The sequence below is a fragment of the Mus musculus genome, chromosome X, assembly GCF_000001635.26.
Source record: "Mus musculus strain C57BL/6J chromosome X, GRCm38.p6 C57BL/6J".
Lineage (NCBI taxonomy): Eukaryota > Metazoa > Chordata > Mammalia > Rodentia > Muridae > Mus > Mus musculus.
This window is the reverse complement of record NC_000086.7, coordinates 148,451,516-148,595,694: the sequence shown is the minus strand read 5'-3', so window position 1 is coordinate 148,595,694 and position 144,179 is coordinate 148,451,516. Positions and strand designations below refer to the sequence as shown.

The following is a 144,179-nucleotide window of genomic DNA, read 5'->3' as shown; positions in this document are numbered from 1 at the left end:
GTGTCCTGAGTGCTTGGCTTAAAGGCATGTGTCACCCCAACCCAACAAATACTATAATATTTTGAACATAGTAGTTGTTCAACATAGGGTGTGTTTTTGCTTTTAAGTGCTGAGGATGGAAATCAGGACCTTGAGCATGCCAGGCAAATATTTTTCAACTGTGTCCTATCTGCAGTCCACCAAATAGGTTTTAAATGACTAAAGGCTGAATCTCTAGGAAGAAAGTGTATGTCAGGCTTAGAGAAACCTTAAGTATCCCCTCTCCTTTGAGGTCATGGATCATTCATTCCAAATAATTTGACAACAAGGCTTTTAAAAAGTAAGGACTCTGGAGCCTTATAAAAACAGTGCATATAGTGTCCTGTGTATGGAACTAGACTCAATAGAACTCCTGAGTCTACTAGCCACTAGAGTATACACTGCAAAGCAGTCAATAGCAGGGATATGAAGACATTAGGAAAATGAGATCATTTTAAAACTAAAGAGAATAGAATCTGGCTGCTATAGAGACCAAACAGTGGTCACAATGGTTGACTCTAGGGGACAATAGAACAAGAGGAAGATAAAATGAGCAATAAAAGGCCATTGAAGGCACACCTGTTCTATTGGGAGACAGGCCTCGGGCAGGATCTGGTTACATGCCTAGAACAATTTCCCTCTTATTTATTTATTTTAAACTCTGAGTAATCTAGGGATAAATTTGGTCTTGGGTGAGGGATTGTTTTAATGTTCCCTACAGGCAACATTCTTTCTTTGTATTGTTAAGCAAAAGAAATACACACACACACACACACACACACACACACACACATACACTCACTCACATTCCAAGACAGGTCACAGTCAATTAGCCTTTTAAAACACAGTGACAATGTAAATAATATAAGAAAAAGAAAAATAATTTTGACACTAGACATTCAACTCAATTTAAGCCCTTCTCTCTCTCTCTCTCTCTCTCTCTCTCTCTCTCTCTCTCTCTCTCTCTCTCTCTCTCTCTCTCTTCATCTCTCTGTTTTCCTCTCCAGTCCCCCTTGGATTTTGCAGATAAGTTCTCAAGTGTATCAGGTTGGCTTCCACCTCCCTATGTAGCCAAGGCTGCCATTGGCTGCATACTTTCCGCCTCACAAGTGTTAAAACTACAGGTGTTCATCAATAGGCACATCTTACATGGTAATCTCCACTGCTAATCATTTTCTTTCTTTTTAAAAGTGTTTGTTTTATATGTATGAATTTTTCTCAAATGTATGCTTGTGTACTATGTATGTACCTGTTGTCCATGAAGAAGAGGGAATGGGGATTCCCCTGGAACTGGAGTTACAGATGATTGTGAACCATATGGATACTGGTAATTGAATCTGGATCTTCTTCATGAGCAACAAGTTTTATTAACCCGTGTTCCATCTTTCCAGCCCCTGCATAATTTTATTATTACATTCTCTGCCTAGAAGACATATTGCTATATGAAATTGATACCTAGGAGATAAACATGGCAGGCAAAAGCATTAGGTTCAAAATAAAGATGTGTGAAAGTGTCATTTCCACTTGATTGAGATTGAAAACACATTTGAAAACCTATTTTTAAATATTTTACTGATAACGTATGCATTCCTAGTAGGAAGAAGATCTCCTTTTATAGGGATTTTAAACTTGTTTATTTATTTTTGAGATTATAATAAGATTACATCAGCTTTTCCTTCCCTTTTCTCCCTTTATATTTTTCCCTATAACCCTACTTGCTCTTCTTCAAATCCATGGCCTCTATTATTCATTAATTGTTGTTACACACATTTATGTATATGCATATATTCCTCAATACATGTTTGGCTTCTTTTTCATACAGTTGCTCTTATATGGACCAAAGATTTTCCTTGTTTAGTTAGTCTCATTTATAGTTTACGTTCGTATCTATAATAGAGTCTCACCCTACCAGATGTGCACTGGTGATGGTACCCAGGACCTTACACATTCTAGATTCTAGGTAAGCCTTTTATCCTCTGATCTCTGTCTTCTGCATTATAGAGGCATATACTATTTCAGTTGAGTATTAAACTATTAGTGGCGGTAGACAGTATGGAAGGATGTTTGGTAGCATGCTCAGAGAACCTGAGATGGTAAAGAGTCCTTGATAGAGGAGGTTCTGGAAAGGAGCTAGAATTATAGAAGTCCAAGGGGTACAGACAACAGTTTTAGCTTGAAGTGACTCACTTTCCTTACGTTTGTGATAAAGAAGTCAATAAAAATATCTCAGAAAAGGAAGAGTTACTTTGGTTTATAGTGTGAGATTATAGAACAGTGGTTCTCAACCTCTGGGTTGCGATCCCTTTGGCAGTGTGTATAAGGACTCTTTCACAGGGGTCACCTATGATCACCTATGATCACCTGAAAACACAGATATTTACATTATAATTCAGAATAATAGCAAATTACACCTCAAGGAGTTGCAGCATTTGAATGGTTCAGAACTGGGATAGATGTTTTTATGACATTGACAATATGATGTGGCTGGTCACATTGAATCCATAACTCCTAAGTGAACAGTGATGAAGGCAGGAACCCAGATCACATTCTCCTTTTTATTCAGCAGAAGGCTCCAGTCCATGGAATCCTGCCTCTCACATTTGGGGTGGCTATTCTCTGTTCACCTAAACATTTCTAGAAGTTTCCTCACATCCTCACATATATGCCCAGAGGTGTGTCTCCTAGATGACTCTAGATCCTGTCATGTTTTCAGTTTCAACCAACGTAGGCTTTTTTTCTTATAAAGCAATAAGAAAACACTGCATAGTTTTCATGTGCAAAAAATGACAAATAACCTTCAGTTCCAACTGGATTATGGGACTGAGCAAGGATCATCTAGAGGCAGTGATGCTTCTTGCCTTGCTCCAGAGTCCTAGCAATAGATGAGGAGAGAAATAAATACCTGGACTTGATGGAAGTATGATAGATGAATTAGACAGATTTACTGGTAAACTGATGTCAGTAAACGATCTTCAACACTGAGGAGAGTTTCTGCTTCCCTTGTTTGATCCACTGACCAGAGTATGGCACCTTTGCCTGAATGTACATCACCTAAGGATAATGAGGAACTTAGGGATGCTGCTACATATCTTGAACCCACTCTGTTGTCCTGGATATTGGTATCAGGAGATATACATAGCAGTCAAGGGTTGGGTTCAGAATAGTGATGTATGGAAGTGTCATTGCCACTTGATTATATAGGGATTGATGAAATAAGCTAAGGTGTATATGCTATACCCTGAGGAACACCAACACTCCATGTTTGCTCAAAGATGGAGAAACTGAAATATGGTCTTATGGCCAAAAACTGTAATCACAGAACTTGGGAGGTGGATGTGGCAATATCAGACAGGCATTCAAGACCACACTTAGATACCTATCAGACTGAGTCTAGCCTGTACTACATGAGACTTTGTCTCAAAAAAAAGCAAAATGAAAAACATGAAAATGGAGAAATAAACCAGATGAATGCAGGGAGGGAAAATTTCTCAGAATCAAGATTCAGTTTTTAGAAGGGGAAAACCAAAAATGGCCACTATTCTAGAATGCAAGTGTACACGGTTTCAGAAAAGGGGTAATGACCTTGTAAGGTCAACTCATCATCCCATCGTACCTCTGACTTCCCTCCTGAGTAATATGCAATGAACCCAAGAGCGAGGTGGTTTGTTTTAATATATATAACTGGGGCCCATGGAAAATATTATCCTCCCTTTTAATATAATATAGCTTATTGAGAAATATGCTGGGTGTTTTTCCACAGGCATATGCACAAGCTATCTTATTTTCTTTGTCTGGGGAATCAAGCTTCCTATTTCTGATTTATTATTACACCAATGGGCCAAACACACTAGAATTCACCAAATAAGGAATCAGATTCCTTTAAACGGGGAGAAATCCTACAATTAATTTAAGGGGGAAATGTCCACAGGGATACCAATATTACTTCAGTGTTTGTCAAGCATACACAGGAGGATGATCAAAGGGTAGAACACATTGTAAAAATGTACCCTGTGCTAAAACTGGTTGAAGTCTGTGAGTTTCTGGAAACACAAAGCCCTTTGAACAAAGAGCAGTAACTGTACACAACCTTTGGGTTCACTTAGGGTCAGATATCAAAGATGATCTTACTTACTTTAAGTAATAGAACTGGACACTGGCTGGAAAAGCTTAAGCTAAAAACAGCCCAGAACTGCTGTGACTAACAGGAAGTTTCCAGAAGGAATGAAAGAAAAATGTAAAAGAGGGTGAATGGTTACAAGTTGCTGCTTACTTTGCCTAAAATTTATCCCAACAGTGAATTCAAATACTGAAGATATTATCTCAGAAAACCAAGTTTCATTTAAGAAAAATTATAAACTTTATAATTTTCTAAGTTCATGATATTAATAAATCTTGGGAATCAGAGAAAAGGAACGGGGAGAATGAGAAACAGAGAGTCTAAGAAATGAACTCTGTGTCTGCCTGACAGCCACTGGTTGAAATCACAAAGAAAACACTGGAAAGAGATCAGGCCTCCTGTAACCCATTAAATATAAAGAAGGAGGAAACAGAGTTAATGTTGGTTATGGCTCCACTTGCTAGATCCAGAGCTGAGCCGAGCTGTTTAAGGCTGAGCAGATCCAGCAATAAAATTTCATAATAAGCATCCATAAAATAACAAGAACAGAAGTTTGCTGGGTTACAGATCAACTACTGCTGCTACCCCAGAGTCTAGCATATACCAGGCAAACACTCTACCCCCACCATCATGCAAGCTGCAGCCTCAGCCTCCATGTGCCAGCCTTAACCAGAAACAAAAATGTTGATGGAACTTTTGAGCTATCTTTTAGTTGTAACTTTAAGTTTTTCAAACGTTACTTTTAATGATGGTTCCTACATGCTTTAATCTCCCTTGTAGCCCACCACCCACCAGAGGTAGTGGAAAAGAAAGGATACAAGGCAGGTGTACCTGTTTAGAAACGGTCTTTGGAGCAACTCCCACTTATGTTGTCTGGAAATCAGGCAGTTCTTTTTGCAGGTTAGGAGGCAGCTGCAGCTTGATCTATCACAAACATGTCATGGATACAAGAGCAGTTCAGACTGGTAGAGTTGGGTTAGCCACAGTGGTGATGTGACCAAGCAGAGACAGCCCAGCCTCAGACTTGGCTCAAGTCAGCAGAAGGGACACAGAGGGATGCCAGGAGAAGTTCTTGGCTGTGCCTCTCTCAGGGAAGCCAAGATCAGTTGAGAATCTAGACCCACAAGCATTGCACAGCTATCTGTACCAGCAAGCCAAGCTCTGTCTCTGTCACTCTGTGGAGTCCTTTTTATACCCTCCAAACATCAGTTGTCCTTCACATGCCTTGACTCAGCATGGGTCTTGCTTCAGCACATGTCTTGTCTTAGCGTGGCTCTTGCCTCAGTATGTGCATCCAATGAGCCAGAGTCCATGGAAGTGGCAAGAAACTGCACCATACCACCAGAAGTTTTTTGGTACTTTAGTTTCTATGGAGTCCTGTCAAATGCAGCTCACCTACGAAATGTAAGACACACCAATACATACAGGTTGTTAGCAGGAATCCTTCATCATGAGTCCTTTCACATGCTTACTTTAGCAGAACATCCTCTTTCCTGTATCTGCTTCAGCAAAATGTTCCTTCACAAGTCTTCCTTAACCTTTCACCCTTTTCTACTTTAATGAGATGTTCCTTTATGTATTTGCGCCAACAAAACACCATCCAACCAACTTTCCAAAAAACCCTTAAGTTTCAATTTCACTAAGGTTTTTTTTTTTTTTTTTTTTTTTTGGTTTTTTTTTTTTGTTTGTTTTTTTTTTTTTGTTTTGTTTTTTGTTTTGTTTTGTTTTTTGGTTTTTTTTTGTCTCTAAAAACAAGATAGTTTTCATAATGCCTCCAGGAACTACTAGTCATTGTGGCAGTCTTAGAAGGTGTTCTCAGAAGAAAGTGGGATCTTTCAAGCCATTTAAACACAGAATTAGAGTTCAAATTTTCACTAGCCTATTATGGTGGTTCAAGTGAAAATAGCCTCCACAGGCCTTTAGGCAATGGCACAATTAGAAGGTGTGGCTTTGTTGGACTAGGTGTGTTCTTGTTGGATAAAATGGGGCACAGCTGGGTGGGCCTTCAATCTTTCTCAGATGCTTTTGACAGACCCAGTGTGACAGTCTGTTTCTGCTACCTGTGGATCCAGATGTAGAATTTTCAGCTCCTTCTGAGCACCATATTTACCTGCATGCTACCATGCTTCCTGCTATGATGATAATGTACTAAACCTCTGAAATGTAAGCCAGTTCAAATGAAATGTTTCCTTTATAAGAATTGGTCATAGTGTCTCTTCTGAGAGATAATATCCTAAGTAAGATCCCTACAGTAGGAGATCGTTGCACTGGCAGTCATGTCCTTCTGCCTGGAACTCAGTTGGTGGAGAGGTAGATAGTTGGTATAACCTATAACAGCAAAAGATTCAGAGAATAGATAGAGGTTGGACAGGCAAGTTGCTGAACAGAAGTAAGCTAATAGGATGAACAGAGTCTTGAGTAATCTAGAAAAATGGCTTATGATGTTTTAAAAAACATTTTAGTGATTCTCTGAGCCTTTTATATCTTTTATATATTTTGATCATATTCATGCCCAATCCCCAACTTTGACCAAGCCCCACCCCCATACCCTACTCTCCTAACTTCATAGAATCTCTTTATTTTTACTTTTTGATTAAGTCCAATTTGTATTGCCCACGTCCAGTCAGTGGATTGTGGTTGACCTAGTAGTGATTATATATTTAGAGAAAAATAACTCTTCCTCTCCAGTAGCCATCAACTCTCTATGATTCCTCAGCAAGGGGTGGGGTCCATGTTCTAATGTTGACTGGCCTATTTTAAAATGTTCGAGTGAAGAGTCAGGTTCTGTTTTATTGTATAAAATTATATACTGGTTGGTGTTTATTTATTAATATGTTCTTTTATCTGTTTCCTCCTCAACATACATGGCTGAAAGAACAAAAGAGATAAATATTTACTCATCGGAACTGAAGCATCACATGCCAGTTCTCAACAGAATATTAAGCAATGCATAGAATTTGTGGGGGTTCACTTTAAAAAATGCAATCCTATCTATGCATTGCTTCACAAACTGATAAATAAAACAGCTCCAACGTCTAGGACAGCTCCCTAGTAATGCATTTTCTCATCTTTTTGATGTCTAATCTACATGCAATAAAATTCATCTTTTTTTTTCTGCTTTGTTTTATTTTGTTTTCAGATAGGGTCTCGTGTAAACCAGACTGGCCTCAAGCTTCCTATGAAGCCATGGTTGCCCTTCATTTTTTCATCCTATTGCTATAATCCCCCAAGTGTTGAGATTGTAGGTCTGTGCCACTATGCTCACTCTACTGGCTAGTTTTGTGTCAACTTGACACAACTGGAGCTATCACAGAGAAAGGAGCTTCAGTTGAGGAAATGCCTCCATGAGATCCAACTGTATGTCACTTTCTCAATTAGTGATCAAGGGGAAAGGCCCCTTGTGGGTGGGACCATCTCTGGGCTGGTAGTCTTGGGTTCTAGAAGAAAACAGGCTGAGAAGCTGTGGAAGCCAGCCAGTAAGAATATCCCTCCATGGCTTCTGCATCATCTCCTGCTTCCTGACTTGCTTGAGTTCCAGTGCTGACTTCCTTTGGTGATGAACAGCAGTATGGAAGTGTAAGCTGAAAAACCCTTTCCTCCCCAACTTGCTTTTTGGTCATGATGTTTGTGCAGGAATAGAAACCCTGACTAAGACACTCACTTTAAAATTTGCTTTTAATTCAATGGTACATGCAAACTGTTAGGTAGCACTGTTTCATTTTTGCAGCAATTTTCTTCAACTGGCCTGAGTAAAGCCACTTTACTTCCATTACCAGACACTCTACCTCTTCTCTTTCCACTCAGTGCCTCCCAAGCACTATGAGCCTTCTGGCTCTGTGGATATATCTATTGAGTACAACTGGATGCCTATTATACCTGGTCTTTTAAAATTGGCTACTTTCATTTAGCATGTTTCAAAGGTCAGTCCATGTAATAGAGTATACAGCTATCCCATTCCTTTTCATAACTAAACCTCATCCTATAGTTTATGAATTCATCAGTGGAGAGTAGACATTTGTCTGTCATGAGTATGCTCTTATAAACTCCTATTCACAGATTTCTGAGTCTCTGTGATTTTAATTCACTTGCTTCCATACTCAGTGCTTAACATGTGTGATGGGGATTGAACTCAGGTCCTTATACTTGCATAAGAAGCACTACTCATTGAATGATCTCCCTGTCCCCAAACTGAATTTCAAAGCAGCTGAACCCTTATCATTTCTATCAGCAAAATTTGAATGGTTCAGTTGAAGTGGAAACTTCTAGTTCTGAACATATATGTCTTAGTTAGGGTTTTACTGTGGTGAACAGACACCATGACCAAGGCAAGTCTTATAAAAACAGCATTTAATTGGGGCTGGCTTACACGTTCAGAGGTTCAGTACATTATTATCAAGGTGGGAGCATAGCAGTATCCAGGCAGGCATGGCGCAGGAGGAGCTGAGAGTTCTATGTCTTCATCCAAAGGCTGCTAGTAGAAGACTGACTTCCAGGCAACTAGGCTGAGGACCTTATACCCACACCCACAGTGACACACCCATTCCAACCAGGTCACACCTATTCCAACAAGGCCAAACCTTGAGGTGGTGCCACTTCCTGGTCCAAGGATATACAAACCATCACAATATACTAATAACTTTTTGGGCTCTTTCTCTAGCAATGCTGTAAATTCAGTTGAGACTGTTTTATAATTAATTAGTTATTTAATTAATCAATGAATGAATGAATATGTAATTAATAAAAGGTCTTACTATGGAGTCTGGGTTTTAGAAGCACTAAAAACTTTTCCACTACCTCTTCTGGATGGTGGGCTAGAGGATAGGTTGAATCCAAGTAGGTTGCAAAGAATATATGCCTACATTCAGTTTCTTCACTTCCTCATTAACATCCGTTATTCTCTCTTCCAATTATAGGTACGTTAGTGCACGTGAAGCAGCCATGTCAGGTAGTGTCCTCATGCATATAATATACAATACAGAAATTCTCTTTCATTAAGGACATGTCTTAATGCTATCTATTTGTTATGGTTAAGGAGACAATATTGACATGTCATTATTGATCCAAGTGCATAAGTCACATAAGCGGTCACACTGGATGTTGGACATTCCCTGAGACATTGTATTTAGCTTTCTTTAGCCATTGTTATTTTTTGTGATGGGATCACATGATGCAGTCCAGGCTTATCTTGAATTCTCAACATTTTTGATTCAGTCTTTAAGCCCAGGTATTGAAAGTACATACCACTATATCTTTATTTTTTAAATTAGGTTAGTTTTATTTTTTTAATTGATCTGTGAATTTTTCTTATAATTTATAAATACATTTTTTTTTATTTTTGGCGTTTTGAGACAGGTCTTTCTATGTGTAACCTTGGCTGGATTAGAATTTGCTTTGAGGACCAGGCTGGCCTCGAATTCACATAGATCTGACTGTCTCTGCCTCCCCAGTGCTGTGATAAGGACATATGCAAGTATGTCTTTCTCACAGATATCTCCTTAGATATAGGTATTGCAATATTTTCTCATACAGTATATATTAGCATTGTACATTTTGTGCGACTGAGATAGCTACATGCCTGCCTTGTACTTCCTTGCATTTTTGTGGTGTCTTTCTTTGGAGTAATGAATTACTTGAATATATGAGGTTCAAGGATAAAGTTTGAGCATGTTGGTATATGGCAATAAATCTGCTGCTCAGGAAGCAGGATAGAAGGATTGTAAGTTTGAGAACCAATGGATAAAGTTGAGGTGCTTGGGGTGTAGCCATGTGGTACAGCACTGATCTATCATGCTCAAGGCCTTGGACTCTAACAATGCTGTAAACACAGTTGAGATTGTTCAATCAATCAATCAATCAATCAATCAATCAATCAATTCCTAATTAAAGGTCTTACTATGAAGTCCTAGTTTTGGAAACACTGTGTAGGCTAAACTAGCCTTTATCTTTTGGCAATCCTCATTCCTTATCCTCTGGAGTTCTGGGATTACAGACATGTGACATCATGCCAGCAAAGACTGATCTAGTTAAACACATTAAAGCCATTTATATAATATAATGATGTTGTCCATACCCAGTATACTGCCTGGGATCACATTGATTTTAAATACAATACTGCTGTCTACATTTTTTTTTTGTTTTTCAAGACAGGGTTTCTTTGTATAACCCTGGCTGTCCTGGAACTCTCTTTGTAGACCAGGCTGCGCTCGAACTCAGAAATCTGCTTGCCTTTGCCTCCCAAGTGCTGAGATTAAAGGCGTGCACCACCACACCCGGTCTTACATTCTTTACCAAGAGCTAAGTAAGAGTCCAGGAGCACTGCTCTAGAGTGTCCCAGAGTCAGACTATAGTGTATTTCAGAATCACTAGGAGCTCTCTCTCCTTAAGCACGCAAATTGTACCCCACATTCATCAGACTTTCATATTTAGTAGGTGTGAAGTAGAGAGTAATATCTGTCCTAAATTTTCTCAGAATCCTCAGAGGAATAACTGATGCTGACAAGTACTGAGCCCCAGGGTGAGAACCAGGCACACAGCTACCTTTCCCATTGTGCCTGTGGTTTGCAAAGCTGTTGAATGGTGAAAGGATTTTACCAATTTTCCAAGTACCTCCTCCAAGCTTTTAATCCACAAGTGTGAATTTCTATGTCCTAAGGTGATACATGTTGTGCTGTCACCAAATTTTTGAATGTGGTATGAGTCTTAGAACCCCTTCATTATATTATTGGTATGGTTGCATTGTATGACTGAAGATATATTATTTGTGTCTTATTGTGTAACAAAGCTGTCCCCCCACCATGTAAAGTTAGCACCAATAAATGCAATATATCTGAAATTATGATCACTTTGTTCTTCAGTTGACACTGTCCTACAAACCAAACCTTTTCTCCACTCTCAGTTATTTTCAGTGGCAAGACTATTAATTATGTTGACCTAAAACTAGAGCTGAATGTAAGCAAGTTACCCAAATTATGTAATGGTTTTGAAACCATAACCTTTAGGCATGCCAGTATCTGTACTATCTTGAAATCAAAGCAACTGTGGTTTTTCCAAAACAAGATGCTTCAGAAACATTATCCCTTACTTTAATGTTTCATGGCTTTTTTTCTTTACAAACTACTTGCCCAAGCCATTCATTCATTCGTGGGTAAAAAAACTTTTGCATGCTAAGTCAATCACTGAGCATTTCCAACTTTACTTTTCCGTTTAAAAAGTGAAATCTGCTCTCTCTGACACAGCAGGAATTAAGCACATAAGAATTCACAATGACTGGCAATATGCACAGGGCCTGCACAGGTTCAAGCTAGATCAAGTCCCAGCACTGAATCTGATAAATGGACAGAGACTTCCACTGTTAACCAAGAAGCTACGTGTAATTGCTATCCACTTCAAAGGCAAAATCCGTTTTCTATAACAGAAACTCAATAAATTCATTAACCACAGATCAGGGCATGTCCCAAACACTGAAGTAGATTACTAACTCAAAGTGAATAAAATAAAGTGAAATCTGTTGTTAAAGAAGAATGTTTTGGGGATGGAGCATGTAGATTAGTTGGTAGAGTTCATGCCTAGCCAACATCAAGCCCTGGTTTGATCCTAAACACTGCATAAACTAGCTGTGCCTAGAACCCTGTTCCTGGTAAGTGGAGGCTATCTTGTGATATTGAGACTGTCTACAGAAAAAGTTAATGGCATTATCTTCACTATTACAGTATGTGGGGGACACGGATGAATGCCTGTGCTGTAACCAACACCCCTTCATTTTATCACATGAAGCCCAATTTTGGCTCCACTAGTTTTGCTTTTGTGACATGTTTTAGTCACTATATTACCTACTAAGTAAATCCTTATTTATCTGAGTACATCCTAATCTTTGTGTTGTTGGAAATATGACCATGGCCTTCAACTTTCATTTACTATGAAAATGCCAAGTTTTTTTTTTTCTAAAACAATTTTTCTGATCTGTGAATAGCATTCACAAGATGCTATGGTCTCTTCTTCACTGGCTGTGGCTACATATAGATGTAATGGATCAGGCTGCAGTAATTACCTTGAGGTCATGAGAAAGAAAACCCTGAGGACAAAACTGATAACACAAGCAGAGCAGACACATTGAAAAGACCTTGTACTTGCTTTATTCTCTGAGACACTACAACATATCAAAACCAAAAACTCCAAAGTGTGTCCTGCCTTTAGGAGTTGTAGGGACAAAGATGGATCAGAGACAAAGGAAATAGCTGACCAATGACCAGCCCAAATTGAGACTCAACCCATGAACAAGAACCAATCCCTGAAACTATTAATGATACTATGTTATGCATGTAGGCAGGGGCATAGCATAACTGTCCTCTGAGAGTCTCCACCCAGCAGCTGACTGAAACAGATACAAAGACCCAAAGCCAAACATTAAACAAGAGCTCTGAAAATCTTGTGGGAGAGTTGAGAGAAGAACTGTGGGACTCAAACAGGATAGGGACTCCACAAGAAGAAACAATAGAGTCAACTAATCTGGACACTTGGGTGCCTACAGAGACTAAATAGCCAACTAAAGAGCATACATGGGCTGGTCTGAGGCCCCCTGCATATATGTAGGAGCTGTGCAGCTTGGTCTTCTTGAGTCTCCCCAACAATTGGAGTGGGGCCTTATCCTGACTCTATTGCTTGGTTATGGAGAGGCCTCAGTGAGAAATAACTAGTTCTGCAGAAACATGATGTATGAGGGTGGATTGGTACCCAAGGGGGCCTCCCACTTCTTAGAGTATAAGAGGAGGTGTGATAGGGGAGGGCTGTATGAGGAGGTACTGGGAGAAGGGGTCTATGATCTGGATGCAAAATGAATAAATAAAAAAATTCCTGGGAAGAAAAGATTCTCATGACACTACCCCTTATATGGATTAATTTGTTCTTGAATAAGAAGTCTACTATAAAATCTTGTTTTCTTAGGTCTCATATGATCTTTTAGACACTCATCGGGCTGTCTTGGAGGTCTTCTAGCTTGAATGCCATAACCTCTCAGCCTGAAGGAACAAACCTACAATACTAACTACCCAGGAGACTCAGGCAGGAGGATTAAAAGTTCAAGGACTATCTGGACCATGTAGTGAGTCCAACTGAAAATGAAACAACACGTTTTTCTGTAACAAATGAAAAAGTGAAGAAGGTTGAAAAAACCTGGGGCTATAGGTGAAACCAGAGAACTTGCCTGTCAATTGCATGGGCCTAGCTTCACTATCCAGCATGGCAAAAGTCCAGAATTAATTAATTAATGAAGAGCCAAACTGAACATCTTGTCTTTTTTTAAATTAGATATTTTCTTTTTTTACATTTCAAATACAATACCCTTTCCTAGTTTCCTCTCTGAAAATAAACTACCCCCACCCTCCTCCCCCTGCTCCCCAAACCACCCACTTCTGCTTCCTGGCCCTGGCATTCCCCTATACTGGGGCATAGAATCTTTACAAGACCTAGGGCTTACCCTCTCATTGATGGCCAACTAGGTCATCCACTGCTACATATGCAGTTAGAGACATGAGTCCCACCATGTGTTTTCTTTGATTGGTGATTTAGTCCCAGGGAGCTCTGGGGGTACCCTGATATGCCACCTCACACCAGTCAGAATGGCTGAGATCCAAAATTCAGATGACAGAAGATGCTGGCCAGGATGTGGAGAAAGAAGAACATTCCTACATTGCTGGTGGGATTGTAAACTGATACAACCGCTCTGAAAATCAGTTTGGTGGATGCTCAGAAAATTGGACATAGTACTACTGGAGGATCCAGAAATACCAGTCCTAGGCATATATTCACAAGATGCTCCAACTTGTAATGAGGATGCCTGTTCCACAATGTTCATAGCAACCTTATTTATAGCAGCCTGAAGCTGGAAAGAACCCAGATGTCCCTCAACAGAGGAATGGATACAGAAAATGTGACCCTGTACTTACACAATGGATTACTACTCAGCTATAAGAAACAATGAATTTATGAAATTCTGAGACAAATGGGTGGATCTGGAGGATATCATCCTGTGTGAGGTAACCCAATCACAAAAGATCACACATGATATGCACTCACTGATAAGTGGATATTATCCCAGAAGCCAGAATACCCAAAATACAATTTGCAAAATATATGAATCTGTCTTTTAATGTACCCAGTATTTATGTTATTGTGTTAACTATCAACACAAAATAGGGATGGCCCTAAAACACATGAATGCAGCACAACCCTAAGTCAGATACCTAAGGCCAAAAATTAAGCCCCCCAAAAAATTAGTAATAGAAAATAAAGATGAAGATTTGATATTAACTGGCACGCATTGAGATTTGCATGCTGATAACTGTGGAGGCTGAATAATGACTATACCAATTTCATCATCGTTATATTCTCTACATTCACATTTGTGCAAATGGTTGTATCAGGAGGATATCATCCTGAGTGAAGTAACCGAATCACAAAAGACTTCACTTGATATGCACTCACTGATAAGTGGATATAAGCCCAGAGACTTAGAATCCCAAGATACAATTTGCAAACACAAGAAAATCAAGAAGAAGGAAGGCCAATGTGTGGATACTTCATTCTTCCTTAGAACAAAATACCCATGGAAAGAGTTAAAGTGACAAAGTTTAGAGCTAAAATGAAAGGATGTACCATCCAGAGACTATCCCCCCCCCCGCCCCGGATCCATCCCATAATCAGTCACCAAACACAGATACTATTGCATATGCCAGCAAGATTTTGTTGACAGGACCCTGATATACCTGTTTCTTATGAGGCTATGCCAATGCCTGGCAAACACAGAAGTGGAGGCTCACAGTCAGCTATGGGTTTGAACACAAGGCCCCCAATGGAGGAGCTAGAGAAAATACCCAAGAAGCTAAAGGCGTCTGCAACACTATAGGTGGAACAACAATAGGAATTATCGAGTATCCCCAGAGCTTGTGTCTCTAGCTGCATATGTAGCAGAAGATGGCCTATTCAGCTATCATTAGAAAGAGAGGCCCCCTGGTCTTGTGAACTTTAGATGCCCCCATACAGGTAAATGCCAAGGTCAAGAAGTGGCAATGGGTGCATATGGGAGAAAGGCAGGGGGAGGGTATAGGGGACTTTTGGGATAGCATTTGAAATGTAAATGTAGAAAATATCTAATAAAACCTAGAAAAATACATTATGAAAAAAAGAAAATCTATACAAAGTTCTGAGATAGGTATTAGTAGTTGTTGATGACTAATTGTAATTGCAGTGAAAATTCCCTGTCATTGGTTCCTACCAGTGTGAAAGGAGTAAAGTTTACATTAAAAAGCACAGCATTCACAGTCCTCCTGGGAAACTCACTCCTCTTTTATGTTTTTGTTCTTTTTTTCTTTTTAAATGAAAGGGGCACCCTCCATAAGATATTATAAAGAAGAACTTCCCACCCCAATTGAGGTTCTCTGATTTCTGTGAGTTCCCATGAGTCCCAATCAGTTGATTCAGTGATATCCCAGAGACTACTTGTTCTTCTGATCCTTTCTCCCACACCTCTACAGGACTCCCAGAGCCTATTATTTGGCTGTGGAACTCTACATCTGCTCCATTTGGTTGTTGGGCAGAGTCTCTTCAGTCTGTCTGATGATGGTTATGCTAGACTCCAGTGGTCCCAGAATACTCTTCAAGCAGTAAAACTGTAAGTCAAAGGTTTTGTGTCTGGGTAAAATATCGTCTCTCATTAAAACCCAGGCTGGCCCAGAACTCACTATTTTGCCTCAGCAGGACTCAAAGTCTAAGTGACCTTCCTGCTTGGTTTCCCAAATATCAGAAATTGAGTGGGGGTTTCCCCACTAGGTTCTATCAGGATATGACTCAGGGGTTCCTAAAGGAGTATAGAGTGCAGACTATGGTTTTATAATTGGAAAGGGTAATTAAGACCAAATCCTAAAGTATTTTTAAACTTAAATGTACTTCCCATTCAAATTGGAAGGAAATTATACATTTGAAATACAGGTTTTATCTACATTTCTGATATATTCCTGTCTGGTCATGAACTTGTGCTGTAGCTGAAGAGTCCATGCAAATAACTCTTATCTTCTTGACCTAGCCTCATTTCATTTGCTCACCTACACATATTGGAGGATATTATTATGTTTCCAGTCCATTATCCTGGGCATCAAACTCAGATTCTCATTCTTGCAAGCATGCTCTATGTCCCAGAACTCAGCCTAGCCAGCAGCCATTTAATGTTCCAGTGTATTACATGAGCCTGGTATTGAAATTTTTAAAAACAGTTTGTCTATTTTGAAAAATACTCCAGGTAGGATTGTGTCTATGCAAAATGCCAGCACTGTTAAAAGCCAAAGAATGGGGAAATTATTGTCATCCTAAACCATAATGTGTATCTACAGCCAGCCGTCTTCAAAGGAAAAACTTTCTTTTTTTAAAAATATTTTTAATTAGGAAGTTTCCTCATTTATATTTCCAATGCTATCCCAAAAGTCCCCCATTACCCACCCCACTCCCCTACCCACCCACTCCCCCTTTTTGGTCCTGGTTTTCCACTGTAGAGGGGCATATAAAATTTGCATGGCTAATGGGCCTCTCTTTCCAGTGATGTCCAAGTAGGCTATTTTTTTGATATATATGCAGCTAGAGACAAGAGCTCCGGAGTACTGGTTAGTTCATATTGTTGTTCCACCTAGAGGGTTGCAGTTCCCTTTGGTTCCTTGGGTACTTTCTCTAGCTCCTCCATTGGGGGCCCTGTGATCCATCCAATAGCTGACTGTGAGTATCCACTTCAGTGTTTGCTAGGCACTAGCATAGTCTCACAAGAGACAGCTATATCAGGGTCCTTTAAGCAAAATCTTGCTAGTGTATGCAATGGTGTCAGCGTTTGGAGGCTGATTATGGGATGGATCCCTGGATATGGCAGTCTCTATATAGTACATCCTTTTTTCTCAGCTCCAAACTTTGTAATTCTTTCCATGGGTGTTTTGTTCCTAATTTTAAGAAGGGGCAAAGTGTCCACACATTGGTCTTCATTCTTCTTTAGTTTCATGTGTTTCCTGAATTGTATCTTATATCTTGTGTATTCTAAGTTTCTGGGCTAATATCCACTTATCAGTGAGAACATATCAATTGAGTTCTTTTGTGATTGGGTTACCACACTCAGGATAAAACCAAACCAAATAAACGAAATTATCACATCCATGAATGAGCATTACCTGACAGATTATATCTACAATTTCTTGTCTAAAACTGCAAAAGCAGAAATTGCATTGTAATCCAGGCTCAGTGAATATTGGATTTTAGGGCACTCTTTGACAACAGTATTGTTTCAGGACAGGCTGCCCCTACACTGTGAAGTTTCACATAAAAAACAAGAGGTAAATAAATAAAGTAATGAATTCACAAACACATAAACAAATGCAGCACAATTTCAACTGAAAGGTCAGAAAATTGTAATAGGATGTTTTCTTTGCTCCCAAACTCTAAATGTACCGATGAACGATGCATTAATTACTTGAAATATATAACCTGAAAATAAGACTGCTTTTCCCCACAACAACTGGTTCCTTGATTTTCTGTGTACGGAGCTTAATATCTTGCTGGCTGAATTAGAAATCAGAATGGGAATTATTTTCCTTTCCTTTTTTTTCTTTTAAAACACAAGAGACATATTGCACTGGGTAAATTCTTTCCATGGATGCCTTAGGACCTGAATTAGATCTCCAGATTCCCTGCAGAAACCACACACTCAAGGGCCAGTGAAATGGCTCAGTGAATCACTGTAGTTGCTGTCTTTCTGGACTACCTAAGTTGGATCCAAGGGAATGGCATGGTGAAAAGAATGAACGAACTCCTGCACCTTATGCTCTAATCCACACATATATGCACCATAGCATGCCACATGACATCTGACTCCATACCAAAAGAAACAATATATGGAAATAATATGTGGAGCACCATGATTTATAACAGTAATATATCTGGAAATAATATGTGGAACGCCATGATTTATAACAGTAATCCCTCATGTGTGAAGGCAGAGCTCAGAGAATCCCTGGGATGTTGTAGTGGACACCTACCCAGGCCTGACTCCTAAGCCCCAGGTCCCTATGAGAGACTGGTCTCAGCAGACATGAGGAAAATTCCTGATGAACAAGAGTCAGAGGTAACAGTGAGCATCTACATGGAGGTAGACAAACCTAACAGCACAACTACACACACATGTGCACCTGTTCGCATACTAACAGAAGCACACAGAGATGTAGCCACATCTTCATCATCATGCACACACACACAAGAGATTCTGGCAGAGAAGAAAAGAAAAAGTCCAGAGAATTACTTTTTCTTTGAGTGCTTGACTAGATTGAACAAAGCACTGAATTTGATACCCAGGGCAGCATCTGATCCAGAAAGATTGTGCCAGTCTTGAATTAGGGGCATCCTATTCTTCATGACCCAAGGGATGATGACCTGTAGTGAGACATTGTTTAAAAATGATACTATGGTAACTAAAAAATTTAAAATTTTACTTCAGGCACATGGCTTTTCAGAGAAGATTTCCTGCTGTTTGTCAGACTCTAGCCAGACCTTGTTTTCTCATGCCTCTCCTGGTTCTGTATTCTATAATCTGAATCCTCTATACCTTTTCTTTTCTAATCATTGTTTTTGTTTTAGTAGAAAGGGTCTCTGTGTATGATAGCTCAGTCTGGTCTCACATTTACAACCATGTACTTGCCTCTGCCTCACCACTGCTAAGATTCAAGTCATGTGTTACCATGCCCTACAACTTCTCCCCATTTCTTTCACTCCTGTGTTTTCCTGTTTCCAGCTCCTGGTCTAACTCTATTCTTAATTCTGTGCTTCCAGTCACTTACTCCCTTCTCACCAGTGTGCAGACCCTCCTGTTCCTGCAGCCTATGTAACTTGTTAAACATTTTATGCCATATTCACATTCATACTCCCACAGACAGACTCACACAGACACAAACACACCCAAATACACAGTCGCACACATTCACAGAAACATACACACACAGAATACAGAGACACTCAGACACACACACACACACACACACACACACACACACAGAGGCACACACAGATACACACACAGACACACACAGACACACACAGACACACACGCACAACCACTTTCGCTTTTCTTTGTGGCCCTTGTTAATGCTAACAATGTGCTGCTTAGTGGATTGCCAGGGAATGTTCAAGGAGTGAAAGACAGAAATGATTGTGCAGGGAGAGGAAGCAGGATTAAGCTATCACTTGTGGGACAATTCAAGTCTGTATCCAGTCATGGGACTCTAAGACTCCAAAAACTGGGGAGACCTCAGATCAAGTCCTGGGATGAGCTGGCTGGCACTCCAATGACTCGAGAGAAAACCACACCTGATGCAAACTGCAAGAAGCTCTATTATCAGCTAGCTGAGGACAGACTCTTTTCCCTGCACAGGGAATGGGAGTTCGGCCCAATCGGTAAGAGTAGTGGGCTAATAACAGCTAGCTGAGGAATTGGGAGGAGTTGGGAGTAGATGGGAGGAGTTGGGTTACAGCTCTTCTCTGGTGGTTGTCCTTGGTAAAATTTCAAGACATGAGGAGTGGGGAGTGAGTTATAGCTCTTCTTTGTGAAATTTTATCTCTGTGTCCTCGGCACAGGGAGCCAGGCAACAGCCTGGCTATAGAGTACAATGAGCTTCTTTCTGGCTGTATTTTTAGAGATCAGGGAAAACAAGCTTGGGGAATGTCCAGGGGCTTTACCTTTCAGGGAGAAATGCTTTAAGTCGTGGTCTCACATTCTCCACTCCTTCTAGTGCATAGTTCTAATTCTACATGTAGGAAAATTAAACCTCTGGCCCAGCTGTCAAAGAAAGCCAACATGAGGTTGCAGCTTTATTTGACATTTATTTGTATTTGTAACTTTGAGAGCCTAAGTAGCCCCTGGAATGAGACTATAGAGTCTCTCCCCAGTGGTAGAAGGGAGGGAGGAGGTTCCTGTGCCACTCCCAGTGAGTTCAAGCAGGGCCAGGCCAGTGGGACATTGATTGGAATGCGAGGGGGACCTGGGCATGTGCTGGATGATTGGCGGGGCTTATCAGAAGCACCAGGTAGGGTCCTTTTCATGTTGGTTCAAGGTTGCCAGAGCAGTGGTCCCAGAACAGGACAGGGTCCCCTATTTGAAATTTATGTAGCACCTTGGTGGTTCCTGGTTTGTACTTTTTTCCCTGTAATTCCCAGGTATCTTTTCTGACCACTTTTAGGGCCTCCAAGCAAGGTAGCAGGAGTTGGGAAAAAGGAACATCAGGGTCACACATTCCCCCTGCTTCTGTTAAGAGGGGCAGACTCCCATGGAGGAGTTCAAAAGGTGTAAGTTTAAATTTCCCTGGGGTGTTCAGTGCTTAGAACAAGGCAAAGGGAAGGATAGCTGTCCAGTCTTTTCTGCCAGTTTCTAAATCCAATTTAGTTAAGGTTTCTTTAATGTTCTAATCATCTGTTCTACCTATCCTGAACACTGGGGTCTATAAGCATAATGTAACTTCTAATCGATCCCAATTGTCTGGCTAAACCTTGGCTTACTTGGGCAACAAAGGAGGGGCCATTGTTAGAGGAAAGTACCTTAGGAAGTTCAAATCTTGGTAAAATTTCTTCTAATATCTTCTTTGCCATGACTTTAGAGGTGTCCTTCTTAATGGGGAAGGCTTCGACCCACCCTGAAAAACTTTCTATAAAAACTAATATATTTATTACCATAGTTGGCTGGATTAACTTCAGTAAAATTTACTTCCCTGTATGCCACTGGCCGGTCATCTCTTAGCTGCCTTCCGGGGTCGTTCTTGTGGTGCCCAGCATTGGTGAGGGCACAGGATTGGCATTTATTAACAATCGCCTGAGCAATGTCAAGCAATCTTATAACATAGTAGTTTGAGCTCTTAACAATTTCTTTGAGTTTCTTAGATCCCAAGTGCGTGAGCTGGTGTAGATATTGTTGCCTTCTTCGGTGGGCAGGGCCGAGTGACCATCTTCCGTCTTAGCCACTCCCTGGGGAGTATACCCACATATCTCAGGTATTTTGTCTATTAGTTCCTGATCGTCTGGAGTGAAGTCAATGCCTGCTTCTTTGAGTTCATAATGGTCCTTAAGTTCTTTATTATTATTATTTTTCTTTATCTATTATGAGGATCATAGTTCCTTGGGCCACTGGTTTGGCAGCCAGGTCAGACATCTGATTTCCCTTTGCAATGGCATCAAGGCCTTTCTGGTGACTGGGGCAATATATGATGGACAGCTTTTTTGGAAGTATATGGCTTCTAATAGGCTCAATATTTCTTCTTTATTTTTAATATCTTTCCCTGTAGATATGAGTAGCCCCCTTTGCCTATAGATTGCCCCATGTATGTGAGCAGTGGCAAAAACATACCTGCTGTCTGTGTAGATATTGATGTTCTTCCCTTCGGCCAGCTGCAAGGCTTGGGTGAGTGGGATTAGCTCTACTCTCTGGGCTGTCTTCCCTTCAGGCAAGCTGCTGGCCCAGATGGTTTGTTTTCCATTGACCACTGCTGCCCCGGCTTTTCGCTTACCTTTAACTAAAAAGCTGCTACCATCCCTGTCCCAGTTGGGGCAGCCTGGCCATGGCTGGTCAGTGAAGTCTTTCCTAGTTCCAGTTTCTTCTGCCAGGATGTCCATACACTGGTAGGGAGTCATGGGCTTCTGGCAGCAAGATGGCTGGATTCAGGATAGCAGGGGGTGAAAACTGTACTCTCTCAGTCAGTAAGAGGCTCTGATAATGGGTCATGGGAGCATTAGTCATCCAGCAGTCAGGCGGTTGTCTAAGGATGCTTTCTAAGCCATGGGGGGCTACTACTATAGTTCTTTGAACTAGATTCAGTTTGTCAGCATTTTTGAGAAGTAGTGCCACAGCAGCAATAGCTTTAAGCAAGATAGCCATCCACTGGCCACTGGGTCTAATTTTTTGACAAGTAGGCCACTGGTCATTTCTATGGCCCCAGGCTTGGGTCAGAAGCCCTCTCACTATTCCTGCTCTTTTGTATACATAGAGAGTGAAAGGCTTGGTCAGGTCCAGCAGGGCTAGGGCAGGTGCAATAAGCAAGGCCTTTTTAATCTCTTTAAAGGCTTCCTGGTTCTCTAGCTCCTCCATTGGGAGCCCTATGATCCATCCATTAGCTGACTGTGAGCATCCACTTCTGTGTTTGCTGGGCCCCGGCATAGTCTCACAAGAGACAGCTACATCTGCGTCCTTTCAATAAAATCTTGCTAGTGTATGCAATGGTGTCAGCGTTTGGATGCTGATTATGGGGTGGATCCCTGGCTATGGCAGTCTCTACATGGTCCATCCTTTCATCTCAGCTCCAAACTCCGTCTCTGTAACTCCTTCCATGGGTGTTTTGTTCCCAAATCTAGCTAAAGGGATCTGCAACCCTATAGGTGGAACAATATTATGAGCTAACCAGTACCCCGGAGCTCTTGACTCTAGCTGCATATATATCAAAAGATGGCCTAGTCGGCCATCACTGGAAAGAGGGGCCCATTGGACTTGCAAACTTTATATGCCCCAGTACAGGGGAATACCAGGGCCAAAAAGGGGGAGTGGGTGGGCAGGGGAGTGGGGGTGGGTGGATATGGGGGACTTTTGGTATAGCATTGGAAATGTAAATGAGTTAAATACCTAATAAAAAATGGAAAAAAAAAAGGCTTCCTGGTGTATGGGGGCCCATGAAAAAGTCCTAGTCTCTTTAGTAAGGGGGTAGTGTGGGGCTGCCTGGGTGGCAAAGTTTGGGATCCAGATCCTACAAAACCCAGCAATGCCCAGAAATTCCCTCACCTGCTTCGAGGTTGTTGGGGTAGGGATTTGAGTCACAGTCTTTTTCCGAGCTTTTGGCAGCCACTTTTTCCCTCCCCTGAGAGTATAATCCAAATAGGTTACCTCTGTCTAGCAACGCTGGGCTTTCTTAGCGGATGCCTTGTATCCCAACTTGCTCAATTCTGCCAGTAATTTCTCAGTTCCCAGTCTGCCCTCTTACTCAGTGGTGGCAGCAAGAAGCAGGTCATCAAACATACTGAAGGAGAGAAATTTGGGGTTTTTCTGACCTGAACAGCACCAAGTCCCGGGGGAGGGACTCATCAAAGAGAGTAGGAGAGTTCTTGAATCCTTGAGGCAAACGTGTCCAAGTTATTTGTCCAGCCTGGCCCGAATCTGGGTCTCTCCACTCGAAAGCAAAGATTACCTGGCTCATGGATGTAGTTTTAGGCTGAAGAATGCAAACTTCAAGTCCAGTACCATATACCTTTGTCTCTCATGGGGGAGAGAAGTGAGTAGATTGTAGGGGTTAGGGACAGTAGGATGAATATCATGTACTCTTTGGTTTATTTCTCTTAAGTCTTGTATTAGCCGACTATCATTAGTGCCTGGCTTTTTAACTGGTAGCAACAGAGTATTCCAGGGAGACTGACAAGGGACCAAAACACCTAGTTCTAAGAGCCTTTGAATGTGAGGTCTGATGCCTTCTCAGGTCTCTTTGTTCATGGGGTATTGTCATACCCCAATAGGAGTCCCACCAGTTTCAGATTCACATCGATGGGGAGTACCCTCTTTGTCTCTCCCATACCCCCAGTCTCTGCCCAGGCTTGAGGATATCACTCTAACCAAGTTCCTTCTAGTACTGTTCTCAATGGGGCTTGATGCTCATGTATGTAATCTATATCCTTCTTCTAATTTTAAATCCAAAATTATAGATAGGGGCTTGCCAAGAGATTGATGTTCCTTCCAAAGAGAAGCTAATTTGGGCTTTTAATTTTGATAGTAAGTTTCTCCCCAACACTGGGATGGGGCATTCAGGAATGACAAGGAAGGAATGAGTTATTTGGCTTCTTCCTAGATCAACTTTCCTATCAGTGGTCCACGAGTATGGATTCTGACTAGTAGCCCCGATTACTAAGGTTTTCTTGTTCCTCAATTTCCCCAGTGGCTCTTTCAGGACTGAAAACTCTGCTACAGTATCAACAACGAAATCTGTGGGGGGACCCTCCACAGTTAGGGTTACCCTAGGCTCAGGGAGGGGGTCTGAGCCGTGTCTCCCCTAGTCATCATCCTCTAGGGTAAGGACCTTGGGCGGTCTGCTGTCTGTCTTTTTCTTGGGGCAGTCTCTTGTCCAGTGTCCCTTTTCTTTACAGTATGCACATTGGTCCTTATCTAGAGATGGTCATGAAGTTTCACCGGAGTTTTGAGTTCTTCCCGGCCCTGTGTTGCCCGGGTACCCTGCCTGCCTACTTCATCTACCTTTTCTATAAACTTCCTTATCACCTGACAATGTACCCAAAATCCTCGTTAAATTTTTTTCCTGCCTTCTATATCATCTACTTTCACTTGCCTCAGCCTCTCTCTACTCTCTTTCTCTTTTTACTTCTTCAGTCTCTCTCTTATGGTATACTTTCTCTGCCTCCTTAACCAGACCTTGCAAAGATAATGCTTGCAGACCCTCTAGACGCTGTAATCTTCTCCTAATGTCAGAAGCAGACTGCCCAATGAAAGCCATGGCAACTGCCACCTGCTGTCCCTCTGATGTAGGGTCAAAGGGAGTATAACGCCTGTATGCTTCTAAGAGGCACTCTAAAAACACTGCTGGGGGTTCCTTTCCCTCTTGTAGGATCTCTCTTACCTTGGCCAAATTAGTGGGGCGCCTTCCAGCTCCTCTCAGTCCTGCTACCAGAGCCCGGTGGAAAATTGTCAATCGCTCCCTACCTTCAGGCCTGTTACAGTCCCAGGCAAGGCATGTCAGAGGGAAGCATGCATCTATTTCATTAGGAAGTTGTATCGGTAGTCCATTGGCCCCCAGCACATTCTTTCTTGTCTCTAGCAGAATCCTGTCCTTCTCCTCTGTGGTGAAAAGAACCTATAAAAGCTGCTGACAGTCATCCCAATTTGGCTGATGAGAGAACATGAGAGATTCCATTAGATTAGTATGGCTGGAGGAGTTTTCAGAGAAGGGGGCAAGAATTACCTTCCAATTATAGAAATCTGAGGAGGAAAAAAGGCCAGTACTGAAGGGGCTGCAGTTGTTTGGGGTCCACTGGAGGGGGTCCATAAGTAAGTAAAGGCAGTGCTGTGGTTAAGTCTGGTCCCTCTGGGCTCTGAGCTCAGCGGCTTTCAGTCCTTCTGTCGCATCTCTGGCAGCACACTGTTGAGGTATCTGGGAGAGGACTGGTTGGGGATATGGGGGTGGGGTATTATGCTATTTTGGAGGTTCTTCTATCTCTGGATAGATCTTAGGAGGAGCCGAGGGTTGCAGTTCAGCTCCTGCCATTTTTATCCTAGTTTTTTTCTCTGAGTCATGGAGAGCTAGGACTCAGGAGCCCAGCTTGTTCTTCTGAACCCAAGGCTACAACCAGGATGGGGGGATGGTGTACTGTGCTAAATTTTCCCAGATGAGACTGTAGGGCACTTGATCTGGTTGAGACCCTGATCTCTTCTGCAAAAGAACATCTTTAACAGCAGAAATCACAATCAAAACAAGAGTGTTCTCTGATGGCCAAACAACATCAAAAGCTGGCCATTCCATAGAGCAGAAAGTTCTCTAAAGTCTCTTTCTGATATCTACAGACAGATTGTGAGCCCTAGTCTTAATTTCAGTCCAATGCTCGAGAGTCAGGCCAAGAAGAGTGCTACTAGCATGTCCCTTCTTCAGAGTCACATACAGGGAAACAAACAAGATATACACACACAAAAATTACAATAACCGAGACCAGGACCCAATCAGACGGCCAAGTGAGCACACTCTCACTTGGCACCCAGATGGGAGATCTCCAGACATCCCTGGATCTCCCTCAGACCTCCTGGGGCATCTCCAAGGGTGGCAGCTGGTTACTTCTGACACGTCTGTCAGTAACCCTGCTCTCCATGCTGGACAGGGAGTTCATTGCTCTTAAGAGTTCAGAGGACTGCAGACCAAGTATACCGAATTCAAACACAGCTGCAGACAAAGACATAGACATAGAAAGAGAAGGATCTTGCCTCCAAGTTGGGTCTCTGAAAATTGGTGTAGGTCACAAATCCCAGATGAGCCCACACATGGAAGACCCCAGAAACTGGGGAGACCTCAGCTCAATTCCCGGCATGAGCTGGCCAGCACCCCAATGACTCGAGAGAAAACCACAACTGATGCAAACTGCAATAGGTTTATTATTATTGATCTGAGGACGAACTACTTTCACTCCACAGGGTATGGGAGTTTGACCCAGAGCAGTAACAGTAAGGGGCTTTTAACAGCTAGCTTAGGAATTGGGAGGAGTTGGGAGGAGAGTGGGGAGGAGTTGGGCTACATCTCTTCTCTGGTGGGTGTTCTTGGTAAAAGTACAAGGCATGAGGAGTAGGGAGTGAGTTATAGCTCTTCTTTGTGAAATTTTAACTCTGTGTACTTGGCACAGGGAGCCAGGCAACAGCCTGGCTATAGAGAACAAAGAGCTTCTTTCTGGATGTCCAGCTTGGGGAACGTCCAGGGGCTTTACCTTTCTGTGAGAAACACTTTAAATCAGGGTCTCACATTAAAATGGTGATTAATACAAACAATCAAGGAATCCCATCCAACAAATATTCATGCTCTATTTTTTCTGGCATTTAATATGAGCAGCCCTAGAATGCTAGAATGAATCCCATACCACATCCTCCCAGCCAGCCCTGCCCACTAAAAAAAATCGAGTGCTATGTCCTTCTGGCATTCTAATTCCCAGATTCCTAGAAAGCTATCCCTAGGATCCAGCTATGTGATCCTGGAGATGGAAACTCAGCAAGCCCCTTGACCTCACTCGAAATTACTGCCGTTTTGCTGTCGCCAATTCCAATAACCATCAATCACCAGGATGTTTAAAGTTTCCCTTCTAAAACAGAGAGGTGGATGGGGTAGAGGAGCACTGCACCAGAAAGGCTAAAAACCCCTCCTTGAATGAGGAAGACAGGAGAGACAGAGACCGAGACCCTCTCTGGAGAGCTCCACACCACCCTCTCAGGACAGGTCCACACCACCAAGCAACATTTTGATAGGCCCTTGTTATATCAAGTTCTCCCAGTCAACATAATTTTCTCACCAGTGGGAACACTAGGCAGGGAGAGGGTCACACAGCTACTCTCAAACGAGAGAATAGGTTACCTTCAAGGTTTGCCATCATGTTGCCACCTCCTGTGGGACTCCCAGACACCTCAAAGCACAGAGATCCACATGCTTAGGTGTGTCTACCCTGGACCAGCCTGAGATTCTCAAAACTTCCCAAAAGGCGTCCTCCAATCACTGTGCTTCCTGCACTGTTGTAGAGGCTCAGTGGCCAGAGTTCAGCCTATGCCAGGCCACACCATGCCTCCAATCCCAAGGGAGGTTCAGGGAAAGCAACTGTCTTCTTATGCCTCCCTCTCTGCTCCCGAGGGGCATTTTCACAAAGTTCAACTGCTGGGCTTGAAAACCTGGAAGAACTTTATCATGCCACAAGCTTTTCTACCAGCTCCTTGAATGTATTCTCTGTTGTTTACTAGGGAAATCCTGATCATTACTAACAGACTCTAAATAATTCTGTTCACATTAATTTCAATTTTTTATTTCCTTTCATTTTGATTGCACAGTTCATATTTTTGTTTATTTTGCCTTCATGTTGCCTATGAATCACGTGTGTGCCTGATGCCTGTGCAGTCCAGAAAAGGGCTCAATTCTCCTGAAATCAATGATTGTGAGCCATGTGCTGGGAATCAATAGGTGTTGTTTGAGGAAACAGGCCACTCAATGTTCCTAACTATATGATATCAGAGGGGAGAAAAAATACGATAGTACTCAGGGGTTCCTTCAAGGAGTATAGAATCCATACTATGGTTTTATCATTTGAAAAGGTAATTAAGACCAAATCTGAAAGAATTTATAATCTTAACTATACTTCCCATTCAAATTGGAAGGAAATTATACATTTGAAGTACATGTTTTTTCTACATTTTATATATATTCCTGTCTGGTCCTGAACTTATGCTGTAGCTGAAGAGTCCATGTAAATAACTCTTATCTTCCTGACCTAGCCTCATTTCATTTGCTAATTTACATATATTTGCGGATATTATTATGTTTCCAGTACATTATCCTCAGCATCAAACTCAGATTCTCATTCTTGCAAGCATGCACTATGTCCCAAAACTCAGCCTAGACATCATTCATTAAATCTTCCAGTGTATTACATGAGCCTGGTATTGAAGTTTCTAAAAACAGTTTGTTTATTTTGAAGAATACTCAAGGTAGGATTGTGTATATGCAAAATCCCAGCACTGTTAAAAGCAGAAGAATGGGGAATTTATTGTCATCCTCAGCTACAATGTGTGTCTCTAGCCAGCAGGCTTTAAAGGAAACACTTTCCTAAAAACCAAACCAAACAAATAAAATTATCACATCGCTGAATGAGCATCACCTGACAGATTATATCTACAATTTCATGTCTTAAACTGCAGAAGCAGAAGTATTGCATTGGAGGCCAGGCTCAGCTAATATTAGATTTTAAGACAGCCCTTTGACCAAAATATTTTTTCAGGACAGGCTATCTCTGCACTGCGAAGTTTCACATAAAAAATGAAGAGGTAAATAAACTAATGAATGAATACACAAACACATGAACAAATGCAGCACAATTTCAATTTAAATGTCAGAAAATGATACTAGGATAAGTTTCCTTTGCTCCCAAACTCTAAATGTACCTGTGAAAGATGCATAAATTACTTGAAATGTATAACCTGAAAGTAATAATGCTTCCCCCCAAACAACTGGTTCCTTGATTTTCTGTGTACCCAGATTAATATCTTGCTGGCTGAATTAGATATCAGAATGGGAATTATTTTCCTGTCTTTTTTTTCTGTTATAAAAACAGGAGACATATAGCAGAGGGTAAACTCTTTCGGTGGACGAATTAGGACCTGAATTAGATGCCTCCATTCCATGCAGAAACCACACAGTCAAGGGCCAGTGAAATGTCTCAGTGAGTCACTGTAGTTGCTGAAATTCTTGACAACCTAAGATGGATCCAAGGGAATGGCATGGTGAAAAGAATGAACCAACTCCTGCACCTTATGCTCTAATCCACACACATATGCACCACAGGATGCCCCATGACATCTGACTCAATACCAAAAGAAACAATATATGGAAATAATATGTGGAACACCATGATTTATAACAGTATTCCCTCATGTGGGAATGCAGAGCTCAGAGAATCCCTGGGATATTGTAGTGGACACCTACCCTGGCCTGACTGCTAAGCCCCAGGTCCCTGTGAGAGACTGGTCTCAGGAGACATGAGGAGGATTACTGATGAACAAGAGTCAGAGTTAACAACCTCCACATGGAAGATGGCACACCTAACAACACACCTACACAAACATGTGCAGCTGTTCACATACTAACAAAAGTAGACAGAGATGTAGCCACACATTCACCATCATACACACACAAGAGATTCTGTCAGAGAAGATAAGAAAAATTTGCTTAGGTGCACAGTGAGCATGTAATTTTTCCTTAACCTCTTTCTCTGGGATCATTTTAGACCTCAAAGTGTTTGCTCCTGTTTCTCCATGAGGCCAGTCAAAGGTCCTTAGGAATTAATTCACTCTGTAGGTCAGGAATAGCATACAATCCATTTTATGGAAGGACAAACCAAAAGCAAAGTGAACAACAAAACTGGTGTGGTGGCTGACACTAAAATCTTGCACTAGCAGCAGACCACAGCAATGTAAGACAAAGAGGGCCAGCCTGTGCTGTGTATCCAGAATCTGCCGACATACATAAAAATCACACAAGGTCTTAAATTGTTCAGAAATCCGGAGGGTTACTTTTTCATAGAGTGCTTGACTAGATTGTACAATGCACTGAATTTGATACCCAGGGAAGCATCCGAACCAGACAGACTGTACCAGCCTTGAATTCAGGTTATCCCATGCTTCATGACCCAATGGAAGATAACCTGCAGTGAGACCTTGGTAAAAAATGATACCATGGTAAGTAAAAAATTTTAAATTTTACTTTAGGCACATGGCTTTGGAGACAAGATTACCTGCTGTTTGTCAGACTCTAGTCAGACCTTCTTTTCTCATGCCTGTCCTGGTTCTGTTTTCTCTCATCTGAATCCTCTATATCATTTCGTTTTTAATCATTGTTTTTATTTTAGGATAAAGTTTATCTCTTTATTACAGCTCAGTCTGGGCTCACATCCACAAATATGCACTTGCCTCTGCCTCACCACTGCTAAGACTGAAGTCATGGGCTACCATGCCCTGAAACTTCTCCCCATTTCTTTCACTCCTTCTGTGTCTTCCTGTTTCCAGCTCTGGGTCTAACTGTATTCTTAATTCTGTGCTTCCAGTCACTTATTCCCTTCTCACCAGTGTGCAGACACTCATGTTCGTGCAGCCTATGTAACTTGTTAAATATTTTATGCCATATTCACATGTATACTCTCACAGACAGACTCACACAGACACAAACACACCCAGATACACAGTCGTACACAGTCCCACACACACAAACAGAATACACACACATAGACACACACACACACACACACACACACACACACACACACACACTTTCACTGTTATTTGAGGCCCTTGTTAATGCTAAGAAAGTGCTCCTTAGTGGATTTCCAGGGAATGTTTAGGGAGAGAAATAAGGAAAGGATTGGAGGGGAGGGGCAACAGGATTAAGTTGTGGCTTGTGGTATAATTGAAGTCTATATCCAGGCATGGGATAATAGTGATTTATACAAACAATCAAGGAAACCCATCGAACAAATATTCACACTCTGTTTTTCTGGCGTTTTAATTTGAGGATCCCTAGAAAGCTAGCCTCACATCCACGAATGAAGTACATCCCTCTTCACTTCTATCCCCCTTTCCCTCTCCCAATATTCCAGTGCCATACCCTTCTGGCATTCTAATTCCCAGATTCCTAGAAGGCTATTCCTAGGCTCTAGCTAAGTGATCGTGGAGATGGGAACTCAGCAAGCCACTTCACCTCACTCGAAAATAAGGGCCATTTTACTGTTGCCCCATCCAATAACCATTAATTGCCAGGATGTTTAAAGTTTTCCTACTAGAACAGAGGGGTGGATGGGGTAGAGATGCACTGCACCAGAAAGGCTAAAAATCCTTCCTCGAATGCGGAAGACAGGAGATACAGAGACTGATCCCTCTCTGGAAAGCTCCACACATTTTGAGCCTCCTGGGTTATGCAGAGGTCTCCCAGTCAACATCCTTTTCTGACTAGTGGGAACTCTGAGCAGGGAGAGGGGTCGCCCTGCTACTCTCAAACTAGAGATAACTGGTTTCCTTCCAAGTTTGCCATCATGTTGCCACCACCTGTGGGACTCCCAGCCTCCTCAAAGCACAGAGATCCACGTGCTGTGGTGTCTGCTCCCTGGACCAGCCTGAGGCTCTCAACACTTCCCTAAAGGCGTCCTCCAATCACTGTCCTTCCTACACTGTTGCAGAGGCTCAGTAGCCAGAGATCAGCCTATGCCAGGCCACACCACGCCTCCAATCCCAAGTGAGGGGCAGGGAAAGCAGCTATCTTCACATGCCTGCCACTCTGCTCACAAGGGGCATTTTCACAATATTCAACCACTGGGATGGAAATTCTGGAAGAACTTAATCATGCCACAAGCTTTTTCTACCAGCTTCTTAAATGTATTTTCTGTTGTATACTAGGTAAATGTGATCATTGCTACTAGGCTCTAAATAGTTGTGTTCACTTTAATCTCAATTTGTTTTATTTCTTTTCATTTGGCTTTCTCAGTTCACATTTTTGTTTATTTTGCCTCCATGTTGCCTCTGACTCAAGTGTCTGCCTGCTGCCTGTGCAGTCCAGAAGAGGGCTCAATTCTCTTTGAATCGATGTTTGTGACCCATGTGCTGGGAATCAATCTGTGTTATTACAAGTTGGAGTGTCTTCTGTGTATGTGCTAGGACTGGGATTTCTGGATCCTCTGGAAGTACTATATCCAATTTTCTGAGATTCCACCAAACTGATTTTCAGTGTGGTTGTACCAGCTTACAATCCCATCAGCAATATAGCAGTATTCCTTTTTCTCCACATCCCCGCCAGCATTTGCTTTCACCTGAATTTTGGATCTCAGCCATTCTGACTGGTGTGAGGTGGTATCTAGGGTACCCCCAGAGCTCCCTGGGACTAAATCAACAATAAAAAAAAAACATGGTGGGACTCATTTCTCTAGCTGCATATGTAGGAAATGATGATCTAGTTGGCCATCAATGGGAGGATAGGTCCTAGGTCTAGCAAAGATTCTATGGACCAGTATAGGGGAATGCCAGGACCAGGAAGCTAGAGTGGGTGTGTTAGGGAGCAGAGGGAGGAGGGAGGGGATAGGGTATTTTCAGAGAGAAAAATAGGAAAGGGTATAGCATTTGAAATGTAAATTCAGAAAATATCTAATTAAAAAAAAGACAAGATGTTCAGTTTCACTTCTCATTAATTAATTAATTCTGGACTTTTGCTATGCTTCATAGTGAAGCTAGGGCCATACAATTGACAGGCAAGTATTCTGGCTTGACCTATAGCCCCAGGTTCATTCATCCTTCTTTATTTTTTCATTTGTTACAGAAAAAACAAGTTGTTTCATTTTGAGTTGGACTCACTACATGGTCCAGATAGTCCTTGAACTTGTAATCCTCCTACCTCAGCCTCCTGAGTAGTTAGTACTGTAGGTTTGTATCTTCAGACTGAGAGGTTATGGCCTACTAACGAGAACACTTCCAAGATAGCCTGATGAGAGTCTAAAAGGTCATATGAGACCTAACAAGACAAGATTTTATAGTAGACATCTCATTCAAGAACAAATTAATCCATATAAGTGGTAGAGTCCTGAGCATCTTTTCTTCCCAGTAATTTTTTTATTTATTCACTTTACATGCAGATCATAGATCCCTTTTCCCAGTACCCCCTCACACAGTTCCTCCCCTATCACACCTCTTCTTCGACTCTAAGAAGTGGGAGGCCCCCTTGGGTATCAATCCACACTGGTACATCAAGTTTCTGCAGGACTAGGTATTTCTCACTGAGGCTTCTCCATAACCAAGCAGTAGAGTAAGAATGAGGCTCCACTCCAGTTGTTGGAGGTACTACGTAAAGACCAAGCTGCACATCTGCTACATATGTGCAGGGGGCCTCAGACCAGCCCATGTATGCTCTTTGGTTGTCTGTTCAGACTCTGGAGACACCCAAGTGTCCAGATTATTAGATTCTATTGATTTTTCTTATGGAGTCCCTATCATGTTTGAGTCCACAGTCCTTGTCTCAACTCTCCCACAAGATTTTCAGAGCTCTTGTTTAATGTTTGTCTTTGGGTCATTGTATCTGTTTCAGTCAGCGGCTGGGTGGAGCCTCTCAGAGGACAGTTATGCTATGCTGCATATAAGCATAACAGAGTATCATTAATAGTGTCAGGGATTGGTTCTTGCTCAGAGGATGTGTCTCAAGTTGGGCTGGTCATTGGTCAGCCATTTCCTTGGTCTCTGATCGATCTTTGTCCCTACAACTCCTAAAGGCAGGACACAATATGAATTGATGTTTTAGTGGGTCGGTTGTTGTCTTTATCCTTCCCCTGGAGTTCCTGCCTGGCTACAAGAGGTGGTAACTTCAGACTACATATCCCTCTCTGCTAGGAATCTCAGCTACTGTCACCCTCATAGACTCCCTGAAGCCTCTTCCATCACAGATCTCTGTCAGTCCCTAGACATTCCCTGTCCACACATGCATACACACACACACACACACACACACACACACACACAAACACATACAAAGCCTTGAACACATGGGTACAGGAAGCAAAGACCTGACCAGCATACCCATAATTCAGGGACTAAGATCAACAATAAGTAATGGGACCTCATGAAACTGAAAACCTTCTGTAAGACAAAGAACACTATCAATAGGACAAAACAACATCCTACAGAATGGGAAAAGATCTTCACCAACCCAAATAACCTAATATATCAAGAAGATAAACACCAACAACCCAAATAACCCAATTAAAATGGGGTACAGAACTAAACAGAATTCTCAACAGAGGAATATGAATGTCTGAGAAGCACCTAAAGAACTGTCAAAAGTCCTTAAGGGAAATATAAATAAAAATGATCCTGAGATTCTACTTTATACCAATCAGAATGGATAAGATCAAAACTGTAAGTGATAGCACATGCTGGCCAGGATATGGAGAAGAGGTGCACTCCTCCATTGCTGGTGGGATTGCAAGCTTGTACAACCACTTTGGAAATCAATCTGGCAGTTTCCCCGAAATCTGGGAATAGTTCTTCCTGAAGACCCACCAACAACACTCTTGGGCATATACCCAAAATATGTTCTACCATGCCAGAGGAACACATGTTTCCTTATGATCATAGTAGCTTTATTCATACTAGCCAGAAACTGGAGGCTAACAAGATGTACCTCAGCTGATGATTAGATAGAGAAAATCTGGTACATCTGCACAATGGAATACTACCCAGCTATTAAAAACAAGGACATCATGAATTTTGCAGGCAAATGGATGAACTGGAAAACATCACCCTGAGTAAAGTAACCCAGACCCAAAAGGACATGCAAGGTATGCACTCACTGATAAGTGGATATTAGCCATAAATCACAGGATACCCACACTACAATCTACAGACCCAAAGAAACTATAAATAACAAGGAGGACCCAAAGGAGGATGTCTGAGCACCTTTTAAAGGGACTACCTTGTCCAGCCTCTTCTTTCAAATAATGGGCATTAAATCTCAATGTGTTCAAGAGTGGACAGTATTCAAAACCATCTGTGACGGCATTACATAAGAAAAGTTATCCTCCCAACCTTATTGAAATAAAACCAAGCTCTGAACACAGCCTGTGATCTGGTGAGCTAATACCAGGGTAGGTCTGTTTCCTACAGCATCAGCTCACACCATTCTGTAGTAGTCTACTGATAGGTGGGTTGGCTTAGAGGTCCAAAGAGCTTCATCTTCAGTTCCATTTGTTGATGGAAATGGAATATCTGAATGGAAGCCTTTGGTATAGTAGTCTGTACATAGACTTCTTGTTTCCTTCCTGAACAAGCATCCCAAGAACATTCAGTGGGAGTTCCATGACCTGGTCTGCCTTTGTTTTAGAAGACACATAACATGCATCCTCCTACATTGACAACCAGTTATTTCTATTCTTAGACTTAACATTCCATGTATTCCACTTCTATACTCTCTTCATCCCCATGGATTGCTCCCAACTGAATTATGGATATTGCCTTTCCGTCAAACTTCCTGTAACTATGGATTTACTTAATCATCGACCCATACTTACAAGTCCAGAATTTTAATCAACATTTTACAAGTGAAGGAAGAGACATCAAAATGTTTATATCACCTGTCAAAAACCACAAGACCAGCAGGGCATGGAGGCCCATTCCTACAAAATTGGCATTTGGAAGCTGGAATCAGGATGTTTAAAATTCAAAGTCAACTTTGGCTAAACGAGGTCCCATTTTTATTGTTTTATTTATTTAAGTCACAAAACTAATAAATGTTTCAGACATGACCTGATCTTTAATTTTCAGACTATGCTCTTTCCATATTGCACTTTTATAATGGGATCTCCTGGGGAAGTATTAATAATGAAACATATAGGCATTGCTTATTGAAAAGAATTTCCTAGCTGTAATGGAAAAGGAAGGTTTATTGGAAAGGTCCATGATGGAGAGAGAACCAAATCAAAGGCTTTAATTAGTCTAGGTACGTCCTTCTATGATTTTAATGTGCAGATGAATCACCCAGAGATCTTGTTAAAATGTAGATCCAAATTCCAGAATGAAGGCCAAGATTCTTTCTCTAATAAGTTGCTGTTTGCTGAAAGCCACATTCTGCGGAGCATGGGTGTAAGCAGGGGATGATGGAAAACAGAATGAAAAGACAGGATATATAGCAGTGGTATGCCAAGACAATGTACCACTCCAAGTGTTCAATGGATTCGTATGGATAGTCACAGGAGTTCAAATAATTGTACACCTAGCTATCAAGTGTGTCGGTTCATTTTGACTGGATTGAGAAAAACTTAGGAGATAAGGCACATTACCAATCAGAATATTTTCCAGGGAGGATTAACTAAATGGGGAAGACCTACCCTGAGTGGGAACAGCACCTTCCCATGGGCTTGGTATACAGATGGAAAAAGAGGGGAGGGATGAGACTGCCAAGGTGGGCAGGTATTCTCTTTGCTTCTGCACCACCAAGAACTAAAGACATTCTTCTATGGCACAACTCCATGTCATTGTCTGAGCTATGTACATAGGGCCCAGTGACTAGGCACTGAACTCTCTGAAACCTTAATCCAAGAAACAAACATTTAACCAAGGACAACCAAACTAGAGCTGAAACAGAAACCTGCTGTTTTTTCATGCAGCTCATCTCCATGGAGGGAATTCTACAGTGAAGTCACAAAGCATGAATTCCCTAGCACAACCCAACAACAAATATCTTACACCACACATGTTTTAATTTGCATTTGTTATGTTTAAACCTTATTGACCTCTTTTTATTTCTACTCAGCGCCATTTATCTACCATAAATTTGGCCATTAAACTAAAAGTCATGTGTGTTATTATATAAAGTTAAAAGTTAAGTAAAGAAGCATTTTCATACATTAAGACTATTAAGATAACTGCCACCCCACAGCCTCATCTGTATCCCAGGAGGCCTGCTCTAACTAGGGACACTGAGATACATATAAGAACCCTGCCTGGATACCCCCACCTGCTGGGACCCCACAGAGTCTTGCAGACATAGGCTCTGCCCTGACCTGTTGGAGCATCTGCCTTCCTTTCCATACCTTCACCTGCATTAGATGAAGATGAAAGACCAAGGAAGTACTGCAAAGTTAGCTATGTATGCCAGCTATCCATGGCCATTGAGTGTTTTTTATATTCCCTCCAAATTTCACATGCCTCAGCAAAATTCCACATGAGTCTCTATCAGATGACAGATCCAGAAACATCCACTTCATTCTGCCAATCAGCCTGAGTTCTTAGAAGCCACAAGAAACTGACAGAACAGCACCAAAAGTTTTTTGGTGAGTTTCTTCCTATGAATTGACAACAAATAATAACCACAGAGGAATGGCAAGTTGAACCAATACAATCCAGCATCATCCACTGTCTGTTGAGTTATATTTATACTCCTTAGCATCATGCATCCTTTGATGTGTTTGCTTTAACAAAACATTCTTTCACCTGTGTCTGCTTCTGTGAGGCATTCATTCACATGTATGCTTCAGCAAAACATCTTTTCAAATGAGTGCCCCAGGAAAATATCCGTTGACATAACTGACTTTCCAAAGAACCCAGAAGTATCCATTTTAGATGATAGTTGCCTTTAAAAGGGTTATAAAAAAAAACCACTGAAAGAGATACAGGAAAACAGTCAAACAGGTAGAAGCCATTAAAGAGGAAACAAATCTCAAAGAAATACAGGAAAATATCATCGGGCATGTGTGTGAAATGAACAAAAGGTCCAAGAACTAAAGATAGATATAGACACAATACAGAAAACACAAATGGAGGCAACCCCGGAAATGGAAAGCCTAGGAAAAAATCAGGAGCTGCAGATCTAAGTATCACCAACAGAATACAAGAAATGGAAGAGAGAATCTCAGATGCAGAACATATCATACAAGGAAGTATCAATTCTGATCATCTATGCCCTAATGCAAGGACACATACATTCATAAAGAAATTTTACTAAAGCTCAGAAAAACATATTGAACCTCACACAGTAATAGTTGGAGACTTCAACATCCCATTCTCACCAATGAACAGGTCATTGAAACGGAAACTAAACAGAGACACAGTGAAGCTAACAGATGTTATGAACCAAGTGGATTTAACAAATAACTACAGAACCTTCCACTCAAAAACAAATAATATACCTTCTCAGCACCTCACTGAACCTTCTCCAAAACTGACCATATAATCAGATACAAAACAAGCCTGAACAGATACAAGAAGATTGAAATAACCCTATTCAACTCATCAGACCACCATGGATTAAAGCTGGACTTCATCAACAACAGAAACAACAGAAAGCCTATAACCCTCATGGAAACTGAACTCAATGATAATTCTACTCAATTATAACTTGATAAAAAACTCTACTCAATGATAATTTGAAAAGGGAACAAACAAAAAATTTAAAGTCTTTCTAGAATTCAATGAAAAAAAGGCACAGCATACATAAACTTATGAGCCATAAGGAAAACTAAGAGGAAAGTTCATAACAATAAGTGCCCTTGCAAAGAAATTGGAGAGATCTGTTTATTAGAAATTTAAGAGTTCACTTGACCTTAGAAAGAAATTAGGGAAACAACATCCTTCACAATAGTCACAAATAACATAAAATACCTTGTTGTGACTCTAAGGAAGTAAAAGATCTGTATGATAAGAAAGACTCTTCTAGTCTCTGAAGAAAGAAATTGAAGGGGATCTCAGAAGATGGAAAGATCTCCCATGCTCATGGATTGGCAGGATTAATATAGTAAAAATGGCTATCTTGCCAAAAGCAATCTACAGATTCAATGCAATCACCATCAAAATACCAACTCAATTCTTCACTGAGATAGAAAGGGCAATTTGTAAATTCATTTGGAAAAATAAAAAACCTAGGATAGCAGAAACTATTCTCAACAATAAAAGAACCTCTGGTGGAATCACCATGCCTGACATTAAGCTGTACTACAGAGCAATTGTGATAAAAACTGCATTGTACTGGTACAGTAACAGACAGGCAGATCAATGGGATAGAATTGAAGACTCAGAAATGAATCCACACACCTGTGGTCACTTGATCTTTGACAAGTGAGCTAAAACCATCCAGTGGAAAAAAGACAGCATTTTCAAGAAATGGTACTGGCACAATTGGTGGTTATCATGTAGAAGAATGTGAATTGATCCATTCTTATCTCCTTGTACAAAGTTCAAGTCTAAGTGGATCAAAGACCTCCACATAAGACCATAGACACTGAAATTATTAGAAGAGAAAGTGGGGAAAAGCCTCAAAGATATGGGCAGGGGGAAAATTCCTAAACAGAATAGCAATGTCTTGCACTGTAAGATCAAGAATTGACAAATGGGACCTCATAAAATTGCAAAGCTTTTGTAAGGCAAAAGACACTGTCAATAAGACAAAAAGGCCACCAACGGATTGGGAAAAGATTATTACCAATCCTAAATCTGATAGGGGACTAATATCCAATACATACAAAGAGCTCAAGAAGCCACTACAGAAATTCAAATAACCACATTTGAAAATGGGGTTCAGAGCTAAACAAAGAATTCTCAGCTGAGGAATACTGAAGGGCTGAGAAGTACTTTAAAAAATGTTCAGCATCCTTAATCATCAGGGAAATGCAAATCCAAACAACCCTGAGATTCCACCTCACACCAATCAGAATGGCTATGATCAAAAACTCATGTGTCAGCAGATGATGGTGAGTATGTGGAAAAAGAGGAACACTCCTCCACTGCTGGTGGGATTGCAACCTTGTAAAACACCCTGTAAGTCAGTATGGAGTTTCCTCAGAAAATTGGACATAATATTCCCAGAAGATCCAGTAATACATCTCCTGGGCATATGCCCAGACTAAGTTCCAACTGGTAATAAGAACACATGCGCCACTATGTTCATAGCAGACTTAATTATTTTTTATTATATTTTATTAGGTATTTTCTTAATTTACATTTCAAATGCTATCCCAAAAGTCCCCCATCTCCTCCCCTCCCACTCCCCCACCCACCCGCTCCCACTTCTTGGCTCTGGTGTTCCCTTGTATTGAGGCATATAAAGGTTGCAAGACCAATGGGCCTTTCTTTCCAATGTTGGCTGACTAGGCCTTCATCTGCTACATATGCAGCTAGAGACACGAGCTCTGGGGGTACTGGTTAGTTCATATTGTTGTTCCACCTACAGGGTTGCAGTCCTGTTTAGCTCCTTAGGTGCTTTCTCTAGCTCCTCCATTGGGGGCCCTGTGTTCCATCCAATAGCTGACTGTGAGCGTCCACTTCTGTGTTTGCCAAGCACTGGCATAGCCTCACAAGAGACAGCTATATCACGGGCAGCTTTATTTACAATAACCAGAAGCTGGAAAGAACTCAGATGTCCCTCAACAGAAGAATGGATACAGAAAATGTGGTAGATTTACACAATGGAGTACTACTCAGCTATTAAAAACAATGAATTTATGAAATTCTTGGAGAAATGGATGTATCTGGAGGATATCATCCTTAGTGAGGTAACCTAATCATAAAAAAGTCATTAGATATGCACTCACTGATAAGTGGATATTAGGCCAAAAACATAGAAAACCTATTTGCAAAATATATTTGCAAAACACAAGAAAATCAAGAAGAATGAAGACCAATGTGTGGATACTTCATTCCTCCTTAGAATAGAGAACAAAATAACTTTAACAGGAGTTACAGAGACAAAGTTTGGAGTTAAGACTAAAGGATGGACTATCCAGAGACTACCCCATCAGGGGATCCACCCCATAATCAGCCACCAAACCCAGATACTATTGCATATGTCAGATAGATTTTCCTGAAGGAACCCTGTTATAGCTGTCTCTTATGAGGCTATGCCAGTGCCTGGCAAATATAGAAGTAGATGCTCACAGTCATCTATTGCATGGAACACAGGGCCCCCAATGAAGGTGATAGAGAAAGTACCCAAGGAACTGAAGGGGTCTGCAACCCTATAGGTGGAACAAAAATATGAACTAACAAGTACCCCCAGAGCTCGTGTCTCTAGCTGCATATGTAGCAGAAGATGGCCTAGTTGGCCATCACTTGGAAGAGAATCCCTTGGTATTGCAAACTTTATATGCTCCAGTACAGATATCCATAGAACATTTTATCCTAAAACAAAAGGATATACCTTCTTCTCAGCACCTCATGGTACGTTCTCCAAAATTGACCATATACGTGGTCACAAAACAGGCCTCAACACATACAAAAATATTGAAACTGTGCCATGCACGCTATCAGATCACCATGCACTAAGGCTGATCTTCAATAACATCATCAATAATAGAAAGCCAACATTCACGTGGAAACTGAACAACACTCTTCTCAATGATACCTCGGTCAAGTAAGGATTAAAGGAAGAAAGAACCTTTTAGAGTTTAATGAAAATGAAGGCACAACATACTCAAACTTATGGGACACAATGAAATCATTTCTAAGAGGAAAACTCATAGCTCTGAGTGCCTCCAAAAAGAAACTAGAGAGAACACACAGGAGCAGCTTGACAACACACCAAAAGCTCTAGAACAAAAGGAAGCAAATTCACCCAAGAGGAATAGACAGCAGGAAATAATCAAACTCAGGGGTGAAATCAACCAAGTGGAAACAAAAAGAACTATTCAAAAAGTCAACCAAACGAGGAGCTGGTTCTTTGAGAGAACCAACAAGATAGATAAACCCTTAGCCAGACTCACTAAAGGGCACAGGGACTGCATCCTAATTAACAAAATCAGAAATGAAATGGGAGATATACCAACAGACCCTGAAGAAATCCAAAACACCAACAGATCCTTCTACAAAATGCTATATTCAACAAAACTGGAGAACTTGGATGACATGGACAAATTTCAAGAGAGATACCAGGTACCAAAGTTATATCAGGATCAGGTTAATGATCTAAACAGTCCTATATCCCCTAAAGAAAAAGAAGCAGTCATTAATAGTCTGCCCCCCCAAAAATAAATAAATAAAATAAAAACCAACCAAACAAACAAACAAACAAAAAAATAGGACCAGTTGGGTTTAGTGCAGAGTTCTATCAGAGCTTCAAAGATCTAATTCCAGTTCTTCAAAAGCTATTCCACAAAATAGAAGCAGAAGGAACTCTACCGAATTCATTCTGTGAAACCACAATTACTCTGATACATAAACCACAGAAATACCTAACAAAGATAGAGAACTTCAAACCAATTTCCCTTATGAATATCAATGCAAAAATATTCAATAAAATTCTCGCTAACCAAATCCAAGAACACATCAAAACAATCATCCATCCTGACCAAGTATGTTTTATTCCAGGGATGCAGGGATGGTTTAATATATGGAAATCCATCAAATAAACAAACTCAAAGACAAAAACCATATGATCATCTCGTTAGATGCTGAGAAAGCATTTGACAAAATCCAACACCCATTCATGATAAAAATCTTGGAAAGATCAGAAATTCAAGGCCCATACCTAAACTTGATAAAAACAATCTACAGCAAACCAGTAGCCAACGTCAAAGTAAATGGTGAGAAGCTGTAAGCAATCCAACTAAAATCAGGGATTAGAAAAAGCTGCCCACTTTCTCCCTACGTATTCAACATTGTACTTGAAATCCTAGCCAGAGCAATTCGACAACAAAAGAAGATCAAGGGGATACAAATTGGAAAGGAAGAAGTCAAAATATCACTTTTTGCAGATGATATGATAGTATATATAAGTGACCCTAAAAATTCCACCACAGGACTCCTAAACCGATAAAGAGGTTCAATGTAGTAACTGTATATAAAATTAACTCAAACAAGTCAATGGTATTTCTCTATACAAAGTATAAACAGGCTGAGAAAGAAGTTGGGGAAGCAAAACCCTTCTCAATAGTCACAAATAATATAGAATACCTTGGCAGGACTCTAACTAAGGAAGTGAAAGTTCTGTATGATGAGGACTTCTAGTCTCTAAAGAAAGAAATTAAAGAAGATTTCAGAAGATGGAAAGATCTCCCATGCTCATGGATTGGCAGGATCAATATAGTAAATATGGCTATCTTGCCAAAAGCAATCTACAGATTCAATGCAATCCCCATCAAAATTCCTACTCAATTCTTCAACGAATTGGAAAGGGCAATCTCTGAATTCATCTGGAATAATAAAAAACCTAGAATAGCAAAAACTCTTCTCAAGGATAAAAAAAAAAAAACCTCTTGGTGGAATCACCATGCCTGACCTCAAGCTGTACTACAGAGCAATTGGGATAAAAAAAAAAAAAAAAAAAAACAAAACTGCATGGTACTGGTATAGTGACAGACAAGTAGACCAATGGAACAGAATTGAAGAGACAGAGATGAACCCACACACCTATGGTCACTTGCTCTTTGACAAGGGAGCTAAAACTATCCAGTGGAAAAAAGACAGCATTTTCAACAAATGGTGCTGGCACAATGTAGAAGAATGGGAGGGTGTGGGGGACTTTTGGGATAGCATTCGGAATGTAAATGTAATAAATACCCAATAATAAAAAAATAAAGAAAAGAAAAGAAAATGTATAATGATGAGCTGGAAAAAAATAAATTCCATAATTGAAAGTATGAATCTACACAGTGCAGGCCAATAGCCACAATATTCTTTACATTTTGAAAGTTTGATGAATTATGTAAATACTAGAAACCCACAATTGAAGGTAAACTACTCAGTCAGCTTTAAAAATGTGCAACATTATGGAGGTAAGAGGAAAATCAAGAAGGAAGTTTTCTCAGTCCCTAAATTCATTCATTCTATCATTTTACATGGTCCCTATTTAGACTTCTATGTAAACAAACCATGAAAATATTTTGCTGTTTGTATCAGACACTATCCTCTTATCAAAATGTTTTGAAGATGTTTTAATGCTGGTATTCCATGATCCCATTATTTAAAAACATTGATATCCACATTAGTAACAATTGATAGTACTTTCTTATAGTCATGGTATATTGGGTTTTGAGTCATTATTCCAGGGGTGACTGTGAAATTACCAAGTGAGAAAGAAAGAAAGAAAGAAAGAAAGAAAGAAAGAAAGAAAGAAAGAAAGAAAGAAAGAAAGAAAGAAAGAAAGAAAGAAAATTGAGACGTAACAAAAAAAATAATCAGATCCTACTACAAAAGCCTATATACAACTAAATTGGAAAATCTGGATAAAATGGACAATATTCTAAGCAGATACAATATGACAAAGCTAACCCATCTATACAGCCCCATAACCCTTAAGAAACAAAAGCAATCATTAAAAGGATGTGGAGAAAGAAGAACTCTCCTCCATTTTTGGTGGGATTGCAAGCTGATACAACCACACTGGAAACCAGTCTGGCAGTTCCTTAAGAAAAGTTGGACATAATAGTTACTACCTGAGGATCCAGCTATACCGCTCCTGGGAATATACCGAAAAGGTGTTCTAACATATAACAAGGACACTTGCTCCACCATATTCTTAGAAGCCATATTTATAATAGCCAGAAGCTGAAAAGAACACACATGTCCTTCAACAGAGGAATGAATACAGAAATTGTGGCACATTTACACAATACTACTCAGGTATTAAAAACAATGACTTCATGAAATTCTTAGTCAAATGTTTGGAACTAGAAAAAAATCATTCTGAGTGAATTAATAACCCAGCCACTAAAAGAACACATATTGTATATGCTTACTGATAATACCCAAGATATAATTCATGTTCGTATTACCCAAGATATAATTCACAGACTACATGAACCTCAAGAAGAAGGAAGACAAAAGTGTGGATACTTCGGTCCTTAGAATATGGAATAAAATACCCATAGGAGGACTTACATACACAAAGTGTGGAGCTGACGGAAAGGCTATCCAGAGATTGCCCCAACTGTGGATCCATCCCAAATACAGTTACCAAATCCAGACACTATTGCAGGATGCCAAGTAGTGCTTGCTGACAGGAGCCAGATATAGCTGTCTCCTGAGAGGCTCTGCCAATGCCTGACAAATACAGAGGGGGATGCTCACAGCCAACCATGGAACTGAGCATAGGTTCCCCAATGGAGGAGATAGATAAAGTACTGAAGGAGTTGAATGGGGTTGCAGCCCCATCGGAGGAACAACAATATGAACCAACCAGATACTCCAGAGCTCCCAGGGACTAAATGATTAAGCAAAGAGTACACATGGGGTGACACATGGCTCTAGCTGCATATGTAGCAGAAGATGGCCTTGTTGTACATGAATGGTAGGACCTTGGTCTTGTGAAGTCTCGGTGTCCCAGTGTAGGGTAATTGGAGGGCAGGTAAGTGGGAGTGGGTGGATGGGTGGGGGAATACTATCATTGAAGCAGGGAGGGTGGACTGGATAGGGGTTTTGGGGGGTGACTGGGAATGGGGACATTTAAAATGTAAATAAAGAAAATATCCAGTAAGAAATTAAAAATATTAATAAAATACTTATGTATGTGCATATTTAAACATATGAATGTATGTAGTTTGAATGAAGTTTTACAATTTTAAGTGCCAGCTCTCGGCACAAGGATCATAGACTACCTAACATAAATCCTGTGCTAGGTATAGGAAACCTGCTCTACAAGTGTTAGACACAGCAATAGAAGAGACTCCCAAAATAATATTGGCTACTGCTGTTGCCCTGTTTGCCTCACATAATTTGAAGGCAAGATCCTATAGCTAAAGACAGCATACACTTTGGAGAGTGGATTTGGAGAAACTGCTGTAAGATATACTTGTTGGGCTTAGACATAAATCACTTGCCTAATGTGTACAGGCTCTATCACAATTTGCACAACAACATACAAACTCACACACACACAAATATGCACACTCTCTCACACAGATACATACAGTCCCATACATGAAAACACACAAAGAAGGTGAGATAATCTGTCTGATGAAGCCTTTAAGGCTCCTAAGGAAGGAGATAAAGGAAAGAAACAGGTTGATTACCATTAGTTATATCCTATCATATCAATTTCACACAATTTGTTGGTATATTTTCTTGCTTACTAGCTTGGAAGATGCAAAAGGAGTAGCTACGCTGAGTCGTGCATAGGCCTAGTAGGAAAGGCCAGAAACTGGGAAATAATCTTAAGCCATCGCATATGCATGTGAGTTGATATCATGAGCCACAAAATTGTTCCCATACACTCCTGAATTGGAACAGTGTTTGAAAGACTATCCTTTAGGGATCATTTCTATAGTTTGTTACTAGACAAGTTTTTCCTACTGTGTGCAGCAGTGTCTGAATTGGGAAAATACAAATTTTTTTATTAAGACACAGAAATTCTTATACTTTTCTATATCATTCCAAACATTGTACTAACATTGATAAAGTACTGATTTTGTTTCTACCTGTCAATTTCTGGCTCAGTTCCGGGTGGTGATGCATCCCTTGGTCCATTTCTTCCTCTTGGACCATGGAATCTTTCTCCTTCATGAAGCATCCATGACTGGATGCTACTTGATCTCAATGAGGTGTCATAACGATCTCTCCGTGACCGGATGTTATGAGCTCTCCATGACTGATTATTATGACCTCTACGTGACTGGTTGTCATGACCTCTCTGTGACTGGTTGTCATGACCTCTCTATGACTGGTTGTTCCGACCTCTCCATGACTGGGTAAGATCTCTCCATGACTGGTTGTTATGAGCTCTCATTGCATGGCCATGATAAGGTCTCCCTGAGTGTTCATGATGAGATCTGCCGTCATGGTTGTGATGAGCTAACCCTGTATGGTTATCATGAGCTCTCCCTCTTTGGGCTTGATTATCTCTCTCTGTGTGGCCAGGATCAGCTATCCCTGAGTAGTTAGGAACAACTCTCTCTGTATGGGTAAGATGATATCTATCTGAGTCGCTATATTGAAGCCTACCTGCATGGTTTTGATGTGGTCTACCTGAGTAGTCATGAAGTTGCCCACCTGAGAGGTCAGGAAATGATCTAGCTGACTAGTCATGGTATGGTCTACCTGAGAGGTCAGGACGTGGTCTACCTGAGAGGTGAGGAATTGGTCTACCTGAGAGGTCAGGAAGTGGTCTACCTGAGCGGTCAGGAAGTGGTCTGACTAGTCATGGTGTGGTTTACCTGAGAGGTCATGGTGTGGTCTTACTGAGAGGTCAAGATTTGGTCTATCTGAGAGGTCATGATGCGGTCTATCTGAGACGTCATGATGTAGACTATCTGAGAGATCATGATGTGGTCTATCTGAGAGGTCATAATGTGGTCTATTTGAGAGGTCATAGTGTAGTATATTTGAATGGTTATGATGTGGTCTACCTGACAGTTCATGGTGTTGGTCACTGTATAATTATTAGTTCTACCTAGTAGACATGAGATCTATCTGAGTGAAAATAGGAGCTCCCCTGAATCAACTATATGATATTCTGGAATAGTCACCATAAGATCTGCCAATGTGGTGTCATGAGATTGGGAGAGGCCATGTCATCTCCTGGAGAAAAATTGGTTTCTTTCTAGTTGTAGCTCTCTCTCTCTTCTGATTGGTTTCCATTCCTCCTTGTTCGATTGTCTCTGCTGACTTGTCATGTCTGCAAAGGGTCCCAGTTATATAATATAAATGAGATAGTCTATGATTTGATTAAGCCATGAGTGTATTTTTTCGATATTTTCTTTATATACATTTCATATGGTATTCTGAAAATTCCAAAAACCCTCCTTCCAACCTGCTCCCCTACCGAACCACTCCTGTGTCTTGGCCCTCACATTCCCCTGTACTGAGGTATATAAAGTTTGCAATACCAAGGGGCCTGTATTCCCACTGATGGCCAATTAGGCCATCTGCTACATATGCAGCTAGAGACACGAGCTCTGGGGTACTGTTAAGTTCATACTGTTCTTACACCTATAGGTTTGCAGACCCCTTCAGTTCAATGTGTACCTTCTCTACCTCCTCCATTGGGGGCCCTGTGTTCCATCCTATAGATGACTATGAGCATCCACTTCTCTATTTGCCAGGCACTGGCATAGCCTCATACGAGACACCTATAACAGGGTCCCTTCAGCAAAATCTTTCTGGCATATGAAATAGTGTCTGAGTTTGGTGGCTGATTATGGGATGGATCCCTGGGTGGGGAAGTCTAGGGATAGTCCATCCTTTCATCTTAGCTCCATTCTTTGTCTTTGTAACTCCTTTCATGGGTATTTTGTTCCCTATTCTAAGGAGTAATGAAGTATTCACCCATTGGTCTTCCCTCTTCTTGATTTTCTTGTATTTTGCAAATTGTATCTTGGGTGTTCTATGTTACTGGGCTTATATTCACTTATCAGTGAGTGCATATCTAATGACTTCTTTTGTGATAGGGTTACCTCACTAAGGATGATATCCTCCACATACATCCATTTGTCCAAGAATTTCATAAATCCATTTTTAATAGCTGAGTAGTACTCCATTGTGTAAATGTACCATATTTTCTGTATCCATTCTTCTGTTGATGGACATCTGGGTTCTTTCCAGCTTCTGGCTATTATAAATAAGGTTGCTATGAACATATTGGAGCATGTGTTCTTATTACCAGTTGGAACTTCTTCTGGGTATATGCTCAGGAGAGGTATTGATGGATCATCCATGAGTATGATATCCAATTTTCTGAGGAACCTCCACAATGACTTCCAGAGTGGTTGTACAAGGGTTCAATCCCACCATCCATGGAGGAGTGTTCCTCTTTCTCCACATCCTTGCCAGCATTTGCTGTCACCTGAATTTTTGATCCTAGCCATTCTCACTGGTGTAAGGTGGAATCTCAGTGTTGTTTTGATTTGCATTTCCCTGATGATTAAGGATGTTGAACTTTTTTTCAGGTGCTTCTCAGCCATTCAGTATTCCTCAGTTGAGAATTCTTTGTTTAGCTCTGAACCCCATTTTTAATGGGGTTATTTGAATTTCTGGAGTCCAGCTTCTTGAGCTCTTTGTATATATTGGATATTATTCCCCTATCAGATTTAGGGTTGGTAAAAATCCTTTCCCAATCTGTTGGTGGCCTTTTTGTCTTATTGGCAGTGTCTTTTGCCTTACAGAAGCTTTGCAATTTTATGAGGTACCATTTGTCAATTCTTGATCTTATCGCTCAAGCCATTACTGTTCTGTTTAGGAATTTTCCCCTGTTCCCATATCTTCGAGGTTTTTCCCTAATTTCTCCTCTATTAATTTCAGTGTCTCTGGTCTTATGTGGAGCTAATTGATCCACTTAGACTTGAGCTTTGTACAAGGAGATAAGAATTGATCAATTCACATTCTTCTTCATGATAACCACCAATTGTGCCACCACCATTGGTTGAGAATGCTGTCTTTTTTCCACTGGATGGTTTTAGGTCCATTGTCAAAGATCAAGTGACCAAAGCTGTGTGGATTCATTTCTGGGTCTTCAATTTTATTCCATTTATCTACCTGTCTGTCACTGTACCAGTATCATGCAGTTTTTAATCACAATTGCTCTGTAGTACAGCTTATTGTCATGCATGGTAATTCCACCACAGGTGCTTTTATTGTTCAGAATAGTTTTTCATATCCTAGGTTTTTTTTATTTTTCCAGATGAATTTGCAAATTGCCCTTTCTAAGTCAATGAATAATTGAGTTTGTATTTTGATGGGGATTGTGTTGAATCTGTAAGTGCATATTTAAAGAGATTTACGTATGTAGTTTGAATGAAGTTTTACAATTCTAAGTGCCAGTTCTTGCAACAAGGATCATAGACTACCTAACATAAGCCCTGTGCTAGGTATGGGAAACCTCCTCTTCAAGTGTTAGACACAGGAATAGAAGAGACTCCCAAAATAACATAGCTTATGGCTGTTGCCCTGTTTGCCTCATATAATTTGAAGGCAAGAACATACAGCTAAAGAGAGCATACACTTTGGAGAGTGGATTTGGAGAAACTGCTGTAAGATATACTTGTTGGGCTGAGGTTGTGTCTTAGACATAAATCACTTGCCTAATGTGTACAGACTCTATCACAATTAGCACAACAACATACACACTCTTTCATACAGATATATACACTCACATACATACAAACACACACAGAGGGGGAGATAATTTGCCTGATAAAGCCTTAATGACTCCTAAGCAAGGAGATAAAGAAACAGGTTGATTACCATGAGTCATACTCTATCATATCAATTTAGCATAATCTGTTGGTATATTATCTTGCTTACCAGCTTGGAAGATGCAAAGGGAGTAGCTACTCTGAGTAGTGCATAGGCCTAGTAGGAAATGCCAGAAACTAGTAAACAATCTTAGGCAATTGCATATGCATGTGAGTTGATATTATGAACCAGAAAATTGTTCCAATACATACCTGAATTGGAACAGTGTCTGAAAGACTATCCTTTCAAGGATATTTCTATAGTTTGTTAGTAGACAAGTTTCTCTGATGGTGTGGAATAGTGTCTGAATTGAGAAAATACAAATTTAGTTATTTAGACACAGATATGGGGGCTAGAGAGATCCTCAGTGGTTAGGAGCACTGACTGATCTTCCAAAGGTCCTGAGTTCAAATCTCAGCAACCACATGGTGGCTCAAAGCCATCTGTAGTGAGATCTGATGCCCTCTTCTGGTGTATCTGAAGACAGCTATAGTGTACTTACTTATAATAAATAAATAAATCTTTTTAAAAAGACACAGAAATGCTTATACATTTCTATATCATTCCAAACATTGTACTAACATAGATAAAGTACTGATTTTGTTTCTACTTGTCAATTTCTGTCTTAGTTCCTGGTGGTGATGCATCCCTTGGTCCATTTCTTCCTCTTCAACCATGGTATCTTTCTGCTTCATGAGGCATCCATGACTGGATGGTACTAGATCTCAATGAACGGTCATAATGATCTCTCTGTGACCAGATGTTACAAGCACTCCATGAATGATTATTATGACCTCTCCATGTCTGGTTGTCATGACCTCTCTGTGACTGGATGTTATGATCTCTCCATGACTGGTTGTTATGAGCTCTCCATGACTAGTTGTTTTGAGCTTTCCCTGCATGACCATGATAAGCTCTCCCTGAGTGGTCATGATGAAATGGGCTGTCATAATAAGTTGAGCTAACTATGTATGGTTATCATGAGCTCTCCCTCTTTGGACTTGATTATCTCTCTCTCTGTATTGCCAGGATGAGCTATCCTTGAGTTTCTGGGAAGAACTCTCACTGTATGCTTAAGATGCAATCTATCTGAGTGGCCATGTTGAAGCCTAACTGTATGGTTATGATGTGGTCTACCTGAGTAGTTATGAAGTGGTCTGAGAGTTCATGGTGCGGTCTATCTGAGTGGTCATGATATGGTCTACCTGATTACTCATGGTATGGTCTACTTGAATTATTATGAGTTTGTCTACCTGAGTGGTATTGACATGGTGTACCTAAGTAGTCATGATGTGGTCTACCTGAGAGGTCATGAAGTGGTCTAACTGAGTGGTCAAGATGTGGTCTAACTGGGAGGTCATGGTATGGTATATCTGAGTGGTCATGGTGTAGTATATCTGAGCAGTCATGGTGTGGTATACCTGAGAGGTCATGAAGTGGTCTACCTGAAACTTCATGGTGTGGTCTGAGAGGTCATGGTGTGGTCTACCTGAGAGGTAAGGATATGGTCTATCTGAGAGTTCATGGTGTGGTCTCTCTGAGAGGTCATGGTGTGGTATACCTGAGAGGTCATGATATGGTCTAACTGCTTACTCATGATATGGTCTACTTGAATTATCATGTGGTTGTCTACCTGATAGGTCATAAAGTGGTTTAACTGGGAGGTCCTGGTGTGGCATTCCTGAGAGGTCAGGATGTGGTCTGAGAGTGCATGATGCAGTCTATCTGAGAGGTCATGATACAGTCTATCTGGGAGGTCAATGGTGTAGTCTAACTAATAGGACATGATATGGTCTATCTGAGAGGTCATAGTGTACTATATCTGAATGGTTATGATGTGGACTTTCTGAGAGGTCATGGTGTGGTCTATCTGTAGAGCTATTAGTTCTACCTGAGTAGACATGAGATCTATCTGAGTGAATAGGAGCTCTCCTGAATCAGCTATGTGATCTTCTGGAATAATGGCCATGATATCTGCCAATGTGGTGGTCATGAGATTGGGAGAGGCCATGTAATCACCTGAAGAAAAATTGGTTTCTTTCTAATTTTAGCTGTCTCTCTTCTGATTGATTTCCATTGCTCCTTGTTCATCTGTCTCTGTTGACTTGTCTTGTCTGCAAAGGATCCCAGTTATATAATATAAATAAGACAGTCGATGATTTATTTAAGCCATAAGTGTATTTTTGAAACCCCTCCTTCTTTTCTTACTTCCTATATTCCTCCCCTCCTTTGCTTTTTTGAGAAATTCTCATTAAAATGTTTAGGTTAGACTGAAACATGTGATTCTCATGAAGTTTGGAATTATAGGCTTGTACCACCACATCAGCTTCTCAAGACTATTTCTGTCAGTGATTTTCTCATAGAATGAATGACAATACTTTTTATGTACTAGTTTATGGAACCAACCTATAGACCATGTCACTTTCACAAGGATAATTATATGAATGTAACATAAAAATAATGAAAATTAGCTGTCTTGTGCATTTTACCAACTAAACCATTTGGCATCCTAATTAAGAAAAAAGAGATATTTTGGGTGGAGCTTGTAGAATTTTATGACAACCAGTAACTTACTACATATTCAATTGTGATCTTGAACTTTTAAACTCCCCCTTCATCCTCTTCAACACTAGGATTAAAGACACTTGCCACTACAAATGGTACTACATGGTAATGAGGATTGAACTCAGGGTTTCATGCATGCTAGCTAAGTACCCTACCAAATGAGCTACATCTACATTTAAGAATGTTCTGTAATACAACTCCTTAAGATCAAAGAAAATATTCCAAATTATTCTCTCACCACTGGTCATTAAAAATTTATATTTGAATGTAAACAAATACTTAATTCTAGGGAGAAAAACTAAGTGAGTGGAAAAGAAATGCTATAAAGGTAGCAAAAAGTTGGCTTGGTACAATTGAAATAAATGGATCTGGTAATGACTTAGCTTTATTTCCATTCTTTTCAGCTCTTAAACCAGAGAGGCAGATTAGTGAATCACTCAAAAGGAGACAGTAAACACTTTGACAAGTGTCTATGATAATCCATAAGAGTAAGTGACTAACATTATATGGACAGTACTAAAAAAATCTAGCTTTAAACTAGTATATGTTGCTTAGCAAGCAAAATACCCCTATATCTGGCATTACCATGCCCTGCTAAAACACTTCTAAATGGTCAAAGTAACTGACATTAGGAAGAAAGTGCTAGCACAGAGAATATTATAAATGCAAAACTTGAATATAATTATAAACTAATCATATTTATGTAAGGAATATTTTCTGGGCTGGGATTGTAGCACAGTTGTCCAGTACATACTCAGCATGAAAAGGACAATGGTTCTCATAAGAAATCATTTACATCAAATCAGGTACTACAAGATTCATAAACTTAAGGAACTAAATTCTAATTTTCTTATAATAGTGAAAACTATTGTGTATTTTATCCATGATATGTGTGGGTGTGTATTCTGTGGTGTACATGCAGAAGTCAGAAGCCAACTTTGCATGAACCTACTTTCTCCACCAACTTCTACAAGGATCCCAGAGATCCAACTTAATTGGTTAGGCATATGTGGCAAGAACCTCTCAAAACATTTTTATATAGTCAGGGTGTAATAGCTCTTGCCTATAAACCTAGCACTTGTCTCATTGCTACCAGAAATTTGGTTGCATGAAAGGTTCACTATCACCACTTTGGTTTTCTTTACTTTTCTCAGTGATGCAATTCTTGAATGGTTCAAAACTATTTGCTATGCATAGATGTTCAATTTCAATATATTTTACAATATTTTCAGTTGGGAGTATCTTGGACAACAGCAAAAGTGAACACATTTTCTTTCTAAATTTATCAACTATACCCTAAACTTTGGCCTGGGGATGTAGTTAAATTGATAGAGTCCTTGTCTATCATACATATCTTCCGTGGCTAGAGCCTAAGCACTCCATAAAACTAGGGGTAGTGGTACAGTGTCTGTAATTCCAGAAGATGGAAAGGAGAGAATCTGGAGTTAATGTCATCACTACATAGGCAGTCTGGCTTCCATGAAATATCATTTCAAACCAACAAAGATGAAAATCAAAAAACCTTTTAAGGAGCCTAGGATGGTTCTCAGTGGTAGAACACTTGCTTAGTGAGTGTAAAGTCCTGGGTCCAATCCATGAAAATAAACAAATAAAACAAACAAACAAAGGAAAATCTAAACCTAAACCAAATCAAACCAAACCAAAATTAGTATCAAAAATCTTATCCTGCAAGTTCTAGACCACTTTCTGTCAAACTCACTTGTTCCAGTCAGAAGGAAGTATTTCATCTCTGCACCACAGAATGGAGACTGTGCTTAAAATTGTAACCTATTCCTTCACAAAATAATGTTCCCAGAATTCCCTCTATGTGTGTGTGTGTGTGTGTGTGTGTGTGTGTGTGTGTGTGTGTGAGAGAGAGAGAGAGAGAGAGAGAGAGAGAGAAAGGGTGAGAGCACATACTTATTAGCTTCAAGGAGGTTGAGTGAAGGTGTCATCAGGTGTCCTGCTCTTACTTTCCAAATTCCTCCCTTGAGATAGGGCCTCTTACAGTACTTCGAGCTAAGTCACAGCTAGTCAGATCCTATCTCCATTCTAACAACACTGGGATTACAGATGTACCCTTGACCAAGACCAAGCTCTGCTTTTTGTATGGGTTCCAGGTCTTCATTATTCTTCTGCATGTGCTCTTACCCTGCAGGCAATTTTCCTGTTCAGCCACTGTCTAACACCAGATGCCTATATAATACCTTAAAATGCCCTATCCCATTCCCACTCTCCCTCCCTCTATGAGGGTGCTCTTCTACCCACCTGAGCACTCCCTTCTTCCTGCTCTGGCATTTCCTTACACCAGAGCAATGAACACCCTCAGGCCCAAAGACCTCTCATCCTTCTCTGCCTCATATGTGACCAGCAACATGGGTTCCTCCATGTGTATTCTTTGCTTGGTGGTCTACTTCCCGTTAGCTATGGGGGTGGGGGTGGTGGAGTCTGGCCTGTTGACACTGTTACTCCCTCCATGGGGCTGCAAAACCCCCTCAGCTCCTTGAATCACTTCTCCAACTCTTCCATCATGGAACCCCAAACTCAGACCAATGGCTGGCTGTGAGCATCTACCCTACCTCTGTATCTGTCAGGCGCTGGCACAGCCTTTCTGGAGACAGCCATTTCAAGTTAACATCAGCAAACACTTCCCAGCATCCAAGCTGCCTTGGATGCAAGCTGCTTTTCCAGGTGGTTGGCTGTGCTGAGGATAAAACTCAGTACTTTGTGCATGCTCATCAAGCACTCTGCAAACTAAGCTGCACCCTACTTCTGAACAAACACAGTTTACAAATGCAGGCCTTTGACTGTTCTCCTGTTTTTATTTTATTTTATTTTTATTATTCCTTTTATGCATTTACGTTTCAAATAACATCCCCTTCCCTGTTACCCCTCCACAAACTCCACCTCCCCATTCTCCCCACTCTCCTTTGACTTGATGAGTGTGCTCCTCCACATACTCACCCACTCCCACCTCACAGATCTAGCTTCCCACTACACTGGGACATCAAGCCTCCACAGGACCAATGGCCTCCCTTCCCATTGATATCAGATAAGCCCACCCTCTGCTACATATGTACCTAGTGTCATGGATCCTACAACTGCTGTCCCCAAATCACCATAGCCACAGCATCCAAAGGAGCACAGATTAGGATTGGCAAAATGTTTTACAAGCAATACTACGGTCATTTAAAAAGAAAATCAAAAGCAAAACCAAAGAACCCTGTTTTTTAAAATGTATGTTTTGCACATCGTTGAGACCAGGTATCACTTTGCGGTTCAGATTTTACTCAAAATTATATAAACCTGTTTCACCTGCCCCAGTCTTCTGACAGGGTGAGCCTCCACGTCCAGTCTTTTATGAAGAGCCTGAAAACAATCTGTCTGTGGACCTGGAGTAGGAAACTGAGGGTCTTGTGAATACAACATTCAGATCTACATCCACTATGCTCCATTACTGGAGGGGGATTATAAGCATGTACCATTATATTGAATGCAGGTATTTATCTGTGTTAGGCATGTAAAGTACAAGGTTAACTACATTTCCAGGTGTGTGCTCTCCATTTTTATACAGGAATGATCCCATACAACATTTATTAAAAACTCAAGCAAAGAAATTTTAGACTGAGGACCCTCGTTACCTTGTAAATTCTATTAATACTTTTATCTGGAGCATTAATTTTGTGAGAGCATTATTCAATAATTACAAAATATTAATACAAGACAAGTTTTCTACACACTGAATCACAACTGAGAAAGTACTTCATACAGTGGACACTCTAAAGAATGTGACAGAGGAGATGGGGGAAAATTCATGAGTCTCTGCTCCAGTACATGGGAGACCCTGGGTTTCATCACCTATGATGGGTGGAGACAAGTTAAGTGACAGGTTTCTCTCACTCTCTGAGATTCATGCTATACTTATTTCCAGAAGCCTGAAAAATGGGGATTGTACAGATTTCCTTAGTGGCTTTCTTAACTAGATAATTGGAAATTTAAGAAGAGAGCATTGCTCATTGCTCACATATTAGAGTGCCAAGTGTTAAATTAATAGTGTACACTCCATAAATATTTTTGTGACTATAGTTGAGGACATCTGTTATACTGTCTTGTTAATGCAAGAGAATACCACAGAACTCTGAAACAGGACTTTTTTGTTTTACTGTTCAAAAGATACATTTGGTAAACAGAGAGCCACAATTTTAGGCATTTGTTTGCCTTTAAATCCAATTCTGGTATATTTAACACCTTTTACCTTAAGTAACATTTATAATGTACTTTGGGATATTACTAATAATGGCAAGTATAAGAATGACATCTTGGACCTTTTATATATTTATTTTGTAAGTATTTGTATGTGCATATCTATGTGGCCATGTACTTGCATGTGTGTTCTGGAAAGCATTGTATGGATTTTGATACCAGGGACCTGTAGTTAAATAGCCATGTTTTGGATCTCATGACCCCAGAACCCAGTAGCAGAAAAAAAAAAGGGGAAACTGGGGTTGAAGAGTGCTCAATAGGCAGTCTGAAAGGAAAGATATTTTCTAAACGAAAAAAAAAAAAAAAACACACACACACACAAAAACAAAAAAACAAAACAACAACAACAAAAAAAACAGTTACTACCTCTTCGTCTATCCATACCCTCCCAAAGGCCCAACTTTAGACTCTCATATTGGCTTGGTACACCGCAAAGAATATAAGACTGAAAGTTCTGCCATTAGTTAAGGAAATTAATACGCTAATATGGCAGACCAGAAAGTGACCCTTTATTCTCTTCCTCCTCAAACAACTTCTAATAATGTTTCCTAAGAACAATCAAGGAAACCAAGGAAATTAATGCTCACTTCTTCTGTCACTTGAAATATAAATATTTAAAATTTTACTTTTAGGCACATGGCTTTAGAGACAAGATTACTCTGCTCCCAGGGGGCATTTTCACAAAGTTCAACCGCTGGGCTGGAAAACCTGGAAGAACTTCATCATGCCACAAGCTTTTCTACTAGCTCCTTAAATGTATTCTCTGTTGTATACTAGGGAAATCCTGATCATTACTAACGGGCTCTAAATAATTCTGTTCACACTAATTTCAATTTGTTTTATTTCTTTTCATTTTGATTTCTCAGTTCATCTTTTTGGTTATTTTGCCTCCATTTTGCCTGTGACACAAGTGTGTACCTGATGCCTGTGCAGTCCAGAAGACGGCCATATGAGGGGAATCAATCCATGTTGTTTGAGGAAACAGTCCACCCAATGTTCTTAACTATATGGTGTCAGAGGTGAGAAAAAAATAGGATTGAAAGAAAGATGAAATTTCAAGACCTGTAAGTCATAAAATGTACTCAGAAATTGTTGGTTGTTTGTGAGCCTAGAGGCTGCCTGGGGCTGAGAAAAAGGAAAAACAAACCCAGGTATGCCCTGTAGTTAAAACATTACTGGGAATAGCTTAACCTTAAAGATAAAGAGGAATGTGAGGACATACAGATCTATCTAAACTGAGTCAACAACTCACAGAACTCTGACACCCTGCACATACATGTAATTTTTCTGCTGATGTTTGAATAAGACAATAGTGTGTCACTATGCTCAATTCCACACCCCTAAGCCCCTTACCCCATAAAAACTCCTAGCTTTCAAGCCTCGTGGCTGACATCCTTATCTCCTGTGTGGGATGCATGTGAGTTTGGAGCTCCATAATTAAACTACCTCGTCTAATTACATCAAGATGGCCCTTCGGGATTTTTTTGGGTGCACACCATATAGGGTATTGAGTAGGGGATTCCCCACTATGTTCTATCATTTGAAGGTCCCACCGAGATCTGCGTGACACCAAGGAACCCTGAAAGACCCCTTGGAGGTACGTTTGTTTGTGTGCGTCTTGTATGTTTTCTGTTGTCTAAGTGTCTAAGTGTGGCACAACTGAATTTGTGTCTTGGTTTATCAGTTCTGAGATTGTGGGTTTGAGTCCCACCTTGTGTCTTGGTTTTTCAGTTCTGGTATTCTGTATTCTGGCAGCTGCCACTGTGGACTGTGAGGGCCTAGTGGCTGCAGGAGGAAGACATTCTAAGGCTCCTTAGGCTGCATCCTTGGAAGACATTCCAAGGGTGACCCTGGAGGAAGTGCCCAGGGTGAGGGACAGTTAGAAAGGTCTGACTGTCATCTGGCAGAGTAAGAAAAATAAGGTGCTTTTTCTGCCAGAAATGGAGTCGATGTGGAATCTGACCCCCGTCAGGAAGTCAGGTTTGGCTGGTTGTACAAGTCCAGGCATGGACAAGTGTGCTTAGATATATTGGTGTTTTTTCTTTGTTGCTGTTTTGTTTTTGTTTGTGGTTTTTGTCATGGGACATGGACACTGTACATAGGAGGTAAAGTGGAATCCCTTCCTGCCGGTCTGTTTGTATGTTTGTGTTTGTATGTCTGTCTGATTTGTTCACTTGTGTGTCCTCCATTATACCACCTTCTGATTCTGTTTTGCTTTTGTTTTGTCTGGTTTCAAGTCTGGTTTTGGTCCCAAGGGGTTGACTAATTATCTTGGTTTTCTTTTAGGCCAGTCTCAGGTTCTGGGGGCCTTCCCATGGAGAGAGGCCCATTTGGGTTGGTTGCAGTGACAGTGAGACATGCCAAAACGCTGGTGGATGCTCTGGTGTCAAGCTGGGAAGTTGGATCTGAAACAGTCCTTCTCAACCCAGCAGCAGCTAGGGTTCAGTATATGCCTGGAACAGATAGTGTCAGGCTATCTCTGGAAACTGAGTGTGAGACGCCCTGTATTGGTCTTGCTTGTGTTTGTCATTTCTGTGGTACTGTGATTCTATGGTGGTTGCTTGAAAACGGTTTCTGTGTGTGTCTTGTGTGTCTCTTTGTGTTCGGACTTGGACTAAAACTGACGACTGTTTTTGAGTTATGCCCTCTGAAATAAGCCTAAGAATCCTGTCAGATACCTATGCTGACCACTTCCTTTCAGATCCTCAGGTGCCCTACCTCCCACTCCAACTCCAGGGAGCAGCCAGCAGGTCACTGTGGTCCTGCCCATGGACCTGGAGCCTAGGGAGAAATAAGATCAGGAAACTCAGAGAAAAAGAGGGGTGGTCTCTGAGAAGTCTGTGGCCCTGGATATTGTGGCTGCTGAAGGGGAGATAGAGGAGGCTGTGGGAGTGGCCGGCCAAGTGCGCCACGGGTTCCCTGGCTGCTTCTCATTCCCCTGTCCCCTGTATCCAGTCTCTTGTTAAAAGAAAAAGTGCTTTCACTTTGAGATATTGGTGGCCTGGTACAGCCAGCTGTGAGAGCTGTGCTCCCTTCCCTGCCCTACATGTTTTCTCTTCTAGGGAAGCCCTGAGCTGCTGGCAGTGAGTCTGTTCCAAGCTCCAGTGAGGGAGGAATTTGCCCACTTGGGGTTTCTGTTCAAGGTAAGGAGCACCTGCGAATCTAACTGCCAGGCTCTGATGGGGGTCTCATCTCTATAGGACTAAAACGTGACCCAACAATCTGACCAAGCTAATAGGAAGTTACAGAAGTTAAGAGAAGGACAGGGTAAGTCGATAAGAAAGTGCAGAGGAGGAGAAACGAAGGAAGGATAGAGGTCTGCAAAGAAGTGAGCTAAGAGCAAAGCTTCAGCATACTCAGGAGAGATGGATGACAGTGGTAAATAGAGATCTTAACAGTGAAGAAAAGTAAAAATAGAGATGAAGGAGATTAGAGAAGTCTGAGATGAGAGAGAGAGAGATACTCTAAATGAATAAATATTTAGAGGAAGAACCAGTAAATAAGAGTCAGACAAGAAGAAGAGTTAAGGAAACATGAGGCTGACAAAGACAGAGACCAGAGACAGAATCAGAGATGTGCTGTGAGACAGAAAGATTAACCAGGGTAGAAGAGAACTATGAAAGAAGATAAGTGACAGGATAAAGATGTGATAATTAGATAACATCCAAAGGAAACAAAGACAAAGAGGAGGAACAAAAGATATATATATATATATATATATATATATATATATATATATATATATATATATATATATATATATAGAGAGAGAGAGAGAGAGAGAGAGAGAGAGAGAGAGAGAAAACATTACATGAGATCTCCGTTACAGTTAGGAAACAGGAGCAAAGAGAGGTAAATGACAAAGACTAGAACCTAGCAAAGTGGCACATGCTAATAATGCTAGCACTTAGAAATGATCTGTAAGAAACAGGAAGCCAGAGAATTAAAAAGAGAAAAGAGAAATGAAATTCTGGCCACAAAAGTCAGGGAAAATAGAAAACTTAGATAGTACCTGGCAACAAAAGAAAGCTTTTGGCTAAAGATCAATGTGTTTACTGTAAAGAAAATGGCACTGGGTGAGAGACTGGCCCAACAAAAAGAAGAGGAGCCCCCCTCATGTCCAAACCCTTCACCTGTTCGTGGCTAAAAGTAAAGAGATAGCAAAAGGGGTGCTAACACAGAAGCTGAGTCCTTAGAAGAGGCCGGTGGCCTACCTGTGGAAGCAGCTAGAATACAGACTGTGTTTCATATTCCCCCACCGACCAGTGCAAAACAAGTTAGAAAAGTTCCTGGGCACTGCAGGCTTTTGCAGATTGTGGATTTCAGGTTTTGCTGAATTAAAGAGATAAACAGCCCTTCATATAGAGAAACAAGGAACAACAGGCCTTGGATGCCATTAAGACTGACTTAAAGTTGTTCCCAGCTTTGGGACATCTCAGATGTGACTGAGAACAAAGGTATTGCTAAAGAGGTTCTTACTCAGAGATTGGGACACTGGAAAAGACCTGTGGCATACTTGTAAGAAATTAGACCCGGTGGCTGTAGAATGACCTGCTTGTCTGCACATAGTGGCTTCTGGTCAAAGATGCAGATAAATTGACTCTGAGACAAAACTTGGCACATGCCCTAGAAAGTGTGGATCAGCCCCCCTGACCGATGGCTGACTAACGCTCTTGAAAACATTATCCAACCGTTCTCCTGAATGACAGACACATTATCAGTGCTTTTTGTTGACTGAACGAGTGACCTTCACTACCCTACTGGCTGAGACTTCACCTACTCATCACTGTGATGACATTCTGGCAAAAGAAACTGATACTCGAAATGATCTGAAGGATCAGATCAGCCTTGGCCTGAGAGTTTGAGCTGGTACATGGATGGCAGTAGCCTCGAGGTTGAAGGTAAGCAGAAGGTGGGGACAACAGCTCAGTGGTAGACAGAAAGCTGAACTTGTGGCTTTGATACAAGCTCTATAAATGGTAAAAGAGGAGTCTACACTGACAGCAGGTATGCTTTTGCCACTGTACAGAGCAATATACAGACAAAGAGGGCTGTTGACATCTGCAGAGAAAGGCCTAAGTTGCTGTGGCTAAAAGAAATCAGATGGCAGATCAAACCACCAAACAGGTATGCCAAAGAGCAATGATCCTGGCAGTCTGAAGACTATCAAGTTATAGACAAATTAAGACTGGTAAAAGAAACCCTGTATAGAATAGTAGAAACTGGAGAAAGAAAACTAGTCCTACCATGGGAAGACAGACCCGACATCTACTGAGAGGTAGACTTTACTGAGAAAAATATGTGTATGAATACCTTCTGGTTTTGTGAACATTCTCAAGATGGAAAGAAGATTTTCCCTGTAAAAATGAGACTGTTCAGATAATCATCAAGAAGATTATTAAAGAAAAATTTTCCAAGGTTCGGAGTGCCAAAAGCAATAGTGTCAGATAATGGCCCTGTCTTTGTTGCCCAGGTAAGTCAGGATGTGGCCAAGTATTTAGAGGTCAAATAAAAATTACATTGTGTGTGCAGACCTCAGAGCTCAGGACAGATAGAAAGAATAAATAGAACTCTAAAAGAGTTCTTGACAAAATTAATCATGGAGACTGGCACAGACATGGTGCTCCTTCCCCTTGCCCTATTTGGAACTCGAAATACTCCATCTTGATTCAGCCTTACTCTTTTTGAGATCCTTTATGGGACTTCCATGCCCATCACTGTCTTAAATGATGTGTTTAAACCCATGTTGTTATAATAATTATCTGTATGATAACTTAAAAGGTGGTGCAGAAAGTAGTCTGGTCACAACTGGCTACAGCATGTGAGCAGGGTTCCCCAAAGACATCTCACTAGTTCTAGCCAGAGATCTGATCTATGTATATCTACATCATGCACAGACCCTCAAGCCTCGCTAGAAGGGCCCCTGCCAAGTCCTCTTTACTATTCCTTCATATTCTATTTTTGTTACAACTTATGGTCCTCCAGCATCAGTACCAAGCTATAGTTAAGATAGAAAAAGAATATGATTTCTATTCTCCACATAGAGAAATAGACTTCTGAAATTCTAAGATTAGAATTACTTACTAGAAGAAGAGGGGAATGAAAGAAAGATGAAATTTCAAAACCTGTAAGTCATATAAAGTACTCAGAAATTGCTGGTTGTTTGTGAGCCTGGGGCTGAGAAAAAGAAAAAGAAAAACAAACCATACATGTAATTTTTTTGCTGATGTTTGAATAAGGCAATAGTGTGTCCTATGCTGAATTCCACACCCCTAAGCACCTTACCCCATAAAAACCCCTAGCTTTCGAGCCTCATGGCCGACATCCATTATCTCCTGTGTGGGATGCATGTTGGTCCAGAGCTCCGTAATTAAACTACCTCATGTAATTACATCAGGTCAGTCTATTCATGATTCTTTGGGTGCACGCCTAATCGGGAATTGTGGGGTTTCCCCACAAGCTTCTATCAGAATATGACTCAGGGGTTCCTAGAGGAGGATAGAATGCAGACTATGGTTTTATAATTGGAAAGGGCAACTAAGCCCAAATCCGAAAGAATTTTTAAACGTATGTACTTCCCATTCAAATTGGAAGGAAATTATACATTTGAAGTACATGTTGTATCTACATTTTTGAAGTATTCCTGTCTGGTCATGAACTTATGCTGTAGCTTAAGAGGCCATGTAAATAACTCTTATCATCTTGACCTACCCTCATTACATTTTCTTACCTACACATATTCGAGGATATTATTAGGTTTCCAGTACATTATCCCGGGCATCAAACTCAGATTCTCATGCTTGCACACATGCACTATGTCCCAGAACTCAGCCTAGCCAGCAGACATTTAATGTTCCAGTGGATTACATGAGCCTGGTATTGTAGTTTTAAAAAATCAGCTTGTCTATTTTGAAGAGTACTCCAGGTAGGACTGTGTATATGTAAAATCCCAGCACTGTTAAAAGCAGAAGTAGGGGGCATTTCCTGTCATCCTCAACCACAATGGGTGTTTCCAGCCAGCAGGCTTTAAAGGAAACATGTTCCTAAAAACCAATCCAAACAAATGAAAATATCACATCCATGAATGAGCATCACCTGCAGATTATATCTACAATTTCATGTCTAAAACTGCAGAAACAGAAGGATTGCATTGGAGGCCAGGCTCAGTAAATACTGGATTTTAGGACAGCCTTTTGACTACAGTATTGTTTCAGGACAGGTTGGCCCTACACTATGAAGTTTCACATAAAAAATCAAGAGGTGAATAAACAAAGTAATGAATACACAAACACATGAACAAATGCAGCACAATTTCAACTGAAAGGTCATTACATTGTAATAGGATAAGTTTTCTTTGCTCTCAAACTCTCACTTTGCCCCTTCTTAGAATTGGGAACAAAACACCCATGATAGGAGTTACAGAGACAAAGTTTGGAGCTGTGATGAAAGGAAAGACCATCTAGACACTGCCACATCTGGGTATCCACCACATAATCAGCCTCCAAACGCTGACACCACTGCATACAGTAGCAAGATTTTGCCGAAAGGACCCAGATATAGCTGTCTCTTGTGAGACTATGCCGCGGCCTAGCAAACACAAAAGTGGATGCTCACAGTCAGCTATTGGATGGATCACAGGGCCCACAATGGTGGAGCTAGAGAAAGTACCCAAGGAGCTAAAGGGATCTGCAACCCTCTAGGTGGAACAACATTATGAACTAACCAGTACCCTGGAACTCTTGACTCTAGCTGCATATGTATCAAAAGATGGCCTAGTTAGCCATCACCGGAAAGAGAGGCTTATTGGACTTGCAAACTTTATATGCCCCAGTACAGGGGAAGGCCAGGGCCAAAAAGTGGGAGTGGGTGAGAAGGGTAGTGGGGGGGGGGGGCGGGGAGGGTATGGGGGACTTTTGGGACTGCATTGGAAATGTAAATGATTAAAATACCCAATAAAAATATTAAAAAAAGAAAATATCTAATAAAAAATAAATAAATAAAAATCAAAAAATAAAAAAAAATAAAAAAAGAGAGACTTTTCCTGAAAGCTCTAGAATAAAAAGAAGCAAAAACATGCAATAGGTTTAGATGGCAAAAAATAGTCAAACTCGGGGTTGAAATAATCAATCAGACACAAAGAGAACAAAACAAAAACTCAGGAAAATCAAGAGCTGGGTTATTTGTTTTTTGTTTGTAATTAATTTATTTTTTTATAAAATCAACATGATAGATAAATCCTTAATCAAACTCACTAAAAGGCACTGAAGCAGTATCCAAATTAACAAAATCAGAAATGAAATGGGAGGCATAACAACAGAAAATGAGGAAATTAAAAATTCATTCAAAAGCATGTACTTGACAAAACTGGAAAATCTGAATGAAATGGCTGGTTTTCTAGACAGATACCATGTACCAAAGTTAAATCAAGATTCAAGATTAGGTAACCCGACTAAGCTACCAAACACAGAAACACATGGAGGGACCCATAGCTCCAGCTGCATATGTAGCAGAGGATGGCCTTCTCAGGCACCAGTGGGAGGAGAGGACCTTGGTCCTGTGAATAGATCCTCCATTATAGGGTAATTTTAGGTCAGGGAGTTAGGAGTGGGTGTAGGAACACCCTCATAGAAGTAGGGACAGGGAGGATGGGATAGGGGGTTTCCGGAAAGGGGGGGCACTGAAAGGGGATAACATTTGAAATGTAAATAAAGAAAATATTCTATAATAAAAAGGGTTAGTTAAACCATCTAAACAGTTCCATAATTCCCCAAGGAAATAGAAGCAGTCATTAATAACCTCCCAACCAATAAAAGCCCAGGGCCAGATGGTTTTAGTAGAGAATTCTATAAGACTTTAGCGAAGAGCTCAATGAAATCTTGTTTCTTTTGATTTGCATTTCCCTGATGCTTAATTATGTTGACCATTTTTTCAGGTGCTCTCAGTCCTTCGGTATTCCTCAGTTGAGAATTCTTTGTTTAGCTCTGTACCCCATTTTTAAATGGGGTTATGTGATTTTCTGGAGTCCAGCTTCACAAAAGAGGTCACTTGATATGCACTCAGGAATTGTACAGACTAGTGATTGTTACTCTGTTCTGGGTCTCTGCAGTGGAGTTGGAATGTTCCAGAGAACATCCACTCCTTCATCATGGGTTGTAGAGGGAGAATATATGTGCAGCTCAGTTGAGCAGTGTCCAACTGAGCTGTAGAGTGTGAGCAGTGGAGAAACTTATTGATGTACATGGGACCACTTGTCATTGAAGCTACTCTCTATTGCTCTAAATGGGAAGTCAGGCAGGTCCACTCTTGACGCCTACCACAGACTGAGACTGACACTGGAAAAAACAGTATCTTCATAGTTTGGCTCAAATTTAGGGAGTAAAGATTATCTCAATTTTCTTTTGTCTCTAGCACCTTTAGGGTGTATAGAAAAGACAACAAGATTTGGGGAAATGGCTCAATTGGCCAAGTACTTGCCAGTAAGTGTAAGGATCCAAGTTGCACCCAGGGCCCCATTAAGATAAGCCATGATGTGTGGCTGTAAGCCTGAAGAGCCCAGGTCCTTTATGGCAGAGGGGTTTTCCATCTTATCTTTTTCCTCCACCCCAACACCTGCCTTGGAAATATGTTTTTTTTGTTTGTTTGTTTGTTTGTTTGTTTGTTTTTGTTTTTTCTTGATCAGCCATTCTAGCTTTTTCTGCAATTTGAAGTCTGTAATCGATTACTTGAGGACAGAAGATCCTCAAAATCCTCTGGACGTTCTTCTGAACGTTGCTATCATCTAATATCAGTAGTGTCTAATTTCAAATGCTTAATGTGTGTGTGGAGAGATGGCTGACAAATCTGAAGCTTGGTGGTAGATGGGAGAACTTACCTATGTATGATGTGTGAGTCATGTGTTCAGTCACCAGCACCTTTGGTGGGACACACAGGTGTAGCTTTAAAATGTTTGTGGAGTTTCCACTCCACAGGGAGCAGACAGCTAAGCTCAGTAAGAAGATGACATTTCCAAATACAGTTGTATTGCAGATGACACTGCTCCTTCACAGGACGACTTATAATATTCACCTGGTATGTCATTTGATGTAGCTTGCCTTCAGTAAAGGCAATGTAGTCTTTGGAAGAGCAAAGTGGGCTCAGATAAACAATATTGAGGTTCAAAAACAAGTTTTCAAGTACATGTGTTTTTCTTCAGAGCTGGGACCGAATCGAAGACCTCACTGATGGGTAGCAAGCACTCTGCCATCTTACAATATTAGTAACAACAAAAATCAAGCAACATGCACCGCCCCCAGACTCTATTATAATTATCTTAAAAAGCAGTTCATCTAAGTTAGGGCCAGGCTAATTTTTTTTTTTTTTGGACGTTGAATGCTGCCTTCTGCTGGCTGTCATGGAGGAGGGCAACCTTTCAGACACAACGAAACCAAACACCCACACAGCCTCAGAGGTGAAAGCCAGATTCAACATAATTTTACCCATAAAAATGATTGCTCCTTTTACAATGTAAGTAAAATATGATTCTTTTAAAATGTGTAAAATATAGAAAAAGTGAATATGGAAAAGTATAAATTTCCTATCACCTTAGCCCAACACTTTGGTGATTTTTGTGTTTGCCCATTCCCCTCTTTCATGTTCCCTTTTCCCCTGTGTGTGTGTGTGTGTGTGTGTGTGTGTGTGTGTGTGTGTGTGTGAATGTGTGTGTGTATGTATTGTTAGCTTATTTGTTTATTTTGATTTAGAGCTTTGTATATAGCTGAGGCTGACCTTGAAACTGACCTTTCCCTGTCTCTGCTTCAGAGTACTGGGTTAACAGGGGGACATTACCACTACCAGCCACCCAGTCTGTAATGTGTATATTGATTCATGTATTGGATTGAAACATGTTTTCCTTTATCCAAGGCTGCCTTAGACCTTTCTAGTTAGCCTTGAACTTCTGACCCTAGAGGTTCTACTTTGAGAATGCTGGGATTTCAGGGGTGTGCCACCATATCCAGTTTACCCAGGCTCACCCATGTGGGCATCCAAGCAATTTAACTCAAATTTGAATCTCCAAACTTTACCTGTTACTCCCATTTTGAGGTGCTGTGCATGAAATTCAGTGGCACAGCATGCTGAGCAAGCACCTTGCCATTGAGCTCCAGCCTCTCTCTCTTGTTTCTATCATACAATATTTGGATTTGTATTCCAAACTCTGTTTTTATGCGAGCATTAGTTGCATTTAACAAACAGTTATTGAAAATTTTCTATATGCTAAGCATTTTATTATGCAACAGGTATAAAACAATGGAAGGCTGGAGATGTGACTCATTTGGTGATGTTAGAGCCCTTTGCCTAGAGGGCACTGGACCCCTTATTAGATTTCCAACCATAAAAATCAAAAATAAGGATGCAGGGATGGTTCAACAGAGGAAAATTTATCAAAGTAACCCACTATATAAACAAACTTAAAAAATCGCATGATCATCTCAGTAGATGCTTACAAGGTACTTCATTCTTAAGCCCAGCATTTTTTCTAGATTTTAGGACCAAACCCCTAACTTTTCTTGCTGATCATGGTATCACATAGCTGTAAGCACTCATGAGGTAGAGGAAGGTGGATTGCCCCAAGTTTCTGATCTCATAGCACGTTTGAAGCCCAGCAGACACACATAGGGAAAAAATGCCTATCAAAGCAAAAGCAAACTCCACTGTGAATGTAGAAATGAGCAGAAGAGCACTTGACACCTTAGCTCACAACTTCCTGCAACTCCAGCTCGAAGGAACTCAACACTCCTCCGTGGCCTCTGTGGCTTTCTGTACCCACATTCTCATATCCACATGCACAAACATAATTCCAAATAAAACCATTCTTTTTCATAGGAATTCAAAGCATTGAGAGAGAGGAAGGACACAGAGCCCCACATAGACTATAACTTCAACCATCTCAGTCAGAAATCTCAGTTGCTAATCATAATCATTACAGTGTATCACCTGAGAGATTAGGGTTTTTTTTTTTTAAATGTGGGTTTCTGGGTCCTGTAATTGGAGTCTCTTATTCAAGAGTTATTAAGTGATGCCTGGGATTTTGCAAGTTCCCAGTTGATGCTGCTCTGAGGATCAACCTTGAAACATTAGGTCCAGGTGAGAGAAGCATAGTGAATCAAGTCACTGTTTCTTTGTTCACATTCTAACAAATGGAAGAAAGCTTGGCTCTTTGAAGTGCTTAACACTATAATTTATATTCCCTTGCTTCTGTTATTCAAGGCAAATAAGGAGTGACTTGTGAGTGATGTGGCTGAGGTTTAATCACTCATGGCAAGCAATTCTGCATTCTCAGTCTGTTTACATATGAGAAAATATACACTTTTTAGAAGTAGAGCAGTTTGTTAAACAGTTCAGTCTTCCAGTGCTGCAATTTATTATACTATATAGCATTCTACAGGTGTACCATTTGGTCTAGTTCTCTTCTAGAAAATTACCATATAGAATGAGCTAATCATATATTGTAAATATATACTACATGGAACTTCTCTATGAACATAATTTAGCAAAATCTCTCTGGAAACTGCTTAGCAGTCCAGCAATGGGAAAGTGCATACATACAATGGAGAAATTGATTGTGACCAGAAAAGAAGGGTGAAAGTAGAGACATCAAGTAAGAGGTATTGTTCTTCTCATCCTTCCTCACTGCTCCCACATCCTGTGAGGCCACAAGGCTCACAAGTTGTGCACTGTACATGGGCGTGTCATTGGGAACAGATTGTAAATTTGTGGCACCCATTTTCTTGCTCAGTGATGCCACTCATGTTTGATGCTCTCTTGCCCCAGGAACAGATTTTATTTGTGGGAAATAGATGCATTGTAATGTGGATCCAAGTACTCTAGGGACCAAAATATAAGAGAACATTATGCCACAAAACTGGAAGAGCTGTACAGATTGCAGATACCAACTATAACCTTACTAGAGAAAATGGAGTCAGTACCAGGCTGGTGTCTGCCAAACTGCTGGAACATAGACATAGGGCAATAGCTATGACATAGTTAAGGAAAAGTTCCCATTACTTCTGGGTTTGCTTAAACACTTAGTTTTATTATCTTTGAATTATGGTTTAAATTCCAAATATGTTAATCCCCTCCCTTTCATAACAGAGCAAACATTTTTGTTTTATAAGTCAGAATGGTAAAGGACAGCTTTTGAAGATGTGTTTTGTGGATGGCTGTTGGATGTCATGATGCAGGTCAACAAGCTTGAGCCATAGCTCCTCCATCTGTAAGCCAGAAATTGCCCAGAAAGGACTCTTTGCCTGCATCCCAAAGATACTATCTTGTCTGAATCCTGGTCTAAAATTTTGATGTTTCCCAGATATGATACTCAAGGTGAGAGAGGATGGAGATTTGAGGCACTTGGTAGATTGTTTTCCTATCACACATAAACCCTGGTTGGATCCCCAGAGTTGCAAAACTGGGTGTGATCTTGTGGACCTGTAATCACAACTCGAGTGGGAGGTAGATGCAAGAGCATCAGAAGGCTCGGTGGGTAAAAGTAATTGGCAGTACAAACTGACATTCTGAGAAGCTGTATTTGATCCCCAAGAGCCTACATTGAAAGGAGAGAACCTGAGCCAGGCATGCCCATGCACCCTCACTCACACTCATCATCTACAACATACAAAAGTATGACAGTATTTTTGAACAGTGAGACGGTGCCAGTGAGATGGCTCGGACTTAAAAGAACTTGCCATGCAAACCTGAAGACTTGAAATCAGTCTTCCAGAGGTCCTGTGCTCAATTCCCAGAGTTCAATTCCCAGCAAACACATGGTGGCTCACAACCATCTGTAATGGAATCCAATGCACTCTTCTGTTGTGTCTGAAGACAATAGTGTACTCATATACATAAAGTAAATAACCTTTAAAAAAACTCAATCTTCAGATACCAACTATGGTGGTAGATTAACTGGGTCAGCCAAGCTGTCTTTTGATTTCCACATGTGAGTCCCAGTGGCATTTATACTCTTGAGAATATGTAATCACACACACAAATAATACAATTTTAACAATTTTATAATTGAAAAAAAACCCTTCAGTTTGAAATCTTTGTATTTTGCAGGAGAATGTCCGAAGGACTACATGCATTATTCAATTATCAGTATTAATACAGAAAAGTACCTTATTTCTATTATTCATAATTTAGCAGGCACATGAAGAATAGTTTCCATTATTTAAAAAAGGGCCACTATAAATGTAAGATAGATGCCATACTCTGCATTTTATTTCTTTTTCTTGTTCCTCTTGAATATGAAGGCACTATCAACATTTTTTCCCAGATAATTCCTTGTCATGAAAGATTCTCCTGCACTCAATCATGTTTTAGTATCAGCTCTACAGTCATATTTTAAGCACAACATCATATACCAAATTAGAACAAGGTGCAATATCAATATTGGACTGCTATGATTTATATATTGCCTTTTGGTAGCTTTCTTATTGTGGTCTAGCGAGTTTTTGATTTATTAATTTATTATTAATTTTCTAATTAATATTAATATCGACATAAACAGTAAAGGCAGCTGGTTTCTTTGCCACTTTCACTTAGCATAGAAGTTTCAATTAATCTTAGAGAGTGAGAACATTTTTCAACTCTTAGGAATGTATTGGTAAGTGAAGTTTGCCAATAAGTCACACTATGAGTGGAACGTCTCACTACAGTTGTTGTAGCACTGTGCAGAATTATCTTAAGATTTTTTTAATAGGAACAAATTTGTACTTTTTCTATCATGAGGTTCAACAATGCAATGGCCATATGTGGGTATGTATATTTTTGCATTTTATGCCTTTTCAAATTTCTCCAATGACGATGTATTAATTTTGTACCAGAAGAAATATTTTTGGGCTGAAGATGCAGCTCATTTGCTAGAGGGCTTATTTGGCATACACAAAGACTGTAGCACCTATAACCTCAGCACTTGGAAGATGGAGGCAGGAAGCCCAAAAGTTCAAAGTTATCCTTGGTGTCATAGCAAGCAGGAGGCCAGCCTGGAATACATGAGCCCCACGAAAGGATGGACTATCCAGAGAGTGCCCCACCCGGGTATCCATCTCATAATCAGCCACCAGACCCAGACACTATTACATATGCCAGCAAGATTTTGCTGAAGGGTCCCTGATATAGCTGTCTCCTATGAGGCTATGCAATTGCCTGGCAAATATACAGAAGTGGATGCTCACAGTCATCTATAGGATGGAACACAGGGTCCCCAAAGGAGGAGATAGAGAAGGTACACATTGAACTGAAGGGGTCTGCAAACCTATAGGTGTAAGAACAGTATGAACTTAACAGTACCCCAGAGCTCGTGTCTCTAGCTGCATATGTAGCAGATGGCCTAGTAGGCCATCATTGGGAAGAGAGGCCCCTAGGTCTTGGAAACTTTATATACCCCAGTACAGGGGAACACCAGGGTCAAGATGTGGGAGTTGGTGGGTAGGGAAGCAGGGTGGGGGAGGGTGTAGGGAACTGTCTGGATAGCATTTGAAATGTAAATAAAGAAAATATTTAATAAAATAAACAAAACAGAAAGAAAGAAAGAAAGAAAGAAAGAAAGAAAGAAGGAAGGAAGGAAGGAAGGAAGGAAGGAAGGAAGGAAGGAAGAAAGAAAGAAAGAAAGAAAGAAAGAAAGAAAGAAAGAAAGAAAGAAAGAAAGAAGGAAAGAAAGGCAATAACCCTATGTTACTCCCTTTTTCAAGAGCTGAACAAATAAAAGGGAACACAATGACAGCAAAAAAAAATTAGAAAATACATACAAATCTTTCACAATTCATAATATTTTTTAAAGGGAGAATACACATTTGCTCTCAAAGTAATTGGCCATATAAATGATATTAGGGCAGGGCAGGGCAAGCCAGAGCCAAGCACATCTACATTCCGTGGATCTTGGAGGCTGAGGCAGGATAACCAAAAACTTGAGGACTGCCTCAATGATCGCTACATTTTTCAGTCCAATAATATAAATAATTTTAAGCCATTGTTAATTTTGTTAAGGAAACAGTGCGAAAGTATAGACTTGAATTGTTCTCATGTCACTACACTGTATCTAATTATCCTCAGAGAAGCCACTCAATGTGAGGACAAGACTTCCTTTGTTATTCTTAAAAGTACTGGATCCTTATTTATATTCATGTCACTGTGCTAAAAAAAAAAAGAAAAAGAAAAAGAAAAAAAAAACAGAAAAAGCCGCACTTGGTGCTGCATGCCCTTAATCCCAGCACTTGGGAGGCAGAGGCAGGTGGATTTCTGAGTTCGAGACCAGCCTGGTCTATAGAGTGAGTTTCAGGACAGCCACAGCCATTCAGAGAAACTCTGTCTCGAAACAAACAAACAAACAAACAAACAAACAAACAAAAACAAACAAACAAACAACCGGATAAAAGCAACTTATGGAAGAAAGAAAGGGGTATTGTAGTTCACTTTTAAGGTTACAGAGTGTCAGGGTTATGAAATCAGAGCAATGGGAACTTGGGACAGGCATGAAAGCTTGTATTCATGCACTTTATCCTTTTCACACAGTAAAATCACAGCCCAGGGAATGATGTCACCCATACTGAGTGGCTCTTCCTACCTTAATGGACATACACAAGACCATCCTCGAGAAGCACATATGCTCTCCTAATTTACTCTAGAGCTCATCAATAACTGAAATGAACCATCATACACACCTTCAAAAGAAATAAAATTACAGTGTCACTATTTGGAATGTATAGCTGGGAGCTGAGGTCCAAAACTTATTTTGATGATTCATCCATGGCAAGATTATTATTACTTACTCCAAATATTCATAGTCAGGAAAAAAATGGCATTTGTATTTAAATGTTATTTGAGCTGGAGAGAGAGCACAATAGTAAAGAATTACCTGCCATGCTTAAGGCCCTGGTTCTTTATAAATTTTATTTATTTATTTTTTAATTTTTTAATTATATATTTTCTTCATTTACATTTCAAATGCTATTAGCTCATTGGTAGAGTGCTTTTCTAGCAAGAGCAAGGTCCTGGGTTCAGTCCTCAGCTCTGGGGAAAAAAAGACAAAATAACAAAAAGATCCCCCAAAAAAGGTAAATTACATTTTCTTTAGTGTTTATGTTGTGTGCACATGTGTGTGTGTGTGTGTGTGTCTGTGTGTGTGTGTCTGTGTGTGTGTGTGTACATGAAGGATGTTAGAGGAAAATTTGTAGGAAAGAGTTCTAAGATTTGGGCAGGCTTGGTGTCAGCAGTGTTATCTCACTGACCCTAAGGGCTGCCTGGGCTCCAGTCATAGAACTGAAACAAACAAACAAACAAACAAACAAACAAACACAAAAAAGAAATAACAATGTTCACAACTCTTTATTGAATTTCATGTGTTTGCAAATCCAACAATAAAAAAGTTACATGTAGAATTCTGACAAAAGTAAGAAAAAATTAAGTTGCCTTTCATGTTACAGTAAAATGGAAAAGAAAAAAAAAGCTTACTAGTGTAATACTCATACAGTTGAAGTCATTCACATGGATTGCTTTTGTGCATAAAACCTTCTTATCACTTGTATGGGTTCCAGAGCTTAAGGATTATGGTAAATTACACAGTTTCTCTAACATTGAAAAAAAAAATCCCATGTATTCTGAAAATAGCTGATTTCTTAAAACAACCCCATTGAAACCAGCATTCATCTTGCTCATCTCCTTGTTCTTTTATGCAAACAGTACTAAACACTTTTTCTTCAAATAGCTTAGTATGAACAGAATCCTGACATTTAATCCTAAGAAAGTACATTAACAAGAACAGTCCAAACTCGAACATTATATGAATGTACGTATGCTCTCAAGTGTGGTTCAGTGCAATTAGCTAGCTGCCAACGCCCGAAGGAAAAGGCAGTTTAGTCTTCAGGTCTTCTCATTCTATTATTGCTCATCCTGGCTTCTCGAAGATTCCTTAGTATAGTGTATCTAGCATGGAGCTACAGGTTAGTCTGTGAAAGAGAGAAAAATTCTTTAAGTTGGGGAGCTTAACAATTTAGCAAAAACTCCTGAAATTTGATTATTAAATATAGACTAGAGAGCACAGTGTAGCCCACAATGAAATCCAGTACTTGGAGTTGGAGTCAGGAGGGCCAGGTATTCAGTCATCCTTGCTACAATACTGAATTAGATAGAGGTCAGCCTGGGCTACCTGTGACTCAAAATTCTAAAAAAGAAAAGAAAAGAAAAAAGAACAATGAACAAAGGAAGCAATTGAGCAGGCAAGGAGGCAGGCAGGCCTGTTGTTATTCACCTATAAATGCAGGTAATGGAAGTTTGAAATCTGATTGGGCTAAAAAGGGTGTTCAAGGTACCAGAAAAAGACAAAAGGAGCATACTGAGATGGTTTGAGAAGATTCTGAGCGGGGCTGATGCCTGTTTAAGTTTGGAGAATGTACACCAGCTCTCCTTGAGACTCCAGAATCACCGGTGGTTTGCCTGGTCCTTGGTCTACCCCTGAGGTCACTATGTACTTCACCCACAATAAACAGCAAAATCCTAGACCTTTAATGGAAGAACATATTACTACAAAGACCAAGCAGTGGTATCTTTCACTGTAGAACAAATGGCAGGCTTAATTCTACATGCTCAAATTAAAATGACTGCCCTATATTCAGGATTTACAATCTATTATGTGAGAGCAATCCTAGATACCAATGTCTTCCTATTGGTCTTACTGTACAGCTGAGGAGAGTACCTCTAAGGCTGCCTTTAGTCATACTTCATTCCAGCTTCATCTTATATACATGACCACAAAGCCAAGGTTTTTCCTCATCATTCAGACATTCCCTTTTCATCTTAAAACCCAAGTTAGAAAGGGTTAGCATTGTTGTGAGATTGAGGTAGTTTGTATGTTTTCTGTTTTCCACTTATGAAACACACACACACACACACACACACACACACACACGTACACACACTTTATTTTTTTCTGTTTTTATAAGAAAGAGCATTTATATAAGAGTTTAAGATGTCCTTGGTCTCATGATTCTCTGCACTAGTCTGCCTTACTTATGTGTTACGTACGTCTTCCCCTAATATAATCAGAATCCTGATGGATTAGTATACTTTTCTTATGTCAGCTCATTGCTCAATGAAGAATGTTAGAAAGTTCTTTTAATTTCAATCCCTTTTAAAAGTCTTTTGCCATGTATTAATTTGCTTCTTTGCTCTAGTACATAGTCTACTAAACATGCTTGCTTTCTTTTGTGAGAATCACTCTAAGCCTGTATGCGGCTGAGCATTTAAGTATAAAGGATTATGGGCTAAATTTGTGTTTCAACAGAGGTTTGTTTGAAAATCAGTCTGGAGAGGGGGCTCAGCAGGTAGTTACCTGAGGTTATTTCCAGGCGCTTACATTAGGTAGCTCACATGTGGCTGCAGCTGCAGTTCCAGGGATCAGGAAGACATGTGGACATGCACATGCACACATCCATGCTCACAGTGTGAGAGGGAGGATGATAGTGTAGACAGATGGATAGACAGGTAGCTGGATATATAGACAGACATACTGACTGACTGAGAAAGAAACAGAAACAGACTCAGAGACAGATGCACAAAGACAGAGAGGCAGACAAAGATAATTATAAACACACGTAAAAGAGGTTGGCTTATTTTCCTAACATTTTTGTCCCTCACAAAGGCAGAGAATGGGAAAAGATTCCATGTGTATTAAGGGGGTCTCATGTTTCCTATATGTAAAAGATAACATTATTGATTTCAAGTTGACCTAAAATGAACATGGCTTCTTTAATATCTAATGAGTAAGCAATTCTGCCATTTCATCATAAGTACCCGGTCAGTCTGCACTACAACATCGAAGTTTAGTCTCACTCTTTTTGGGTGACATGTTAGAGTCTTAATTGTGGTGTATGTACCATCAACAAATTCAGCATCAACTTCAGGTCTCCAGCAACTGTCAATTAAGGCACAATAATTAGTAAGTCGCTATAGTGGCCTCCTATCAGATAAGCAACTTTGGGGCCTTCAACTTTGTGTCTGAAGGTCTCAGACACAAAGAGGTCTAAAAGGAGAAGGTGCAGTCAATTAATATCTATGCTCCCTGTAGAACCCATATTCTGAGTCATGGAGTATGTCTGCAGGCTTTTCCCTGCTGTTGAGAAAACTCAGGCCTCTAATGCATTGTGTGCTTTACCACTGAATTATACTCCTATCGCTAGGTATTGTAATCAATTTACTTTACATCTTTAGGTGAGTTTTCACCTGTTAGACAGGAATCCAGTTCTACTCCTTTTTAAGTGTAGTATATTTTGGAACAAAAGTAATCTAAACTTCCATAGGATGAAAATGGATTTGTGAGTGTCTTGGACTAGGATGCAGAGAACATGGGGCAAGAAAGGTCTGCATGAAGAGTGTCTCAGTAGGAGCATGGCAATTTGGAGGCAAACAGTGAAAATGTTCAAAAATTACATCAGGATGAAGACTGCACACCTCATAATCTACTAAAAGCCACAGAATTGTGTAGTCTAACTACATAATATAAAAATTGTAGCTTAGTAAAATTCATCAAAGCTGTGCCTTATAATTTTACTTCTTGGTAGGTAGAGGCAGTGTCTTAGTCAGAGTTTCTATTCCTGCATAAACATCATGAACAAGAAGCAAGCTGGGGTGAAAAAGGTTTATTTGGCTTACACTTCCATACTGCTGTTCATCACCAAGGAAGTCAGGACTGGATCTCAAGCAGGTCAGGAAGCAGAATCTGATGCAGAGGCCATGGAGAAATATTCTTTACTGGCTTGCCTCCTCTGGCTTGCTCAGGCTGCTCTCTTATAGAACCCAAGACTACCAGCCCATAAATTGTCCCACCCAAAATGGGCCTTTCCCCCTTGATCACTAATTGAGAAAATGCCTTACAGTTGGATCTCATGGAGGCATTTCCTCAACTGAAGCTCCTTTCTCTGTGATAACTCCAGCTGTGTCAACTTAACACAACACTAGCCAGTACAGTCAGATTGATCAGGAGCTCATGAATATCCTTGGAAACAGTGTTTGAGGACAGCCTTGTCTATGAAACCCTCTCAAAAAAAAGAACAAAAATAACAACAACAACAACAACAACAAAACACCAACCAACCAACCAACCAAACAAACAAACAAACAAACAAACAAACCAAACAACAAAGCAGTTGCTTGCTGTTATGTACAACTATACCTAACTACTTTTCTGAGTCCTAACTTCAAAACTGTTAACGTTTCCTTTCCTCATTTATATTACTTTTTAAATAGTGCTTAAACTCCTAAGCCTGTTCAGACAGTCTGGCCACTCTTATTCTTTCTCCGCATACTTCCCCACACAGCTGATGAGTATGTAGGCTTTCTTGGACCCTATGTTAAAAGTCAGGAGGACTTCCTTTCTTTTGCTTCTCCATCTCCCTCCTCCTGGCAGCTGCTGATTTTTGCAACTCATCTGCCCTGTCTCTATGTCATTTTTCTAACTCATAAAATGATTCTCAAAGTTAAGCAAAAAGGAAGAAAATTACAAAAATGTTAGCTGGAGTGTTGAGAGTGCAGAGAAGTGGTAGAGCACTTGCTAGCTTGAGTGAAACCGGAGTCCCATTCTTAGCATCATAAATACTCCAATGAACATGGGACCAAAAATTGAAAGTAGGATCACATATCTAGAATCCCCTAAACCTGGAGATTGATGCAGAAGGATTTGCATTTAAGGGCAGTCTGATTAGATAGAAGGTTGAAGCCATCCTATAATATCACGACCTTGAGGTCTCTCACCCAATAAAAAGACAATGGAAAAAAATGTGGTAGCACATACCAAGAATCCCTCAAACCAAGATTTGGGGCAGGAGGATCTTGACTTTAAAGGTAGCCTGGTTATACAGGAATTAGTACAAAAGCCAGTCCGGCTTCCTTTGATATTTGTTGCAAAAGGCCTCAGGTATGGCTGCTAGTGGGTCTGGTTTATGCTTTGTTGTAATAGGGCTTCATGTCAGTAATCAGTATAGAAAAAAATTGAGACATTGTCTCATGTATCCAAGGCTGGAATTAATATCACTATATACATGAAGATGGCTTTGAACTTTGGATACTATTGCCTCTACCTCCTGAGTCTTGTGGTTGCAGACATAGACCAGTAAACCTGCTATTATGCATTTCTGGGTAACGAACCAAGGGAAACATACATGTTAGACATTAAAAAACTGGACTATTTCCCAGTCTAAGAAGGAAGATTTTACTGGGGAGGTAAATTAATCCCGGGGAAAAGTTTTATCATATACAGTCTCACTTTGCCATGAAACAACAAATGTCCAAAGGCTGTGTTGCTTTTGGGATAGTTATTTTAGTTGTTATAGTCAGTAGTTCTGCATGACCAAGTTACTTTCTGTATTGTTATAAATACTGTTACTTTTAGGCCTTGAGTGGACTAAACAGTGTTTGAGGAGAGGATGAAAGTTCGATGTTAGTTCAATGTTAGTAATATTTATAAATTAGATCAATATTACATTCCTTCCTCCCCTTCCTTTACCTCTCCCTCCATCCTTGCCTCCCTCCCTTCCTTTTGCAGTGCTAGTCATGGAACTCAGCACTAAAAGATTCTACACAGGCACTCTACTGACTACTTTCATATTAGTTTCCTTATAAAAAATTTCCCTCCCTCCCTCCCTCCCTCCCTCCCTCCCTCCCTCCCTCCCTCCCTCCTTCCTTCCTTCCTTCCTTCCTCAATATACCACCAAGCTGTAGTGGTAGTACATGCCTTTAACCCAAGCACATGGGAGGTAGAGACAGGCATATCTTTGAATTCATAGCCAGGCTGGCCTACAGAGTGAATTCTAGGACAGTCAAGCCTACATAGAGAAACCCTGCCTCAAAACTAAATAAAAGAAAACAAAACAACAAACCAAAGAAAAAACCCACCGAACCCTTCCCCCAAATCAAAAGCCAAAGGAAAACAATACAACAATATATTCCTGGGTTAGCCTAATGCAATCTATAGGACAAAGATAGAAGTGGAAGCCAGGAAGGACAGTAAGAAGGTTGCAATTTCAGAAGAAATATGTCTTAGTTTTGTTGAAGACAGAACTGGTCTCTTACAGGAGGGAGAGAGAGGTAGTTCAGGTTTTGGTTTTAAAAGAATGGACTCTGACAAGCAGCAAGATTCTGCCAAGAGCTAGAATGATCTAGGAAGTAGATACTTCCCCATAACCTTCTAGCAAGAGGGAACTCAGGGCAAAACTACAATTTCAGGCATGTGTGTCTCTAGCAGACAGCAGCCAACAAACCTGGACATGCAACCTACCAAGCTGGGAGATGATGGATGGGTCCTGTACTAAAGTGTTAAGTGAGGTAATGGTAGATGCCAGGCAGGCATGTTTTGCGGCATACTCCTCATGTGTGGGGGTGGTGAGAGGGCTACTAATGTTTTATCTCGTTAAATAACTCGAGCTTTCAAATCTGGTTGTTGAGCTACTGGTTGAGCTTAAGCCTTTAGAGAAATTTTTAGTCTGTGACTCATTTACTTCAGTTGACCCTGGGAACATTTTTTTTTATATTGTACTAAATTCTCCACCTAGCGACATTTTGACAGCATTTTCATTTTGTGTTTTAACATATGATACATCATGATCTTTGATTGAGCATGTTTTCTAATATGCTAGGCTCTTAAAACCGCAGGTCTGAGAATGTTTTTTCTGGAGACCAAGAACATCAGAAGAGATTTATATTTCCTGGTTTCTTAGTATCTCTTAGTCCTGCCTAGAAGCTCTGCAGGAAGAAGTGACTTGAGACTGTGAGGATGTGCCAGACACCTCATATTGGGTGCCCTACTGGACTTACAGTTGTATTTCCCTACTTATGCCTCACACCATCTTTTGTCCTAAGTTCTTAAACTAGTCCCCAGACTACCATTTCAATGGTCCTGTGTCGCTGGATGCACACCCTTCCTCTATAGGAACCATGCATTCTTCTAAGCTGGCCACAATAAAATGCTTCATCCTAACCCTCCCCTGCCACCCCAAGGCCCAGGAATTTCATTTTTCAAATCTGCAAGACAAGATCTAGAAATCACCTGTCTTTGGAGGATACTGAGTTTTCTTACCTGTCTAAAGCTGAGTTCACCAAGAACTGAGAAAGGCTGCACTCCCAAAGACACGACAAACATTTCCTCTATAACTTACCTGTCTGAAAAATCAACCCCTTTCCACTCTTGCTCCCTGGTTGTGATTATCCTTTTCCTACTCACCAAGACTAAATCCACTGTCTACAGCTATAGAAACTGTTTAAGCAACAAAATGTACTGAGCATTCTAGTACTGTAAGAATCATACCTTCTCTGTAATTGTAGGTGTGGAAAGGCAATATGGACAGTAAAATACCCATATATATTTGTAGAAACACAAACTGTGTTTGAATATATCTTCAAGCTTTTATTGATTGTATGATTTGGGTGAAGTTAAAAGCCAAAACAACACAAAAGAAAACACCCCCTTCCTCGGCTGGAGTAGAGTTCATGCACAGTTCCGTGATATATCTTTTCACTCAGTGTGTGCACGTTATGCTACAATTCGTTCCCAGTAGTGCCAGAAACAAGCAACAACCAGCACTAGTTCCTCAGTTTCAATGTATCCTTCTGTAATATGGAAATGGTAGTATCTACCCACAAAGGCCATGTGCTGATTTAATATTCAAGGTCCTTTTTAAATATTTTTTCCTCTAAGCACTATACAAAGTCTGTGTAAAGTTACCTGTCAAAACTTTCATCACTCTCTTCAGCACTGCTGTAGCCGTCTTCTAGCTAAATGGAAAACATTGAGATAAACGATTGAAAATACATCCTTACTCAGTACGAGGTGATTTTTAAAAAATTCTCAATAGCAAGTCTTAGCATTTAAACAATATTCCCTTCTTTCCTTGGTTCTTAATATTCTTAACTATGGGCTTGGCCATTTTGTAAAGCTTCTGTATCTTGGTTAACCACAACAATACCCAAATTTCACCCCTATAACTAAAGTAAGTTGCTTTTCTATATTCCTGTCTCTCTTATTATTTCTACTCCCCAGTAATGGCTAGTCAAGTCATAATGATCCTCTGGCATTCTGTAACTTAACATTGACTGGCTAGTCTTGCAATGGCCAAGATCCCATCAAAAGGGAAAATTTTCTGTCCACTTCTCCCTTTCCCACCCTCTAACTACTCTTGTGTCTAAGAGGGCTTCTGGCTCTCTAATGTCTTGAACTAGAAATCTCCTCACTACACATCCTTTCCCAAACAAAGCCTGTGCTATTATAGAGTCCCTTGCTCCTGTATTTCACTTTTATTCTTACTGATCTTACAAGTGTAACATTCAATTTCTGATATTGTACACACATGCAAGAACATCCAAGGCAGTGTGCCCTTAGAGATAAATCAGTCTAAGACTGCTTAACATGTCAGAAAACTGTAGCCCAGAAGGTGACATCCCCAAGTCACAATCATGAATACAAATAAATACTAAAATTTTGAAGAAGGAAAGAAGATCCAAAAGAAGAGCCTAGTTGAAAGAAAATAATACATGGAACCTCATAGAATTTCGAGGTAGAAAATAGAAAGTATTGTACTTACCGCTACATTCAGTTCAACTGTCTCATTTCTTCGATGTTCCTGTACCCATAAATAGTCAGTCCTTTCTCTTATTGCAGACGATCTGGTATATGTCATAAAGGGTGAAAAATTAGAAAAAAAATTAAAAACGCCTATTACTAACAGATTTCACATATGCAAATGATTTATTTAATTTCATGTATACATCATATCTGTGCTGATGGATATTCCTCTAGATACATGCAGAGTCAAGAAGAGGGCAGCATGTTTCCTCCATTATCACTTTCCAACTTGTAGGTGGGTTTCTCCTTGACAGTATACCTTGCATTTTCTTGGCTAGTTCGGAAGCTAGGAAGGCCCAGTGACTATCCTGTCTTCCCCATTTCAGCAATTGGGCTAGAGGTTTGTGTAGCATCACTGATTCATTGTGTGGATGATGGGACTTGAACTCTAGTCTCCATGCTAGTACATCAAGTGCTCTAACTCCTAAGTTGCCTCTCTAGACCCCTATTTAAAACTTCTGCATTACAAATTATTTATCTTTAGAGTATTAATATGTAATCAGTTAGAGCTGTATGCTACATTTATGAATTGTGCAAGCAAATGGATGAATACACTAAGAAATATTAGTTTGTGGATTATCTGAATCTGTAGATGTGATTGTATAACCTCAGAAACCATGAAAGTACAAGGGAACATAGTGGGAGTAGGAACTCTAGAGAGCAGTGAAATAGGACAAGGGTGCTATGAAGGGATAATAAGAAAACAGGGTTGAGATTTAACTGAAAAGGAGGAAGGAAACACAGATCAAGAAGAAAGGAACCCTAAATAACACCAAGAATGGTTAATAAAAACATCTATTTTGTTTACTTCACATACATATGTTGTGTCTGAACCTGTGCTCTGAGCAGAACATGGACACTAACTCCATACCGAGTCACACAACATCCAAAAGAAGGTCAATTCCCAGGTGTTTTAACACACATAGGATCATAGGAATTCAGGAGCTAGGTCACACCAGGATTTCAGGATCCCAAAGGCAGCTTGACTCCCAGGAGCTCTAACACACGCACAATCAAAGGAACTCAGGAGCTTGGTCACGCCAGGATTTCAGGATCCCTGAAGCACCTTGATTCCTAGGATCTATGACATCCCCAGGATCTCAGGATCTCAGGGTCTCAGGATCTCAGGATCTCAGGATCTCAGGATCTCAGGATCTCAGGGTCTCAGGGTCTCAGGGTCTCAGGGTCTCAGGGTCTCAGGTTCTCAGGATACAAGGATACCAGGATACTAGAGACAGCAAGAATCTGAGGAGTTCTGACACAACCAGGAACACAGAAGGGACAGGCTCATGTCCCAGAGAAAACTAGGGCAGGTAGCACTAGAGATAACCAGAGGCAAGCATAAGATCATAAGCAATAGAAACCAAGGTTACTTGACATCATCAGAACCCAACTCTCCCAACACAGCAAGTCCTGGAAACACTATCATACCAGAAAAGCAAGATTCAGATCTAAAAATCACTTCTCATCATGATGAAAGAGGACTTTAAGAAGGATATAAATTAACAGCCTTAAAGAAACACAGGAGAACACAGGTAATCAGGTAGAAGCCCTTAAAGAGGAAAGACAAAAATCCCATACAGAATTACAGGAAAACACAACCAAACAGGAGAAGGAATTGAACAAGGCCATCCAGGATCTAAAAATGAAAACAGAAACAATAAAGAAAACACAAAGGGAGGAAATGCTGGAGATAGAACACCTAGGAAAGACATTAGGAGTCATAAACACAAGTGTCAGCAAGAGATAGAAGAGAGAATGTCAGTTGCATTAAATACCATAGAAAACATTAACACTGTCAAAGAAAATGCAAAATGCAAAAATCTCCTAACTCCAAACATACAGGAAATCCAGAACACAATGAGAAGACCAAACCTAAGGATAATAGGTATAGAAGAGAGCAAAGATTCCCATCATTGTAAATACCTTCTACAAAACTATAGAAGAAAACTACCCTAACCTAAAGAAAGAGATGGCCATGAACATAAAAGTTGCCTACAGAACTCCAAATAGATTGGACCAGAAAAGAAATTCCTCTGGTCACATAATAATCAAAATACCAAATGCACAAAACAAAGAAAGAATATTACAAGAAGTAAGGGAAAATATCAAGTAACATAAAAGGCAGATGTAATAAGAATTACACCAGACTTCTCGCCAGAGACTATGAAAGCCAGAAGATCCTGGGCAGATGTCATATAGAACCTAAGAGATCACAATGTCAGTCCAGGCTACTATACCCTGCAAAACTCTCAATTACCATAGATGAGGAAATCAAATTATTTAAATGGCAAAAACAAATTTACACAGTATCTTTCCACAAATCTAGCCTTACAAAGGATAATATATGGAAAACTCCAACACAAGGAGGGAAACTACACTCTTAGCCACATAAGCATAATTCCAATTCTAACTACTAAAATGACAGGAAGCAACAATCACTTTTCCTTACTAACTCCTTACATCAATGTACCTAATTCCTCATTAAAAACATAGACTAAGAGACTCCATAAGTAAATAGGTCCCACCATTTTGCTTCATAAAGAAATCACAACTCAGTGACAAAGAAAAACTCTACTCAGAGTTAAAGGCTGAAAAGAAATTTCCAACTAAATGGTCCCAAGAAAAAAGCTGGAGTAGCCATTCTAATACTGAATACAATTGACTTTCAACAAAAAGTTATCAAAAAAGATAAGGACACTTCATACTCATCAAAGGAAAAATCTACCAAGATGAACTCTCAATTCTGAATATCTATGCTTCAAATTCAAGGGCTTCCACATTCATTAAGAAATTTTAGGATCTTGGTTATGGGATTCCACAGAAAGTAGTCTGCACAGGTTAGAGTGTGGAATACAGAAGCTAACAGCTTCTGAGACAGATGAGAGCCACAGAGCTTCTGAGGCAGCACCATTTTCAGGCTCCAGACATCCGGCCAATTCCTGGCCAGAGGACAGGTGTCCGCCAGGCCTGGGAGGCCTTTCCCTCAGGATCCGTGGAAGCCATCTTGGTTCCGGGACTCTGAAGAAAGTAGTCTGTACAGGTGAGAGTGTGGACTACTGAAACTAACAGCTTCTGTGACAGGCCAAAGCAACACAGCTTCTGGGAAAGGTCCTGTTTTGGGCCTTCATCTTCAGCCAAGAGGAGGTCCAAACACCAGATAACAGTGGACTTTCCCTGTAAGAGGAGAGCTTCCCTGCAAAGACTGCTCTGACCACTGAAACTCAGAGGAGAGAGCTAGTCTCCCAGGTCTGCTGATAGAGGGTAACAGAATCACCAGAGGAACAATCTCTAAATGGCAAAAGGTAAACATAAGAATCTTACTAAAAGAAACCAAGACCACTCACCATCATCAGAACCCAGCACTCCCACTTTGCCCAGTCCAGGGCACCCCAACACACCAGAAAAGCTAGACCGAGATTAAAAGCATATCTCATGATGATGGTAGAGGACATCAAGAAGGACTTTAATAACTCACTTAAAGAAATACAGGAGAACACTGCTAAACAGGTAGAAAGACATAAAAGAAGAAGCACAAAAATCCCTTAAAGAATTTCATGAAAACACAACCAAACAGGTGATGGAATTGAATAAAACCATCCAAGACCTAAAAAGGGAAGTAGACACAATAAAGAAAACCCAAAGTGAGGTAACACTGGAGATAGAAACCCTAGGAAAGAAATCTGGAACCAAAGATGCGAGCATCAGCAACAGAATACAAAAGTTGGAAGAGAGAATCTCAGGTGCAGAAGATTCCATAGAGAACATCGTCACAACAATCAAAGAAAATGGAAAATGCAAAAAGCTCCTAACTCAAAACATCCAGGAAATCCAGGACACAATGAGAAGACCAAACCTACAGATAATAGGAGTGGATGAGAATGAAGATTTTCAACTTAAAGGACCGGCAAATATCTTCAACAAAATTATAGAAGAAAACTTCCCAAATTTAAAGAAATAGATGCCCATGAACATACATGAAGCTTGCAGAACTCCAAATAGACTGGACCAGAAAAGAAATTCCTCCTGACACATAATAATCAGAACAACAAATGCACTAAATAAAGATAGAATACTAAAAGCAGTAAGGGAAAAGGTCAAGTAAAATATAAAGATGGGCCTATCAAAATTAAACCAGATTTTTCACCAGAGACTATGAAAGCCAGAAGAGCCTGGACAGATGTTATACAGACACTAAGAGAACACAAATTCCAGCCCAGGCTACTATGCCCATCCAAATTCTCAATTACCATAGATGGAGAAACCAAAGTATTCCACGACAAAACAAAATTCACACATTACCTTTCCACAAATCCATCCCTTCAAAGGATAATAAGAGAAAAAAAAACAATACAAGGAAGGAAACCACGCCCTAGAAAAAGCAAGAAGGTCAACAAACCTAAAAGAAGACAGCCACAAGAACAGAATGCTAACTTTAACAAAAAAAAATAATAGGAAGCAACAATTACTTTTCCTTAACATCTCTTAATATCAATGGACTCAACTCCCCAATAAAAAGACATAGATTAACAAACTGGCTACACAAACAAGACCCAACATTTTGCTGCTTACAGGAAAGTCATCTCAGGGAAAAAGATAGACACTACCTCAGAACGAAAGGCTGGAAAAGAATTTTCCAAGCAAAAGGTATGAAGAAACAAGCTGGAGTAGTCATTTTAATATCTAATAAAATCGACTTCCAACAGAAAGTCATCAAAAAAGACAAGGAGGGGCACTTCATTGTCATCAAAGGAAAAATCCTCCAAGAGGAACTATCAATTCTGCATATCTATGCTCCAAATAAAAGGGCAGCCACATTTATTAAAGAAACTTTAGTAAAGCTCAAAGCACACATTGCACCTCACACAGTAATAGTGGGAGATTTCAACACACCACTTTCACCAATGGACAGATCATGGAAACAGAAACTGAACAGGGACACAGTGAAACTAACAGAAGTTATGAAACAAATGGATCTGACAAATATCTACCGAACATTTCATCGTAAAACAAAAGGATATACCTTCTTCTCATCACCTCATGTGACCTTCTCCAAAATTGAACACACAATTGGTCACAAAACAAGTCTCAACATGTACAAAAACATTGAAATTGCCCCATGCATCCTATCAGATCACCATGGACTAAGGCTGATCTTCAATAAAAAAATAAATAATAGAAAGCCAACTTTCACGTGGAAACTGAACAACACTCTTCTCAATGATACCTTGGTCAAGGAAGGAATAAAGAAAGTAATTATGGACTTTTTGGAGTATAATGAAAATGAAGTCACAACATACCCAAACTTATGGAACACAATGAAAGCATTTCTAAGAGGAAAACTTATAGCTCTCCCACAATACCTCTCCTCGGCATATATGCAGAAGATGTTCCAACCGGTAAGAAGGACACATGGTCCACTATGTACATAGCAGCCTTACTTATAATAGACAGAAGCTGGAAAGAACCTAGATGCCCCTCAACAGAGGAATGGATACAGAAAATGTGGTACATTAACACAATGGAGTACTACTCAGCTATTAAAAAGAACGAATTTATGAAATTCCTAGGGACATGGATGGACCTGGAGGGCATCATTGTGAGTGAGGTAACTCAATCGCAAAAGAACTCACATGATATATACTCACTGATAAGTGGATATTAGCCCAGAAACTTAGAATACCCAAGATATAAGATACAATTTGCAAAACACATGAAGCTTGGGGAGAACGAAGACCAAGGTGTGGATACTTTGCCCCTTCTTGGAATTGGGAGCAAGGCACCCATAGAAGTAGCTACAGAGAAAGATTTTGGAGCTGAGACGAAAGGATGCACCATCTAGAGGCTGCCATACCCGGGGATCCATCCCATAATCAGCCTCCAAACGCTGACACCATTGCATACAATAGCAAGATTTTGCTGAAAGGACCCTGATATAGCTGTCTCTTGTGAGAATATTCTGGGGCCTATAAAAACACAGAAGTGGATGCTCACAGTCACCTACTGGATGGATCACAGGGCCCCCAAAGGAGGAGCTGGAGGAAGTACCCAGGAAGCTGGGGGATCTGCAACACTATAGGTGGAACAACATATGAACTAACCAGAACCCCTCAGAGCTCGTGTCTCTAGCTGCATATGTATCAGAAGATGGCCTGGTTGGCCATCCGTGGAAAGAGAGGCCCATTGGTCCTGCAGACTTTATATGCCTCAGTACAGGGGAGTGCCAGGGCCAAGATGCGGGAGTGTGTGTGTGTGGGAGGGTGTGGGGGACTTTTGGGATAGCATTGGAAATGTAAATGAAATAAATACCCAATAATAAAAAATAAATAAAATAAAATATTATGTATACTGATGAGCTGGAAAAAAATAAATTCCAAAAGTGAAAGTATGACTCTACACAGTGCATGCCAATAGCCATAATATTCCTTATATTTTGAAAGTTTGAAGAAGTATGTAAATACTAGAAACTAACAATTGAAAGTATACTACTCAGTCAGCTTTAAAAATGTGCAACATTAAGGAGGTGAGAGAAAAATCAATAAGGAAGTTGTCTCAGCCCCTAATTCATTCATTGTGTCATTGTAGATAGTTCCTATTTAGACTTCTATGTAAACAAACCATGAAAATATTTTGCTGTTTGTATCAGACACTATCCTCTTATCAAAATGTTTTGAAGATATTTTAATGCTGGTATTCCATGATACCATTATTTAAATAGATTGATATCCATGTTAGTAAAATTTGATAGTACTTTCTTAGGGTCATGGTATATTAGGTTTTGAGTCCTTATTCTAGAGGTAACTGTGAAATTACCATGTGAAAAAGAAAGAAAGAAAGGAAGGAAGAAAGAAAGAAAGAAAGAAAGAAAGAAGGAAGGAAGGAAGGAAGGAAGGAAGGAAGGAAGGAAGGAAGGAAGGAAGGAAGGAAAGAGAGAGAGAGAGAAAGAAAGAAAGAAAGAAAAAGAGACTTAACAACAGAAACTGTAAAAATCGAAAAAATAATCAGATCCTACTACAAAAGCCTATATACAACTAAATTGGAAAATCTGGATGAAATGGAAAATATTCTAAGCAGATACAATGTGACAAATCTAACCCATCTACACAGCCCCATAACCCCTTAAGAAACAGAAGCAGTCATTAAAAGGATGTGGAGAAAGAGGAACTCTCCTCCATTTTTGGTGGGATTGCAAGCTGAGACAACCACGGTGAAAACCAGTCTGGCAGTTCCTTAGAAAAATGGGACATAGTAGTTACTACCTGAGGATCCAGCTATACCACTCCTGGGAATATACCGAAAAGGTGTTCTAACATATAACAAGGACACTTGCTCCACCATATTCTGAGAAGCCATATTTATAATAGGCAGAAGCTGAAAAGAACCCACATGTCCTTCAACAGAGGAATGAATACAGAAATTGTGGCACATTTACACAATACTACTCAGGGTATTAAAAGCAATGACTTCATGAAATTCTTAGGCAAATGTTTGGAACTAGAAAAAAAAAATAATCCTGAGTGAGTTAATAACACAACCACTAAAAGAACATATATGGTATACACTTACTGATAATACCCAAGATATAATTCATGTTCTTATTACCCAAGATGTAATTCACAGACTACATGAACCTCAAGAAGCAGGAAGACAAAAGTGTGGATACTTCGCTCCTTAGAAGGTGGAACAAAATACCCATCGGAGGAGTTACATACACAAAGTGTGGAGCTGATGGAAAGGCTATCCAGTGACTGCCCCACCTGGGGATCCATCCCAAATACAGTTACCAAATCTAGACACTATTTCAGGATGCCAAGAAGTGCTTGCTGACAGGATCCAGATATAGCTGTCTCCTGAGAGGCTCTGCCAATGCCTGACAAATACAGAGGGGGATGCTCACAGCCAACCATGGAACTGAGCATAGGTTCCCCAATGGAGGAGATAGATAAAGTACTGAAGGAGTTGAATGGGGTTGCAGCCCCATAGGAGGAACAACAATATGAACCAACCAGATCCTCCAGAGTTCCCGGGGACTAAACCACCAAACAAAGAGTACACATGGTGGGAAGCATGGCTCTAGCTGCATATGTAGCCAAGGATGGCCTTGTTGGACATCAGTGGTAGTCCTTTGGTCCTGTGAAGTCTCGATGCCCCAGTGTAGGGTAATTGGAGGGCAGGTAAGTGGGAGTGGGTGGATGGGTGGGGGAATACTATCATAGAAGCAGGGGAGGGTGGATAGGATGGGGGTTCTGGGGGTGACTGAGAATGGGGACATTTAAAATGTAAATAAAGAAAATATCCAGTAAGAAATTAAAAATATTAATAAAATACTTATGTCATATATGTGCATATTTAAACATATGTATGTATGTAGTTTAAATGAAGTTTTACAATTCTAAGTGCCAGCTTTCAGCACAAGGATTATAGACTACATAACATAAACCCTGTGCTAGGTACAGGAAACCTGCTCTTCAAGTGTTAGACACAGCAATAGAAGAGACTCCCAAAATAATATTGGCTACTGCTGTTGCCCTGTTTGCTTCACATAATTTGAAGGCAAGTTTCTACAGCTAAAGACAGCATACACTTTGGAGAGTGGATTTGGAGAAACTGCTGTAAGATATACTTGTTGGGCTTAGACATAAATCACTTGACTAATGTGTACAGGCTCTATCACAATTTGCACAACAACATACAACCTCACACACATACAAACATGCACTCTCTCTCACACAGATACATACACACACATACATGAAAACACACAAAAAGGAGAGATAATTTGTCTGATGAAGCCTTTAAGGCTCCTAAGGAAGGAAATAAAGGAAAGAAACAGGTTGATTACCATTAGTTATATCCTATCATATCAATTTCGTACAATTTGTTGGTATATTTTCTTGCTTACTAGCTTGAAAGATGCAAAAGGAGTAGCTACTCTGAGTCGTGCATAGGCCTAGTAAGAAAGGCCAGAAACTGGGAAACAATCTTAGGCCATCGCATATGCATGTGAGTTGATATCATGAGCCACAAAATTGTTCCCATACACTCCTGAATTGTACCAGTGTCTGAAAGACTATCCTTTCAGGGATCATTTCTATAGTTTGTTACCAGACAAGTTTCTCCTACTGTGTGCAGCAGTGTCTGAATTGGGAAAATACTAATTTAGTTATTAAGACACAGAAATTCTTATACTTTTCTATATCATTCCAAACATTGTACTAACATTGATAAAGTACTGATTTTGTTTCTACCTGTCAATTTCTGGCTCAGATCCTGGTGGTGATGCATCCCTTGGTCCATTTCTTCCTCTTGGACCATGGTATCTTTCTCTTTCATGAAGCATCCATGACTGGATGCTACTAGATCTCAATGAGGTGTGATAACGATCTCTCCGTGACCGGATGTTATGAGCTCTCCATGACTGATCATTATGACCTCTCTGTGACTGGTTGTCATGACCTCTCTGTGACTGGTTGTCATGACCTCTCTGTGACTGGTTGTTCTGACCTCTCCATGACTGTTTAAGATCTCTCCATGACTGGTTGTTATCAGATCTCCATGACTGGTTGTTATGAGCTCTCCTTGCATGGCCGTGATAAGCTCTCCCTGAGTGGTCATGATGAGATCTGCCATCATGGTTGTGATGAGCTAATCCTGATTGGTTATCATGAGCTCTCCCTCTTTGGACTTGATTATCTCTCTCTGTGTGGCCAGGATGAGCTATCCCTGAGTTGTTAGGAAGAACTCTCTCTGTATGGGTAAGATGATATCTATCTGAGTGGCCATGTTGAAGCCTAACTGCATGGTTTTGATGTGGTCTACCTGAGTAGTCATGAAGTGGTCTACCTGAGAGGTCAGGATGTGGTCTCACTGAGAGTTGATTGTGTGGTCTATCTGAGAGGTCATGGTGTGGTCTATCTGTATAGTTATTAGTTCTACCTGAGTAGACATGAGATCTCTCTGAGTGAACAGGAGCTCTCCTGAATCGATTACGTGATCTTCTGGAATCGTGGCCATGAGATCTGCCAATGTGGTGGTCATGAGATTGGGAGAGGCCATGTAAACTCCTGAAGAACAATTGGATTCTTTCTTGTTGTAGCTGTCTCTCTTCTGATTGGTTTCCATTCCTCCTTGTTAGACTTTCTAGGTTGACTTGTCTTGTCTGCAAAAGATCCCAGTTATATAATATAAATGAGACAGTCTATGATTAGATTAAGCCATAAGTGTATTTTTAAAGCCCCTCCTTCCTTTCTTCCTTCCTCTATTCCTCCCCTACTTTGCTTTTTGAGAGGTCCTAATTATATTGTTTAGGTTAGCCTGAAACACGTGATTTTCACGAAGTTTGGATTTATAGGCTTGTGCCACCACATCAGCTTCTCAAGACTATTTCTATCAGTGATTTTATCCTAGAATGAATGACAATACTTTTATTTAATAGTTTACGGAGCTATCCTATATACCATGTCACTTTCACAAGGAAAATTACTTGTATGTATCATAAAAATAATGAAAATTAGCTGTCTTGTGTATTTTACCAACTAAACCATTTGACATCGTACTTGAGAGTAAAGAGATATTTTGGGGGGAACTTGCAGAATTTCATGATAGCCAGTAACTTACTACATATACAACTGTGATCTTGAACTTCTAAACTCCTCCATCAACCTCTTCAACACTAGGATTAAAGACACTTGCCACTACAAATGGTACTATATGGCAATGAGGTTTGAACTCAGGGTTTTATGCATGCTAGCTAAGTACCCTACCAACTGAGTTACATCTACATTTAAGAATGTTCTGTAATACAACTCTTTAAGATCAAAGAAAAATATTCCAAATTATTCTACTGAGTATTTCTCTACCCAGTGGTCATTAAAAATTTATATTTGAATGTAAACAAATATTTAATTCTAGGGAGAATAACTAAGTGAGTGGAATACAAATGCTATAAAGGTAGCAAAGAGTTGGCTTGGTACAATTCAAATAAATGGATCTGGTAATAGCTTAGCTTTATTTTCATTCTTTTTATCTCTTTAACCAAAGAGGTATAATAGTGAGTCACTCGAAAGGAGACAGTAAAAACTTTGACAGTGTCTATGATAATCCTTAAGAGTAAGTGAGCAACATTATACAGACAGTACTAAAAAAGGTAGCTTTACACCAGTATATTTTGCTTAGAAAGCAAAAGACCCCTATATTTGGTATTTCCATGTCCTGCTACAACACTTCTGAATGGTCAAAGTAACTGACATTAGGAAGAAGGTGCTACAACAAGGACTATTTAAATGCAAACTTGCATACTATTGTAAAATAATCATTTGTGTAAGGAATATTTTCTGTATTGGGATTGTAGCTCAGTTGTCCAGTACATACTCAGCATGAGCAGGGCTGTGGTTCTCATAAGAAATCATTTACATGAAATTAGGTACTACATGATTTGTAAACTTAAGGAAAGAAATACTAATTTTCTTTTAATAGTGAAAACTATTGTGTATTTTGTCCATGATATGTGTGGGTGTGTATGCTGTGGTGTGCATGCAGAAGTCAGAAGGCAACCTTGCATGAACCTACTTTCTCCATCCACTTCTACAAGCATCCCAGAGATCCAACTTAATTGGCTAGGCTTTTGTGACAAGAATCTCTCAAAATATTTTTATATAGTCAGGGTGTAATATCTCTTGCCTATATTCCCAGTACTTGTCTCAATGCTATCAGAAATTGGTTTGCATGAATGGTCCACTATCCCCACTTTGGTTTTCTTTACTTTTCTCAGTGATTTCTGGTATGAAATTCTTGAATGGTTCAAAACTATTTGCAATGGATAGATGATTTCAATTTCAATATACTTTAAAATATTTTCAGTTGGGAGTATCTTGGACGACAGCAAAAGGGAACATATTTTTTTCATTCTTTCTATATTTATCACTTGTACCCCAAACTTTGGACAGGGGATCTAGTTAAATTGGTAGAGTCCTTGTCTATCATACATATCTCCCTTGACTTAAGCCTATACATTCCATAAAACTAGGTGAAGTGTCTATAATTCCAGAAGATAGAAAGGAGAGAATCTTGAGTTAATGTCATCCCTATATAGGCAACCTGGCTTTCATGAAATATCATTTCAAACAAACAAAGACAAAAATCAAAAACCCTTTAAGGAATCTAGGATATTGCCCTTTGGTTGAATACTTGTTTAGCATGTGCAAACTACTGGGTGCATTCCATGAAAATAAACAAACAAAACAAACAAAGAAAAACCTAAACCTAAACGAAATAAAACCAAACCAGAAGTAGTATCACAAATATCATCCTGCAAGATCTAGACCTCTTTCGGTCAAATTCAATTCTTCAAAACAGAAGGAAGTATTTCATCTCTGCAACACAGAATGGAGACTATGCTAAAAAATGTAACCTATTCCTTCACAAAATAATGTTCCCTGAATTGCCACTGTGTGTGTGAGTGTGTGTGAGTGTGTGTGTGTGTGTGACAGAGAGAGAGAGAGAGAGAGAGAGAGAGAGAGAGAGAGAGAGAGAGAGAGAGAGAGAGAGAGAAAGTGTGAGTACACATAATTTTGAGCTTCAAGGAGCTTGAGTGAAGTTGTCATCAGGTGTCCTGCTCTTACTTTCCAAATTACTACCTTGAGATAGGGCCTCTTACAGTACTTGGAGCTAAGTCACAGCTAGTCAGATCCTATATCCATTCCAACAACACTGGGATTACAGGTGTACCCTTGACCAAGACCAAGTTCTGCTTTTTGTGTGGGTTCCATGTCCCCATTCTCCTTTGCAAGTGCTCTTACCCTGCAGACAATTTTCCCGTTCAACCACTGTTTAACACCAGATGCTTATATAACAGTTTAAGAATAACTAGTTCTTACTGTTAAGCTGAACTACTGATACATATCAAAATTCTTGTCCCATGACCCAGTTACCTATGCCAGTTTAGAAGTACAGGGAAGTATAAATTTTTCCTCTGGAAAGTTCCAGAATGTGTTTCATATCCCATTTCACTTAATTTCTATCTTCACGTGATTTTTTAATGTGTATAGGTTTGTGTGTGTGTGTGTGTGTGTGTGTGTGTGTGTGTGTGTTTATGTGTGTGTTTTATGTGAGATTATGCCCCATGTGTGTGGTGCTTACAGAAACCAGAGGAGGGGTTAAAGCCCTTGAAACTGCATTTAAGTTATAGGACCACTGATGTGGGTGTTGAGAGCTGAACTTGGGTCATCTGGAACACTAGCAAGCACTTTTAAATACTAGGGTATCTCTCTACTCCAGATTTCTGGTTCATACCATTAGTTTTTGAGGGTAGTAAACTATTTTTACACTATAGCTTAAGATAAAAATTTATAAGAGGACAAAATGAGAATAATATTTACAATTAATGACAATCACAAACTATCTATTTTTGTACCTTATAAATTCAAAATTCCCAATGATTAAAATAAAAAATAAAATGTTTCCTGAAATAGTTGAAGGGGCCTTCCTCCTGCTGCAATACACTGCCCACCCCATGATGATCAAGGTTTCTGACCCTCTTCCTTTTGTACACTGCCTTGATCATAGTGTTTTTTTACAAAGAAAAGTAATTATGATACCTAACATATAACACCTTCTCTTAGTTTCATCACTGGAAGATTGAGACAGGATGAACATCAGAAATTCTTTACCAACCTAGGCTACATAGTAAGTAATATACTACCTTGTACTATTGAACTTGTAAGACCTTGTCTTCAAAGAAACAAACACACTCATCTCTAAAAGAACTATGTTACATCTCAGACTCTTGATTTCTGTTAACCCTTAGTGTTCACTTACCAGATGAAGTAGAGGATGATTTGCTGAAAATCTTTGTCTGAAAAAATGGCCATTTCTTCCCCTACTGTCACGTCTGTGTCCTGTGTATTATTTTGAGAAAATTTATTTTCCATATTTTCAGCAGTGAATTCAGTATCTTTTAGAAACAGTTTTTAAAAGATAGGCCTTGTTTTGAAAAATGACTTAGTATTTCAACACTCTAACGTTGTCTGCTTGTCTCACTGAATGCTATACAAGAGTGATTGTCCATTCTATCTATACTCAGCATTTCAAAGTGGCAGTCTTCAGTTTATGTGGAATTCAACATTTGGTTGTATATGGTACCAAAATGGAAACCTATCTAGAAATAATATAAAGACTACGACAACATAAAAATTCTGTTACAATATGTTCCCTACTCCAAACAATACTGTTAGCTTTAAAGAAGACATTCTTCCCATTCAACCTTATTCCATTCACTCAGTGACATTGTTTTCTAACAAAATGTCTTTGTTATGGTGATTAGGCTATTGATCATGCACTTAACACTCCTGTATTGCCTCCCAGTAGTGGATCAACCTGGCAAATTTAAAACAATTACCTCCATTGTTAATTTCTACCCCTGCTCTCCATTAGAAAAGCAGCTCTTATAAATGAAACATATTTTTTTTTCATCTGAACTGGAATTAAACTCTTACCAACCTTGTACAAGTCCATGTCTGAAAAATATGAAGCATGTAACATAATATAACATTAGAACAGTGCAAGTTCAAAAATCTGCCTGCTCGTTTTTACCACCTGTGCTGTTCAGTGTACTTTACCTCTCCCTCGCGGATGTCCAGGGAAAAATGCTTGCCCTCTGGAGCTTTCTGACTGTATGTCATTCTCCTCATTGTATTCTTCTTCAGAATTAGCAGCTTCTAGATATCTCAGCTGTCTAATTTCGTCTGTACAAGATATTACAGAAAAATTAAAGAAATGAGAAGTCAAATGACAATAACGTCTTCTTAGCCAGAAATTGACATTATATTTCATCATATTATGGAATATATAGAACTGTTAATCCTTTAAAAATCCTAACACTATAGTAAAAGAAAGAATAATTTGTAACAAACTTGCACAACGATAGCAAGATTAAGAGGTTTTATTGTTTCTCTTTACACCACACACACACACACACACACACACACACACACACACACACACATTAGCAGGTGTGTTAGAAAGAAATGTTACGTCTCTTCTCCTGGAGCTGGAGCTAGAGTTAGAGTTGCAGGCAGGCATGAAGCAACCAGCTTATATGTAGGAATTGAACTCTGATCCTCTGAAAGAAAAAATACTCTTGAAAAAAAAGTTAAATGTTTTTTAAAAATTAATTCTTGGAGAATTTCATACAATCTATTTTGATCATAATCACCCTACTCATCCCAGATCTAACTCTTCTTCCTTACCCATTCAACAGTGAATCCACCTATTTTTAAAACTCATTAAGTCCAATCTATGTTGCCTATATACTCTTGGATATGCAGCTATCCACTTGAGTGTGGGTAACATGCTAGCATCACAACGTTAAAGAATACAGACTATCCCATCTAAGCAGCTAACAGTTGCCAGGAGAAATTTCCCAGCTCTCCTCAACATGCCAGGAGCTTGTTTGACTTGAGGTACTGGTTGTTCTAGTACTACAATTTCTCCATCTCCATGAGAGTCAACAAGATATTTCAAAGTATTTATCAGTTTCCACACTAATCTTAAATTTGAATAAGAGCTGATATTTTATTTGGTCAATTGACAATGATCCTGTGAAAGGCATCCCTACAACACAGAAACCTTTGAGAAACATCAAACATATTTAGCAATAATCAGCAATTCTACATGTTACTGAATCAACTAGGGCAATTCAGTAGCTTTTCTATATACCATCAATAAACATACAGATAATAAATATGTGTTATATGTACATTATGCAATATTATTCAGTTGTAAAGAAAAATGATATCATGGAAACTTTGCAGGCAAATAGATGAAGGTAAAAGAGATCATTGTGAGTAAAGTAACAGACTCAGAAAGATTAATGTTTCATATTCTCACTTTCTGTCTCTTCTGAGGTTCCTAACTATAAATATGCAGATATGAATATATATCCTAGAGTAACTACAGAGACTTAGGAAGGCAAAAGTCATCCCTCCAATAGTAGGAGCATGGAGAAGCTAAAGAGAGGAGGCTGTTAGTATCATAGAAATGATCTGATCAGGGAAATTCAAAACAGATCTCTAATTACTGAAAATGAGTGAGGTAAATATAGAAGGGGTACAATAACATTAGAGATGTTTAGAAGAAGCACGAGGAATAACTTGAAACTATGTAAAGAAACACTTATGACAATATAATTCTCTGATATATATATATATATATATATACACACAGACATACATATATACATATATATAGACATACATATATAAATATATATATACACAGACATACATATATATGTGTGTATATATATATATATATATATAATTTAAATGACACATTTTCATCTAGTTGAAAATGCTACTTGTAAGAGCCAAAGACAAGCAAGCAAATTCACTAACTCCCACTGAGAGAACCCCTTTTTTGAGGTCTTTGTCAGGGTTGTTCAAGAAACTCCCAAAATATTTCAAGCTGTTTCTATTGCCCTTGATTGCGATTGGGAGTGTAAGGAAAGTCCATATTGGAGAAGTGAACATGCACATTAGATGCTGGCCCAGAGACCTCTGAGTTGGAACTGACCTGAAAGCCTCCTCCCTGAGAACTTGCACTCATGGTACTATAAGGACATACAGGTTTCCAATGGATGGAAGCAACCAACACTCCTACCCACTTATGATACCTAAATTCCAGACCAATCAGCATTGCATAATAGCACTGGCAGTATAGTTTTAGCACCAATCCTTGCAGTAATCAACTGCTCTTTAACTGGACTTAAAGACTCATTCAACAGGTGGGAAATCACGGTTGGTACGTTAAACTAGCCAAGTACCCAGGTCTAATGAAGCCATGGATTGTGAAGAAGAATGTACAAATACTACATTACTTAACCAGACAAATAATTTCTTTTTCAACGTTTTTTATATACCCCCAGAGAAATAGAGTCTGTTGCAAAGAGAGGACAAAAACTTCTCTTTGTACCAGATTGAAACAATTACAGAAAACTAGAAGTAATCCAAGAATTTCTTGATCCCAGTCTAATGCATTAATACACCAATAAAACAAAGTGCCTACTTGAATATTATGCAACTTCAGGCAAGAGAAGGATGAATGGTTTTTAGAGCCAGAGGTATAATGAGTTTGCTCTCATAATGTATCTCCCCGGAATGCCAGAAGTGAAATTCATAGTCTCACCAACCTGACTTATAGGAGACCTGAACAAGAGTGTCGCCAATGGACATGCTAATGTGGACATTGAACACTCAAGAGAGCTTAACACTACCTAAAGAACTTTAGGCAACTGAAGAACACTGAGAGGAAGACAAAGTCTCCTCCCCAGGGAAGAGCACACCAATTGTTTACCACAAAGCAAATGGTCAGCCCTAAAAACATAAACATAGAAGATATATTAAATAGACTTTTCATGTTTCATTTATATTTTAGGAATACACATTAACACATATACATACCTGTGATGGGGTAGGGAAAGAAGGAGTTTAGTGACAACTATTTAATGAATAAAGAGTACAATATACTTGGAAACAGCAAAGAGGAGTAATATGGTAGGTTTGGTAGGAAGAAAGGGAAGGGAGAAATAGTGTAATTATAATGTCGAAAACTGTTAAAATATATGGAAAATATTAATCTGAAGCAAACAAATGTACAATCTAAACTGATGGATGATCCTGGCATTACCAGTGATAAGCACAATCTCAGCACTTAGAAGGGTAAGGCACATGGGCTTCTACACATCAAATTATCTCAAAAATGTGAAAGAAAAATAAATAAATTCAGCAATATTTCAATTGAAATGAAAGGAAAATGATTATTAAAAATGGTATCTACGTTCCCATATTAGAAATGTCTGATGACTAAAAAGAAATATTTAAAATTGATTCTTGAAAATATATCAAGTATTTTAACAGTGACATCCCTTTAATTTTTATAAAATGGTTTATTTATTTTTTAGATCCTGCTAGCTAGACAATAAAATAGAAGGGGACAGAAATACTTCTGTTTTTTTTCTTATAGCTTCTGTTTGATGGCAGGATCCATATGTCACAGTTGGTAAACACTTGCCATGCAAGTTTTAGGACCTGAACTGGAACCTCACAACCTTCCCTTTTGTGAGGACCTGTGAGATGGTTTAGTGTGTAAATACAGTTCTTGCCATGCCTGACCCTTGTGACCTCCGTGTTGAAAGGAGAGGAGCAGCTACTCTAAGTCAAACTCTGACTACCACAGGTACACTGTAACATGACACACAAGCCCTGAACACACACAAAGCAAATTAACAGAAAACTTGAAAATGTTTGAACCAAAGGGTATATAAATTATGAACTTTTAGAAGGAAAAAAGACAGGAGAAGCCCTGGGACTTACTGGACAGTCAATCTAGCCTAATCAATAAATTACAAGTCTCAGGGAGAGACTTCTTTCAAAACAACAACAACAACAAAAACAAAAAACAAAACACACAGGAAGATGGCTCCTGGGGAATAAGACTCAAATTTGACCTCTAGGGTATTTTCAATCTTGTACAAGAATTCCTACACATGTAACAGCTACCGTGTACACACAAACATGCTTACACACATGTATATATACACCTGCAAATGAACTTGTCTACACACACACATACAACAATTTGTTAGGAAAAGTGCAAAAGAAAATTTCTCACATTATGCAGTTTGTATTTGATTACTACAGTAAATGAAATTGATATGAAATTGAAATAGTTTTTTTTAACAGAAAACTTTTTTTCTCAAATGTATCCATGTGGCCTGTGAAAATTACTGTATATTATTTGTGACCCAGGAACAGCACACAACTCATTTCATAGGAGATAAAGGTAACACAAAGCACCAACTTCCTGGTTTGGTGGCTTACAGTAACAAATTCTGACACTAGAGGGCAGAAACGAGAAAAGGAAAACAAGGGGCAGCCGGTGCTATGCAGACAGATCCTGTCTAACTAAAAATAGGAGAAGATACAGGATCAGAGATCAAGTCCAAGTAGATCAAGGACCTTCACATGAAACCAGATACACTGATAGAAGAAAAGTTAGGAAAGAGCCTCTAACACATCTGCACAGGGGAAAATTTCCTGAACAGAACACTGATGGCTCAGGCTCTAAGATCAACAATTGAAAATGTGACTTTATAAAATTGAAAAGCTTCTGAAAGGCAAAGGACACTGTTAAAAGGAGAAAACGGGAACCAACAGATTGGCCAAAGATCTTCACCAACCCTACATTCTATAGAGTGCTAATAACCAAAATATACAAAGAATTCAAGAAGTTAGACTCTAGAGAACCAAATAACCTTATTAAAAATGGGGTACAGATCTTCTGTATTCATTTCTTTGTTGAGGGAAATCTGGGCAGTTTCCAGCTTCTGGCTACTATAAATATAGCTGCAATGAACATAGTGGAGCATGTGTCCTTATGACATGTGGCAGCACCTTCTGTGTATATGGCCAGGAGTGGTATAGCTGGATCTTCATTACTATGTCCAATTTTCTGAGGTCCTGCAAGACTGATTTCCATATGGGTGGTACTAGCTTGCAATCCCACCAGCAATGAAGGAGTGTTCTTCTATCTCCACATCCTCACCCACATCTGCTGTTAGCTTAGCGTTTTTATTATTGGATATTTTCTTCATTTACATTTCAAAAGTTTTCTCTTCTCCTGGTTTCCCCTCCAAAAAACACCATCCCCCTACTCAGCAACCCACCCACTCCCAATTTCTGGTCCTGTCATTCCCCCAAACTGGGGCATAGAGCCTTCAAAGGACAAATGGCCTATCCTCCCATTGATGGACATCCTACTAGCCCATCCTCTGCTGCACATGCAGGTCAGCTGAGTTTTTGATCTTAGCAATTCTGACTGGTGTGAGGTGTAATGTCATGGTCTTTTTGATTTGCATTTCCCTGATATCTAAGAATGTTGAGATTTTCTTTAGGTGTTTCTCAGAGCCATTTGAGATTCCTCAGTTGTAAACTCCTTGTTTAGAGCTGTATCCCATTTTTTATTGGATATTTTCTTTATTTACATTTCAAATATTTTCCCCTTTCTGGGTCTGTCTCCCCTTCTGAAATGCTCTATCCCATCTCCACTCTCCCTGCATCTATGAGGGTGCTCACCCACCCACCTGACCACTCCTTTCTTCCAGATCTGGCATTTCCTTACACAAGGGCAATGAACAGCCTCAGGCCCAAAGACCTCTCATCCTTCTCTGCCTCATATGTGACCAGCAACATGGGTTCCTCCATGTGTATTCTTTGCTTGGTGGTCTACTTCCGGGGAGCTTCAGGGGCGGGTGGGGGGGGGAGTCTGGTCTGTTCACACTGTTATTCCCTCTATGGGGCTGAAAACCCCTCAGCTCCTTGAATCACTTCTCCAATTCCTCCATCAGAAAACCCCAAACTTGTCCAATGGCTGGCTGTGAGCATCTACCTCTGTATCAGTCAGGTTCAGGAACAGTCTTTCTGGAGACAGCCATATCAAGTTAACATCAGCAAGCACTTCCCAGCATCCAAGCTGTCTTGGATGCAAGCTGCTTTTCATGGTGGTTGGTTGTGCTGAGGATCAAACTCAGTACTTTGTGCATGCTGGTCAAGCACTCTGCCAACTAAGCTGGACCCTACTTCTTAACAAACACAGTTTACAAATACAGGCCTTTGACAGTTCTCCTGTTTTTATTTTATTTTGTTTCATTTTATTTCATTTTTATTGTCCCTTTCATGCATCCCCCTTCCCTGTTACCCCTCCACAAACTCCACCTCCCCCCTCTCCCCACTCTCCTTTGACTTGATGAGGGTGCTCCTCCACATACTCACCCACTCCCACCTCACAGATCTAGCTTCCCCCTACACTGGGGCACCAAACCTCCACAGGACCAATGGCCTCCCTTCCCATTGATATCAGATAAGCCCACCCTCTGCTACATATGTACCTAGTGTCATGGATCCTACAACTGCTGTGCCCAAATCACCGTAGCCACAGCATCCAAAGGAGCACAGATTTGGATTGGCAAGATGTTGTTTTACAAGCCATACTATGGTCATTTAAAAAGAAAAGCAAAAGCAAAACCAAAGAACCCTGTTTTTAAAAGTGTATGTTTTGTACATCATTGAGACCAGGTATCACTTTGCAGCTCAGACTTTACTCAAAATTATATAAACCTGTTTCACCTGCCCCAGTCTTCTGGCTACAGGGTGAGCCTCCACGTCCAGTCTTTTATGAAGAGCCTGAAAACAATCTCTCTGTGGACCTGGAGTTTGAAACTGAGGGTCTTGTGAATACAACATTCAGACCTACACCCACTAAGTTCCATTACTGGAAGGGGATTATAAGCATGTGCCATTATATTGAATGCAGGGGTTTATCTGTGTTAGGCATGTAAAGTACAAGGTTAACTACATCTCCAGGTGTGTGCTCTCCATTTTTATACAGGAATGATCCCATACAACATTTATTAAAAACTCAAGCAAAGAAATTTTAGACTTTGGACCCTCGTTGGCTTGTAAATTGTATTAATATTTTTATCTGAAAGCATTAATTTTGTGAGAGCATTATTCAATAATTACAAAATATTAAAACAAGACAAGTTTTCTACACACTGAATCACAACTGAGAAAGTACTTCATACAGTGGACACTCTAAAGAATGTGACAGAGGAGATGGGGGAAAATTCATGAGTCTTGATCCAGTGCATGGGAGACCCTGGGTGTCATCACCTGTGATGGGTGGAGACAAGTTAAGTAACAGGTTCCTCTCACTCTCTGAGATTCAAGCTATACTTACTTCCAGAAGCCTTTAAAATGGGGATTCTACAGATTTCCTTAGTGTCTTTCTTAACTAGATAATTGTAAATTTAAGAAGACAGCATTGCTCACATATTAGAGTGCCAAGTGTTAAATTAATAGTGTACACTCCATACATCTTTGTGTGACTATAGTTGAGGACATCTGTTAGGCTGTCTTGGAAGTGCAAGAGAATATCACAGAACTCTGAACTAGGCCTTTTTTTTTTTTTTTTGTCTTACTGTCTAAAAGATAGACATGGCGAACAGAGAGCCACAATTTTAGGCATGTGTTTGCTTTTAAATCCAATTCTGGTATATTTAACACCTTTTACCTTAAGTAAGATTTATAATGTAGTTTGGGATATTAATATTAATGACAAGTATAAAAATGACATCTTGGACCTTTTATATATTTATTTTGTAATTATTTGTATGTGCTTATCTATATGGCCATGTACTTGCATGTGTGTTCTGGAAAGCAGAGTATGGACTTGGATACCAGGGACCTGTAGTTAGTCATGTTTTAGATCTCTTGGCCCCAGAACCCAGTACCATAATAAAAGGGGGAAACTGGGGTTGAAGGGTGCTCAATAGGCAGTCTGAAAGGAAAGATCCTTTCTAAACAACAACAACAACAAAAAAAAAAAAAACCCAAAAAACAAAAAAACAGAAAAATCAAAAAACCACCCAACTCAGTTACTACCTCTTCATCTATCCATACCATCCCCAAGGCCCAACTTTAGACTCTCATATTGGCTTGGTACACCACAAAGAACATCAGACTGAAAGCTCTGCCATTAGTTAAGGAAATTAATACACTAATATTGCAGGCCAGAAAGTGAGCCTTTATTCGCTTCCTCCTCAAACAACTTCTAATAATGATTTCTAAGAACAATCAAGGAAACCAACGAAATTAATGCTCACTCTTTCTCTCACTTCAAATATAGATATTTAAATTTTTACTTTTATGCACATGGCTTTGGAGACAAGATTATCTGCTTTTGGTCACCCCTTATCAGACTTTCTTTTCCTATCTCTGGTCTGGTGCTGTTTTCTGTAATCTGAATCCTCTATACCATATATTTTTAAACTTTGGGTTTTTTGTTTGTTTGTTTGTTTGTTTGTTTTCAGAGACAGGATCTATCTGAGTGACACCTCAGTCTGGGCTCAAATACATAAATATTTAATTGTCTCTACCTCACACGTGATGAGACTTAAGTCATGGGTTATCAGGCCCTGCAACCTCTCCCCATTTCTTTCACTCTTTCTGTGTCTTCCTGTTTCCAACTCTGGGTATAAGTATATTCTCTATTCTGTGCTTCCAGTCAGTTACTCCTTTCTCAACAGTGTGCTGATCCACTTGTTCCTGCAGCCGAAGTTGCTTGTTAAACAGTTTATGCCATATTCAAAAATATACTCTCACAGACAGACTCTCACAGTCACAAAAACACCCAGAAACACAGTTGCACACACTCACAGACACACACAGACTCAGGCAAGCAGACACAGAAACTCACACAGACACACACACCCCATACACACACACACACACACACACACACACACACACACACATTTTTCTGTTACTTTGAAGCCCTTGTTAATGATAACAAAGTGCCTCTTAGTGAGAATGTTCAGGGAGTAAAAGAAGGAAAGGACTGGGCAGGGAGGGGCTGCAGTATTAAGCTGTGGCTTGTGGGATAATTGAAGTCTATATCCAGGCATGGGACAATAGTGATTTATACAAACAGTCAAGGACACCCATCCAACAAATGTTCATGCTCTACTTTTTCTGGCGTTTTAATTTGAGGATCCCTTGAAAGCTAGCCGTACATCCATGAATGAAGCCCATCCCACACTCTCCCAGACTTGCCCTCCTAAAAAAAAATCATGTGCTATGCCCTTCTGGCATTCTAATTCCCAGATTCCTAGAAGGCGATCCCTAGGCTCTAGGTATGTGATCCTGGAGGTGGGAACTCTGCAAGTCCCCTGTCCTCACTCGAAAATAAGGGCCAATTTACTGTCACCCTATCCAAAAACCATCAATCACCAGGTTGTTTATAGTTTCCCTTCCAGAATAGAGGGTTTGATGGGGTAGAGGGGCACTATGCAAGAAAGTCTAAAAGCCCCTCCTCGAATGAGGAAGTCAGGAGAGACAGAGCCTGAGCCCTCTTGGGAAATCTCCACACCTGCAGGCGCCATTTTGAGCAGCCCCTGTTATGCAGAGGTCTCCCAGTCAACATCCTTTTCTGACCAGTGGGAACCCTGAGCAAGGAGAGGGGTCGCGCTGCTACTCTCAAACTAGAGAGAACTGGTTACCTTCATGGTTCTCCATCAGGTTGCCACCTCCTGTGGGAGTCCCAGCCACCTCAAAGACCAGAGATCCACATGCTGAGGTTTGTCTTCCCCTGACTCAACAGTTTCCTAAAGGCGTCCTCCAATCACTGTGCTTCCTGCACTCTGGCAGAGGCTCAGTGGCCAGTGTTCAGCCTATGCAAAATTCCTTGAAATATATAACCTGAAAGTAAGAATGCTTTTCCCCCCAACAGCTGGTCCCTTGATTTTCTGTGTACCCAGCTTGATGACTTGCTGGCTGGATTAGAAATCAAAATGGGAATTATTTTCCTGCTTTTTTTTCTCTGTTAAAACAACTGGAGACATATAACAGGTGTTAAACTCTTTCCATGGAGGCCTTAAGACATGAATTAGATGCCCAGATTCCCTGCAGAAACCACACACTCAAGGGCCAGTGAAATGGCTCAGTGAGTCACTGTAGTTGCTGTCTTTGGAACAACCTAAGCTGGATCCCTGGGAATGGCATGGTGAAAATAATGAACCAACTCCTGCACCTTATGCTCTAATCCACACATATATGCACCATAGCATGCCACATGACATCTGACTCCATACCAAAAGAAACAATATATGGAAATAATATGTAGAGCACCATGATTTAAAACAGTAATCCCTCCTGTGTGAAGGCAGAACTCAGAGAATCCCTAGGATGTTATAGTGGACAACTACCTTGGCCTGAATGTTAAGCCCCAGGTCCCTCTGAGAGACTGATCTCAGCAGACATGAGGAGGATTCCTGATGAACAAGTGTCAGAGGTACCAGTTAGCCTCCACATGGAATTAGACACACCTAACAGCACTACTGTTACATACAGTACATAAAAATGTGTACGTGTTCACATACTAACAGAAGCACACAGAGATGTAGCCACACCTTCACCATCATACACGCACACAAGAGATTCTGGCAGAGAAGAAAAGAAAAAATAGATTATTTGCACAGTGAGCATGTAATTATTCCTCAACCTCTTGCTCAGGAATCATTTTAGACCTCAAAATGTTTGCTCCTGTTTCTCCAAGAGGCCTGTCAAAGGTACGTAGTAACTGATTTTCTCTGTAGCTCTAGAATATAATACAATCCACTTTATGGAAAGACAAACTTAAAGCAAAGTGAACAACGAACCTGTGTGGTGGCTGACACTAAAATCTTGCTCTAGCGGAAGACCACAGCAATGTAAGACAGAGAGGGCCAGCCAGTGTTGTGTATCCAAAATCTACCTATATACATAAAAATCACCCAAGGTCTTAACTTGTTCAGAAGTCCTGAGGATTACTTTATCAGAGAGTGCTTGACTAGATTGCACCAAACACTGAATTTGATACCCAGGGCAACATCTGATCCAGACAGACTGTACCAGTCTTGAATCCAGTTTATTGCTTGCTTCATGACTCAATGGAAGATAACCATGTTAAAAATATATAACATGTTAAATAAAAAAAATTAAAATTTTACTTTAGGCACATGGCTTTGGAGACAAGACTACCTGATATTTTTCAGACCCTAGTTTTTCAGACCTTCTTTCCCATGCCTGCCCTGGTTCTGTTTTCTCTAATCTGAATCCTCTATATCATTTTTTTTAATCTTTGGTTTTGTTTTAGGAGAAAGTGTCTTTCTGTATGAAAGCTCAGTCTGGGCTCACATCCACAAATATGCCCTTGCCTCTGCCTCACCACTGCTAAGAATCAAGTCATGTGCTACCATGCCCTGCAACCTCTCTTTTCTTTCACTCCTTCTGTGTCTTCCTGTTTCCAGCTCTGGGTCTAACTGTTTTTTTAATTCTGTGCTTCTAGTCAATTACTCTCTTCTCACCAATGTGCAGACACTCCTGTAACCTGCACCCTATGTAACTTGTTAAATATTTTATGCCATATTCACATTCATACTCTCACAGACAGACTCACATAGACACAAACACACCCAGAGACAGTCGCACACACTCACAGACACACACACACACAGAATACACAGACCCTCAGACACACAGACACAGGCAATCACACAGACACACACATCCCATACACACACACACACACACACACACACATTTTTCTGTTACTTTGAAGCCCTTGTTAATGCCAACAAATTGCTGCTTAGTGGATAGCCAGGGAATGTTCAGGGAGTGAAAGAAGGAAAGGACTGGGCAGGGAGGGGCTGCAGGATTAATCTGTGGTTTGTGGGATAATTGAAGTCTCTATCCAGGCATGGGACAATAGTGATTTATACAAACAATCAAGGAAACCCATCCAACAAATGTTCATGCTCCATTTAATTTGAGGATCCCTGGAAAGCTAGCCTTACATCCATGAATGAAGCCCATCACACATGCTCACAGCCATGCCCCCTAAAAAATCATGTGCTATACCCTTCTGGCATTCTAATTCCCAGTTTCCTAGAAGACTAACACTAGGCTTTAGTTATGTGATACTGTAGGTGGGAACTCACCAAGGCCCTTGTGCTTACTCAAAAATAAGGCCCATTTTACTGTTGCCCCATCCAATAACCATCAATAGCTAGGATATTAAAGTTTCCCTTCTAGAATAGATACATTGATGGGGTAGAGGGGCACTGTGCCAGAACGGCTAAAAGCCCCTGCTCGAATGAGGAAGACAGGAACACAGTGCCCTAGCACTCTCAGGAAATCTCCACACCTCCAAATGCCATTTTGAGGCACCGGGGTTATGCAGAGGTCTCCCAGTCAACATCCTTTTCTGACCAGTGGGAACCCTAAGCAGGGAGAGGGGTCACACTGCTACTCTCAAACTAGAGAGAACTGGTTACCTTCACGGTTCTCCATCAGGTTGACACATCCTGTGGGAGTCCCAGCCACCTCATAGCACAGAGATCCACATCCTGAGGTGTGTCTTCCCTGAACCAACCCAAGGCTCTCAACACTTCTGTAAATATGTTCTCCAATCACTGTCCTTCCTGCACAGTTACAGAGGCTCAGGGGCCAGTGTTCAGCCTATGCCAGGCCACAACATGCCTCCAATCCCAAGTGAGGGGCAGGGAAAGCAGCTATCTTCACATGCGTGCTACTCTGCTCCCGAGGGGCATTTTCACAAAGTTCAACTGCTGTGATGGAAAACCTGGAAGAACTTCATCATGCCACAAGCTTTTCTACCAGCTCCTTAAATGTATTCTCTGTTGTATACTAGGGAAATCCAGATCATTACTAGCGGGTTCTAAATAGTTCTGTTCACACTGCTCTTAACTGGTTTTATTTCTTTTCATTTTGATTTCTCAGTTCATCCTTTTGGTTATTTTGCCTCCATGTTGCCTGTGACTCAAGTGTGAGCATGATGCCTGTGCAGTCCATAAGAGGGCTCAGTTCTCCTGGAATCCATGGTTGTGAGCAATGTGCTGGGAATCAATCCGTGTTGTTTGAAGAAACAGCCCACCCAATATTCTTAACTATATGGTGTCAGAGGTGAGGAAAAAATATGATAGAAAGAAAGATGAAATTTTAAGACCTGTAAGTCATGCAAAGAACTCAGAAATTGCTAGTAGTTTGTGAGTCTAGAGGCTGCCTGGTGGTGAGAAAAAAAAGAAAAACCAACCCGGATATTCCCCTTAGTTAAAACATTCTTGGGAACAGCTCAACCTTAAATATAGAGGAATGTGAGGACATAACAGGGCTATCTAAACTGAGTCAACAAGTCACAGAACTCTGACACCCTGCACGTACATGTAATTTTTCTGCTGATGTTTGAATAAGCCAATAATGTGCAGCTATTTTGAATTCCATACCCCTAAGCCCCTTACCCCATGAAAACCCCGAGCTTTTGAGCCTAGTGGACAACATCCTTTATCTCCTGTGTGGGGATTCATGTTGGTCTAGAACTCTGTAATTAAACTACCTTGTCTAATTACATCAAGATGGTCCTTCGTGATTTTTTGGATGCATGCTGAATGGGGAATTGAGTGAGGGTTTCCCCACTAGGTTCTATCAGGATATGACTCAAGGGTTCCTAAAGGAGTATAGAATGCAGACTATGATTTTTTAATTGGAAAGGGTAATTAAGACCAAATCTTGAAGGATTTTTAAACTTAAATGTACTTCCCATTCAAATTGGAAGGAAATTATACATTTGTAGTACATGTTTTATCTAAATTTCTGATATATTCCTCTCTGGTCCTGAAATTGTGCTGTAGCTGAAGTGTCCATGTAAATAACTCTTATCTTCCTGACCTAGCCTCATTACATTTGATTACCTACAAACATTCTAAGATATTATTATGTTTCTAGTCCATTATTCTTGACATCAAACTCAGATTCTCATGCTTGCAAGCATGCACTATGTCCCAGAACTCAGTCTAGCCAGCAGTCATTTAATGTTACATTGTATTACATGAGCCTGGTATTGAAGTTTTAAAAAAAACAGTTTGTCTATTTTGAAGAATACTCCAGGTAGGACTGTGTGTATGCAAAATCCCAGCACGGTTAAAAGCAGAAGAATGGGGAATTTACTGTCACCCTCAGTGACAATGGTTGTTTCCAGCCAGCAGGCTTTAAAGGAAACACTTTCTTAAAAACCAAACCAAACAAATGAAATTATCACATCCCTGAAGAAGCATTACCTGACAGATTATATCTACAATTTCATGTCTTAAACTTCAGAAGCAGAAAGATTGTATTGGAATGCCAGTTCAGTGAACACTGGATTTTAGGACAGACCATTGACCACAATATTGTTTCAAGACAGGTTGCCCCTACACTATGAAGTTTCACAGAAAAAAAATCAAGAGGTAAATAAACGAAGTTATGAATACACAAACACATAAACAAATGCAGCATAATATCAACTGAAAGGTCAGAAAATCGTAATAGGATAAGTTTTCTTTGCTTCCAAACTCTAAATGTACCGATGATAAATGCATATGTTATTTGAAAGTAAGAATTTTTCCCCCACGCACCCACCCACAACTGGTTCCTTGATTTTCTGTGTACGAAGCTTAATATCTTGATGGCTGGATTAGAAAATCGGAATGGGAATAATTTTTCTGTCTTTCTTTTTTTTCTGTTAAAAGATCTTGTCTTTTTTTTTTGTCTGTTAAATAAACTGGAGACATATAGCAGTTGGTAAACTCTTTCCATGGATTCCTTAGGACCTGAATTAGATGCCCAGATTCCCTGAAGAACCACACACTCAAGGGCCAGTGAAATGCCTCAGTGAGTCACTGTAGTTGCTCTTTTTCTGGGCAAAATATGTTGGATCCCTAGGAATGGCATTGTGAAAAGAATGAACAAACTCCTGCACCATATGCTCTAATCCACACATATTTGCACCATAACATGCCACATGACACCTGACTCCATACCAAAAGAAACAATATACATAAATAATATGTGGAGCACCATGATTTATAACAGTAATCCCTAGTGTGTAAAGGCCGAGCTCAGAGAATCCCTAGGATGTTGTAGTGGACAACTACCCTGGCCTGACTCCTAAGCCCCAGATACCTATGAGAGTCTGGTCAGAAGACAGGAGGAGTATTCCTGATGAACAAGAGTCAGAGGTAACAACCTCCACATGGAAGTAGACACACCTAATAGCACAAATACACAAATATGTGCACCTGTTCACATACCAACAAAAGCACACAAATATGTAACAACACCTTTACCTACATACACACACAAGCGATTCTGGCAGAGAAGAAAGGAAATATTATGTTAGGTGTGCAGTGAGCATGTAATTATTCCTTAACCTCTTGCTCTGGGATCATTTTAGACCTCAAACCGTTTGCTCCTGTTTCTCCATGAAGCCAGTCAAAGGTACTTCGTAACTGATTTTATCTGTAGCTCAGGAAATGAATACAATCGGTTTTTTGGAAGGACAAACCAAAAGCATAGTGAACAACAAGCCAGGTGTGGCGGCTGACACTAAAATCTTGCACTGGCAGCAGACCACAGCAATGTAAGACAAAGAAGGCCAGCCTGTGCTGTGTATCCAGAATCTGCCGACATATATAAAAACCACTCTAGGTCTTAACTTGTTCAGAAGACGGGAAAGTTACTTTTTCATAGAGTGCTTGACTAGATTGCACCAAAGCACTGAATTTGATACCCAGGGAAGCATCTGATTCAGACAGACTGTACCAGCCTTGAATTCAAGTTATCCCATGCTTCAAGACCCAATGGAAGATATCCTGCAGTGAGACCTTGTTAAAAAACAATACCTTGGTAAGTAAAAAATTTAAATTTTACATTAGGCACATGGCTTTGGAGACAAGATTACCTGCTGTTTGTCAGACCCTAGTCAGACCTTTTCTCATGAATGTTCTGGTTCTTATTTCTCTATTCTGAATCTGCTATATAATTTCTTTTTTAATCTTGTTTTGTTTTAGGAGAATGGGTCTGTCTGTATGACAGATCAGTCTGGGCTCACATCCAGAAATATGCACTTGCCTCTGCCTCACCACTGCTAAGACTGAAGTCATGGGCTACCATGCCCTGCAACTTCTCCCCACTTCTTTTACTCCTTCTGTGTCTTCCTGTTTCTAACTCTGGATGTGACTGTATTCTTAATTCTGTGCTTCCAGTCACTTACTCTCTTCTCAACAGTGTGCAGACATTCCTGTAACCTGCAGCCTATGTAACTTGTTAAACATTTTATGCCATATTCGCATACATACTCTCATAGACAGACTCACACAGACAGAAACACACCCAGAGACTGTCCCCCCCACACACAGAACACAAAGACCCTCAGACACACAGACACTGACACAGACAGATAGACAGACACACACACACACATTTTCACGGTTAATTTGAAGCCCTTGTTAATGATAACAAAGTGCTGCTTAGTGAGAATGTTCAGGGAGTAAAAGAAGGAAAGGACTGGGCAGGGAGGGGCTGCAGTATTAAGCTGTGGCTTGTGGGATAATTGAAGTCTATATCCAGGCATGGGACAATAGTGATTTATACAAACAATCAAGGAAACCCATCCAACAAATGTTTATGCTCTACTTTTTCTGGCGTTTTAATTTGAGGATCCCTGGAAAGCTAGCCTTACATCCATGAATGATGCCCATCCCACACCATCCCAGGCAAACCCTCCTTAAAAAATCCTCTGTTATACCCTTTTGGCATTCTAATTCCCAGATTCCTAGAAGGCGATCCCTAGGCTCTAGGTATGTGATCCTGGAGGTGGGAACTCTTCAAGCCCCCTGTCCTTACTCAAAAATAAGTGCCGTTTTACTGCCGCCCAACCAATAACCATCAATAGCCAGGATGTTTAAAGTTTCCCTTCTAGAATAGAGAGGTTGATGGGGTAGAGAAGCACTGTGCCAGAACAGCTAAAAGCCCCTCGTCCAATGAGGAAGACAGGAGAGACAGAGCCCTAGCCCTCTCTGGAAATCTCCACAACTCCAGGCACGACTTTGAGCCGCCTGGGTTATGCAGAGGTCTCCCAGTCCTCATCCTTTTCTGACCAGTGGGAACCCTGAGCAGGAAGAGGGGTCCCACTGCTACTTTCAAACTAGATTGAACTGGTTACCTTCATGGTTCACCCTCAGGTTGCCACCTCCTGTGGGTGTCCCAGCCACCTCAAAGCACAGAGATCCACATGCTGATGTGTGTCTTCCCTGGACCAGCCCGAGGCTCTCAACACTTCCCTAAAGGCGTCCTCCAATCACTGTCCTTCCTGCACTGTTGCAGAGGCTCATTGGCCAGATTTCAGCCTATGCCAGGCCACACCACTCCTCCAATCCCAAGTGAGGGGCGGGGAAAGCAGCTATCTTCACATACCTGCTACTCTGCTCCCGAGAGGCATTTTCACAAAGTTCAACCTCTGGGATGGAAAACCTGGAAGAACTTCATCATGCCACAAGCTTTTCTACTGGCTCCTTAAATGTATTCTCTGTTGTATACTAGGGAAATCCTGATCATTACTAACGGGCTCTAAATAATTCTGTTCATACTAATCTCAATTTGTTTTATTTCATTTCATTTTGATTTCTCAGTTCATCTTTTTGGTTATTTTGCCTCCGTGTTACCTGTGACTCAAGTGTGTGCCTGATGGATGTGCAGTCCAGAAGAGGGCTCAATTTTCCTGCAATCGATTGTTGTGAGACATGTGCTGGGAATCAATGCATGTTGTTTGAGGAAACAGCCCTCCCAATGTTCTTAACTTTATGGTGTCAGAGGTGAGAAAAAAATAGGATTGAAAGAAAGATGAAATTCCAAGACCTGTAAGTCACATAATACAAAGTACTCAGAAATTGCTAGTAGTTTGTGAGCCTAGAGGCTGCCTGGGGCTGAGGAAAAAGAAAACCAAACCCAGGTGTGCCCCATAGTTAAAACAATCCTGGGAACAGCTTAACCTTAAAGATAAAGAGGAATGTGAGGACATAACAGGGCTATCTAAACTGAGTCAACTACTCACAGAACTCTGACACCCTGCACGTACATGTAATTCTTCTGCTGATGTTTGAATAAGCCAATACTGTGTTGCTATGCTGAATTCCAGACCCCTAAGGCCCTTACCCCATGACAAACCCTAGCTTTTGAGCATCCTGGTCGACATCCTTTATCTCCTGCGTGGGATGCATGTGGGTCCAGAGCTCTGTAATTAAACTACCTAGTCTAATTACAGCAAGATGGTCCTTCGTGATTTTTTTTTGGGGTGCACACCGATTAGGGAATTGAGTGGGGGTATCCCCAATAGGTTCTATCAGGATATGACTCAGGGGTTCTTAAAGGAATATAGAATGCAGACTATGGTTTTATAATTGAAAAGGGTAATTAAGACCAAATCCTAAAGGATTTTTAAACTTATATGTACTTCCCATTCAAATTGGAAGGAAATTATACATTTGAAGTACATGTTTTATCTACATTTATGATATATTTCTGTCTGGTCATGAACTTGTGCTGTAGCTGAAGAGTCTATGTAAATAACTCTTATCTTCTTGACCTACCCTCATTACATTTGATTACCTACACATATTTGAGGATAATATTAGGTTTCCAGTCCATTTTCCTGGGCATCAAACTCAGATTCTCATGCTTACAAGCATATACTATGTCCCAGAACTCAGCCTAGCCAGCAGTCATTTAATGTTCCAGTGGATTACATGAGCCTGGTATTGAAGTTTTGAAAAAAATAGTTTGTCTATTTTGAAGAATACTCCAGGTAAAACTGTGTATATGCAAAATCCCAGCACTGTTAAAAGCAGAAGAATGGGGCATTTCCTGTCATCCTGAGCCCCAATGGGTGTCTCAAGCAAGCAGGCTTTAAAGGAAACACGTTCCTAAAAACCATTCCAAACACATGAAATTATCACATCCCTGAATGAGCATTACCTGGCAGGTTATATCTACAATTTCATGTCTAAAACTGCAGAAGCAGAAGGATTGCATTGGAATTCAGGATCAGTGAATACTGGATTTTAGGACAGGCTTTTGACCAAAGTATTTTTTCAAGACACGTTGCCCCTTCACTCTGTAGCTTCATATAAAAAATTAAGAGGTAAATAAACGAAGCAATGAACACACAAACACATAAACAAATGCAGCACAATTTCAACTGAAAGGTCAGAAAATGGCAATATTGTAAGTTTTCTTTACTCCAAAACTCTATATGTACCGAAGAAAGATGCATAAATAACGTGAAATGTGTAACCTGACTTAAGAATGCTTTTCCCCCCAACAACTGGTCCCTTGATTTTCTGTGTATCCAGCTTGATGTCTTGTTGGGTGGATTAGAAATAAAAATGGGAATAATTTTCCTGGCTTTTTTTTTCTCTGTCAAAAGAACTGGAGACATATAAAAGCTGTTAAAATCTTTCCTTAGATGACTTAGGATCTGAATTAGATGCCCAGATTCCCTGCAGAAACCACACACTCAAGGGCCAGTGAAAAGGTTCAGTGAGTCACTGTTGTTGCTGTCTTTCTGAACAACCTAAGTTGGATCCCTGGGAATGGCATGGTGAAAATAATGAATCAACTCCTGTACCTTATGCTCTAATCCACACTTATATGCACCATAGCATGCCTTATCACAACTGACTCAATACCAAAAGAATCAATATATGGAAAAATATGTAGACCACCATAATTTATAACAGTAATCCCTCGTGTGTGAAGGCAGAGCTCAGAGAATACCAAGGATGTTGTAGTGGACAACTACCTTGGCCTGACTGCTAAGCCCCAAGTCCCTATGAGAGACTGATCTCAGCAGACATGAGGATGATTCCTGATGAAGAACTGCCAGAGGTACCAGTCAGCCTCCACATGGAAGTAGACAATCCTAACAGCACTACTACAAAACATGTGCAACTGTTCACCTAGTAACAGAAGCACACAGAGATGTAGCCACACCTTCACCATCATACACAGACACACACACAAGAGATTCTGGCAGAGAAGAAAAGAAAAATTAGGTTATTTGCAGTGAGCATGTAATTATTCCTTAACCTTTGGCTCTTGGATCATTTTAGACCTCAAACTGTTTGCTCGTGTTTCTCTAAGCGGCCAGTCAAAGGTACCTAGTAACTGATTTTATCTGTTGCTCAGGAATAGACTACCATGCATTTTATGGAAGGACAACATAGTGAACAACAAACCAGGTGTGGTGGCTGACACTAAAATCTTGCACTGGCAGCAGACCACAGCAATGTAAGACAAACAGGGACAGCCTGTGCTGTTGAAAGACCCCCGAAGGGAGACCCTCACTCAAGCACTCAAGCCCCGGGACAGCCGCGGACCCAAGAGGACACTGAGACCATACATAAAATGTAGAAGGTAAGATTTAATAAAGCAGCAACATGAAAGCACATAGACCAGAGCTCTGGGGTCGAAACTCATACACCTAGTGGTGTAGAGGAGAATCGACGACCAGCCAAATTTTTCACAGGCTTATATAGTAAAACTCAAGGGGGGAGAGCTGGGCAGGGAAAGTACAAGTTTACATCACTAGGGGGTTCTGCCAAGGGACAAGGGGTTCTGCCAAGGGAATCTACGTAACTAAGGGGTCATGTCCTATCATTTGGCATTGTACCCGGTTTATTTTGAGGTTGTTCCAGGAGGCCCTTATCTCAAGAATGTTCTTGGAACAGTCTTTAGTTGGGAGGGTTCGAACTCTAGGGTGAGGAGTTCAGGAATGCATTCTGGGGTGAAGAGTTCAGGAGTGTTACGGGAACAATCTCTAGATGGCAGGGGTCGGGCTCTGGGGTGAAGAAGAGTTCAGTAAAAATTTTTATTCTTCACTGTGTATCCAGAATCTGCCAACATATATAAAAACCACTCTAGGTCTTAACATGCTCAGAAGACAGGAAAGTTACTTTTTCATAGAGTGCTTGACTAGATTGCACCAAAGCACTAAATTGATACCCAGGGCAGCATCTGATTCAGATAGACTGTACCATCCTTGAATTCAAGTTATCCCATGCTTCAAGACCGAAAGGAAGATATCCTGCAGTGAGAACTTGTTAAAAAACAATACCATGGTAAGTAAAAAATTTTAATTTTACTTTAGCCACATGGCTTTGGAGACAAGATTACCTGCTATTTGTCAGACCCTAGTCAGACCTTCTTTTCTCATGCCTGTCCTGATTCTGTTTTCTCTAATATGAATCCTATATACCATTTCTTTTTTAATCTTGTTTTGTTTTAGGAGAAACGGTCTCTGTGTATGACATCTCAGTCTGGTCTCACATTTACAAACATGCGCTTGCCTCTGCCTCACCACTGCTAAGTCTCAAGTCATGTGCTACCATACCCTGCAACTTCTCCCCATTTCTTTCACTACTGTGTCTTCCTGTTTCCAGCTCCTGGTCTAACTGTATTCTTAATTCTGTGCTTCCAGTCACTTACTCCCTTCTAACAAGTGTAAAGACACTGCTGTTCCTGCAGCCTATTTAACTTGTTAAATATTTTATGCCATATTCACATTCATATGCTCACAAACAGACTCACACAGACACAAACACACCCAGATTCACAGTCACACACACTCATAGACACACACACACAGAATGCACAGACACACAGAAACACACACAAACACACACACACTTTCACTGTTTCTTTGTGTCCCCTTTTAATGCTAACAAAGTTCTGCTTAGTGGATTTCCAGGGAGCGTTCAAGGAGTGAAAGTTGGAAATGATTGTGCAGGGAGGGGAACCAGGATTAAGCTGTTGCTTGTGGGACAATTCAAGTCTATATCCAGGCAAGGGACTGTAAGACTCCAAAAATTGGGGAGACCTCAGCTCAAGTCCTGGGACAAGCTGGCTGTCATCCCAATGACTCATGAGAAAACCACACCTGATGCAAACTGCAAGAGGCTTTATTATCACCTAGCTGAGGACAAACTCATTTCTCTCCACAGGGAAAGGGATTTCGGCCAGATTGGTAACAGTAGTGGGCTTTTAAAAGATAGCTGAGGAATTGGGAGTAGTTGGGAGGAGTTGGGTTACCGCTCTTCTCTTTGTCCCTGGTAAAATTACAAGGAATGAGGAGTGGGGAGTGAGTTATAGCTCTTCTTTTTAAAATTTTATCTCTGTGTCCTTGGCACAGGGAGCCAGGCAACAGCCTGGCTATAGAGAAAAAAGAACTTCTTTCTGGCTGTATTTTTAAAGATCAGGCAAAACAAGCTTGGGGAACATCCAGGGGCTTTACCTTTCAGGGAGAAATGCTTTAAGTCTGTGTCTCTCATCCTCCACTCCTTCTAGTGCATAGTTCTAAATCTAGAAGTAGGAAAATTAAACCTCTGGCCCAGTTGTCAAAGAAAGCTAACGTGAGGTTGCAGCTTTAGGATTTGTAACTTTGAGAGCCTCAGTAGCCCCTGGAATGAGACTAAAGAGTCTCTCCCCAGTGGTAGGAGGGAGGGAGGAGTTTCCTGTGCCCACCCGGTGAGTGCAAGCAGGGCTGGGCTAGTGGGCTGTGGAGCAGATGGGATGGGGAGCCAGGAGCTTGCTGGAGGACTGGTGGGGCTTGTCAGAAGCACCAGGTAGGGTCCTTTCCATCTTGGTTCAAGTTTGGCGGAGCAGTGGCACCGGACCAGGACAGGATACCCTATTTGAAATTTATGTGGCACCATTGCGGTTCCTGGATTGTACTTTTTTCCCTGCAATTCCCAAGTGTCTTTTCTGACCAGTTCTAGGGCAAGGTAGCAGGGGTTGGGAAAAAGGAACATCAGGGTCAAACATTTCCCCTGCTTCTGTTAAGAGGGGCAGTGTCCCATGGAGGAGTTCAAAAGGTGTAAGTTTAAATTTCAATAGGGTGTTCTGTATTCAGAACAAGGCCAAGGGAAGGAGAGCTCTCCACTCATTTCTGTAGGTCTCAAAATCAATTTAGTTAAGGTTTCTTTTAATGTTCTATTCACCTGCTCTACCTGTACTGAACACTGTGGTCTATAAGCATGATGTAACTTCTAATCGATCCCCAAATGTCTGGCTAAACCTTGGCTTACCTGGGCAACAAAGGAGGGGCCACTGTCCGACGAAAGTACCTTAGGGAGTTCAAATCTTGGGAAAATTTCTTCTAGTATCTTCTTTTCCACGACAGTGGCGGTCTCCTTCTCAGTGGGTAAGGCTTCAATCCACCCTGAAAAAGTGTCTACAAAAACTATTAGATAATTATTACGTTACTTGCCTGGTTTAACTCCAGTAAAATTTACTTCCCTATATGCCACTGGCTGGTCACCTCTTAGCCGCCTTCCAGGGGTGTTCTTGTGGTGCCCAGCATTTGTGAGGGCACATCTTGGCATTTATTTACAATCTCCTGGGAAATGTCAGGCAATTTTATAACATAGTAGTTTGAGCTCTTAACAGTTTCTTCGAGCTTTTTAGTTCCCAAGTACCTGAGCTGGTGTAGACTGGCTACATATTATTGCCCTAATTTAGTGGGCAGGACCGAGTGACCATCTTGGGTCTTAGCCACTCCCTGGGAAGTATACCCACATATCTCAGGTATTTTGTCTATTAGTTCCTGATCTTCTGGAGTGTACTCAATGCCTGCGTCTTTGAGTTCATAATGGTACTTAAGTTGTTTCTTTCTTTCTTTCTTTCTTTCTTTCTTTCTTTCTTTCTTTCTTTCTCTTTCTTTCTTCCTTCCTCCCTCCCTCTCTCTCTCTCTCTCTCTCTCTCTCTCTCTCTCTCTCTCTCTCTCTCTCTCTCTTTCTTTCTTTCTTTTTATCTAGCTATGAGGATCATAGCTCCGTGGGTCGCTTTCTGGTGACAGGGGTAATGTATGATGACCAAATTTTTCGCAAGTATATGGCTTCTAATAGGCTCAAGATTTCTTCTTTATTTTTAATATCTTCCCCAGCAGATGTGAGTAGCCCCCTTTGCCTATAGATCGCCCAATGTATGTGAGCGGTGGCAAAAGCATACCTTCTGTCTGTGTAGATATTGATGTTCTCCTCTTCAGCTAGCTGCAAGCTTGGTTGAGTATGATTAGCTCTGCTCTCTGGGCTGTCTTCCCTTCAGGCAAGCTGCTGGCCAAGATGGTTTGTTTTCCGTTGACCACTACTTTCCCCACTTTTCGCTTTCCTCTAACTAAAAAGCTGTTACCATCTGTGTCCCAGTTGGGGCAGCCTGGCCATGGCTGGTCAGTAAAGTCTTTCCTAGTTCTGGTTTCTTCTTCCAGGATGTCCATACACTGGTACACTGGTAGGGAGTCATGGGATTCCAAGAGCAAGATGGCAGGATTTAGGATAGTAGGGGGTGCAAACTTCAGTCTTTCAGTCAGTAAGAGGCTCTGATAATGGGTAATGTGAGCATTAGTCATCCAGCGATCAGGCGGTGGTTAAGGATGCTTTCTAAGCCATGGGGCACTACTACTATAGTTCTTTGACCTAGAGTCAGTTTTTTAGCATCTTTGAGAAGTAGCCCCACAGCAGTGATAGCTTTTAAGCAAGATGGCCATCCACTGGCCACTGGTTCTAATTTTTTGACAAGTAGGCCACAGGTGTTTTCTATGGCCCCAGAGCTTGGGTCAAAACCCCTCTCGCTATTCCTGTTCTTTCATCTACATAGAGAGTGAAAGGCTTGGTCAGGTCAGGCAGGCCTAGGCCATGTATACTGAGCAAGGCCTTTTTAATCTCTTTAAAGGCCTCCTGGTGTATGGGACACTTGAAAAAGTCCCAGTCTCTTTAGTAAGGTGGTAGAGTGGGGCTGCCAGGCTGGCAAAGCTTGGGATCCAGAGCCTACAAAACCCAGCCATGCCCAGAAATTCCCACACCTTCTTCGAGGTTGTTGGGGTTGGGATTTGAGTCGCAGTCTTTTTCTGCTTCTGGCAGCCACTATTTCCTTCCCCTGAGAGTATAACCCAAATAGGTTACTTCTGCCTGGCAAAGCTGGGCTTTCTTAGCGGATGCCTTGTATCCCAACTCGCTCAATTCTGCCAGTAATTTCTCAGTTCCCAGTCTGGCCTCTTGCTCAGTGGTGGCAGCAAGAAGCAGGTCATCAACATACTGAAGGAGAGAAATTTGGAGGTTTTCTGACCTGAACGGCGCCATGTCCCAGAGGAGGGCCTCATAAAAGAGAGTAGTAGAATTCTTGAATCGTGTAGGCAAAAGTGTCCAAGTTAGTTGTATAGCCTGGCCTGAATCTGGGTTTCTCCACTTGAAAGCAAAGATTACCTGACTCATGGGATGCAGTTTTAGGAAGAAGAATGAATAATTCAAGTCCATTACCATATACCATTGTCTGTCATGGGGGAGAGAAGTGAGTAGATTGTAGGTGTTAGGGACAGTAGGATGAATATCTTGTACTCTTTTGTATATTTCTCTTAAGACTTTGTACTGGCTGATTATCATTAGTGCCTGGCTTTTTAACTAGTAGCAACAGAGTATTCCAGGGAGATTGACAAGGGACCAAAACACCTAGTTCTAAGATCCTTTGAATGTGAGGTCTGATGCCCTCTCGGGCCTCTTTGTTCATGGGGTATTGTCATACACCAATAGGAGTCCCACCAGTTTTCAGCTTCACAATGATGGGGAGCAGCACTCTCTTTGTCTCTCCCATAAGCCGCAGTGTCTGCCCAGGCTTAAAGATATCTCTCTAACCGTGTCCCTTCTAGGACTTTTCTCAATGGGGTTACTACGGTTTTATTGTTTCTCAATTTCGCCATTTGCACTGTCAGGACTAAAAACTCTGCTCCAGTATCAACAACGAAATCTGTGGGGGTCCCCTCCACAGTTAGGGTTACCCTAGGCTCAGGGAGGGGGTCTGAGCCCCGTATCCCCTAGTGATAATCCTGTAGGGTAAGGACCTTGGGCAGTCTGTTATCTGTCATTTTTCTTGGGGCAATCTCTTGCACAGTGTCCCCTTTCTTTACAGTATGCACATTGGTCCTTATCTAGAGGTGGTCGTGAAGTTTCTCCAGAGTTTTGAGGTCTTCTCAGCCCTGTATTGCCCAGGTACCCTGCCTCCCTACTTCCTCCACCTTTTCTATCAACTTCCTTATCACCTGAGAATTTAGCCAAAATCCACCTTAAATTTCTTTCCTGCCTTCTATATCATCTACTTTCTCTTGCCTCCGCCTCTCTCTACACTCTTTCTCTTTTTACTTCTTCAGTCTCACTCTTATGGTACACTTTATCTGCCTCCTTAAACAGATCTTGCAAAGATAATGTTTGCAGACCCTCTAGATGTTGTACCCTTCTCCTAATGTCAGAAGCAGACTGCCAAATGAAAGCCATGGCAACCGCCACCTGCTGTCCCTCTGATGTAGGGTCAAAGGGAGTGTAATGCCTTTGTGCTTCTAAGAGGTGCTCTAAAAACACTGCTGGGGGTTCCTTTCCCTCTTGTAGGATCTCTCTTACCTTGGCCAAATTAGTGGGGCGCCTTCCAGCTCCTCTTAGTCCTGCTACCAGAGGCCAGTGGAAAACTGTCAACTGCTCCCTACCTTCAGGCCTGTTACGATCCCAGTCAGGACATGTCAGAGGGAAGCCTGCATCTATTTCATTTAGGAAATTGTGTCGGTAGTCCTTTGGCCCCCAGCACGTTCTTTCTTACCTCTAGCAGAATCCTCTAATTCTCCTCTGTGCTGAAAAGAACCTGTAAAAGCTGCTGACAGTCATCCCAATTGGGCTGATGAAAGAACATGAGAGAGTACATTAGATTAGTAAGGCTAGAGGGGTTTTCAGAGAAGAGGGCATGATTTGCCTTCCAATTATAGAAATCTGAGGAGGAAAAAGGCCAGTACTGAAGGGGCTGAGTTGTCTGGGGTCCACTGGAGGGTGTCCATAAGTATGTAAAGGCAGCTCGGTGATTGAGTCTGGTACCTCTGGGCTCTGAGCATACAGGCTTCAGGTCCTTGTGTCGCATCTCTAGCGGCACCCTGTTGAGGTATCTGGAAGGGAACTTGTTAGGGATATGGGGGTGGTGTGTTATGCCATTCTGGAGGTTCTTCTATCTCTGGATAGATCTTAGGAGGAGCCGAGGGTTGTTGTTCAGCTCCTGCTGTTTTTATCTTAGTTTGTTTTTCTCTGAGTAGCCGAGAGCTAAGACTCAGGGTCCTGGTTTGTTCTTCTGAATGCAAAGCTTCAAGCAGAATGGGGGATGGGGTTCCTGCGTTAAATTTTCCCAGATGAGAATGTAGGGCACTTGATCTTGTTGAGACCCTGGTCTCTTCTGCAAAAGAACATCTTTAACAGCAGAAATCACAATCAAATCGTGTGCCCTCTGCTGGCCAACCAACATAAAAAGCTGGCCATTCCATTGAGCAGAAAGTTCTCTAAAATCTCTTTCTGACATCTACAGACAGATTGTGAGCCCTAGTCTTAATTTCAGTCCAATGCTCGAGAGTCAGGCCAAGAGGAGTGCTACTAGTCTGTCCCATCTTCTGAGTCACATACGGGGAAACAAACAAGATATACACACACAAAAATTACAATAACCGAGACTAGGACCCAATCACATGGCCTAGTGAGCGCACTCTCACTTGGCACCCAGATGGGAGATCTCCAGGCGTCCCTGGAACTCCCTCAGACCTCCTGGGACATCTCCCAGGGTGGCAGCCAGTTACTTCTGACACGTCTGTCAGTAACCCTGCTCTCCATGCCAGACAGGGAGTTCATTGCTCTCACGAGTTCATAGGACTGCAGACCAAGAATACTGAATTCAAACACAGCTGGCAAACAAAGATATAGACATAGCCAGAGAACGATATTACCTCTAAGCATGGTCTCATAGACTGGTATAGGTCACAAATCCTGGAGGAGTCCATACATTTAAGACCCCAGAAACTGGGGAGACCTCAGCTCAAGTCCCGGTATGAGCTGCCCAGCACCCCAATGACTCGAGAGATAAACCACACCTGATGCAAACTGCAAGAGGTTTATTATCAGCTAACTGAGGATGAAGTCCTTTTACCCCATAGGGCAGGGGAGTTTGACCCTGAGCAGTAACAGTAGGGGGCTTTTAACAGCTAGCTGAGGAATTGGAGGGAGTTGGGAGGAGAGTGGAGAGGAGTTGGACTACAGCTCTTCTCTGGTGGGTGTCCTTGGTAAAATTACAAGGCACGCGGAGGAGAGTGGGGAGTGAGTTATAGCTCTTCTTTGTGAAAGTTTATCTCCATGTCCTTGGCACAGGGAGCCAGGCAACAGCCTGGGTATGGAGAACAAAGAGCTTCTTTCTGGCTGTATTTTTAGAGATCAGGGAAAACAAGCTTGGGGAATGACCAGGGGCTTTACCTTTCCGGGAGAAACACTTTAAAACAGGGTCTCACAGGACAATAGTGATTTACACAAACAATCAAGTAATCCAATCCAACCAATATTCATGCTCAATTTTTCTGGTGTTTTATATGAGGAACCCTAGAATGCTAGCCCTACATCCACGAATGAAGCCCACACCACACCCTCCCTGCCAACCTCACCAACTAAAAAAATTGTGTGGTATATCCTTCCGGCATTCTAATTCCCAGATTCCTAGAAGGCTATCCGTAGGCTACAGCTATGTGATCCTGGAGGTGGGAACTCAGCAAGCCCCTTGACCTCACTCGAAATTAGGGCCATTTTACTGTGGACAATTCCAATAACCATCGATCACCAGGATGTTTAAAGTTTCCCTTCCAGAATAGAGGGGTTGATGGGGTAGAGGAGCACTGCACCAGAAAGGCTAAAAGCCCCTCCTAGAATGAGGAAGACAGGAGAGACAGAGCCTGAGCCCTCTCTGGATATCTCCACACCTCCAGGCGCCATTTTGAGCCGCCTGGGTTATGCAGAGGTCTCCCAGTCAACATCCTTTTCTGACCAGTGGGAACCCTGAGCAGGGAGAGGGGTCATGCCTCTACTCTCAAAATAGAGAGTACTGGTTACCTTCAAGGATTGTCATCATGTTGCCACCTCCTGTGCAACTCCCAGACACCTCAAAGCACAGAGATACACTTGCTGAGGTGTGTCTTCCCCAGACCAGCCTGAGGCTCTCAATAATTCCAAAAAGGCGCCCTCTAATCACTGTGCATCCTGCACTGTTGTAGAGGCTCAGTGACAAGAGTACTACACAGCTGTTAAAAAGAATGAATTTATGAAATTCCTAGGCAAATGGATAGACTTGGAGGGCATCATCCTGAGTGAGGTAACCCAATCACAAAAGAATTCACATAATATGTACTCACCGATAAGTGGATATTAGCCCAGAAACTTAGGATACACAAGATATAAGATACAATTTGCTAAACACATGAAAGTCAAGACACTTTGCTCCTTCTTAGAATTGGGAACAAAACTCCCATGGATGGAGTTACAGAGACATCCTTTGGAGTGGAACGTCTCACTACAGTTGTTGTAGCACTGTGCAGAATTATTTTAAGATTTTTTAAATAGGAACAAAATTGTACTTTTTGTATCATGAGGTTCAACAATCCAATTGCTATATGTGCGTATGGATATTTTTGCATTTTATGCCTTTTCAAATTTCTCCAATGACGATGTATTAATTTTGTACCAGAAGAAATATTTTTGGGCTGAAGATGCAGCTCATTTGGTAGAAAGCTTAGTTGGCATGCATGATACTGTAGCACCTATAATCCCAGCTCTTGGAAGAAGGAGGTAGGAAGCCCAAAATTTCAAAGTTATCCTTGGTGTCATAGCAAAAAGGAGGCCAGCCTGGGATACGTGACACCCACGAAAGGATGGACTATACAGAGACTTCCCAACCCGGGGATCCATCCCATAATCAGTCACTAAACACAGACACTATTGAATATACCAGCAAGATTTTGCTGAAAGGAAACTGATATAGCTGTCTCATATGAGGCTATGCCAGTGCCTGGCAAATACAGAAGTGGATGCTCACAGTCTTCTATAGGATGGAACACATGGCCCCCAATGGAAGAGCTAGAGAAAGCACCAAAGGAGCTGAAGGGGTCTGCAACCCTATAGGTGGAACAACAATATGAACTAACCAGTACCCCCACAGCTCATGTCTCTAGCTGCATATGTAGCAGAAGATGGCCTAGACGGCCATCATTGGGAAGAGAGGCCTCTAGGTCTTGCAAACTTTATATGCCCCAGTACAGGGGAAACACCAGGGCCACAAAGTGGAAGTGGGTGTTTAGGGGAGCAGGGCAGGGGAGGGTATAGGGAAATTTCGGGATAACATTTGAAATAAAAATAAAGTAAATATCTAATAAAATAAAAAAACAAGAAAAGAGAGAAAGAAAGAGAGAGAGAGAGAGAGAGAGAGAGAGAGAGAGAGAATGAAATAGAGAAAGAGGGCGAAAACCCTATGTTCCTCCCTTTCTCAAGAGCAGAACAAATAAAAGAGAACACAATGAATGCAAAAAAATTAGAAAATACATAGAAATCTTTCACAATTCAAAATATTTTTTAAAAGGGAGAACAAACATTTGATCTCAAATTAACTGGCCATATAAATGATATTAGGGCAGGGCAGGACAGGGCAGGGCAGGGCAGGGCAGGGCAGAGCCAGGCAATCTATAATCCTTGGATCAGGGAGGCTGAGGCAGAATAAGCACAAATTTAAGGCCAACCTCATTTCTGTACATTATCTATGTAGTAAGGATTAGGTCTTTGCAATTAACATATAGCCAGTGCTTTAGACTTCAAATAAAATGAATGATCGCTTCATTTTTCAGTCCAATAATATAAATAATTGTAATCCACTGTTGTCAATTTTGTTAAGGAAACAGTGCCAATGTATAGACTTGAATTGGTCTTATGTCACCACACTGTATCTACTTTTCCACATAGAAACTACTCAATGTGAGAACAAGACTTCCTTTGTTATTCTTAAAAGTACTGGCCCTTTATTTACATTCATGTCACTGTGCTAAAAAAAGCCCAGATAAAGCTGAGCATGCTGGCTCATGCCTTTAATCTCAGGACTTGGGAGGCAGAGGCAGGCAGATTTCTGAGTTCAAGGTCAGCCTGGTCTACAGAGTGAGTTAAAGGACATCCAGGGCTATACAGAGAAACTCTGTCTTGAAAAAATAGACAAACAAAATAAAACAAACAAACAAAAACAAACAAACAACTCAGATAAAAGCAACTTAGGGAAGAAAGAAAGGGGTATTGTAGTTCACTTTTAAGGTTACAGAGTGTCAGGGTGATGAAATCAGAGCAATGGGAACTTAGGACAGGCATGAAAGCTTGTATTCATGCACTTTATCCTTTTCACACAGTAAAATCACAGCCCAGGGAATGATGCCACCCATACTGAGTAGCTCTTCCTACCTTAATGGACATACACAAGACCATCCTCGAGAAGCACATACCCTCTCCCAGTTGACTCTAGAGCTCATCAATAACTGAGATGAACCATCATACACACCTTCAAAAGAAATAAAATTACAGTGTCACTATTTGGAATGTATAACTGGGGGCTGAGGTCCAAATCATATTTTCATGATTCATCCATGGTAAGATTATTATTACTTTCTCCAAATATTTATAGTCAGGAAAGGAATGGCATTTGTATTTAAATGTTATTTGAGCTGGCAAGAGAGCACAATAGTAAAGAATTACCTGCCATGGTTAAGGCCCTGGTTCTTTATAAATTATATTTATTTTCTTTATTTTTTTTAAATTAGGTATTTTCTTCATTTACATTTCAAATGCTATTAGCTCAGTGGTAGAGTGCTTGCCTAGCAAGAGCAATGCCCTGGGTTCGGTCCTCAGCTCTGGAAACAAAAACAAAAACAAAATTTTAAAAATCCCCCCCCAAAAGCAAGGTAAATTACATTTTCTTTAGTGTTTATGGTGTGTGCACACATGTGTGTGTGTGTGTGTCTATACACATGAAGAATGTTAGAGGACAATTTGTAGGAACCAGTTCTCAGATTTGGTCAGGCTTGGTTTCAGCAGTGTTATCTCACTGCCCCACAGCCCTGCCTGGGCTCCTCCAGTCCTAGCACTGAAACAAAAATAAACAAATAACAATGCTCACAACTCTTTATTGACTTTCATGTGCGTGCAAATCCAACAATAAAGGAAGTTACATGTAGAATTCTGACAAAAGTAAGAAAAAATTAAGTTGCTTTTCATGTTACAGTAAAATGGATAAGAAAAAAAAGCTTACTAGTGTAATACTCATACAGTTAAAGTCACTCACAAAGGTTGCTTTTGTGCATAAAACCTTATCACTTGTATGGGTTCCAGAGCTTAAGGATCATGGTAAATTAAACAGTTTCACTAACAGTGAAAAAAAAACAAAAAACAAAACATGTGTTTCTGAAAATAGCTGATTTCTTAGAACAACCCCATTGAAACCAGCTTTCTTCTTGCTCATCTCCTTGTTTTTGTTTTTATTTTTAATGCAAACAGTGCTAAACACTTTTTCTTCAAATTGCTTAGTGTGAACAGAATCCTGACATTTAATCCTAAGAAAGTTCATTAACAAGAACAGTCAAAACTCCAACATTATATGAATGTACGTATGCTCTCAAGTGTGGTTCAGTGCAATTATCTAGTAGCCAACACTGGACAGGAAAAGGTAGTTTAGTTTTCAGGACTAGAGAGGGGGCTCAGGAGTTAGGACCTGAGGTTATTTCCAGGCGCTTACATTAGGTAGCTCACATGTGGCTGCAACTGCAGTTTCAGGGATCAGGAAGTCAAGATCAAACACACATGCTCACAGTGTGAGAGGGAGAATGATAGTGTAGATAGATGGATGGATAGACAGGTAGGTCGATATATAGACAGACAAACAAACTGACTGAGAAAGAAACAGAGACAGACTCAGAGATAGATGCACAAAGACAGAGAGGCAGACAAAGATAATCATAAATACACATAAAAGAGTTTGGCTTATTTTCTTTTCTGTCTCTCACAAAGGCAGAGAACAGGAAAAGATTCCATGTGTATTAAAGGGTTCTCATGTTTCCTATATGTAAAAGATAACTTTATTGATTTCAAGTTGACCTAAAATAAACACGGCTTCTTTAATATCTAGTGAGCAAGAAATTCTGCAATTTCATCATAAGTACATGGTTAGTCTGCGCTCCAATATCAAAGTTCAGTCTCACTCCTTTTGGGTGACATGTTAGAGTCTTAATTGTGGTGTATGTACCATCAACAAACTCAGCATCAATTTCAAGTCCCCAGCAACTGTCAATTATGGCACAATAATTAGTAAGTCACTATAGTGGCCTCCTATCAGATAAGCAACTTTGGGGCCTTCAACTTTGTGTCTTAAAGTCTCATTTCTAGAGGTCTAAAAGGAGAAGGTACAGTCAATTATCATCTCTCCTGCCTGTAGAACCCATATTCTGAGTCATGGAGTATGTCTGCAGGCTTTTCTCTGCTGTTGAGAAAACTCAGGCCTCCAATGAATTAACTGTGTGCTTTACCACTGAATTATACTCCTAACCCTAGGTATTATTATCAATTTACTTTACATCTTTAGGTGAGTTTTCACCTGTTAGATAGGAATCCAGTTCTACTCCTTTTTAAGTGTAGTATATTTTGGAACAAAAGTAATCAAAACGTCCATAGGAAGAAAATGGATTTGTGAGTGTCTTGGACTAGGATGCAGAGAACATGGGGCAAGAAAGGTCTGCGTGAGGAGTGTCTCAAAAGGAGCATGGCAATTTGGAGGCCAACAGTGAAAATGTTCAAAAATTACATCAGGATGAAGACTGTACATCTCATAATCTACTAAAAGCCACACAACTGAGTAGTCTAACTATATAATATAAAAATTGTCACTTAGTAAAATTCCTCAAAGCTGTGCCTATAATCTTAGTTCTTAGTAGATAGAGGCAGATTGATCAGGAGCTCATGAATATCCTTAGAAACAGTGTTTGAGGCTATTCTTGGGTATGAGACCCTCTAAAAACAAAACAAAACAAAAAACAAACAAAGAAACAATCATACCAAACAAAACCAAAGAAACAAAGCAGTTGCTTGCTGATATGTATGACTATACCTACCTACTTTTCTGTGTCCTAATGTCAAAAGAGTTAACATTTCCTTTCCTCATTATATTACTTTGTAAATAGTGGTTAAACTCCTAAGCCTGTTCTGACAGTCTGGCCATTCTTATTCTTTCTCTGCATAATTCCCACACAGCTGATAAGTATGTTTGCTTTCTTGGACCCTATGTTAAAAGACAGGAGGACTTCCTCTCTTTTGCTTCTCCATCTCCCTCCTCCCTGCAGCTGCTGATTTTTGCAACTCATCTGCCCTGTCTCTATGTCATTTTTCTAACTCATAAAATGATTCTCAAAGTTAAGCAAAAAGGAAGAAAATTACAAAAATGTTAGCCGTAGGTTTGAGAGTGCAAAGAAATGTTCGAACACTAGCTAGATTGAAACCGGAGTCCCATTCTTTTTATTTTTTTTTTTTTTGAGTCCCATTCTTAACACCATAAATATTCCAATTAACATGGGACCAAAACGTCAAAGAGGGAGCATATATCTATAATTCCCTAAGCCTAGAGATTGAGGCATCTTATTATATCGAGACCTAGAGGTCTCTTACCCAATAAAAGACAATGGAAAACAATGTGGTTACACGTACCAAGAATTCCCCAAAACAAGATTTAGGTCAAGAGGATCTTAAATTTGAGGGCAGCCTGGTTATATAGGAATTAGTACAAAAGTCAGTTAGGCTTCCTTTGATATTTGTTGCAAAAGGCCTCATGTATGGCTGTTAGTGGCTCTGGGTTATGCATTCTTATAATAGGGCTTCATGTCAGTAATCAGTACAGAAAAAAAAATTAGACATTGTCTCATGTATCCAAGGCTGGCTTTAATCTCATTGTATACATGAAGATGGCTTTGAACTTTGGATACTCTTGCCTCTACCTCCTGAGTGCTGGGGTTGCAGACATAGACCAGTAAACCTGCTATTATGCATTTCTGGGTAATGAACTAAGAGATTCATACATGTTAGACAGTATAACAACTGGACTATATCACTAGTCTAAGAAGGAAGTTTTTATTGTGTAGGTAAAGAAATCTTAGGGACAAGGTTTATCATATACAGTTTCACTTTGCCATAAAACAACAAATGTCCAAAGGCTGTGTTGCTCTTTTGGTATAATAATTTGAGTTGCTGTAGTGAGTAGTTCTGCATAAGCAAGGTACGTTCTGTAACCACTTTCTGTCTTGTTATAAATACTGTTCCTTTTAGGCTTTGGGTGGACTAAAGAATGTTTGAGGAGGGGATAGGAGTTCAATGTTAGTTCAATGTTAGTAATATTTATCAATTAGATAAATATTACTTTCCTTCCTCCCCTTCCTTTTCCTCTCCCTCCATCCTTGCCTCCCTCCCTATTTTTTCAGTGCTAACCATGGAACTCAGAGCTAGAAAATTCTAGGCAAGCACTCTACTGATTACTTTCATATTAGTTTCCTTATAACAATTTCCCTTCCTTCCTTCCTTCCTTCCTTCCTTCCTTCCTTCCTTCCTTCCTTCCTTCCTTCCTTCCTTCAACAATATACCACCAAGTCGTACTGGTGGTGCATACCTTTAATCCCAGCACATGGGAGGCAGAGACAGGCAGATCTTTGAATTCATGGCCAGTCTGGCCCACAGAGTGGATTCCAGGACAGTCAAGCCTACATAGTGAAACCCTGTCTCAAAACAAAACAAAACAAAACAAAACAAAACAAAACAAAACAAAACAAAACAAAAAAAACAAAACAAAAAACAAATTAATAACCCACCAATCTCTCCCCCCAAATCAAAAACCAAACAAAAACATTACACCAATATATACCTTGGTTAGCCTAATGCAATCAATAGGACAAAGATAGAAATGGAAGCCAGGAAGGACAGTAAGAGGGTTGCAATTTCAGCAGAAATATGTATGGGTTATTTTGAAGACAGAACTGGTGTCTTACAAGAGGGAGAGGGAGGTAGTTCAGGTTTATGTTTTAAGAGAATGGCTCTGACAAGCAGCAAGAAACAAGATTCTTCCAACAGATAGAATGATCTAGGAAGTAGATACTTCCCCAGAACCTTCTAGCCAGAGGGCACTCCGGGCAAAACTACAATTTCAGGCATGTGGGTCTCTAGCAGATAAGAGCCACCAAACCTGAACATGCAACCTACCAAGCTGGGAGATGATGGATGGGTCCTGTACTAAGGTGTTAAGTGAGGTAATGGTAGATGCCAGGCAGGCATGTTTTGGGGCAAATTCTTATGTGTGGGGGTGGTGAGAGGACTAGTAATGTTTTAACTCTTTAAATAACCCTAGCTTTCAAATATGTTTGCTGACCTACTACTTGAGCTGAAGCCTTTAGAGAAATTTTTACTCTGTTACTCCTTTACTTCAGTTGAATCTGGGAACCCTTTTTATTATTGTACTAAATTCTCCATCTAGAGACATTTTAACAGCATTTTTGTTTTGTATTTTAACATATGATACATCATGATCTTTGAGCATGTGTTCTAATATGCTAGGCTCCAAAAGTCTGAGAATGTTTCTTCTGGAGACCAAGGACATCAGAAGAGATTTATATTTCCTGGTTTCTTAGTATCTCTTAGTCCTGCCTGGAAGCTCTGCAGGAAGAAATGACTTGAGAGTGTGAGGATGTGCCAGACACCTCATATTGGGTGCCCTACTGGACTGACAGTTGTGTTTCCCTCCCTATACCTCACACCAGCTTTTGTCCTAAGTTCTTAAACTAGTCCCCTGCCGCAGACCCTTTTTGTTCCCTGTCTGCATAGAATGGGTCTCTAGTTACGGGGTGACAAGGAGTCAGCGAATGACAGACAAAATCAACAGGAGAGGTTATGTAGAATCTGAATGTATTATCACAAAGTGACCACCAGTCTTATATAATATAGAAAACAAAGAGGTAGGATGTCACAGCAGGTAAAGTACATTGAAGTTACCTGACACAAAACAAAGGAATGACTTCAAAAGGATTTACAGGAACCATGTCATATTTCAGTAAAGATAAAACAGCTCTGCTTAGGGTCAGCTAATCACAGGTAAGGATTTTACACCCTAATTACAATTTGTGCTACTCCTTTGAGCCTTGTGAAAGCTAGCACCAGGGAGTTCTGCTCTAGCAGACCTTCTCATGAATAATGCAATACCACAAACATCCTATTTCCTAGGCCTTGATAAATTCTTGTATGAGTAAAATTGGATTTTCTCTTAAGTATATGTGGAGAATCTCCAGTTGTCAGAAGAATTCACCAACTTGCTTCTAATATGCAATGTTGCCTGTTATACCTGGCTGTAGTGAAGTTTCCTGTCTCAGTGGGATTCCCTAACTCTTACATGGTAAACCTACCTATTAGCTAGGCCATTGTACATTCCCTTATTTGGGTGAGACTGGCTACTGTCCTAAGTAATCACCCTGCAGACTATCCCTGAGCTATTCTAGCTCTGTTTTTTGTAATGCCTAATTAGTTTCACCATCTCTACTTGAAGTAAATTTGAATATTAATAAATAGATAATATTCTCACTGAATTCCTACTGAATTCCAAGTTTGTCAGCTTCAAGGATTTTCTGGGATGTTGGAACACTGGTGAAGGCTTAGCTATGTCAGAACTCAATCCTTAAAGGCACTTATGATAAAATAGTACTAAAAGAGAGCACATGGATCCATACACCAGACTAACTCCGGGATAGGGTATGAGTATACGGGCTATGAGAATGCCAAGGTTCCAGGAGGTTGAGTTTGCTTGAAACTCTTTGCCTCATGAGTGCTTCCAGTCCTCTCAGCCTGCCAAACAGACTTCACTGGAGTGTGCATAGCAGTCCCCAGAGTATCATTTCAGTGGTCCCCTGTCGCCAGAGACACATCCTTCCTCTGTAGGAACCATGCCTTCTTGTAAGTTGGCCACAATAAAATGCTTCATCCTAACCCTCCCCTGCCACCCCACGGCCCAGGAATTTCATTTTTCAAATCTGCAAGACAAGATCTAGAAATCAACTGTCTTTGGAAGATACTGAGTTTTCTTACCTGTCTAAAGCTGAGTTCACCAAGAACTGAGAAAGGCTGCACTCCCAAAGATACGACAAACATTTCCTCTATAACTTACCTGTCTGAATAATCAACCCCTTTCCACTCTTGCTCCCTGGTTGTGATTATCCTTTTCCTACTCACCAAGACTGAATCCACTGTCTACAGCTATAGAAACTGTTTAAGCAACAAAATGTACTGAGCATTCTAGTATTGTAAGAATCGTACCTTCTCTGTACTTGTAGTTACCCATATATATTTGTAGAAACACAAACTGTGTTTGAATATATCTTCAAGCTTTTATTAATTGTATGTTTTGGGTGAAGTTAAAAGCCAAAACAACACAAAAGAAAACACCCCCTTCCTCGGGTGGTGTAGAGCTCATGCACAGCTCCGTGATATATCATTTCACTCAGTGTGTGCACGTGATGCTACAATTCGTTCCCAGTAGTGCCAGAAACAAGCAACAACCAGCACCAGTTCCTCAGTTTCAATCTATCCTTCTGTAATATGGAAATGGTAGTATCTACCCACAAAGGAATTCTAAGGCTAGATTAAACCATGATATAAAAGTATTTAGAGCTTTCAATTAAATCACAAGTTACCTTTGGTTAGGTATATTTCAAAGGTAGTATAGAAACATATTTCTCATTCCCATTTTTATAAATTCTCCTGGTATCTTTGGTAGAATTTTATAGAGCCATCCCAAAATACCACCGTAGGAGGCCAAAATATACCATCCATAAACTCGCCTTTTATCCCATAACTGAGTTAATCCTTTTGAGAAACACAAGGCACAGGCAGTTGTAGAAACTAAATGAAAAGTAAAAGTCACACTTTTATGACAGCTAGTCACCATTTAGAAGGGTTTTTTTCTTCCTGTCCTATGAAAAGGCAGACAAGCAATAAAGGCAGCCCTTGTTTCCCCCTCTTTTCCTGACCATCTCCCTGAACAGGCCTTTCCCTACATCTTTGTTTGCTTCAGGGAGGGTGGTCTTTAATACAAAATATAATAGTGCATGTTCAACTCTGTTCTTATGGTCTACTTGTGCTGATGACCCTCAGTACCTGCCACCTGTACCTGCTTTTCAATAGCAGCACAGTGTTTTTACTTACTGAGTCTGCTCTCCAGCCTCTTCTAATGTTTCTTTTTCATTCTCCTCTTTTCTTCTCCTGTCCTCTACTATCTTCTCTGTCTGTCTCTGTCTCTGTCTGTCTGTCTGTCTCTCTCTCTCTCTCCCTCTCTCTCTCTACCTCTCTGTCTCTGTCTCCCTCTCTCTGTCTTCCTGTCTCTCTCTGTCTCTGTCTCTCTGTCTCTGTCTCTCTCTCTCTCTCTCTCTCTCTCTCTCTCTCTCTCTCTCTCTCTCTCTCTCTCTCTCTCTCTCTGAGATAGGGTTTCTCTGTGTAGCCCTGGCTCTTGTGGAACTCCCTCTGTAGACCAGGCTGGCCTTGATCTCAGAGATTTGCATGCTTCTGCCTCCTGAGATCTGGGATCAAAGTCATTGTGCCACTACCTTGCTTCTACTGAACTTCTTATTACCATTTACGTGATCAGTTCCTCTGAAACTAATTTGACATTTTAATGGTTTGCACCTCATTACAAGATTTCAATTTGCTATGGTGCCCAGATTTGTTTCAAAGTTAAGTGCTCAAATTATCCTTTTAACTTGACTTTCAGATATGGGGATTGCTGGGTGGAATTGATTTTTTTGTTTGTTTGTTTGTTTTGGTTCTGAGGAATCTAAGCTAGAACCTTGTACATGCTAGGAGAGCTCTTTATCACTAGGCTACAATTCTGGTTCTAGAATGCCCTGTATACATGTAAGGTAGCAGGTGAGCAATCTCATTAAATGAGCCTGAAAGCTCGTTCATAATAGGTGTGGTTTGATTCTCTCTTTAATCTCTGTGAGTTTTAATGTAATTTCTCATATCAGAATCGCCTGAGGAACTGTGCAGCTATGAATCATTTAGCACTTAGTTTTTCTATTGTCTAAAATCAGAATGTCGCTTGTGTGTTTATTTATATAGAATAGAACTAAATAAAATTTTAAAAAAGATACTGCATCATTAAAGTAGCAAAATGTTTTGTGTTTAATGTGAGATATCAATTCTGGTGATAGAAAGGTATGCAAAGCTGAAAGTGTTTGGACCACAAGGTTGTATTTCATTGCCATTAAGCTTGGGCAAATCACCACTTTTAGCAAGTGTCTCCATTTGACAAGGCCAAACCCCATTATTTACAGCTCCTCTTCTGTATCTCTCTACTTGTAACATCTTGCTTGCTTAAACTATTTTCACACCAACCTTGTTATCATGTACATCACTGCCTATTTAAAATAAGGAGGGCTTGGGAGATGGCTAAGTTCATCAAGTGTCTGCGTACAAGCACAAGACCCTTGTTTTAGACCCTCGGTATGCATACAAAAGCCAGGTGTAATGGTCACTATCTCTAACTCTGACTCTGGGCACCTAAGGAAGTAAGAACAATTACAGGAGGTTAGTTAACTTGCTAAAATCACATTGCCATTTGTTGCACGATGTAGGGCATAAATCTTAACATTTCTATAAGTAACAACACCAGTGATTCCTATCTTTAAAAAAAATATATAGCTCTTTCCCCTGAAATAGTTACCTTATGCTATATACCCTAGGTCATGAACTGCTGTATATTGAAGTTATACTTCAGAAAGAACATAGTCTTCTCTACTATTTTCTAATCCAAACACAGGTCTACATTTTCTGAAGACTTTTGTTTGTTTGCTTTTCCTTTTAAAGGTGCTAATGAAAGATAGTGCTTGCTTATGAAGGCATGCCTGAAAGCAAGGTACAATTTTAATGGGTTAGCAGGGATGGCCAACCTTTTTCTTAAGAATCATATATAGACTTTTAGGAATATAGTTTCTGTGACATCCACTCTGCGTTTGTACAGGAGGAATGATAACAATACGTGAGCAAGTGAATAAACATGGCTATGTGTCACTACACCCTCACTTATCCAGCTATTGTATTTGACTGGGGAAATGGCTCAGTGGTAAGACACTTGCTAGCATTGATGAGGCTCTAGGGTTCAATCCTACGTACCATGAAGCAAAGAAAAACAAATAAAACATCTACTATCTACACAAAATCTAACCCCAAACAGACTGTTCAAATTCAAGTCATAGTTTCTGGCCTCTGGATGACAACAGCTAAAGTCTGTTGCAATGGTGTAATGTTGTAAGACCTAACCTACTTATGTTTGTGTCTGACTATGTAGTAGGGTCCTTATGTATGTGTGTGGGTATGTCTCTGTGTGTGCATTTGTGTACAGGTGTGAAGGCCAGAGTTCAATGTCAAGTGGCTCTCCTCATTCCTTTTGTATTATGCATTTAATTATTTTTAGTTTCTATTTTTATTTGTGTGTGTGCACCCACTTGAGAGTGCACATGCTCCTATGCCAAGGCAAGTATGTGGGAGTCAATTCTCCATTTCTACCATATGGGTCCTAAGGATGGAACTCTGGTTGTCAGGTTTGATGGAAGGTTCCTTCACCTGATGAGCTATCTTGATGGACTTCACTTTCCTTTTTGAGACAAGAGCTCTCTATAGACCACGGAGGTAGTCAATTTGTCTAAACTGGATAGCCAGCATCCTCTAGAGATTGTCCTTTTTCTACCTTAGTAACTCTGTGATGGGAGCCCTGCACAGTCATTCTTGGTTTTTCATGGGTATTGGGTATGGATTATTGTTTTCATGCTGGTCCAACAAGCATTTTATTTATTGAGCTATTTCCCCAGTTCTCATTGATAACGTCTTGCTAATATACTTTTTGATTGAATTTTTAAAAATTTATTCATTTTATATGTATGCATGTTTTATATATATATGAGTTAATGGAAGGGTGTGGAGCTCTATATGGATATCCTGGAAACTGAACCAATGTCCTAATGCAAGAGAAACAAGTGCTTTTAACTGATGAACCCTTTCTTCAGCTCCATGTTTTGTATTTTATGTAAATATATTATCATATCCCCCTCGGTCAAAAATATAAATACTCCTTATGAGAAAATATAAATTATTACTATAGGTAGAGAAAATTGAAGGAGAAAGAACTGGTTTTAGTTTTTTGTTCAGTTATTTTATTTGAGGCAAGATCTTCCTATATAGCCCTGGGTGGTCTGGTACTCACTACAGAGCACAGACTGTTCTTGACCCTACAGCAGTGTTCCTGCCTTAGACTGTCCAGTTCTTGAATTCAAAATGTGTATCATTATGTTAAGCTGATTTCAAAGTTTAATCTTTCAATTCATCTGCCACTTCCTGTCTGATCTTGATCTTTTTACATTAATCAATTGAGCATTAGTTTTTTGGTACCATTGAATGCACATGATAACATAATTTCTGTAAGGTTATTGTTATGATCTGTCTTCAATGTCCAGACCCCAGCTTTCATGTTGAAGCCTTGATCCTTAGCCAATGGCACTATTGGGAAGTGGTAGCAAGTATCTGAGGTGTGGCCTTTTTGGAGGAAGTAAATGAAATGTCCCAGTGATGGACATTCCTTTGAAGAGTACAGTAGGCCCCTATTCCGTCTTCTCCCCTTGTGCTTCCCAGCTGCAGTGATGTGGTGATGTGGGTAGCTTTACTAAAATATTTGGTCTCATCGCCGACCCAAATGATGAGTTTAAGTAAGAATGGAATGATACTTCTGAAATGTTGGGTTAAAATATCTGTTTCCTGCTTCTACATTGTTTCTCTCAGGCATTTTATCACTGCAGTGGGAAACCGATTAACATAAATTTATTTGAAACATACAATGAATCTTCATTCATTTCCAAAGCAACTGAATTGCTCATTTGCCCGATTCTTTTGATAATTGCATCATAATGAAAAAAAAAAAAAAAACAAAATCCCATAGTGCTCTTAGTGGTATTTACTCTGAAAATATCAGCTGTGCTCATTGAGGTATTTAATAAGGCATGCACATGAAGAAACATTCTTGGAGGGCTGGGTTGTAATTGAGTTCAAAACCTGTTTTCCTAGCAATCTCTAAGCCCTAGATTCCATCCCCAGCACCTCATAAAATGGGTATGATGATGCAGTCCTATAATTCCAGTACTCCAGATTTAACAGGTAGGAGGATCCGATGATCAAAGTCACTCTTGGCTACTGAGCAGGTTTGAGCCCAGCTTGGTCTACATGAAATCCTAGATAGATTATTGGTAGATAGATAGATAGATAGATAGATAGATAGATAGATAGATAGATAGATAGATATGCACTTATATAGGTAGGTAGGTAGGTAGGTAGGTAGGTAGGTAGGTAGGTAGATTAAAATAAAGGATTCTCAGAAGATACAAAGTTTGCCTGGAAACTCTATAGGAGGGCTTGCTTAGATTTTTTTAAATCAACTAGAATCTTCCATCACTATCTCTTAACACTTGAGCCCTTCAAGGCATACCTGAATGTGATAGTAAATTATGTCTAATAACAAACAAGTACAAAATTCATTTTATCCTTTTTTTCCATTTTTTATTAGGTATTTAGCTCATTTACATTTCCAATGCTATACCAAAAGTCCCCCATACCCACCCACCCCCACTCCCCTACCCACCCACTCCCCCTTTTTGGCCCTGGTGTTCCCCTGTACTGGGGCATATAAAAGAACTTCACATAAAACCAGAGACACTGAAACTTATAGAGGAGAAAGTGGGGAAAAGCCTTGAAGATATGGGCACAGAGGAAAAATTCCTGAACAGAACAGCAATGGCTTGTACTGTAAGATCGAGAATTGACAAATGGGACCTAATGAAACTCCAAAGTTTCTGCAAGGCAAAAGACACCGTCAGTAAGACAAAAAGACTACCAACAGATTGGGAAAGGATCTTTACCTATCATAAACCAGATAGGGGACTAATATCCAACATATATAAAGAACTCAAGAAGGTGGACTTCAGAAAATCAAATAACCCCATTAAAAAATGGGGCTCAGAACTGAACAAAGAATTCTCACCTGAGGAATACCGAATGGCAGAGAAACGCCTGAAAAAATGTTCAACATCCTTAATCATGAGGGAAATGCAAATCAAAACAACCCTGAGATTCCACCTCACACCAGTCAGAATGGCTAAGATCCAAAATTCAGGTGACAGCAGATGCTGGCGTGGATGTGGAGAAAGAGGAAGACTCCTCCATTGTTGGTGGGATTGCAGGCTTGTACAACTACTCTGGAAATCAGTCTGGCGGTTCCTCAGAAAATTGGATATAGTACTACCGGAGGATCCAGCAATACCTCTCCTGGGCATATATCCAGAAGATGCCCCAACGGGTAAGAAGGACACATGCTCCACTATGTTCATAGCAGCCTTATTTATAATTCATTTTATCCTAACAGGGCAGCATCCTCAGCACTCCTTCCCTCTGGAAGGCTAGGAAGACCCAGAATATGAAGGCAAAATTCAGTGAGAGCCTTTTTACAGTATTCTCACACAGCAAAGGGGAGTTCATGCAAGATACATTGATGCCTGTGGATGCAAGAAGATTTTACCATATTCCCTAGAACTAGAGATACAGATGAGTGTGAAGCACCATCCTCTGCAAGTGTAACAAGTGCTCTTAAACTGTGGAGCCATCTTTCCAGCCTGCCTTCTTTTTTTAAATGCAAAACTCTCACTAAATAGAAAAGGCTAGTTTTGGACTGATAGCAATCCTCCTGCAACATGGTCCAAATTCTGGGGTTACTGGTGTACAATATTGTGTTCAATTAAATGTTTGCTATCTTAATTACTAAATCTGTTTCCTGTTGTACATAATTTGGAGTCAGAAAACATGAAAATATGAGAAGTATATAGTACTAAATAAGACTTCTAGAGTACAAACTACACTCACCAAATACTCTGATAATGTAACTGTTTGGCTGAGTCATTTGGCTGAGCAGGTTTGAGACCAGCTTGGGCTACATGAAATCCTAGATAGTTGATTAGATAGGGAGAGATTTACTTATGTAGGTAGGTAAGTAACTATATACTTCTTCTTTCATGGTGGAAGCACAGTCTCTGTGTCCTCTGTGGCTTGCTAGTAGGGATTATCCTGCCTGCGTTTCTTCCTCTTTTCTTTTCTCTTTTCTTGCTTTTTTTTTCCTTTCAACACTCTTCTCTCTTCTTTTTTTGTGAGGTTCAGTTAAAAGTGTCCATTGATTCAAATGGTTTGTTGTTGACTATTAGCAACAAGGAAGAAAACAGAAATGTGTATATATTTCAGTGTGTACTTTTGGTTACTTCAGGACACGATTTGTTCTTAGAATAGGATATTTATTTCAACCATTCTCTTCCAATTCCCTCCACAAAACTTGAGATCTTCACAGGTTTAAAGAGCAGAGTGTAAGAGATGTTAACTAGGAAGTTGACAGAGATGTGTTCATTTTCCTTTAACATATTCTCCTGGCCCAAAAAGGCAGGACTACTTATGTAACTAAATATTGCCCATGTTTCTTATTTTTCTCATTACTGTCCTTCATAGGCTGAAGCTTTGTCTTTGAAATTCACCTTACTTTCTACTATGAGAGATCCAAGGACAACCACACTGAAAAATCTGAGTTCAAAACCATGCATAAGGTAGCAATGTCTAACTGATCCTGTCAACCAGGAGCCTAACCTCCAGAAGCTGCCCATTGCTTGTCTTTTAGCTTTTAGCTTTTTCAAAAAAGTGCTGGGAAGGTAGCCATGGTCGTACAGAAACATCTTCTACTTCTTTGCCTTGCCCTTAGCCCTGTCTTCTTCCCTCAGCCTCCTGTACCCACAATCCAGGTGGGACAACTGTTAGAATGCTGGTAAATAGGAATTAGCCTAGAACTCTAAAGCAGTTAATTATAATACACAAAATTCTCTGCCATCCTAACTGATTGCCTTGTTGCAAATTCTTCGAAACTGCTCTTTATCCGGACCCTTGACCTACATAAGCTTACATAAGCTAGTCTGGAATCTTGTTTTTATAATTCTTCCTGTCATTTCAGTCATTTTCTCTTTCCACATCTTCTCATGATTTACACTGGACTTAGAATCATCTCCCATTGTGTATTATCTCTTCGTTGTATTTCATCTCCCGTGAGCCAGTATTTTTTAAAAAACATTATTTTAAGTTATGTATACATGTGTATACCTGCATGGGTTTATTGGTATCAGATGCATGCAGGTACCTACAGAATGCCGAAGAGGGCATCAAATCACTCAGAACTGGTGTTTTAGGCATGTGTGTGCTGTGTGATGTGGCTGCTGGTAAGTGAAAGGACTGTGTTGGTTTGACTAGTTATGATGCCCATAGATGAGTTATAGGTGCTTGTGAACTCTACAACTTGAGTTTTGGGAACCAAACCTGAGTCTTCTTAATTGCTGAGACTTCTAGCTAGAGCTAAAATTTATTTATTTGTTTGTTTGTTTGTTTGTTTGTTTTTATGAGTCATTCTATTCGTTTACATCTCAAATGATATCCTGCTTCCCAGTTACCCACTCCACCAATCCCCCCATCCTACATCTGCCCTCCACCTACCTTTTGTCTGTATTAGAGTTCTCCCTTCATCTACCCACACTTTTTCGCTCCTCAGCTCCAACATCCCCCTATTCTGGAGCATCCAGCCTCCCTGGGTCCAAGGGCTTCCCCTCCCATTTCTGGCAAGGTCATTCTCTGCTACATATGTATCTGGAACCATGGATTCTTCCTGGTACCCTTCTTGGTTGGTGGTCTAGAATCTGGGATAACTGGGTAGTCAGGCCAGCCTCGGTTGTTCTTCTAATTTGGTTGCAATCTTCCTCTTCTTCTCCAGTCCTTCTGCCAGCTCCCCCATCAGGTTCTCTGAGTTTTTTTCTTGCATTTTCAATATAACACAAAATTGCATTTCATAGAACAGTGGATTGGGGTCATTGTTCATTTGGTAGGTGCCTCACTAGCATCGACAAAGTCCTGGGTTTGAAGTCTAGAACTGCATAAAACTGGATGTAGTAGTACATGCCTGTAATCCTAGCACTTGGGTAGAATTGGGAAGACCAGAAGTTCAAGGTCATCTTCTGATATGGAATTAGAGCACAGCTTCAGTTACAAGGCACTCTTCCTCTACATGTGTAACATAAGACATTTCTTATAATACAATGAAGCTATACAGACA

The 144,179-nt window shown here is 40.4% G+C and overlaps 1 protein-coding gene and 1 pseudogene across 2 annotated transcripts; both read right to left on the bottom strand.

Moving 5' to 3' along the window:
• Window positions 1–46,329: 46,329 nt before the first annotated feature.
• On the bottom strand, window positions 46,330–50,761 carry Gm15112 (annotated as a pseudogene).
• A 23,487-nt stretch (window positions 50,762–74,248) lies between these two features.
• Window positions 74,249–106,746, bottom strand: Gm15114 (predicted gene 15114). 2 transcript variants are annotated; one of them, NM_001082966.1, is made up of 7 exons: window positions 106,661–106,746; window positions 97,164–97,289; window positions 96,364–96,443; window positions 91,797–92,707; window positions 82,508–82,589; window positions 81,652–81,701; window positions 74,249–74,887 (listed from the first exon to the last, which is right to left on the bottom strand). In NM_001082966.1, the coding sequence occupies exons 1-7, from the start codon at window positions 106,674–106,676 to the stop codon at window positions 74,851–74,853; spliced, it is 1,302 nt and encodes a 433-aa protein (NP_001076435.1). In that variant the 5' UTR covers window positions 106,677–106,746; the 3' UTR covers window positions 74,249–74,850. The 2 variants fall into 2 exon arrangements, with proteins under 2 accessions (NP_001076435.1, XP_030107017.1); XM_030251157.1 differs by lacking the exon at window positions 106,661–106,746 and having other exon boundaries at window positions 74,253–74,887; window positions 97,164–97,380.
• Window positions 106,747–144,179: the final 37,433 nt, after the last annotated feature.

Coding starts and splice junctions, on each gene's coding strand:
- Gm15114 (XM_030251157.1), bottom strand. CDS start 97,380: ATGATGAAATATAATGTCAATTTCTGGCTAAGAAGACGTTATTGTCAT. Junction 96,444..97,163: donor TGGACATCCGCGAGGGAGAG/GTAAAGTACACT, acceptor AATAATACACAG/GACACAGACGTGACAGTAGG. Junction 92,708..96,363: donor ATCATCCTCTACTTCATCTG/GTAAGTGAACAC, acceptor GATCTTTTGCAG/ACAAGACAAGTCAACCTAGA.